The 144179-nt window shown below is 42.5% G+C and overlaps 3 protein-coding genes across 3 annotated transcripts; all 3 read left to right on the top strand.

The window, feature by feature from the left end:
• The first annotated feature begins 25412 nt into the window (after positions 1-25412).
• On the top strand, positions 25413-92391 carry PARD6G (par-6 family cell polarity regulator gamma). The gene is made up of 3 exons (XM_061995398.1): positions 25413-25532; positions 37850-38072; positions 90212-92391. Exons 1-3 carry the CDS (start codon positions 25461-25463, stop codon positions 91069-91071), a joined length of 1155 nt encoding a protein of 384 aa, XP_061851382.1. The 5' UTR covers positions 25413-25460; the 3' UTR covers positions 91072-92391.
• A 1757-nt stretch (positions 92392-94148) lies between these two features.
• BLOC1S4 (biogenesis of lysosomal organelles complex 1 subunit 4) lies at positions 94149-99261 on the top strand. The gene is made up of 5 exons (XM_061996032.1): positions 94149-94386; positions 94697-94768; positions 95740-95841; positions 96564-96698; positions 98806-99261. Exons 1-5 carry the CDS (start codon positions 94183-94185, stop codon positions 98902-98904), a joined length of 612 nt encoding a protein of 203 aa, XP_061852016.1. The 5' UTR covers positions 94149-94182; the 3' UTR covers positions 98905-99261.
• A 14330-nt stretch (positions 99262-113591) lies between these two features.
• GLIPR2 (GLI pathogenesis related 2) lies at positions 113592-143747 on the top strand. The gene is made up of 5 exons (XM_061995222.1): positions 113592-113897; positions 128875-128983; positions 131656-131759; positions 140642-140719; positions 142274-143747. The coding sequence occupies exons 1-5, from the start codon at positions 113885-113887 to the stop codon at positions 142432-142434; spliced, it is 465 nt and encodes a 154-aa protein (XP_061851206.1). The 5' UTR covers positions 113592-113884; the 3' UTR covers positions 142435-143747.
• The last annotated feature ends 432 nt before the right edge of the window (positions 143748-144179 follow it).

Here is a 144179-nt window from a genome sequence, read left to right as displayed (position 1 = left end):
CTCAAGGATCAATAGAGCCAGAATCCAGCTTCAGTTGGTGGTGTGTACTTCAGTGGCAGATGAGAGGAGGAGAGAGGATTTCAGGTACATGAGTACTCAGTGTCATGTGGTTTGTGTTAATTACCTATGCATGCTTTTAGCCCGAGGTAATTTGAGATAACCTCAATGGGAGATGGTTAGATGATCAAGTCAAATCACTTGAAATTTCTCTTGAGCTTAGAGCATGCACAGGGACATTGATTACATACAAGCATCATCTGTGGTCAGCTCTTGACATCTTTGGGCTTCCACTTCCCCACAACACCCTTACTGGTCCAAATTATGCCCTCAGTTACACATGCCTATGAAAACAGACACATCATGGACTGAGATCAGCAGAAAGTGGTCATATTCCAGTTCATGTCATGGCCACCAGGAAATGACTAGGGAGACAAACAAGAGTGTCAACCAGCACTTTCAAATTTCGAGCCCTCAGTGCAGGCCCTGAGACCTTTTGACAGTTGAAGGGACATTGTGTGTCCAGCACCTGTCAAGAGAAAGCACCTTACATAGATTTTTAAATATTCTAGGCATTCAAGTCAAAGAGGATGCCTGTTACTCTTTCCTCCAAAGTTGCCAATGAACACTGTGTCAAGCACAGTCTTTCCAAGAATAAGCCTGTTGTTTTGCTTTAGAGATTTCCTAAAGCCTGTCAGGTTTATTCACCAATGACAGAAAGGCTGTTCCCAGAACAAAAACAAAGATCCCCAAATCCTCAAAGGAACAATAATGCACAGAATCAATTTCCTAAAGAAATGTCTACAAAGACATGCAGTAGAAAATGAAACCTAATCAAGAGATAGCCAGTAGTGGACACCTTTACAGTGGACACACGACACCAAGAATTAACAAAGGAAGGGGCCTAGGGCCAGAGACACTCAGCTTGCTCATGCTGCAGGCATAAGCAACCTCTGAATTAAATGTGCTGCCACCTTCTTGACTAAGGCTAACTTTCACTGATGTGCTGATGTGGATCAATGGATGCTGCCTCACAGTAGATGTGATGCGAAGCCCAGATGTCCTCCTCACAGTCAGCCTCCAGGTAGTCCTCAGTTATCCCCTCTAGTGATGCTATCTTGAGATTAGTGGCCTTGAAAAATAGTGACCAAGTCAGTTATACTCACTAAAGAGATGGACAAGGCTGAAAGGAAAAAGTTTTAAAGGTGTGTGAGAGGTTTCTATTAGTAGCAAGATAATCTACAGGGGACAGCTGCTCTGCACTCTAATTGTTTCTGAATAAACATGCTCCTCAGCAAAGTGTGGTATTGATTCTCCTGAAGTCACCCTTGGTATCTGATCCCTTGCTTGCCACAGAAACCAATTCCATTAGGCTTCTCTCATACACCTACAGCTTATCCATCATATTTGACCTGCTACTCTCTCTCTTCACATCCTCAGATGCTGACAGTGTCTAAATCATGATGACTTTCTGCACAACTTCTTACACAACCCATGTGCATATCCAAATATCAGCTTTCTCTAATCTCCTAGACAGTTGAAAGCCCTTTCTTTGCATCCTTGCCATGGCTCTAATTTCTCAACAGCATCAAATACATGCATTTTCAAAGCTCTTTCACAAGTGAATTAAGAATCTAATCTCCCTTTCTGGATACAGACAGGACTCTTGAAGACCTTCAGTGATGGGTGGAGGCACTGAGAGGACCATGGTTGCCCATTGCCTGTAAATTAAAACCATAGAAGAATAAAATGATAGTGACTAGCTGTACTAAAATGAGTGCCAGTGCTCCTCCTCACCACACAGCTACACAGGGTGCTCCAGCGATAATCATGGAGAGACTCCTCTGAGAAGCACAACTTCGTGTCTACCCTCCCCCTTGTCTTTCTCCAATGAGTGTAACTCATAAAAGAAGAAAGGAGAGTGCAAGGAAGATGTCAGGATCTATGACAGCAGTTGCTAGTGCCCATTTGGCAGACCTCAGACAAATGTGCTGTCACAGCCTGATGAGTCTTGCGTTCCAGCAAAGCACCAGTGTACGCTCCTGCAGAAGCCTAAAGTTAAGTGGGGAAAAGGATTCCCCATGGCTTAGCTCCAGCTTCCCCTTTGTTATTCTGAATTTGTTAGATGGGGCAGTTAGTTTACTGTGGAGCTCTGCTTTTCAAATCTGTATAGTTGCTGGAAGTGGCATTAGGTACCAAGCAGTAAATAGGAGTGGCAAATAAACCTTTTTCTTGCATATGTGCTCAAAGTAGCCACCCCAGCATTTATGTTTCCTTATGTATAATTCCAGTATTTTTCCTGTGAGTTGGTTTAACAACACTGAGAAGAGAAAGTTTGTAATTTAGTACATACTGTAACCTTTCTAGGGACAGAAATTAGGTATAATCATCCAGGTGTGCTTTTAGGTAGGACATAGTAAGACAACAAAATAAGAAACAACAAAGAAAAAGCTCAGGTTTGGGATACTGAAGATATTTCCACTATGGCCCACATTTATCCACTATAAACGCATTCTTCCAGATGCATGCCCTGGGTCTGATATGCGTAAAACATAAATCTAAACCATATGCAGTGAACTGCTGCGCCTAACAGTCTAAAATATCCAAGAGACCACAGGATGGAAATCTCATTACGGCATGATAGCTGTGGTGCAAATGCTTTAAGCTCATATTTTATTCTTACCCTAACAGAATGCTAATGTTTCCTTCCCTTGGTAAGAGGCAGCTGCATACCCCAGACCATTCAGTGCTTACATGTTTTGCTGCTTGATTTTTGGCTGACTCTTCTCTCCTGCTGCATTGCTGTAAACACCAGCAAAACCCAGTGTTTCCAGATGAGCTGTGGATGAAGTTGCAGCTCAATGAAAAAGCATCCCTTGCAAGTATAAACCAATTAACACCTTCTTGAGGGTAATAAAAGGAATAACAGCAGTTGAGACATGGAGGTCAAAGCAGTGCCCAGGTGGTGACAGCAGCTGATCCCATGGCTCTTCCCTCCAAGGCTTGCCTCTTGGCATCTTTGCACCCATGGATTGTAGCTGCTCTTGAGTGAGGTGGCCCACCTCGATTCAGAAGCAAACACTTTGTGGTTTAATTCTGCTTTCTTTGATTCTGCTTTGGTTCTGATTCACAAAGTGGTATCAACCCACCAATACCCCAAATAAAAGGGAGATGTGAAGTTGTGGGGGCCTGTTCCATTTTACAGTGAAGAAATGTAGATCTCCAACACACAAGTGCTTGTCACCTAACTGCAGATATGCTCTGACATCTCCTTTTGTTATTTTAGATGAACAAAACAGAAGAAACAGCTGATGTAAATGGAGGAATTGCAGGTGTCCTGTGATTTCAGAAGAACTCCATCTTCAATTGGTCTTCATGAAGAAATTTTGTTGCTTTGGGAGTTCCTCTGACATCTTCCTTTTGAGGCTTGGTGGATCCAGGGAATACCTAGTGCCTCCCTGCACCTCTGTGCTGGGTTCTCTATCTGCACAGTAAATTTTACCAGTACCAAAAAGTTGAAAATTGTAATTTGTGTTTACTCATGAGAACAAGCAGCACCTGCAACCAATTAAGAAACTTTCTACTTGGCAAGGTGATCAGTCCTGTGCATCCTTTCTTCCCACACTGTGGTACCTGATTTGGAATTGCCACAGAAAGCCTGGTTTAAAAGCTCGCACCACACTTAGTGGTGGACCACTCTGAGCCTTTCAACACAGTGGTACAAGCCCAGCCACAGGGAAAGGATTGAGGCTTGTGTTTCAGGTGTGTAATAACTTGACTCAGCAAAGGCTGTAAGCCCCAACAAAGTCAAGAAGAGATATGCTAAAAGTTAGATAGGTGCTTCCATACATTACAGAGCAAAACACCATCTCCACCATCTTGTAAGAAAGTACAGCAAGAGCTTCATGGATGTAACTTGAGGTTTGCTGAGAATGAGGATAGGAAATACTGGAGTGGGCAAAATGTCAGTCTCAGAGAACAAATCATAAGGAAGAGGGAGCAGAAAAATAGTAGGCTGTTTTTAAAATTGCTATTTATCATATAATCCACATGTTTATTTGAAGTTACAGCAATGTTGGTCAAAAAGTGTCCTTAAACTCACTGGAGTCAACAGAAAAAAGGGTCTGGTGTTGAAATGTCTGCTAGATCAGATCTCAATAGGAAGGGTGATTTGGGAATTAAAACAATAGTCCATACAGAAACAGGGTGGCCCAAATGACATGTTAAAATATAGAACTTTTTTCCCTCCCTGTTCCCAGTCTTGCAAAAAAAAATGGTAGATGAGGTAAAGGGTGCCTGGCTCTTTTCTCCATTAGATGCTTTTGCTGCTGGCTGGAGACAGCGCAGCGTTCCTCAGAGCTGGCAAAAGCAGGAGGAATTCCTTTCGTAGCATCTGCCTACGTGAGGGCCCTGGAATTTACATCTTCCCCGAGCCTGCTTTAGCTCACCTCCCTGCCTTCTTGGCATTCCCCTCTTGTCCAGCAGATAAGAACACATTTCCAGAACCAGTTTTGCAATTACCTATCTTCTCAGTTTTCTTTCCTGACCTTTAAAGGGGATGCACCAAATAAATTCCTTTGTAGGAGAGCCAGACTTTCTGCTGGGTGGCTATTTCAAAGGAGCAAATATGATCTTTTCATAAACACCATGTCAGGCCTATGTAACCTGCAACTTATTTATAATAGCTCTAATGCACACCGTGGAAGCTGGGGCTAGTATTGCACAAGAACATTAATCTAAAGCATTTCAGAACTGCAAAGCAAGGTAGACAGTTACATTTTTGAGCAAGCTGATTAGCAGTTGTTGAGTTTCATGAAGTACTTAAAACTATTCAGAGTTTAGAAGAAAATTATAAAAATGTTGAAGCCTGTGAATTATTTATTAAGCCTTGGCATTCAAAACCCAAACTGGTCACCTAGGTACAGGGACAGAAAACACTTCTGTGATGTTGACTGGATGAATTCGTACTCACTAACCAAGTATTTCAAACCTCCTCCAAAGCCTCTTGGTGTTCACATGTTCCCACAGGGTTCAGCTGAACCAGACAGAAAACAGCTTTAATGAAAAGCTTACTCATCTTTGCCATACTTTGCTGGCTGTCATGAGATAAAAATGGCCCCTTCTCTATCTTTGGTGTGTATCAGTTCCACACTTGTGTCACCAGGTCCTGGCAGTTTTTACTGGCTTGTTTTACTGAGCAGCTTGAGGTGGACCTGAGGTGCCCTCACCTAGTTAGCAGTCCAAAAGTAGTACTTGTTGGAAAGTAAGATGGGGTCACAAGCATCTTGCTTTGGTTAACCCCTTCATTTCCCAAATATGACAGTGTGTGGGAGAATTTTGCCCAGTGTGGAAGAGCATCACGCACCATATCTGGCTTCCCTATATATATATATATATATGTATATACATGTCGTATATATAGGTCACGTGTGGGAAGTTAGAGCTTGCTTGAGAGTAAGTGTAATAAAATTGTGAATAACTGTTTTTTCCTGCAATTTTCAGAAAGACAGAATAAATCAGAACCAAAAAAGGGATGTTTACACCATCAGCAGAGCCAAAGTCATTTAGAATTTAGACTCATTGAGCCATTTATCTTCTTTTTCTGGGAAGATATTTTGTAGCTCTATATCAACACTCCCACAAATAATCCAGAAAGTTGTGCTATCTGTTGAGCCTGGGGGCATCTTCATTAGTACTCACTGCATCTTGTTTGAATTACACATACAGTTAGGTGTTTAAATTACAGGAAGACTTTGTGTTTAAGAGTTTCCGTACCACGCTGAGGCTTGGGAAAAAAAGACAGATTTGACACATAATAGGGATTGATGTGCTACTTCAAATGCTGGTATTACTGGAAAGGAAGGAACTTACACAGGAAGAGCAAGGGAAATTATACAGGAATCAATAAAGGATGCTAAAAATAACATCTGACTTATCTTCCATGTGAGTCAAAACACTCTACTCAAAGGATGCACATGCAGTGTCTTGGCTGGTATATTCAGACTTCTCTTACTGATGTACAGACTGTCAGGATTTCCTCAGAAGTCCATGGAGAGAGGCAAGTGTTTATAGGAGACAGTTCAACCCACCTACCTAAGGAATTGGCAGTAAAAAAAAAAAGTGCTGTAGAGCCTGTCCTTTTCCTAATTGCCATCAGCTTTGCATGCTCAAAGCGAAGTATATGCTTAATTACTTTCCTGGGGAGAGCTTGGAGAACTGAGTGCCTGGTAGGATTGAACAGCTTGCTTGGAGGAAAATGAAGAAATTAGTAAATATTCTGGATTAACTTGATGAACAAAACTGGAAAACAAGGAGATCTTGCCTGCAAGGATGACTACATTGCAGCTTCAGAAACATAATACGTCCCAGGAGAGATAATATGATTAGTCAGGTAATTTACAGGTAATATGCTTTCATCATTTTCTACTTAGCATTAATTTTCTAAAACATCAGGCGGGAGCTTGCTCAGAGGGGAGGAGGGAGGCAGTGGCAGGGAACTGTACTGGCGTGGTGTGGCCCTGAGGGCTGCTGTGCTGTGTAAGGCAGAGAGCAGAGCTGTGATCCCTGAGCCCCAACATCCCAGCCTTGTGTTTTTGCTCAGAAAGCAGCTCTCTGAGCTGCCTTTCCCACTTTCCATCCATAAGGCCCTTCATTCCGGACCAGCACAGGGAGGTCATGCCATGATTATGGATATTTGTGATTACATAGAATCACAGAATCTTAAGGGTTGGAAGAACCTCAAAAGACCATCTAGACCAACCCCCCTGCCAGAGCAGGACCACCTAGAGTAGGTCACACAGGAACTCATCCAGGTGGGTTTTGAATGTCTCCCAAGAAGGAGACTCCACAACCTATCTGGGCAGCCTGTGTCAGTGCTCCCTCACCCTCACAGTGAAGACGTTTTATGGCATTTTTGATTAAGGAAAGGGGAACCACCATAGCCCCAGCTGTTTGGCCACACCTTGGGAAAAGACTCCATCCTTTTGGATTCAAAGCAGGAGCTTCAGCTTAGAAGTTCATGGGCATTTAATAGATGCTGCTGTTAACCAAGGCACTAACAGAGGAGTATGTGGCAGAGGAAATGATGACTGTATGGCTAATTCTAGAGGGAAGAAAGATTGTCACTCTGCTTTTGTAACATTTGGGATGTTCTTAATATTTCTACGCTGTAGTTGCTGTTATATATGAGTAGTCAACTGATCAGATCCATTAATTAGATCTATTTAATCCCAAATTTACATGAACACTCCTTAAGAACAACAGATTATATGATTGCTAAATACATTAGTACTCAGAGTCCTTCGGCAAAATGTGCGAAAAGACAGTTTGGGCACAATTAGAGCTTTTTGTTTCTTAGACACTATTAAAACTTATTACACAAACTCCTCAGGGCTTTCTGTGCTCCTTAATGAGGATTATGTGACTAGATTGAGAGCAGTACAAGGCCCTAAATTTGAAGACCATGGCCTGTAACAAGTCACAGATAGTTTTTAGCATCATCCCTGTTAATCAGCACCAGGCAAACACGTGCGAGAAATAATACCCTCCCTGTATACACCCCACCTCCAGTCTCCCCATCTTGCAAACAGAAAACTGCAAGAGCCAACAGATCTGTTCTGGCTTGTTTTATTTCACTTTATGTTTATTAAAATGCTGTTTTTGCAGTTTATATTTCTTGGCACACTTATTTCAACGACATTTAAACAAGAACAGCATAAGCAACAGGCAGACTGAAAGAGCAGTTTGTTTTATTCCATGTTTTGGAAGGATCCTATGTCGCCTTATAACCATCAGTTATGTTATCTGTGCTGTTTATTTACTTTTGATTTACTTACTTCACAGGGTGAACACAAGCTCAGCCGTTCCCATTTGGTTTGTACACGTTTCCGCTTTCAGTTTCTCAAGTACCAGCACAACAAATAGGGCAAGTGAGTTAATGTACCAGAAGCAAATGTTTGCAATCCAAAAGAATTGTCTGCATGAATGTTTTAACTCAATAGCAAAAAAAAAAAAAAAAAAGACCAACTTTATTAAAAACAGGTCTTGTAAAGTCTGATTTCAGTTCCTCCTTCTCCTCCTCCACAAAGCCAGCACTTGGTATGCTGACTCCCAGGCACCAAGCGAATGCTGTGTCAGGGGCTGGCTGTCCCCTGGCTGATAGTTGCTCACTTATTCATGTGAATTTTTGACAGGGCAGCGGCAAAGAGTGATTGCAGCCCTTCATGGGTTGGTATCATCCAGAGCGTTGCTGCAGGCATTTCTCTTGGCTTGGTAAAGCTCCTTTTCAAATCATTGCTGGTTTCCAAATAGGTTGTTTAAGAGTACTCAAATCAAGCTCTGTTACCTTCTCTGTACAAGTTGTAGCTATGTCTGTATGAGTAAATTCAGTCCCACTCCCTGGCACTAAGTGTCCCATGACCATATATTTAACCTCTCCTAACCCACCAAAGAGTGTGCCTATATCCAAATGGCTTTCTGAGAACGATCCCTGTGCCACTTGTTTGGAAGAGGCTCTGTGTCAGGAGCTACACTAACAGCTCAACAGTACTATGCAATTATCCAACAATTTGAAAAAAAAAAAGTTTAACAAAAGAACAAGCAGGTTCTCTCTCTTGGGAGTAGTGCCTGGCATGGTTAGTGGTTGTGTGTCTGGATGAGTAAACCAACACCTGGATGTGACTCCTCTTCCTGCTGCTCATTGGAACTCAGCTTCAGAGTTCTACCCCAAGTCCCAGCTTTGTGCTCTGCTCCCGAAGCTGCATGTTCATAGCCAGGCAGCACAAACTTGGCGTCATTCAGAAACTACATAAACTTCAGCCCCTTGCTCTGTTTTGCCATCAGTCAGCCCATCATGGGACACTACTCAGGACATCCTTAAAAAATGAGCCCTTTCTATGAAGTACTGAGCATATGTGATTTCCATGCAATCTTTAAAAGTTTTTCCTGAACTCAGGAAGCAAAGTCCAATTGACTTTTATGGTAAACAGCTAGCATCACAGCTCTGGGGATGCTCTGCTTCCCTGGATAAATGTGTGCCTTCATATGGTCAGAAATCAGGCTACAGTTGGAAAACATCGGGTTTAAGATTACCAAATTCATCTTCCATGAGCTGTGCAAGGCAGATTTAGCTCTGCCTATCTTCTGGAACCAAGCTGAGATGAGAAGGCAAAATGCTTCCTTCCCATAGCCCAGCAATGATAACATTTTTCATATCAAGTTCTTTTGGGAAAAAAAGATACCATGACCGTGTATTTTATTTGGATGGGAAACAGGTTTCTCTCATTACTTCAGCTTCATAATTTCTTCCCTCCTATGTCAGCTTCTTTTTTTCCATAGGCTCTGAGAAATTAGCAGTTATTCCCTCTTTGTCACTGGAAAAAAAATAGCTATTCCACGTGAGCCTGTGCTTCAGGAAGCAAAGCTGAATCTAACTATTCCTCTATATATTGAATATTGAATGTGGGGTCTCCTGGGTGTAAAAGTGTTTGCCCTGTCAAGAGCAGAATCAATGATGCAATGTCTGACAAAGGTGAGTGAAAATTTTGATCTAGTTATATATAATCCCCATCATAATTCCAGGGCAAGCCTTACTGCCTACCAAGAGCTCCCTCATCCTCACTGGTAGCCCTGGATGTCTATCCAATTCTCCACTGGGAATTAAAGGCTAACAGTTAGGGAAGCCAGAGCGACAGTTAATTACCCCACAATGGACCTAATTTAGGCCAGTGTAAAAGTGCTAAAATAAGGCAACACATTAGCCTTGAGAGATTTTTTTTTTCCTTTTGAAAAACAGATATTGGGAATGCTTTATAATAGATTGCCCAAATAGGTAGGAAAATGGGAAAAACAGTCAGAAACTAATAAGACTTGATGAAATGAAGGCATTTGGACAATAAGTAGTCTATGGCCTGAAGGAAAGAAACTTTTCTATCAGGCAATGACAAGATGATGTGTAAATGCAGATGGAAAAGGGATGATGAAGTTTGGGGTTGTATGTTCTTAATGGCCAGAGGAAAACTTTTTAAGTCTGAAATGTGAGGAGGAGAATATAGTCCAGTCTGGTGTCCTACCACTGTTGCTGAGGAAGGCATGATAGAGCTGAACAAGAAGTTGCAATTAGTCATGGACAAAATACCAACACACGTGTGCTATTAAGAACAGACAAATTCAGTCCTAAACTGGCAGTCAGATGCCATTAATCTGAATGGTGCAAACACATATTGTGAGGGAAAAGACTCCCGCCCCAAAAAAAATCCCTATGGCTTTCTCTTTTAGAAGGAGGCATACTTGTATCACAAATTCTCTGTTACTCCCACTTGGGTAAACAAGGTAAATGGAAATTGCCCAGGCTGCCACATAGAGAGGAAAGGAATGCTGAGGTAAAAGCAAGGAGCTGCACAATGCTGTGTCAGACTGTGCTCAGTTGTGGTGGTCACTTTGGTGCCATCAGCAACCTCAGAACAAAGTGATGGTGGACAGCAGAGGGGGTAAAACATGGGGGATCTGAAAAGTGCAGTTGTCTAAAGCTACCCATTTCCTTTGTCAGCAGGTTTAAAGTCCTTTATTCCAGGGTAGGATAATGCTGAACGAAAACTGAAGGCGTCAGACAGCAGTGTTATAAGCAGCTTCAGACAAAGTCCTACAGGAAGAAATAAACAAACAAGAAGGACTCCTGCCTTGGATTTGATGTTCTTTCATTCATACGGGTTCATTAGCAGACAAAATTGTCCCGTAGGCAGCACAGCCTCTTCTTCCTCACACTGCTTTTCCAGCTTCTCTGACAGGAGATAATAACTTGCCAATTGTCTTAGGCTCATTAGCAGCACAATTTCATGTTTTAACTTTACTACTGCTGTGTCTGAGGCACAAATCCTGGCTTTCCAGTCCCTATGAACTAACTCTTCTTGTTGTAAGAAAACCCTTGGCAATGTATTAAAGGGAAAAGATACCTTTTGAGATTTGTTTTTTTCCCTTTTGTTTTGTTTTTTTTTTTTCCAGGAACATTCTTCACTCATCCACTTTGAAGCTGATTTAAACTGGGAGACCTTTTCCTGAAATCTAGTGGCTGGCTTAAAAACCAATATGTTGAAACATACTTCTTATCTTCTCCGGGGTGTTCAAATCACATGTGACAAGCTCAGTGACCCCGTGTTCCGTATTCGTGGTTTTTTGTATTTATGCCTGTCATCTACTCCTTCACTTAATCTATTTCCAAAATACCTACAACTGGCAACACATTTTCCAAAAATAATTTAAAATAGCAAAACTAGTCATTTCCCACGAGAATCCCCGGGAAGGAAAATGTAGATTTTATCAGTATTATTTCTTAGCTGGCACTTCTTCCCAAGAATTACTGTTACCTTAAGAAGTGGTTTTGAGGCAACTTTATGACATAGTTTGAAACATGCCACAAATTACTTGAATCTCGTACTTTTTATGAAAAGAGAAGATCAGCATCCAGCAAAAGTTTACTTTGTCTTCCTTATGGCTGTTTTATAGACTGTAACCTTTCACAGGAAGCACAATCCACCAAACCTAGTTGGAAAGGACTAGTGTTCCAAACAGTTATTTGTAGTTTAAAACAAATGGTAAAAAAAAATTGATCCCTGAGGTGGCTCTGCTAACGACGTGTTAATGAACTTTCACCTGAGAGAACCTTGTCTTGGCCATGTTGTTTTCCCACTTACCTGAAATGCACTTTTCCACAGTTGTTGTACTGTAAGTAGAAGAACAACCACATATGTAATGCCAATCAGGTTGTAGTCTCTGAAAAAAGGTTAGGAATGAATATAAAAGGAACAAACAGGAAACATTAATCAAGGACTAGGACTAGCATACAGTGCTGCTCTTCCTGGTATGCTCTTCTGACTTCTAGAAGTTGACAGCACAGCAGGTTTCTAGAGTCAAAGGATGTATCTGCAGCTCTGTGTTTATTAGCCTTCAGAGCCTTTCTTCCACATGAGTCTAAGTACTTTTGAACTGATTTAATCTTCTAGCCTTCACAGCACCCTTTGGCATACCACTGTTTAATGATGTGCTATGGGAGAAAAATACCTTCCATTCTTTGCTTTAAACCTGCCATCTGATAATTCTGTCTGAAGATTCCTCATTCTTGTGTTACGATAAAGTATTAATAATTGCTCCTTATTCACCTTCTTCATTTGCTCAATGATTCTATGGTCTCTCCAGTTTCTCCACTTAGCCCTCTCTTTTATTCTAGACTGTACTGCATCTCCAGCCAGCTTTGTTGGTCCTTTCTGCATCTTTTCAAATTCTGCTATGCCATCTTTGAGAGAAGAGATTAGAACCGTGCACTAGATACTTGAGAGATGCTCACTGTGGGTTTATATAATGACATTGCTGAAGCACTGCCCTTCACCTCCTAATAAATGCTAGGTTAATTTGTCTTTTCAACTACTACTGAATCAATGTCCCAGGAGACAGTAGTTTTATAAGCCAGGTACCAAGTCTCTGCACAGTGATTACCCAAAAAGGCCTCACGTAGTCGTTATTGCTTCATGTATGTCATGATGCTTTGCATTCAAAACAAAAAAAAAGTGGTTGGAGCTGCTTTTCAGTTGCAAGCTTGCCAGCAGGAATTCATAAAAGAGACTACCTGCCATAGGCAGGCATCACACCTGAAATGAGGTGCTGAGTGCCCAGGCCAGCTGAAGGGGGCAAGGCAGGCAGTATGCCTCGGGTTCAGGTTGCCTGGCGCTTTCTGGCAGGAGATCCTGCCTTTGCTTTCTTATGGCACTGCCAAGACTCAGCGAGACAAAATCTTCCCTGAGCGCCTACCTCAGGCTAGTTTAGTCTTGTTGAGAGTTGATTTCAGTTTGAGATTTTTGTGGTTTGGAGGGGGTTGTTTAGGATTATTTTGTATTGTTTCTCTCAGGCAAAACAGCTCCACCATTTCCAGGGAAGAGGCTAGGGAATGTACCTCTGAACCATATTTAAAAGAAATCAATTGTGTGATCTTTCATTTGGAAAGTACTAATGTTAGCAGGATTTGAGAAGGAGATTGTATTCATGCAGATGATATCTGTGCAGCATTTTGCTGAGTAGGAGACTTCCAGCACAGCCACCAATATGTATCTAATTTTTTCCAAACCCTTACCCTGTGAGGACTCCTAGTTTGTACCACCTTCAGAGATCTGAGTGGCTAAATTTGCAGAAAACTCTCCCCAGGTTGGTCATGCTTAGTTCCTGCAGATCCCACAGGGCCTGGACACCTAAGTGGACTAGGAGGCCAGTCACTAAACAGCAGGAACCTCAGGCTTGGTGGGAAACAAGCATCAGGCTAAGGAGGAGGAATGCAGTGAAGCAAAGGAGGGAGAGGGACTTAAAGGAAGCAGCAAGGGAAGAGCAAGAGAACTAAGATTCATCTTGATGCAGACTAACTTGTTTTGGAGGGGAGAGAGAGGAAATGTAGGGAGTTGATATTTATAGGACCCTGGTTTATTTCTGTCCATCAGCCTGACTCCAGTCCAGTGAGCTTCCAGCCCTTAACTTCAGTATCTGACTTTGGCTTCCTCCCATCCATGTGTGTTATTACCTCTAGAACCTCAAATACCAGCAAGCTGGATCCCTGCTCTGCAGGCAGGCATTTTCTTAACAAGTTACAATTTTGAAATACAGAGCAGGCCAAAACCTAATACCATCACTTCTCCTGATAGACAAAAAAAACCCAAAACCAGAGCTTGTCAGTGTTTTGCTGAATCGTCTCAATCACCCACTCTCCAGAGTTTGCTTTCTCCTGGCACCCAGGAGAATAATGTCAGACCCCAGCCTGTTGCATGGTGCCAGTGAAAAGGGAACAAAAGCCAAGGCAGTTGTAGGAGAAAGGCCATTGTTCCAAAAAAATATTAAATGATGTCACTCTATTCCCTTAACGAAGTCAATAAAACATCCTTTCCAATGGCAAGCGCTTCTCTCTGTAGTTGCCTGCAGTGAGGGTAGAAGGCATGGAATGGATTAGTCTGCTTTTTAGAGGCTAGATGTTTACTATAAAACACCATGTTTCAGCATAATCTCCCTGCTCCCTAGGACGTGGAGCTGAGCAGGGTGGCTGGGGTAGGGCCAGGTCCCTCAAAGGCGAAGAGACTTCACCCAATGCGAGGGCATGCAGGCAGCAGCAATGACTCGAGTATGCCTGTTCTCAGAGGGAGAAGAGCCACTTGTGCTCCTCATTACTGCATTCCTGCTTACTAGTCATTGCCATTTGTGTTGTGACATCTAGAAATCTTAATCACGGGTTGTGGCCCCACCGGAGTAGGCCTGAACAGATGTAACAGTTATGTTTCTAATTATCTTAACACCTTTCCACCAGGGTGTCATAAACACAAGTTAATTAAGCCTTGTAATAACACTGTGATGCAGAGATACAGCTATTCTTTTCATTCTGATTTACAAATGAAGAAGCTGAGAGATCTGCTTATACCTGCTACTTGATGCTGAAGCCCAAGCCCTCCCCTGGCCTCTCCATCTTACTCACTAAGTGCCATCTTGCCTACTAGAAGATCAATATATTTTGACTCATTGCTGATAAAATTAACAGATTACATCCTGTGCCCTTACAAAATCTTAGGTTTTCTTACAAACTTAAAAATCACCAGGAGTTTCAAAGTTCATTACTTCTCCCTATCATGGTGCCTTGGAAGCATCTTCAGCTTGTGCTCAACCCCGTTCAAAAACCCAAGGGCCAGCCACATCCTTGCCACAGACATTCCCCTGAAGGAACTCATGTCCATATGAATCATTAGTTAGGCAAGGGATGGCTCTTAATTGTCTGCATGTTGTATCTCTGTCTTTGACCAGCACATGGCTCTCCCAATGCCTGCAGCAGTGAACCCAAGGACTGAAAAGTCAGACTTGTCTTCCTGTTCTGAACTCTACAGGCCACCCACACTGAACTGCCTGCATTATGGTAGACTTAGGCAATGGTAGACAGCTATAACACCTATGCCTTGTGAGAAACATCCTGGGAGATGCAGATACTCTACAGTGACGCACCCCAGAGCTATATGTATAGGAGGACTACAGGAAAGAGCTGGTGTGGCTGCAGGGCCGTGCTGGTGCATCAGAGATGCCCAGGTGGACTTTGGGCAGGAAATGGTGGAATAAGTATCACTAGATAGCCTGCCCTCTCCTCTTCACTGGAAAGGAGAAAACAACTTCAGCCCCTGCGTTGGAGACATCTCCCTTGCCCTTTTGTCACTATCCATGAGATGGCTTCTTTCTGAGACACACAAATATTCCCTGGCTTCTCTAGCCAAAATGGAAGGAGCTGGAAACAAGGAGGCTGTGCCAAAACATGCTTAATGGGCATCGCTACCTGCACACAGGCAAAGCATGTGTACTATTAAGACTGACTACCTAGACAAACAGCATCTTTCCACCAGCAAGCATATCCTGAAATTGCATTTTATTTTTTCAGATAAGTTTCTGAAAGGAAAATCCCAAGTAGAACCATCAGAGGGATCACAAATGTCAGATGGAGAGATAGTTAAAAGGATTTAAAGATAAATCAAAGCAGACACTTAGAAACTGAGACATGTAAAATCAAACAACTATAAAACCCTTAAGTAAAGTTTCTAGAAGTCATTCATCATACTAGCTAGAGTAAAACTTGCTGATGTTCATGGTGATGATAAAAATCCCAACCACTAGCCTACCATTAGAAGACTCTCATAAATTAAATTCTCTTATTTCATAGTCTTCTTATTGCAGATTCACTCTGGCCAACTGGCCTAAATCTAGAGTGCTGCTTCTGTCAGGAGAAAAAATAAGGAAGTCTGTCTCAGCCTAATTTTAATCTATCAGTTTTAAGTTTAATGTTTTTATTATGTATTAATTTCTTGTGAATTTAAACGAATTGACAAAACTGATCTGAGGAAGTCTTAATTCAGGAGCTATTTTTGTACCACTATACTACTGTGTTATGGTCTTACTAGTCAAAAGGGTATTTAAAAAGATACACCTTAATAAACATGCAAACTATTACGAAGTCCTTTTTACTAGTGTCTTGTATTTTGAAGAAAACCTTATCATTGAAAACTGAGGCTCCTTTGTTGAGCTGTTTATGCTGGTGAGCTACAGGCAGAACAGTACTTATTGGGAATGCTGTCGAACAGATGGGATCCCTGTTTTGCACATGATTCTGGAATGCAGTAAAATTGTTTGGTTCTGGGAAACAGTTTTTCCTCCCATGACACTATCAAAATGGCCAAAAGGTCTGATTCTGAAATCCATACTCCCACAAATAATCCTTGTTCATGCTTCAGGAAGGTGCAAATTACAAAAGAAAGAAGTTGTATAGGAAGATAATCCTTGCACAGAAATATTCTCATTTCCTCATCTTAAGAGAGTGCAAAAGGGAACATACTTTGGAGGAAGCAGATATAAAGAACCTACAAACATTGCTAGCAGCAGAAACACGGGAAGGAAAATATGTAAATGCACAACCAAAATCCTGTGATGACTTCAACAATGTGGCTTGTAGAAGCGCTATCAGGAATCTTCTGAGAGATATCTCTTTTCAGCACCTTGAGCCAGCAATACTGAACACTTTCCATCCCTTCACACTTCACAGAATACGTTGGTATGGGATTGGGGTTAGATTAAATATTACAAAACCAGGCCCTTCAGCAGCAGTGGTCAGGAAAAGTCTTGGCTGAAACACTTAAGGCTAGATTCTTGGCTGGTATAAAGCATCATATCCCCAGAAAAAACCACACTGAGGCTCTGGCACTTTACACCCACTGAACATCTGGCCCTCAGCCTGTGGGAAGAGGATATAATGTGCCTCATGCTTCTTGCATTTCTAAACAGCTGCTTTGAAGGACTCCTTCAAACCTCACATGAGACTGTTTGCCCTCGCTGAAAGCTCTGGAGAAGACTGATTGTGCACAAATGATTTAAAACTGAAAGACATCTCTAACATATTAAGCTGCTTCTTGGCAAATCTCTCTGCAAATCAGCTGAGTGAGGAAGAGATTATGTCCAGTCCCAGACAATTACAAGCTTCACTGTGCCTTTCCATACAGTAGCTCTAACAGGATCAGGTGATTTCAGCTTGGTACAGCTAGATGCAACGATTTGGCAAACATAGATGGATTTTGCTATGTGAGTATATGTGACCTTTAAAAAAAAATATTATTCTTAATCAGGAACTACAACTTTGAATCAATTTTTATCTTAACACTGACACTGGTCTAGCAGATAAGCCAAAAAAATCTTGCAAAGACCAGACTCAAAAAGTCATCTGACAATTTGTGGGTTTTTACTAAGAAGCTTTCAGCTGCAGTGTCTTACATTTTTTAAAGATTCAAATTAGTAAGTGAACAATCAAGATTTGTATGCTGTACAACTTGCACAACTAGCACAGTTTCTTATTATTTTCCCTTATTAGCAGGTGAGACCACAAACCACCACTTCTGAGAGGGCTTGGTTAATAGATAGATAGAGAGTCCTTACAAATTGCCTGAAGCTGAAACTGAGGAATATTGGGGTCATTTATTTAAACTGGCATTTAATCACTTCCCAAAAGGCAGTTATCAATAAATTATATTTTTCAGGAAGATTCTGGTTGCTCTTTCCAGTTAATTGTACCCCATGACAAGCCAAAAACCTGTCTGTGCATTTGGTGAGGGACCAAGTCAGACTAGGAAACAGTCATAACCTCCTACAGTGTTACCAAACCCCATGCTAACAAAGGGCTAACAAAGGGCTAGCTGCCAGGGCTAACAAAGACAGTAGGTGGCATTCGTACGAATTACATGGTTACCCAAAAGAGACTAAATCCAGTTTGAGACCAAGAAGAATGGGAGAAAGGTGCCCCAGACAGGTTTCTCTGTTTGCTGAGCAAATCAGATAACCACTTGGAAGGAAGATACTATTATATCTTCATGATAGGAGCTTTCTGATATAAACATTAATTTTGAAAATTAACAGTACCACTTTTCATTTTATTCATTTAAGGAAGATCTGGTCAGCTTAACTCTCTTAGAAAACTTGGTAACTACTGCAGAAAAAATACTCCAGTGTCATAGTATCAGTTTCTGTAGCCCATTCATGGTTTCACAAAGAATAGGTGCTTGAGAAGATAAAAGTGGCATCAACTGGATAAATTTTTTGAAAGCATTGGCCTCATTAGAAGATAAATTACAATTATGTCTCAATTTACTGTAGAAGTAGGACCAAAAATAAAGGGACACAGCTTTCTCTTGAGGGAAGAGAACCAGGCAGATGCTCCCACACACTAGGCTGTCATCAGCAGTGCTGCCTTTAAATCAATTATATTTTAAACGTATTTGCAGTCGTCATTCTAACATCATAAGAAGCTGCTGTCAGCACATCAGCTTTCATCTAAAGACTTAAGGAGCTTTCTAAAAATTAACTGTTTCTTGACCAGCCATTGAATATCCCAAACCCATAGTACTAACCCATAAAACTGTTCTTTGCTAGTTCCTTTGCAAGACTAGCTCTTTGCTAGAACCACTGCTTTCTGTCTTTTTCTTTTCCCTACTTTTAAAAAACTTTAATCTCTATTACACTTACTACCCAGACATAAAAGCATGCAATGGATATGAAAAACTTGCTGCACAATGTGAGGTATATGAGCTACCACACGGTGAAGTTTGTGTTGGTTCCTGTGCTCTACGGAAAGAAATCATATTGTAAACAACACTTTTATCCTGTATGGAAGTAGAAGGACCTACTTCTGGCCAACTGGTGGGGGATGAGACCTATTTCTCTGCTGAAATTAATAACATCTGTGAAATGTTGCTTTTTCACATTTTTCTCCTCAGTTAAGAACAGAAAAATGAGAATCAAAGCAATTGAAAGGGAGAAATAAAATCATGACATTCAGCAAATACATATGCAGAACAAATACCATCTGAGTATTTCTGTATTTTGTAGTAAATGTCTTATCCTGGTGATTCATATAGCCAGAGCACTCTTTGGGGCAGAATAAGCAGCACAATCCTCCCTCATCCCCCAAATTCACTTCAGCATATCAAATTCACCTTTGATAAAGCACGGTTGCTTTTAACCCTAATGTAGGAACTTGGAAAGAGGACAAATGGTCTGATATAACCCACCCTACTCCCTCCCTACCTGGTGATGCTCACAGTTTAGCCACTGCAATTGTGGTATCCCAGCAGCTTTGTTCACAAATTGTTTGCATGCTGATATGTGTCAATACATCACCAGATAAAGCCAAAGGTGCAAATTTTTGGCAAGAAAACAAGAGCATGTTGGTCTGGTCTGTGGAAGCCAAGGTACCTGTGTGCAGACGGCATGGGGACCTCAGCCTGCTGTCCCCAGCACGTTGGCAGCAACTCACGTTTCTCCCTTCCTGCTATTGCTTAAAAATACAGTGCTGCTAAAATACAGTGCTCCTGGCATCCTTTCATGGATGAGTTCTTACCCCCAGTGCTTCAGCTGACCTTGTTGAGCATGCATGCCCATTTCGAGGCAGGAGGTGAGCATAGCTTTCCCCCTTGCTTTTGGGTAGAGTTGCTGCACGTGCTGTCCTGAGACCTCTCGGGGCACAGCCAGACAACCAGCAGTGATGGCAAAACCCAGCAGTGGAGTGAGGAGTAGAATTCTGGAGAAGTAAAAAGGTTGTCAGTAGTACAGAACAGTTGTCTAGAGAAATCCCATCTCCATGTTTGCTTGTGAGCAAGTATCATGCCCTCAGCTACAGCTTTGTCCTCTCTTTTTGGATTATTTTGTAGTAAAGTCACGCAAGAGGTTTTCTCAATGTTTCATTATTCCAGCAGAAAAGAAGAATCAGGTTTTCCCATCCGCTGAGAACAAATACCTGTCTCTCTTCACTCTGTTTCCTATTATGTGCACATACATCTCTTGGAAGCCGGAAGGCAAAAGCTCTTAAAAGGAAAGAAAAAGAAGACATTTCAACACCAAGACGGACGGTACAATGGAAAACCACTGAAGCAGCTGGTCTTCTGTACTGAAACATCCATTACTCATGTGGCTGCTAGCATTAATCTTTCTGCCCCTCTCTACATAAACTCATGCACTGAGGCAGCTGATGTTCCCTGGCATTGTCCTCTCTGATTGATGAAGTAGAAACCAACCTCACTGTGGCAGGAACACTGCTCTCTACAAGCAAAACAATAGCCATCATCCCTGCTCTTCTCTCCCTAGTACTCTGCCTCATTTTGGTTCACATTTAAAGAAACGAAACCAAGCTGAGTGGTGGACTTGGCACCTCGATAGCTGCCCTGGACCATGAACCCGAGGTGTTTTGCTCGGCAGCTTTGAAAACAGGATTATCTGTGTATTTTTTAAATGGCCAGTTAGAATCCCCTAGGCTGTGGCATCCCTGCCATGTTTAGGGCAAGAAACAAGAGCATTTGGTGGCAGTGCTCCACGCAGAAAAAGGCTATGTGGCTGGGTGAGAGTAAAAGTGCCCCTGCACTCCAGATGCATCTGGGGACAGTGCTACAAGGAAGGGCTGAGAAATGGAAATGACGATGTAAAAGTTCTGCAGGTCAAAAACAGGGTAAACTAACTATGCATTACTAAAACAGATGGAGATTTATAGACATTGTCCCAGGAATGCAGTGCCCTTGGCAAGCGATGAGCAAAAAAAACCAAACCCTGAAAGGTGCCTGAGCAAAAGCAGTTAAATGAAAACCATCTTTGCGACTGAGTTTGAGGAGGAAAACAGCTCGCAAGGGCTGCAGTGCCTGGTGCAACCTGTGGCTAAGGCAGCTTGGGAGCACACACGGAGTTTTGGTTCCTGCTGGTATATGGAGCTGAAGTCACTGCTCATTGCAGCCCAGTGCAGGTATGGGAAGAGGAGGCAAAGGAGTTTTGTCAAGCTGTCTTAATCATACTTCAGCTCTGTTCTGTAGGAAAAGGATGAAACCAGCAAGTTATTTGGAATTGGGAAAAAAAATGTATCTTGGATTTCAGTGAAGCTTGATTGAGAATCATTCACTTTTAATAATTTTTGAAATACTATTACTAAATGCTATTAACAAATAATACATTGTTGGCTAGGTAGATGAAGGGAGAGCAACAGATGTCATCTTCCTTGACTTCAGCAAGGCTTTTGACACTGTCTCCCATAACATCCTCATCAGAAAGCTCAGGCAGTGTGGCTTGGATGAGTGGACAGTGAGATGGATCGAGAATTGGCTGAATGACAGAGCACAGAGGGTGATGATCAATGGCACAGAATTGAGTTGGAGGCCTGTGGCCAGTGGAGTTCCACAGGGATCGGTTCTGGGGCCAGTCTTGTTCAACATCTTCATCAGCGACCTGGATGAGGGGACAGAGTGTACCCTCAGCAAGTTCGCTGATGACACCAAACTGGGATGACTGGCTAATTCCCCAGAAGGCTGTGCTGCCATTCAGCGGGATCACTACCAACTTGAGAGTTGGTCAGAGAGGAACCTCATGAGGTTCAACAAGGACAAGTGCAGAGTGCTGCATCTGGGAAGGAACAACCCCATGCACCAGGACAGGCTGGGGATTGACCTGCTAGGGAGTAGCTCTGCAGAGAGAGACCTGGGAGTGCTGGATGATAATAAATTGAACATGATCCAGCAATGTGCCCTCGTGGTCAAGGCCAATGGCATCCTGGGATGCATCAAGAAGAGTGTGGCCATCAGGTCAAGGCAGGTTCTCCTCCCCTTCTACTCTTCCCTGGTGAGGTCTCATCTGGAGTCCTGTGTCCAGTTCTGGGCTCCTCAGCTCAAGAGGGACAGGGAACTTCTGGAGAGAGTCCAGCACAGGGCCAACATGATCGGGAGACTAGAACATCTTCCTTATGAGGAAAGGCTGCAGGAACTGGGGCTGTTTAGTCTAGAAAAGAGGAGACTGAGGGGGAATCTTAATAATATTTACAAATGTCTAAATGGTGGGTATCAGGGGGTTGGGGCATCTCTTTTTTTGATGGTATCTAGCAACAGGACAAGGGGTAATGGGATGAAGCTGGAAAACAAAATGTTCCATTTAAACATAAGAAAAACCTGTTTTACTGTGAGGGTGACAGAACACTGGAACAGGCTGACCAGGGAGTCTCCTTCCTTGAAGGTCTTCAAGACCCACCTGGACACGTTCCTGTGCAACCTGATCTAGGTGGACCTCCTTCTGCGGCGGAGTTGGACTAGATGATCTCTAAAGGTCCCTTCCAACCCCTACCATTCTAGGATTCTATGATTAAGAACTACTTGTCTAATATTATTGTATGATTCCACTAATTATACAGCCAGTTTTCCATACTGTAACCCTCTACTCATGAATGCAGCTGTCTTAGCCTAATCAATGAGCTACCCAGAAACAGACTATTCATCAGACCACTGGGTAAAATTTGTTTATAATAACTTATGAAATAAATTTAACTCAAATTGTATCAAAGAAAATCATTCATGTTTTAAAAGCCTCTTCATCATTACATTTGAAATCATGAAATCATATTAAAACCTGAACAAAAATAATTGTGATTAAAATATCTTTTTTAGGTTTACCAATGAAAATTTTTTAAGAGGCAAATAGATCAATGGAGAAAAAGCAGCAGGAATCAAATTTTGTTGAAGCAGTTTGAAAAGAACCTTTGCTAGCAATAACCTCTTTGGAGGTATCAAGAGCCTGTTTCCCCATACCAGTGTATTCATCTTGTTTACTGCACTGTTTAATGCAAAGCTGTGAAAGTGGGCAGGAATGGAACAGCAGAAAAGCAGCTCTTCTTATGAGTGGACGAAATAATAATAAAAAAAAAGAGGCTGTGATCTACCACTTTAAAAATCCTGAAGGGGAGAAGAAATAGCAACAATGTTCACTCCACTCCCTAAACACAGTAATTTGTGTCCTTAATATACCTGTTAGCTTCAAAGACAGGGCAGACGAGGAGGATTTTGTATTCATGTGGTGATGGAAATGTGAACAGGATCTTCAATGGCTGCTGCTGACAGGCAACAAGGAGTAGAAGTCCCCTTAGCCCTGCTGCTGCTAAATCAACCACTATCTTGTGCTTTGAAAAATGTATCTTTGCTCTTTACAAATCCAGAATGGCTTACAAGCTTTTCTCTCACTCCCTCAAAAATGTATTTATTGCTCATTTTCATTGAATTCCCATTCTGGTTATGCACAGCTCGGTAGGCATTATTAGTTTGAGGAGCCTTTATTAATATAAAAGAGATGGTAACGAAGCATATGCACTCCCTGAAGGAAGCATAAAATAAAACCCCAAAGAGACAAATTACTTTAATCTGTACTTCTCAAATGAACATCACAAACGCAAGAAGTACCAAATTTAAAGTTAGGACTACAATTAAACGGCTTATTGATTGCCAACCGTTGAGAAGTTACTTTTCCTTCGAAAAAAAATGAACAAACTGAAAATTTGAAACAAAAATTGACGTAGATCTTTCCTTCTCTATGGTTGTGGTTCAGAATTAAACCACATCATCATGTTACTGAAATGCATAAGAGCACTCCCACGGCTCTCTCTTGACCCAGAAGGTAACATGAACAGCAGGGTCCCTTTTCAGGGAGCAGCTGGAAGACAGGTGGGCTGGAACAGCATCCCAGCTGAAGTCCTTGCTAATGCTCCCAGCGATGAGACCAATGCTGGTGTTTACCTTCACAGGAGTTACATGACTAGACTGGTCCTTCAGCTATTGATTAACTTCACTCAGGTGAATTGGCCTTATTGGTCCAGATGTTGAGCTACTAAACAATGTGGATCCAGCAGTTATATTTCAGAGTCCATCTTTAAATGGAAATATCCCAAAGGAGATGTTCAGCCCCTGAGCACCCCAGGGATGCTGTATTGCACAGCTCAGCCTTGGTCATCACAGCAGGAAAGCACAGCCACTGTGTTGCTCATGCTTAGATAAAAAGAGGGAAAGATCAAGTTCATACAAACATTTCCTTTCTCATCTCTCTAGACTTTATTTTTCCAGTCTAATGCACAGCAAGCCTTTCAAACACAGTGCAAGCCCAGAACATGTGGCAAATGTTCATTTCAGATCCATTTTGCAATAGGCTGGAGCTTGTTTGTAGCTGGGGCATATGCTTTGATCCTCCCACTTGGAGTCACATGAAAAGTCAACTAATTTTTTTTTTTCTTTTCCCCCTAAATTCTGTGGGGTTTCCCTGTCGCTGCCATTCACACCTGCCCCCGACATTGACACCTGCCCAGCAGGTTTGCAGAAAGGGGAGATGGGTGATCTATTACGTTTTCTAGGACTTTATGCCCCTTCCTTAAATAGGCAGGGGACCCTGGTCGACTTTGAGCAGTAGAAAACTGGTTGCACAGGTCTGTGCTTTATCCTCAGCTTCTTTACATTACAACTGATGCTTTGGGCCAGGACCATTTAGGAAAAAATATCACTAACAAAGGCTCTCGGTGACTAAAAGAAACCGACTGAAGGGAAAACGTCTGTTGGAACTATAAAGGTCCTTGGCATAAGACGGAAAGAGATGAGTTCCTTCGAGATCATCGAATAGCCTACCTAATTAATAAGAGCTGCTAACAGAGGGAGGCAGTCCAATGATTTATTTCAAGGAGGGAGCGGTGTAAACTCTCCTCCCACACCTGATGACTTGTGGTCTCAAATTAATGACTCGCAGCACTTTCCGGAGCCCAATGCTCTTTATGAACAATCAATGCCGTCTGAAAAGTTTGTGTGTGTCTCCACGGCACACCACGAGCACCTCCGGGCGCTCGGGGAGGGAGCTACCGCGTCACGCTCCGGCGGCTACGTTTGGGTGTACTGTCTGCATCGTCGATGGCTTCGGCAGCGAGACCGCTCACCGCCCGGGCCACCGGGCAAGGGTCAGGGGCAGGCGTTTCCCAACGCCCCAGAATTAGGCAGTTTCATTCGCACCTGCGCTACTGCACCGGCCCTCCGGCGTCCGACCAGCCCCTCCGGCGCCGCCATCGCCCGTCCCCTCGGGGGCGCGCGCGCCAGGCCGGCCCCGCCGCTGCCGGCGGACCGACGGCATTCGGTTTAACGGCAGCGGCGGCAGACCCCACCGGCACGGCAGCTCGGTGGCGGCTGCCGTCGGCTCGTCCCGCCTCCCCGTCCCGCCCGCAGCCGCCCACCGCGCACACGGCGGCGGCCGAGGGGCGGGGCGCGGCCGAGCTGGGCGGGTGGGCGTGCCCGCGGGCGTGGCCTGGCGGCCCCGGTGCCCGCCCGCCGCGGGCGCGCGGCTGTTGGGAGCCGGCGCGCGAGCCCAGCGGAGAGGGCGCTCTCATTGGCGCACCGGGACAAAGTGGCCCGAGCGCAGCGCGAGCGGGAGCGGGAGTGGGGCGCCGCGTGCCGCCTGCCGCGCGCGGGGCCATCGGCTCGCGGGGCCGTCCCGGGGGCGCGCGGCCCGCGGCGGGCGGGCAGGCGGCGCGGCGGCGAGGCGAGGCGAGGCCAGGCGAGGCGACGACAGAGGAGAGGAGAGGAAAGGAAAGCAGCGGGGCCGAGAAGATGAACCGGAGTTTCAACAAATCTCAGACTCTGCGGTATCTGGAGTGCAGCGCGGTGGAAGTGAAGAGTAAGGTGAGGAGAGCGCGGCGCGGCCTCGATCGCAGCGGCCCGGTGCTCCCCTTGCCCGACCCGCTCCCGGCGGCTCTCCCGAACATGAGTGGAGCTCCCTCCTCCCGCCGCCACCCTACACGGTGCTGCCGGAGTCGTGCCGCAGCTGCAGTCCAGAGAGTGGTGACGGGCCGGCGGCAGTTGGCGGCGAAGCGAGATCCCCGCTACAGGCGCAGCTCCCGGCCTCGCCCCCCGTCTGAGGCGGCGGCGCGACCCTTCCCCGCCCGCCCCCGGGGTGGTGGTGGCGGGGCCGGGGCGGGCGGGCCCCGGGGGCCCCGCGCCCGCCGCTCCCGCCGCTCCTGCTCGATCTTTTGTTTCGCCGCCGGGACTTCGGCGCTAACTTTGTGGGGCAGCTCGGAAAGCGCCGGTCGCCTCGGTTGCTGGGAGGGCTGCGGCGCGGGCCGGGGGCGGGAGGGAACGCGGAGGCGGTGCCCCCCGGCGTACTCCTGCCCCCCGCAGCCGCCGGAGCACCCCGCCCCGGTGCTCCGGCCCTCACGGCTGATGGGTCGGGTCCCCTGCAGCGGTTTGACAAGAGGAACGGAGGACTGGGAGGGCCGGGTTCCCCAGCCAGTGCTGGCAGCCCCGAAGTCTTGCTGAGGATCCGAGGCGAAGAAGCTGGAGCGAGGCCGGGAGGGAGCTTCGCCTTCTTGTGGCGGCTTTACCAGGTGTTACCTGAGGGTGCCGACACCCGCCATAAGCCAGCCAGCTTCTGCACGCTTATATTTTTGGGGAAGGATTTGTGATCCGCGGGGCTGTCGTGCAGAAAGAGCTGTCTGCCGAAGTTCAGCTTCTTAAAATGCTGATGCTACTTGGCTGTGTCAGTAGTTGGTCGTGCTGAGCTCTTCTGTAGGGTCTTTGGCCGCTCTTGGTTGAACCACACATCAAAATATTGGCTGCCACCTCTGTGGACAAAAATAAGTAGCATTGAAGCAAAACTGAGAAATCTCCCTGGAAGCTCAGTTTTTATATGCTTATAACGGAAAAGGTGTAGGCAATGCGTTAAGTTGAAAAGAGTACAGGACAAGATTAGTATGTCCTGGAATTGTGCACAGCCCTTGTCGTCTGCTGAGATGGTCTTGAAGTTGGTATCTTTGAGACCTTGTGTGTGGTGCTCCATGTCTGTGTCCCTTGCTGCTGTTAATATTTGCATTCAAATCAAACAGCCTCGAGCAACACATAGACATGAGAATGATTGGATGGTTTCAGTGAGGAAAACTACCATATGTCCAGGGGCACAGTCTAATCGTTTTTCAGTATGACACATGAAATGTTGGTTGAGGCCCTTATTTACCAACCTCCCGTTGTCACTTGGTGGGGCTCATCTGGCCTGGAAAGTTTGTTCCTGCTCCTGTTGCTGCAAAGCTTTGTACTGATTCTAAAGTGTAACCCACCCACAACATTCATTGAGGCCCCCAAACACTCCAGATTCAGTTTTCTAATTTCTGAGTTATACTCCATGCACCATGAGATTGTAAGTGTAGGAATGATGGCAGATTCCTGGAGAGAAGGAAAGTAAACTTGGGTGGATAAGAGGAGTTTACTGGAGATCTTCTATAGCTCAGGGTTGTCACTGTTGATGGCTCAGAAGCTACTTTAAAGTACTGTACTGCAAAAATAGAGGCTAAACTCAAAACATCCTACTGAGGGCCTATAGCCAGTGATGGACCATTAATGTGCAGTGTAGATCAGTGGAGGCTATGCTGTTAAATTTCCTGGGGCTGGTGGGGTTATACTCCTAGTGTGACTTGTGCTCAATAACATTTAGATTGTTTATCAAACAGGTTGGTGCTGGCATTGCAAGATGCTTCTGTCTGTAAAGCTTGTAAGTTCCTTTTCAGAATTATTCTTCAGTGGCTAGAAGTAGGTTCAGTGAAAAGCTCTCGTCAATGGTACCAATCAAGTTACTGTATAAAGACCTTATATCTCATGTTAAAATGTGGTAATCTTGTAGGGTTGGTTATGGTGCTGTCTTCTCCCTGTGGATCACTGGGTTGTCCTGCTGCAATCATCTAAGAATATGGATTTTTTTTTTTCTTGATTGAGTGGACTATCTAAGCCCAGGGAAAAAAATATTCAATAATGCTGCCTTTGGTAGCCATATGTAGTCAGCCTTTTAAACATTTAGTTGCCTGTGTTTTGTAAGTGTGAAGCCTGTCTGGACTTGCCTGAGAACTCGTAAGTTGAGTCTGAGAACTCCTGATTTTGCAGCTATCGCCTGGGAGCGCAGGCTGCCAGGTGAGCGGAGGTGGGTGCAGCTCAGCCTCTGCGCCGGGGCATGCTGCTGGCCAGGGATCAAGGGATTCTCAGGTGGCTTTTCAAAGGCTGGGAAGCGGTGGGCCGTGGGCAGGTGGAATCCCTTTTGGCAGAGGAGCTGGCTGCGAGGGAGAGCCGCTTTTATACAACAGAGTGAAACAGCTTTTCTCCTTCTCTGAAGATCAAGTTGGACATGAAGGAGCTCTGGAAAAAAATAGCTGTGGGGAGTTGGATGTATAATAGTCTGCACACACTGGGTTTTTGATATCCCTGCCTCTGTTACCATAACCAAGTGATTCCTTCCTTAAGGATGAAATGCCATACAGCTGATCTGTTGAGTTAATCACAATTTAGAAATGATTCCTTTGAAAAGTGACCAAGATTTTCCTGGTTTCCCTGAGTTTCTTTCCAAAACAATTTTTTGAAAGTTGGTTTAGGCCTTTGCTTATTGGAAGGAGTGAGTTTTTCAAGATCCTTAGTACCATACTGAGTAAGACACTTCTCTGGCAATCTCCAAGTATCCTGAAGTTTTAAGGTTCCTGATGTGTGTCAGAGGATTATTTTTTAAAAAAAAAAGAGTTGGGATGCACAGAGGGAAGGTTGGAGAAAGCATTTTGGTGGCTGAACTCACTCCAGTTTTTCAGCTTCCTTCTTGTTTGTGCTGAAGGACCCAAAAACTGCAGGCTGTGTTCCTCTTTCATTGTCCAGTAGATCTATGAACTCTGTATTTAATCAGATTTCAACTGGTCTAAAGCAGCCTGTACCTTCCCTGAACCTAGCCTGACCCATCATCCCTGCTGGGAATGTGGCCTAGGAGCATGCCTCCACTCCCAACACTTGTGTCTGTGGATGTTTTAATGCCTTGTTCCCACTGGGTAGTCACATTTGCCGAGATAGGTTCTTTGGCTTCACATCTTTGCAGAAGGATGAGCTTTAGGGCAGTGTGTAATACCTTTTGGTGTAAGTCAGGTAATTTTTTCTCTGGGTGACTATGAGGTGCTGCAGAAGCCTCTCAGATCACTGTGTTGCAGAAAATACTGAGGGGGAAAACAGACCATCAGCTATCTATGTGCACCTCTGTTTGCAGACGTGGCAATGATGGGAATGGCTATAGTCTGTTTTAACAAGCCTTCTTCCTTCACACTCAGTGCTTCCTCCCTTCGTCTCTCTCTCTTCCTCTGAGAGCTGGCCTTGTAATCAAAACACTTAAAAGCGTATTGCTAGATAGGAAAGCAGAGGGATAAAGAGAAACCTGCTTAGAAATTGGCTCATGTCATAGGAAAATATTAATTGAATTGTAATTACACCTTATCCTTCTTCTCCTGTCTTTCATGACAGAACACATTAGAAGCTCACTTCTTATCTAGGTGTTGTCTGTATAGCTCAGGATTAATGTTTCAGCCGTTTTAGACAGGATCTGAAAACACATTATCTCGCTGGCTTAAAACAACTGTGTGTTCTCATGTGTCTAGTACTTGCTGGCTTCTTTCCCCTGTCAGGTGGCAAGTAAAGTATCCTCTTCTGAAGAAATTACATCTAATCTGTGAAAAAGGTTTCCAGATGACCCTTTCTCTCTCTCATCTCCCTTTTACCAAATGCTCCACCACATGCAATGTGTGGGGCTTTTTTTGTTTGTTTTGATAAGAATCTGATTGCCCATGGCCACAAGATCCCAAACCTATTTTTCATTTTCTCTCCTTAGCTTTACATAGAGTTTACAGGCCTCTTTCCCCATGGGTGTTAAGTCTACAGAAGAACAAATTGTTTCAAAATAGGAATTCCTACATTAATGGTGAGATTTCTTCATGTAGCCAGTCTTCTCTTGTCTTGCCCTGAGTGTAGAAGTATGAGATTGCCTCAGGCCTTTAAATGGGAGCACACTGGACTGTTTGTAAAAGTGTGGGGTTTTGCACTTTAAAACTGAGAGTTTTATGTTCGTGGCTTAAAAGCAGCAGAAAAATATTTCTCTAGTACATTATTCCCTGCAAACTGGTTGTACAAGTAAGGGCTAATTTTCATGTTTTCAAAAGCAGGTAAATACACCCATGGTTCCCTGAAAAATAGTCCTTTGGAAAAAACCCTTTTTGTTGCTGAACAATAGGAATTTTTGATGATGGCTGAGGATTATAAAAGCGCAGCTACCTGACTCAAGTGCTGACTGTGGCATTTCTGCCTTATTAGTAGTGTCATGTCTTCTTGCATTATAAACTGATGTATAAATTAATAATAACGTGACTAACATCCTACTACTATAAACAAAGCCATTAAGATAAATGCATCCAGTTAACTACAACCATTTTTTTTTCTCATCTCTCATCCTGTTTTGACTTTGTTCCAGTAAGTACTGGTGTTCAGATGGATCCTGCAAAGGGATTTTTAATACATTTTCAATAATATTTTGATATATTCAGAGTATAGACATGATAATGTTCTGTACCATTCTGGACCATGAAGATGGAGAGCATATTTGGGATCAACTGTGTCCTGACAAAGTCATTAGCAGATAAAATGAAGTCTCTTAGTCTTGGGCAAGTGTAGAAGTCAGTGCTTCAACAAGCCTGCCAGACTGCTAGATTGATTTAATATCCAAACAGTTTGTGGGTAGTTTGTCCTGCTAATGTGTCATCTCCTCATCTTATGAGGAGTGTATCTGTGCTTGTCACATTAAGATAGCTGTTTTAAACCTTTCACATCCTTTGTTCCCACTTCCCCCCACCCCCCGCCAAGTTGCTTATGCTAAGACACCTTAGCTGTACTGCATGTCCACATGACTAATTGGCTTTTCCAGGGGATGTACTCACAATGTATTTTAAACATATAAAGCATAACATCAAGCACTGTTGTAACTGTAGCAATAGTGGTGAGAGCAAATGTGCTTTTACTAGTCCCCTGTAAAGAGATTTTGCAGGTCTGGTTCTTCTCTATCTGGTGTTAACTGAGAGAGGTCTACAAATTGTGTTTTTCAGCCTTTTGTACTTCGATTTCACTCTAACCCTGATTTCTTACAGGCCTTCTGAAGTTTTAAGAAATGTTTTCCATGTGTAGCACGCTTCACAATTGATCAGAAAGATCACTCTTTTTAATCCTGCAGGATGTTGAAACAGACTTCAAGTCTGCTTTATGTTTCTAAGCAGTACTTTAGATTCTTCCAATTTAAAAGTCAAACTTGTCATACCTAGAATAAAACTGTAAGTGCAGTGAAGAGCCCTGTAACCAGCTGATTTAACTTCTGGTTTTGAGCTTCAAAACATATTTGATTATATACAAACCAAATGTGGCACAGAGTCAGAAAACCGCAGTGCTTCCTCCTCTCAAATGAGGACAGTATGCCACAGCAATAGCAACTTGAGAAGGTCTGGATTGTTGCAAACTGTGACAAGAGAAGGAGACTGTAAACATTAATCTCTTAAGAAATTGCCTCTGTTCCTTTCCATCCCTGTTTGCCGAGCTTCTGACAGCAGATACTGTATTTATTCTCAGGTGCAAAAGAGTATCTACTAAACTTCCGGTTCTTCTGTTATTATGAATCTTTTTCATAGTAGGATAAATTTCTGAAGTGGCCATATGTAGTAAGCATAAGTCTATCTTTAAATGGTCAGGTGACTTAAGAGAAAGTGACTGCAGCTCCAACAAGTTACCATGCAGCAGGTGAGACACAACAGTTGATCCTGTGCATGCTTGCTCCCATACTTCCTTATTCTTGGTCCTGCTTCCAGGTTCTCAGCTTTGCTTTTGTAATCATTTTTAGCCTAGTAACTTGGGAATTTCTGATCTGCTGAAAACAGACTGTCTGGATGAAGTTTTGTGAGTAGTCTTCTGAATTCTAGTCTGGCCACACTGAAACAGTCCTAAAAGACATTGAACAATGGACATTTAATTTGCTGAGGTGCAATTTAAAGCTGAATAGTTGTTCACAGCCAAGTAAGAAAGGAATGTCTCCCATCTGAGGTTAAAATACCTGTGGAGGCTTGATCTTTTGGGCTGCAGGACTAGCCACCTCTGAAGAGTTCTTGGGGATGCAGTTAATAGTGTTTCCTCAGTAGTCCCTTGTCATTCCCTTTATAAGAGAATGTGTGCACTTTAGGTAAACTTCTAGTAACCAAAAGACACTCTTCCAAGGATCTATCGCCTGCCTCTAATTAACTTTACAATGCAGGCCAGAAGTTAAAAGAAGAAAGGTACCAAAGGTACCTTTGTGAGACATTCCCTGCCTCTTAAGTGAAGGCAAAATTTCCCAGTGCAGAGGTAGTGGAAATGCCTCAAGTGAATTGAGGCAGAAGGGCCTGGGGCAGGGTGTGGTGCAGCAGCCCCAAGGCTGCTGGCCTGGGGCCGTCCCTCCTGCTTCCATCCCCATACAGCAGTTCACAGTCCCTGTCAAGGCTGGCCTATGTGCATCAAATTGCTTCTGTGTAGCTGCTATTGGCCCTGAGCTTATAGGAAGACCTCTGGCAGAAACTAAAAAGGTCTTGGGTAAGTTTGCTAGCAGCCAGAGCCTCTACCAGTTAAAGGTGTCTTGTCACCATGTCTTAATAAGTGTTGTGAAAACCATTTGCTCTTGCTAGAAAATATGTACTAGTGCAGGACTGCCCTTCTGCAGGAAGCTAGGCTCATGGATTTGTCTGCTGTAGACAATGTTGACCAGACAGATCTCCCTGTCCTTTGTCACTCTGGGTAGTAAGGTGCCAATCGATCCTTTCCTCTTTGTGCTATGGACGTATGCATCCTATGCTATATTTGTGCTAAAGCTGTGTGGCACGATGGTGTGTGTGGTGCTCAGTGTTTTCTTGAAAGTACAAGATCAGCTTGGTCTACATCCTTTGTAAACAGACTCTGGTTTGTTCCCAGAGATGTAGGGGACTCAGAGAGGTGGGAAAAAAAGGAAGATACTTTTGGAAAGGTAGACCAACAACTTAAGATTTATTTTAAGTGAATTGCTGTGAATGACTGTTTCTTGAAGAACAGCACTGTGGGTTTAAATACCAAGGGAAGGCTGCCAGTGTGTGCTGCTGACTGAGAGGGACAGTAGGGAGAAAGCAGCTGTGTGGGTGACCTGATAGGAGAGGAGCTACCACAGCAGAGATGGCAAAGAAAGGGATGATGTGTTACAAAGAAAAGGCTGGGAAAATAGCTTTTGTAGGTAGCTGTTTTCACACCAACTAAGAAATAGTTGGGTAGTAGTAAGTCAAAATAGTGTTTGGAAAAGCTGGGGTAAAGTACAGAGTAGCAGTCAAGGCAAAGTTCAACTGGGCAGATGAACAGCTGAATGGTGTCCAGGGATGTAAGATATTGGACAGAAAAGATCTGGGTAATTAACAGACATATGCAACTGCCTGGATGAAGAGAGCTGCTGGGGAAGGCAGTGTCTATTGCCCAGTAATCATGAAAGAAGGCAAGTGAAGTAGGGAAAAGGGTAAGTTTATCTTTAAGTTGCTCTGGAGCTGGCAGCTGAATGTCTGTGAAGAGATCAGTATGAGATTGTATGGGAAGTGTGTCTCATGAACAGGAGTTCCTAAGAGTGATGGGGACAGAAAAAGAAACTGAATTTGCCTTTTGAGTAGATGGCAAAGAGAGAAAAGTGTTGTCATGGACTGATTCTCATAGACCGCTTGGAGAGGGCTGGAGGGATTGCAAAGACTGTTCTTTAAATGAAAAGCAGAGACGTGAAGCATTGTGTTCAAGAAGCATTAAAAAAAAAAAAGGGGAAGCACTGAGTTTCTCTGAGCGGAGAAACTATTCTAAGAATTGAAGACATTAAAGCATGACAGTATTTTTATGGGGGAGTGAACAGGGAGAATGCAAGAGAGAAGGATTTGTGTATAGCACAATGCCAATCAGGAAAAAAAATTGAGAGAGAAAGTAGTGAAATTGTGTCTATGATGGAGTTCCCATGGAGAGCAATCAGACAGCTGTCTTGCTCTTGTGACCCTCTCTTGGAAAAAAATAGCAAGAGATGAGCAGGGAACTGAGCAGAACATGAAATCACATACTTTCCTACAGCTTGATCATTGGGAAGGAGCAGAGCTGCTTTGGGGCAGACAGTTGAAGGGGAGAAGAGAGAACTTGTTGCAGAGAATATCGTTCTGGTTGGTGGCATCTTGCCACTATGAGACTGGGAGCAGAACAAGAGTGTGCTGGGAAAGACATGTCTGGGGGAAAAAGAGTGAGCAGAGAAACAGAGACGTGAATGTGACAGCAGAGCCTTGAAGTCTTCTCTGAAATCAGCCAGTGCAAAACTGTTAACATTGTCTTCCCTCCTCCTCTTTCTTGGCTTCTGCTCTTTCTCACTGGTAAACAGCCCTGATCAGGTCTCCCCATTTTGAAAATGTTGCAGGTAAGCAGAAATTACAGTCTGTGCAGGGGTGAGAGTGTTTGTTTTCCTTTCTGTTCCTGATTTGTACTTCATGGGACAAGTAGGTGGCTAAGGTAATTCATGTTTATTGCTAAGTGTTGCTCTTTGATGTTTTCTTATTACAATAGCCTGAATCCAAAGCCAGCAATAAACTAGAGGGATGGTACCTCATAAACATAGGGCTTTATTTTTGACCATGTAAACTTTTTGAAATTCAAAATTTAAAGGAAAAAAAGGTTGGTCTCTTGCTTGCAAATAACTCTTCTATTTCATTTCACAAAATAACAGCTCTCTGAGTAAACAAACCTCAAAATCCTGTTCCCTCTGCTCCTCTGACCTTGTTCTCCCTAGCCAGAAAATAAAAAAACCTGTTATTGGTCTTGGTCAGATAGCTGTGACTGTCATCTTCTACTGAAAGCTGTGTTGAACACTTGCATTTTCTTTTTGGCTATTTCTTATTGGCATCTGTTTTTGCTCAGGGTCCCTGCTTGATGTATATGTAGTGTTTTGTTGGATGGTTTTTATCCACTAGCTGGAGACAGCAAGTATAGGAGCTGGCTGATACTTCAGAGGATCTTGGGACAGAGCTTAATCTTTGTGAAACAAGACATAGAATTCTTTCTAGGTTTTTTTCAGTTATAATTATCTCTGTCAGACTAAATTATCTTAAGTTCTCCTGGATGCTCCTATCCTCCAACTTAAGCAATTGTAGATGCAGTATTTGCATTAGATAAATAGGTCAGCATCATTTACTGCATTATGGAAAACTAATCTGCTTGGTAAAACTGTTAGTTTATCAGTGTAATACAGTATTGTTCTGGCAGAGACTGCTGGCAGACACCAGTTCTTGTGTGTCTTTCTGTGGTGGGGTATACTGAAGACAAACTTTGTTTGTAGCTTAGAAAAGCAGATAGGCATCTTGGTTATCAGCAAATGCCTCCAAATTTGTAGTTTCTGGAAGATACGTGGTGGATGTTATCTTGAAATCCTGGCTGAATACAATGCAGAGCACCCAGTCTCCAAGCTGTGGGGTACTGCAAAACCTATTATTACTGTGATACTCTCTATCAGCCTCATTAGGGATGATGAATGAACGGTCACTGCTGAAGCTTTTTTTTTCCCCCTCTTCTGAAAAGACCTGCTGACAGTGGTTGCTGCCTGGGTATGTGGACAGGGTGAATTAATCAGCTAAACTACTACTACAGTAATACTAATCTTTAAACCAAACAAAATAGTCCTCATTATCTGCATAACTCTTTTGAAGAGATTCATCCTTTCTACTTTTCTCTGCAGAATCATCTTCTAACTCCCTTGCCTTAGAGCTCTGTGTCATGTAAAAAGCACAAGTGGGATCACATGCATTTGTTTATTGTTGTTCTCTTCCTAGGTGGAGGAAGTTGTCTCTTGGTCTTTCTCATGGCTGAATGTGTGAACTAGTTCATTTGATTGCACAGCTTTTTCAGACGTCAGCACCCCAAGTCTGTAGTTGTATCCCTTTGGGTGGACTGTTACCCACGTGCCATGCTCCACTGATAATGGTCCTGTCTAGCATGCCTTCAAGGCTTAGGCTGGGAGGTCTGTCCCTTTCACCTGCTGTCCTCTCATGTGACATGTGACAGCTGAACTTTGTGTTGCACTAACCTGTAAATAATGAGTGTATTTCGGCACGTGTATCAGGCAGAGCAGGACCGATGGGCACCCTTGGCAGACAGTGCAGGACAGGTGGCTGGGGTGAGACTGCACAGCACTCGCTTCCTTGTAAGTACCAGACATACTAATACTCCTGGACAAGTTGTCTGCCCAATAAACAACTAGTTAGTAGGATCAACATCTGAGTATCCTGGCCTGCTGCTCTTTCTGCTAAAGGAATCTGGTATTCCCATTGAGATGTGCAGGCCAGGAGATGCAGCTCTAAACAAAGCCTACAAAGATCATGTTCCCACCCCTTTAGTTTAGTATTTAAATGTTAAACTTGTCACTTGAAGATGGTTGCTCCTTGCTTGAATCTAGGAAAAAGAAAACTTAGAGATATTTTTCAACTAAAAAGACTTAAGCTTTTTTTTTTTGTTTGAAATGTGTCAAGAGAAGTAAGTTGCTACTTGGATTTGCTATTTGGATTTTTCGAGGGAGGAGCAGAGAGTGGGGGACAAAGGCAGGCTGTTTTTTCTCCATTGGAACCAGCTGTGGTTTGTTCAGCTTTTGTGCATTTGGATGGGCACTCTGAATTGAAATCCAAACTGGAACTAGCAGTTAATATTACAAACAAGCAAGCGTAATTTGACTAAACAAGCTTTCAGATGATCATAACTAGGCTTTGATGCTGAAGAGTGGGATTTTCACTGCGGAAGTAATTTGAGAACATGCTTGCACCCAAAGCCAGTAGGGTTGGTTGGCTTTTGGTGGTGTTTTTTTTTTTTCCCAGAAGATGATTATGGTGATGATTCATACTTTTGTTAGTCTCAGCAAAAGAGTGACTTGCATGTATAGTTGATTTAACATCTAAAAACCTCTAAGCATGTAATTCTCTATTTTCTGGAAGAATTTATCTATAGAAAATTCTCCTTCCCCCCTTTTACTTGTTAGATTTTTGTCTTTGATTTCTTGCTCTGGTATTGACTGATCTTGCAAATGGTAACTTCCATGAGATCTGAGTCACAGCCTTCCTTGTTCTTGGATTTGTGGCTGAGTTAGCATGGGTTTAGAGATTGAGTTGCTGAACAATAATTTACGAGTGCTATACAATGCATTATGATATGAAATGTACCAGGAAGATGATTTAAGCTACCTAGTTTAACTAGATGCCTGTTTCACTCTTTTCTGTTCCTTTAGAAGAAAAGGATTAGTTTTTCTAATCTTTTTTAATAGCATATTTGGTTTCTAGTATCAGAAATAAGGTCCGTTTTAATATTTTCCTCAATCACTTTCTGACTTATTTAAAATAACTTCATGACTTTATAACATTTTCAGTTGTCATGTGCCAAATAACACCTTTTGGTGGTTTGTTTTTTTTTACAGCTGCTTACTTTTGTGTAAAACTTCAAAACTAAAAACTAGTGAAATAACGGGAGAATTAAACCCATGAAAACTAACTTTGAATAGCTATGAATCCTCTTGTATGGATTACTGGCAAATTCAGGGGGCACGTAGAGTGAGTGTATTTCCTAGTAACGAGCTATGCGCTCGCATACCGTGCTTCTTTACAGGTCTTGTGGTTGGGATCCCAGTGGTATTGATGGGAAACGTGCAAAGAATTTTTATAAGGTTGTTTGAATAACTGGATGACTTCTTTTGAAACCAGTAGAGTGAATACATGCTTAAGAGAAGAATGGATCTGTGGAAGCCCAAGATAATGGTAATGAATGATGGAGCTGCAAAGTTAAAGCCTGCTAATGCAATTATCCTCTAGAGGATTTAATGAAACTTAAAAGAAAGTGTATTTTTTAAATATTAAGGTGGCACACTTCAGTATATCTATTGTCAAGCTGGGGTGGTGTTTTGATAGCCATGATTATGCTCTAATGTGAGGATATAAAAGGTTATTTAGAGACTTGAAAGCACCGTTATGTGGCTGTGTTAATCATAGAAAGAGGGACATGATGTACACCATGTTGAAATGCCAGGCTAGAGCATTGAGCTGTGATGATGTTTGACAGCAGGCACTCTGTGTTTTCTCTTGCAGTTTGGGGCAGAGTTCAGAAGGTTCTCCCTGGATCGCTACAAGCCAGGAAAGTTTGAAGACTTCTACAAGCTAATTCTTCACATTCATCACATAGCCAACCTGGAAGTGATGATTGGATATGCTGATGTGCATGGAGACCTTCTCCCTATTAATAATGATGACAACTTCTTCAAGGCTGTTTCAAGTGCTCATCCACTCCTCAGGGTTTTTATACAAAGACAAGGTAAGATGCAATTTCATTTTAGTGCCTCAGATTATGCTGGGCTGAGGTGAATAGTGGATTTGTGGCCTCTATTTAAAAGCTGAAGTGATGTAAGAGAAACCTAGGAGCCTTCTCACTCCTCCACTCAGGTAGAGACGTTACTGCCTGTAAACTGTTTGAAGGACAACATACTGATACTCTGTATGAGGCCCTTCTTTTCTCAGGAGGAGTGTACCTTGTGCTGCTGGTGCTGTGTCATCACTTGAGCATGCCAACTGCACCACTATTTTGAGGGAGCTGTGAGGAGGGAGGGGATCCTACTTTGCATTTAGAAATCTTATCTATCCATCTTGATAGTGTCATAACCAAATTATTTGTGCCTGTGTAATGTGAATGCACGCAAATGTGTAGCTGTAAAGAAAATAATTCTATCACAAATGAAGTCTTGGTTTCACTATGTTAACAGACAAACTCTGTCTGTCACAACTCTGCCTTCTGTCGTTACACTAAGGAGTGTTGAATCTTTCCATTTTGAATCATCAAGCAAACCTTGGGAAAAATTGTCAAGATGACATCAGGTTTGAGTGGCTATGTGTAGTTCGTGTCAAGTTTTTATTGTAGATATCTGAAATCCTCTCCTTAAACACCATGTTTGACAGTTGCTTCAGAAGAGCATTGCTTTTTATAAGAAGGTGTCTTTCTTATACAACCCTTTAAATCACAGGGGAACCTAACACTCTGTTAATGCTAACCCCAGAGTTTTTTTCAGTCATGTAGTGACTTACAGCCCAGGGCTTTTGGAATTAAAATCTTGTCAGTTGCAGAGTCAGAAGGGAGACTTGATCTGAGACTTTGATCAGTCATGTAGCTCTTTTGGCCTGGGCTCTCTACTGCGTGGGAATTTGTACAGATAAGGATTTAGCAGAATGTGCTGGCCTTCTCATTGGTATAAGCTGGTATAGTATGTGGTTTGATTTGATGTCATCAGATACATCCAGGGTTGCGTGGCCCATTGCATTCAGAGCATGTTGTTTCCCACCTTCTTTTAAATGGGAATAAGTGCTCAAGGAAGCAATGGAGAAGCGGGTCCAGAGCAGTTTTTGTCTGAAGCAATTTTTGTATGTCAGATGAGTGGAAATATCTGTGGGAGAGGACTTGGGTTGCTAGCTCTCCCTTCTCATGAAGAAAATGCAAAGGTGGATGATAAGTCCTATTAAGTCTCCTTCCTGCAATGCATGTTAAGGCTTGTGAATGTTGATGGTGGGTCAAGTCATGAGAAATCTCTTGCATGACTTTGTCATGCCTGCATCAGTTCAAGTTCATTCATGTCTCTGGATCAATCCTGTTCAAAATGCAGCTGTCCTTGCTCTGCTTGGACAGACTGCTGAAGTCACTGTGTATCCCTAATTCTGCATTGGGAGAGGGGTTGCCACCAAAATCCTCATCGTACAAGGAGGTAAATGAGAGGAAACTGTTGACTACATGTGAAAAAAATGCTCCCTTCTCTTGTTCAGAGATGTATGCTAATTGTGGAGGTTTGTAACTTGTAATCTTAATGAAAATACAGTATTTAGTTTTAAAGCTTTATTTACGTGTGTTGCTCGGTGGAAAGAATTATGTGTAGCAAAGCCTGAAACCTTTCCTAAGACACGATCTCCTGGATTCTCTCTATAAAGCTGAAGCAAATTATGAATTCTGATGGCACCTTTAATAAGGGACTCCTGAGCTTAACGTTTGTGATTTGTACTACTGGATGCTCCCAATCAATCACGTTCATTTCCTTTTCTGAGAAGAAGCCTTTAGAAATTGTTTCCTGCAACAAAAATAGGAGTTATTGAAATCTTTTTTTGTCTCTTCTTCCTTTGCTTCTCCAGTTCTCACTGTCTTCACACTGAGGTGATGGAGCAATGCTTGTCCTCTTCCTAGTCTGTTGGGAACCTGCACTAGAGAACAAGGTGACTAGCACCAAGAAATTATTGTGCCATCCAGGGCGATGTGGTGTGTCTCCAGTGCTTCAGCTCACACCCTAAACCGTGACTTCAGAGGCAGGAAATAAGCTGGCAGGGATGCTAGTAAAATATGAGGCCAGTCCTCTTGTGTGACTTTGAAGGTGATTGCAGAGCAAGGACTCTCTAGCCTGTTGGATCAGGGATCACTGCCCTGAATTAGAAGTCCTGGGAGGTGGCTGCCAAAGGTTGTTCTCTCAGTATTGTACAATAGGGAGGGTTTGAGAAAACCGAGCAGAAGTATATGGATGTGGAAAGACAGTGTAACTGGGTTTCTGGTAGAAAAAAACCTGGGTTTTTTATTCTACCATAGCAAACTTTATCAACTGCATGATTAGTCATCTCTTTTTCCCAGTTTAAAGATGGCTTATCTTTTCTCAAGTGAATTGGTATGACTGTATAAAACAGTCTCCTGACATCTACCTTTTAGATGTTTACAAATATTGAGATCCCCCTGCAGTCTCCTCATTTCTAGACTAAACAGCCCCAGTTCCGGCAGCCTTTCCTCGTATGAAAGATGTTCCAGTCCCCTGATCATCTTTGTGGCCCTGTGCTGGACTCTCTCCAGAAGTTCTCTGTCCTTCTTGAGCTGGGGAACCCAGAACTGGACACAGGACTCAGGATGAGGCCTCACCTGAGAAGAGTAGAAGGGGAGGAGAACCTGCCTTGACCTGATGGCCACACTCTTCTTGATGCATCCCAGGATGCCATTGGCCTTCTTGGCCACGAGGGCACATTGTTGGCTCATGTTCAGTTTATTATCAATCAGGACTCCCAGATCTCTTTCTGCAGAGCTGCTCTCCAGCAGGTCAATCCCCAGCCTGTACTGGTGCATGGAGTTGTTCCTTCCCAGATGCAGCACTCTGCACTTGTCCGTGTTGAACCTCATGAGGTTCCTCTCTGACCAACTCTCAAGCTGGTCGAGATCCTGCTGAATGGCAGCACAGCCTTCTGGGGAATCAGCCAGTCCTCCCAGTTTGGTGTTGTCAGGGAACTTGCTGAGGGTACCCTCAGTCCCCTCATCCAGGTCGCTGATGAAGATGTTGAACAAGACTGGCCCCAGAACTGGTCCCTGTGGAACTCCACTGGCCACAGGCCTCCAACTGTGGCCATTGATCACTCTCTGGGTTCTGTTGTTCAGCCAATTCTTGATCCACTTCACCATCCACTTATCCATCCCAGACTTCCAGAGCTTTCTGATGAGAATATTATGTGAGACAGTGTCAAAAGCCTTGCTGAAGTCAAGGAAGATGACATCTGGTGCTTTCCCCTCATCTAGCCAGCCAGTGGAAGGCTATCAGGTTGATCAAACAGGATTTCTCCTTGGTGTATCCATGTCGACTCCCCCTAATAACCATCTTTTCCTTCATGTGTTTAGTAACAACATTGAGGATGAGTTCCATCACCTCTCCAAGGATGGAGGTGAGTCTGACTGGCCTGTAGTTTCCTGGGTCAACCTTTCTGCTCTTCAGAGAGAGCAGACTGGAGTGTTGGCCTTTCTCCATTCCTCAGGCACCTCACAATGATGGAGAGCAGCTTAGCAGTCACATCAGCCAGTTCCCTCAACACTCTTGGATGCACCCCCTCAGGACCCATTGAACATTAAGCTTGCCTGACAAGTCTTTAACCTCTACCTATTCCACCCAGAACAACTCCTTTGTTGTCCAGACTATCCTACTGTCCTTGCTGGACTGGGCTTCCTGAGGGCCGGCCTTGACTGTAAAGACTGAACCAAAGAAGGCATTCAGTAGTTCAGCCTTCTCTGCATCCCCTGTCACCAGGGCACCCTCTGTGTTCAGCAGCAGGCCCACATTCCCCCTAATCTTCCTTTTGCTGTTGATGTACCTGAACAACCTCTTCTTGTTTTCCTTTCCTTTCCTGGCCAGGTTTAATTCTAAAAGGGCTTTAGCCTTCCTGGTTGCAGCCCTGCATGCTCTGGCAATGTTCCTATACTCTTCCCAAGAAATGAGGCCCTTTTTCTACCTCTCATAGATGGCTGCTTTCTCCCCGAGTTGTCCCAGCAGATCCTTGCTCATCCATGGAGGCCTCCTACCTCCTTTTCCTGCTTTTCTACATGTTGGGGACACATGATCCTGAGCCTGGAGGGAATGGTGCTTGAAGGTTGACCAGTTCTCTTGGGCACCTGAAGCCCAGGGTCATGATCCTGTTTGGTGCCCTGTGTCTTCCACACAAGATCTTGAACTTTACCATCTCATGATCACTGTAGTTCTTTTTTTTCAATTCCTCCTTTTTCTTCAAATCTCCTGAGCCTCAAATTTTTCATCATCACAACTGTTCTACTAAGGACCTGAATTGCCATTCCCAGTGTTTGCAACAATTACTGTTTGTAGTTTTTCAGATCTTGAAGGCTCTGGGATGTTTCCAGGTTATGTTTGAGCAAGCTGAGTTATGACAAGTTTTCATAGCTTACAGTGGTCCATCTGCTGAAGGTATGGGCTGCTCTTTTTCTACAATACTGAATTACAGTACAGACAAAAATCCTAATTTGAGAACCAGGATATAAAAAGAAAAGATAGTTTTCCTTTGACTTGCTTTCACAGGCTGCAAGTATGGGTTGTGTCCTGTGTGGTAAACTGATGTGGCTCTTTTGACTTCGTGAGCACAATAGTGATTTATATATCAGCTGATGCTTTGAGCCCAAGATTTTTTTCACTTGGCTGTAACGGATATCAGACATCGAGAACTCTCTGTGGAAGGTGCCTGCTGTTGGGGAAGGGACGGATGTCCCAAAGACCTTCGAACAATGCAAGGAATTGTGGATGCGTTTGACATTCTCCATAATAACTGAACTCTTGTACTCTAGCCAAGACCTACATGAAGGAAGAGCTTATCTGATGATGCAGTTGATCATCATTTTTTCAAGACTCTATTTATTCTTTGTCTGACAATCTCTTGAATACTACAAAAATATTTAGGTATAAACTATGTATTCAAGCAGAAACAAAGAATGGAACAACTGAAAGGAGTTAGTGTTGCATACTGTGAATGCATGTCATTTTTTCCTGTATGATTAAATGGAAAGCTATTATCAAATCTTACCTTAATGCCTGTCTCCCAGAGGCAGAGTATATATTCAAACCAGGCTATATTGGAAGCTATTAAACAAAATGGAATAAATGGCTGAATTATGACTCTCTTTACTTGTAAATGTGTCTAAAACAACTCCTTGAACGTTGCAAGTGGGATATAAGAGTGTGAGTTCTGCTAGGTAACAGATTTCAAGATTTTTCCTCTTTTGCTTGGCTTACCTCCTGTAGTGTGTTTAACCTCAGAAGTTCATAAACTCAAGGAAGCGTCGCAAAATGAACACACAGATTACCCTGTAAGGATGCCGTGTGGCACTTTTTTCCAAGGAAAAGAGATCAAGGACCAAGATGCTGAAGCTGAGCAAGCACAGTGAATGGCATGGTATTTGGTTCTAATGCTAACTGAGCATACCACTGTAAATCCAGTCTGATGATATTGATTCTTGTAGAAGTGATGGAGGCTGCTGATGACCAGGCCTTAACTTCCTACCCCTCTTCAGGGTTCAGGAAAATCTGCTGTAGCTCAAGTAACAAAGGAGATGAAAAAACTGGTGAGCAGCCTGTCAGGCCTTATCTTGATCCAGACTGAGGTTCAAATGAGCTCTTCGTCTAAGAAGCTTTTTTGGTTTTGTCCCGATCACAACTGGAGGTCCTGATGGTGGTTTGGAGTTTTAGACTTCTACTTGCATTGCCCAAGTTTCAGCAAGTGGCCTTGTTTCTATACATCCACAATGTTGATAGAGATACATCCATTGGCAGAACAATTCTCAAGGTAAACTTAAAGGAACTGAGGATTGGAGAAACCAAAAACTTAAATATTCAAGCGGTCTTGACAGGACGTATAGAGCATTAGTAGGGACTGTGATTGTGCAAGTGGCTGTTGCGTGGGTACAGCTGCTGTTCCTGTGAATCAGCAGGTATATTACTATTGCTATTAAGCAACTTTCATAATAACAATAAATTAGTGAATGTGGGGGCACCTTGTCAATCCTAAGGCAGATTCTAGATCATATTCACAATCTTTACATCAACAGAATTAGCTTTAAAACTCTCAAAGGTTTAAATGGTTTCATGGTAAGTTTTCTCCTAGTAGGAGATAGGTGAAATGCTGGAGTGTCAGATGCTGGATCTATATTTCAGTATATCTTTGTGAAATACCACACTTCTTGCAGGAATGTAAGATTAAAAAAACTCCAAATGCTGAAGAGCATTCTAACAGCAAATAATCCTAAAACACTCTCTACAGCTGACTGAAGCAGGGTCTTACATAGTAATTTATTAAATTCCACAAATGAACTGCAGCTGTTACTTGAGGTGGCCTGAAGCGAGAGAAGGCTGATATCTTCGGATACCTGTATTGTCTTACATTCAACAGTCTGTAAAACTGACAGTTTGTAAAAAGCCATTAAGCACCATCTTCAGAAACTTTTTTTAAGTGTCTTTTCTTTTGTAGTTATATTTTAATAGTCCATTACTGTAACAGTAAACCTGTACTGAACACCAGTCATTGCTTTTCTCATTGAGTCATTAGAGCTGCTGTCTGCCATCAGTTCTCACTTAAAGCTTGATCCAGAATCAACGGGGAAGAATTTGCCTGGTTGTGTTGGAATTGGCATGCTTTAATTTATATCCAGTTAAAAGATTTGAAGATGCTGGTTTTCTTCAGCTGCATGCAGCAACTAATGTATTTGAAGTGCTGTGCCATCCAACATATTTCTGAATGTTTAGAAGCAGTTCCTACGTCTGCAATTTGTTATTTACCTGGCAAGGTTTTGTTCTAAGCACAGAGCTTGGTTGGTACTTCAAGAAGCTTTCTTATAATATAAAATCAAAGCAATTGTACTTATTTATGTGATAAAAATGTGCTAGTGGGAATCATGCCCAGGTCTGACTGAAAAAATGATGGTGGGTTGTTTTACTGTCTTTCATACTCTAAGCAGATAATCCCCAGGAATGGTGGTTGGCTGTCTAACCACGTGTTAAACACAAAAACTGGCTTTGAGGCAGTAGCTAAAATGAAACCTATCTCCAGCTACCTAAAACTGTCTGTTCAACCTTCTAGAGAGGGTACAGTTGGAAAAGTTTGAGTTGAAGTCTTTCACATCTTCTTTTTGGTTGTTCAGTAACCTTCCTGTTCATTTTACAGGATAGCCATTGACCTCGGCTTCTCAAAATGTACTTCTGAACAAGAGCGATGTGATTTTACTGCTGTTGTTAAAGGCATTTGCTATATTAAATAATAAAGCAGGGTGTCAAACAAGTTGAGGGAAAAGAGTGTCCTTGCGTGAGTCTGAGGGAATAAAACGAGGTTAAGTGTGCAGAGAGGGTGAGGTCTCCAGTTTGTGGTCCTGTGTAAGAGGAGACAGGGAGCAGGGAGAATAAACACTGTAGCTCCTTGGCATGCTGAATGATGCACCTCTGTTGAGTTTGACTGTGCTGGGGCTGCTACTGTGTCTCCTCTGCTCTGGCACTGATGTGACCCAGTGGCTGAATTCTTTGAGCCATCTCGGATAAAAAACTAGTTGGTTGATTGAGGAGTTTGCATGACATGGGTGGGACCACTGCAGATTTAAAGCCACGTAAGACTGCCATGAAGCCTCTGCTTCCTGAGAGAAAGAACTTGTCTGCTCGTAGCCTTTGGAAATGTGCAATGCCACTGTATTTGGAAAGATGGCAAAGCATCTTGTCTTAGCTTTGACAAGATTAGAGGATAGTGGTAGATTTAATGCTGGTGTAATAGGAATTGCTGCTAGGCTTAAATTAAATCCTTTCATGATTTTCCTCAGAAACATCTCTGTTTTTAACCTAGAGGGGTGTTTGAATGCTTGTCAAGCCCAGTAATCTTTGTCCCACTCAAGTCCTTTGATATCTGAACATAAGGAAAATGCATCTGTTTGTTCCAGTGTAGTCTGGCAACAAATTACTGTAACTTCTCTGCTTCACCTTTCATGTGCAAATGATGAGACCAGGTAATAATTATCTTTCAACTACTTTATTAAGCAACTTTAAAAACATTATGTTTTATCTGGGTTTTCAGACATAAACACAAAACAGCCTTAGATTTTGTTGCTGGCATGGTTAGTGATACCTGGTGGCTGACCAGAGCCAGCACAAAGCTGCTACTCTCTTTCTCCTTGAAAACTCCTTTTTTAGAGTATAAGGATATTTAATTTTCTTCAGTGGTTACTTTAATTACAACCAGAACAGTTGGTAAGCAAGAATTTTTAGTGAAAAGGAGGCAAAAGCATATGGAAATAGCATAGCCTACAGATAGGCTTTGTAGAGTCAGTTGATAACTGATAGGAGGAACTGTTGCAGAAGTACATGCTGCCTAAGGATCAGCAGTTCCAGCATACAGTAATCATGAGACAGAAGCCTGGCAAAAATGCTGCTGGTGCTGCTGCTGTTGTGTCGCTGGCAGCAAATGTTTTTTATACTTCTGTGTTAAAGCTACATGGGATTTGGTTTCAAAGTTAAATAACTTTATGATAATACACCTAGTCAAATATATTAGAAAAATAGACTTTAACAATTGATGCTTCTTAAAACTTATATCAAGCTGGTATGAGCACCACATGCTCTGCTGAATTTAGACCTCAGAAACTTGTTCACGGTGGGAACTCATGCAGGCTTTAATGGGAACCTCAGCTCCATGCTTAGCTTTAGCTGGTAACCCACATAAGAGCAAGCAAATAATTTTTTCTGTCCTTCCAGACTCCTGATTATTGTCTTACAATTGTAGATTGTTGCTCTGACAGTACTTAAAAAAGGAAAATAGAAGAACCCCCAGTTATGTCAGTAGAGGTAGTCTCAAGTAAAACTATTTTTTGTTTTCTTCCTTGGTCTGACTGTTTAAGATAATGAAGCTGCTCTAACAAGTGGTTTGACAGTATAAAACCAGTGGTAAGGAAGGCTTGTAAATGTCCACCTCTTTTAAGGTCCCTATGAGAGGAATTTTCCACTATTTATCTTTCCTTACCTTAGTAATCAAAACAAGAGATTCTGTTTCCTGCTCATAGCTCAGGTTTTTTTTCCTGTTGTGCCTATTTGTCATTTCCCTTCTGTAAGTGATGGAAATGAGTACAATGTGCAGATAATAATGAAATGTGCTTGACGGTCTCATCTTTGACACTGGATTTTACCTGAGGAGACCTCAAAGGCTCACAGTAGCTTTCGTGCAGTGAGGGAGGGTAAATAGCACAGTGCGAATACAAACATTAACTCAAAATTCAGGCCTTCAGGAATAGACTTCCTGCTAAATTTCTGAAGTACACTAAAGGACTTATGACAACTTAATCAGCAGACTCTTGCACTAAAAGTAAGCATGCAGTGAAGAATCTTTCTGCTAGGTGCTTTTAGGGGTTGTTGAAAAAATAACTAGAAATATAACTCAGACAATTTTTTTGTAAGTGACTGAAAAATCCTCTTTTGTCTTCAGACTGCCTGTGTTGCTGGGATTGCACACTCCAAAGTTAAACTTGAGTGTCAGCGTTAATATTATGTAAGAACTCTGGATATTTTTCCAAAGAAAGAAAGCAGTTTGGGGTAGGTTGAAAGAACTCTTTCTTGAACTTGCCCCTGATGATGATCTACTTGAATCTTATTTTTTCCTCTGTGCTATGTTTAGAGTATTGAAGAATCCTGTGGGAATATGAAGGAAACTATTAACCTAGAAAACTTCACTGGTGCTCTTAAGTTCCCTGCCATATGCTGACATTAAGTAACCTCTAAAAACTCTATGTGAACAACTTCTACACCACTCATCTCTTCTCCCAACTTTCTTCTATTTTTTTCTATGCAGCTTCTTCCTCCCATATATTGCTTTTTCTTTCTTTCATTTCTCAGTTTTCTTCTCCTTGTCTCAGCTTTTTAATTGCTCTATAGGGCTGTCACTTGCTGGGCAGGAGAGCATGTGTGTATTGGGTGAAATGCTGAGGTGCTGGTGCCTGTGTTACTCCAAGTGCTAGAAGGCTTGGAGAACATTGGCATCACTGGGCTGGTGTGACCCTGACAGAGCAGGTAGGGAGAAGACATTTAGCAAGGGTAAATGATGAGTTACCAATTTGTTTTCTTCTCTGATGACCGCTTTGTGTTAGAAATAATAGAGAAGTTGAGACTTGGAAAAAAACCAAACATTATGAAATTTGAAAGGAGAATGTTTATTTGATTTGAATTTACCTATGAATACAGAATCATGTCCTGCCTGGTGCCATTGTTATTTCATGGCAAGGACATTGCAAGGCTACCCAGCTGCTGGCAGCATCAAGCTCCAAGGTAGCATTTTTGCCTCCTCAGCTGCTGTACATGAGCATGACTGTACAGCTGTTTTCATCATCCCCGAATGCCACTGAGCTGGGATAAGAGGTGATCTTGTCAGTTATGGCCTCAGGTTGGATGTTGATGACAACTGGCTTGTTCACTTTGATAGCCTGCTTTGTTGCTGCTTCATTTTCATTCTGCTGAGAAATTTGGTAGTTTTAGTAGTATGTGTCTAGCAGATGCAGTGGTTTCGTTTATAAAATCATATAATCTGCATGTTTTTGCTTTCACTTGTTACTAAGGTCTAGTTTTAAATGCAGCTGGTAAGAAGCAAGGGGAGGAAAAACCATATTGTATTAACCAGAAAATTGTAAAGTTTCAGAAAGAATTCTACTCAAACTGCAAGAATCTGAATGAATACATGTATGCTTTATAATAGAGCCTAGAAAGAAGTCCAGGGTTAGTTGTGACTAGCAACAGGGAACAATGAAATCTCTTAAGCTTACATCCTTGAAGCTGCTTAATTTGAACATGCCTTCTCCTTTAGAGAGGGGAAAAATAAAAAATGTATCACATTTTGAGTACAGTATGCAACAAGACATTTTAAAAATTTTGTTTCAGAGCAATTCTTAGCAGAGACAAAGAGTATCAGCAGCAGGAGGAGTGACAATGTCTGCTGTGCCTGCGTTGCTCCTCAGTCACTTAACAGTGCACTGGACACTTGTGCAATATACCCATTGCTTTTAAAGCTGCCTGAGTATTAGAGAGAGGAGAAGGTAGCATATATGGAGCCATCTTAACATTTATACATCAAGCCCTGGTACAGGATCTGATCTTTAGCCTAAATTTTCTTACAAACTACAGATGGCCTCTTTATAATGGATTTTACCTGTACCTCTCACAAAATGGGAAATCCTTGTCTCTAGTGTTAAACAGAACTTGAGTCCTACGGTGCTGTGGTTGGAAAGTTGCCTCTTTGTCTGTTAGGTTTCTTCATAATGGAGTTGCTTTTCCATATGAGTAAGACATGATGTCTCTGTTTATTGGCTTGCCCTATCTCAAGGGTTGCCCTGGACAGACAGTAATTGAGGCCAAACAGTGCTGCTGCTGATTAGCTGGTGAGCTTAACATTTGCAAGGATGACTGAAAATACTAATACTGGTCATGATTTTTGATTGAGCTAGCTAACACCTTTTCTTGTGTAAATAGGGTGAGCCCAGAGGCATATCAGATTCTTTTTTTTTTAGTTGATTTCAGTAATTGTGTGGCTGGTGCCTTTCTGACCTCTTCAAGGTATCTATGCTTGCACCAGGCCATGATTATGAAAAACAGGAAACTTTTTTTGTTTAACTTCAGTCTTCTGTTCAGGTCTCTTGCCTTTTGCTTGTGGATGCAAAGGTGCTGGTGAGAGTATTGTGGGATTTCCCCTTCCCTATTTTTTTGTGTTTTTGCTGACTTCAAAGGCTGCATGACAGCATTACCTGGCAGCTCTTGTCACAGTGTAGGGTTTGGTATGTTAAACATTCTTGTGCTCAGAGGAATTGAATAGCTATCTGCAGGCTGCCCTGGGGGTCCTAGCCTGTCCCCTAGAAGAGCACTGGCCAGTGCTGTGTTTCTGCTTCCTTTCATCTATTTGGCTGTCATACCATAACACACATCCTCCTGACATGAGCATGGTTTCCCAGTCACCTTACAGGAGATGTGTGATATAACAAAAAAGTATGGCACCTGTGGGCTGTAGTATGCGCTGTATTAGGGGTTGTTTATTGCTGTACACTGATGTCTGCTGTACAAGAACTGCAGGATGCTCCAGGGTAGGGGGAAGATACTTAAGCTCTGGCGTGCCATGTCATCCTGGGGGGATGAAGAGGAGAGGGAGAGTGCTGGGAGAAACTGCAGACTGGATAACTGTTGTGATTTAACATATGCTGCTGTGGGCAAAGGGCCTTGGCAGTACCTCAAAACCCATCTCCCTGAAACATTCCCAGAAGCAGCTGGCCACAGGAGCCAGCTTATGGGTTGCAGATGACAGGAAACAGCTTGCCGCAATGAACTTGGCTTCCTCTGCTCAGATGACCCTCAGCAAGGGTACATGTCATCTGTATCAGCTCTGGGAAGTGCACAGTGATGGTGAGCATGGGGAAGGGTGTTGGAAGTAGGCACGAAGCCCTGTCTTTCAGTGGGCTTCACCAGTGTTGAACCCCAGACCATGTGGCGAACATCCCTGCAACTAACTTGCCCTACCTCTGGATGTCTGGAGTAAGACTACTAATATACACAGTAACATTTCTGAGATTTTTTCAGTACTGTACCTCAATTGATCCCAGTTCAGTTGGTAAGTGGTGTCTACGTCCTACACCCTTCCTCTCACCAATTGCATCATGAGGAAGTACTGGAGCTGCAGATTGTGGTGCGGGTGCCTTTCTACCCTGATGGATGTCATGCAATGTGTGGGTAGCATCCTCTTTGAGTCTCGCTGGTCTGGTTTATGGGTGTGTTGTGTTTATCTTGGAAAATCAGAGTCACTAGCTCCATCTGTCTTCAGAACTGTTATTGTCTCTGTCTTGTACCACTTCAATACCATATGGATATCCCCAGGACAGCCGAAATACAGAAGCATGAAGATCATAGCATCATAGAATCACAGAATGGTAGGGGTTGGAAGGGACCTTTAGGGATCATCTAGTCCAACCCCCCTGCAGAAGCAGGGTAACCTAGATCAGGTCACATAGGAACATGTCCAGGCAGGTCTTGAAGACCTCCAAGGAAGGAGACTCCACGACCCCTCTGGGCAGCCTATTCCACTGCTCCCTCACCTGAACAGTGAAATAGTTTTTTTCTTACGTTTAAGTGGAACTTTTTGTGTCCCAGCTTCATCCCATTACCCCTTGTCCTGTTGCTAGAAAATATAGAAAAAAGGGATGTCCCAACCTCCTGACACCCACCCTTTAGATATTTATAAATGTTAGTAAGATTCTTCTGTATATGCATCAGCAGCAGCTGTGAGAGGAAGATGTTTCCCTTTTAGTGTAAACCTGATTAGCTAGCACTTGCTGAATGATACCCTTCCATGGTGACACTCTTGCAACTAGTGGGGACTGAGCAATTCAAGCAAACCAGGTGTTCCTACCTTAAAGACCTCCTGGCACTCAAAGCGTGTCATTGTCAACAACATGTATTGCTGGATAGCTTCTGAAGTTGCATCCCTACTGAGGAAGGATCACTAGGAGGGATTGCTGCTAGAGGTATTTCTGAGCTTGTGCTGGGACCAAAGGTTTGTAAATGCAGCTTGCCACAGCCACGTGTGCACAAAGGTTCTGGTGTGGCTTCACATCACTCTTGCATGACAGGGTTGTCTCAGCTCCAGAGCATGTTCATGCTGTGTGCCACAGAGTTGTAGGGTCTTACTCAGATTTGCTTCCTGCTGTCTTGCTGAGACATGGCTTCTGACTCATAGTGTTTGTACTGTTTCAAGGAAAAGATAAGATTTGCTTATGTTATTAGCTTTCATGCAGCCTAAAATAAATCAGGAAAGGTTGTTGTTCAATGCAGTGAATGAATGTGTCTCCTCCTGAGTGTGGCACTTGGCTTCAGTGTGTGCAGGTGGGCTTTAATGCATTCCATCAGCTCACAACACCAGCAATGATGCACTTTGGTGCAGGGCATCAGGGCACACATCGAAGGGGAAGCCTTATCCCCCTCTCTGCACTTACAGTCTTGGGGCTCTTCAGGCTCACTTTGGACATAACTTGGAACTGTGCACTTGGCTACTTTCATAGCTTGCACAAGGGGATCTAATGGTTCTGAATCTGCAGCCTTCATATCACTGGGCTTCCTTTCAGAATCTGGTTACCCCCAAACAAAAAGTTTTCGTACAATTATGAAAAGAAGAACAGAGAACATACAGGAAATCAAAACCTGTGTGAAAAATGGGGATAGAACTGAAAAGAAAGGCAAAATCTCATTGATTTTCTTTAAAAGGCACCCAGTAAGGACTTGGGTTCCATATTCACATACTTTGTAAAACCTCACTTTCTAGATCTTTTGCCACAACTTTTTTTGTGTGTGTGTAGTTAAAACAGAAATCATTATAAAACAAATCATCAGCTTAACTATTTGTTTATAGCACTTAGCATTTGCAACCAGGTAGCTTGAAAGTGCATGTGGAGAAACAGTAGTTATTCTGAACAGCAATTTGAGAGGCTTAAGGAACTGATATCTCACTATCTGGCTAAAAGGGCTTTTGGAGACACTCTACCTTGAAGGCTGGATGTAGAATTGAGGTAATAGAGTACAGAATATGGTTCAAGGTTTTTGTCTGTGTCAATATTGGCACTTGGAAGAAACAGAGTAGCTGCATATAATATGCATGCAATATTTACCTATACTTGATATGTTTATCTAAATCTCAGCATCAGTTCTTGGCAGCTCAGATGGCAGTAATATAAGGCAAATTCTACTGTAATGTGGAAGAGTAGAACTAATGAAATCCAGCCTCTGAATTTGCTTGTGTCGTAGTGCTTCCACAGGGAGCTTTTCTTACCGTTCAGAATGGTGTTTCTTTGAGAAACTGAGGGTGGGAGGCTGATGATAATCAAGCTACTAGTTCACACAAGTGGTGCATCTGCCAGGGTGGTGACATAGTCACTGCCACTAGCCACTCCTGAATAATATAATAAGTTCCATAATAAAGCATGTAAGCTTTTGCATCTTGCAGAATTCTGCTTTCCCAACAGCTGAAGGTGGGTAAGGTTTCATTTTTAAGCGTTTTTTTTTTCTTTTGTGATAAGCAAATTATATGCCAAACTCTTTATCATCCCACTAAGAGCTGAGTGAACAGTTTTTGGACAGGCCTGATAAGCTTTTCTTGGTGGAAAAAAAAACAAAACAAAACAACAAACCATCAAGATTTTTTAAGAAACTTGGATCCCGTGACAGTTATTGTTAATGATTAAATGAGGGGAAAAAAGAACTGACGAGTTTGGGTGTGTTGTCTAGTGTACCTTCAACTGGAAATCTACATCAGCTGGGAAATAGTTGCCAGCTAATTAATGGCTTTAAAATAGTGAGGATGAGTAACCTGCTCAGAATACAAGTATACATTTCTGGATTATGTACTTTGAGTAAAAAAAAAACCCTGTCAAATGCATCGTTCCGCCATTTTTGGGTTTGTGTTTTCTTAAAGGGGTTTCCTGTATGTAATTTTCTCTGCACCAGTATGATATAGCTGCTATGCTCTGCTGCTTACTATTCGTACCCCAATTCCTGGCTCTCCCAAGGGAAGTAGTAAGCGGTAAAAATCTGGATATGCAGCAGCCAAGGACCTTTGGAGGACTATGAGATTCAAAGCTGAGGTGCCAGGTTCAATTAAAACCCCATAAAGACTCCAAGGAACAGAATTGTTCCTCCAAATTAGCTTAGACGTTTACAAATCCTCATATATGAAAGAGGTCATATCTGACAGCTCATAGGATCTGACATGACTACTACAAGACAAAAACTCTCATATCTCTGGAAGCTCACTTGCCCAGTGGATGGATAAACAGGGAGCTGGTAAACAGCTGTTTCTCTTCAGGCACAGTGTGCTCCTCTATTTTCAAAGCAAAAGAAGGTGTTTAAAGGGAAGTCTGCAGCCACAGCCATCTTTCTCATGGTCTGTGTTCATCCCTCTGGAAATGCTAAATACGGTCCCTTGTGCCTGAGTTTTAAGCACAGATTTATAGGAAGGAAGGGAGTTTTATTTTGAGTGTTGGCTTAAACCCTTTTTTAAAATTGAGATATATTTACAAATCTAGGACATATGTTATTCTGTGCTGCTCTCTGTATGGCAAAAATTGGAGAGATACATCACCTTATACAGCCATTCAGTAACTTTTTCAGCCTGGCTGTCTTTGAAATGAAGAATTTTGATTTTAAATTATCTTCATTCATTTAAAACAAAACTAAGAGGTGTGTTTGTGTGTGTATGTGTATTCATTAGCTTTTGCAGCTGCTGGGAGGTGTTAAATGTCCATCTTTATTATCTCAGCAGAAGCTGAGTGAACAACTCCTGTGCTAGCATGACACATTTAAAGCAAAGAAAAGCTGCTTCAGAGCACATCACTTCTGCAGGTAAAGAGAGGAACTACATTCTGGGTGTGTTGTCTCATGTACCTGTATTATCTTTGTGAGGCAGGTGAGATACTGCCTCTTTAAATAACAACTCTGGTCTTAAGCAAGCATTTCATAACGAAACTATTTGACTCATCAGCTGCTGGGAATAGCCCAGGTCCACTTTGCCTGTGGGGAGAGGGCACCCTGGGAGAGGCTTTGTGAAGGCTTAGCACAGTTCTCTGACTGCAACTGCATTAATCTGTATTTTCTCCTGTGGTTGGGATGCAGTGCCGTGGTAAATTGGTTAAGCCTGAGGCATGAGGTCCTCTTCTAGACTGCTCTGTGCATCTCCATGGTCCTTTTGGAGAAAAAGGAGAGACCTGATTTTGGAGTGTTGTCACTGTGTCTGCTGAATCACAACCATGAAAACTGCTGAAGGGGGTCTGTGCTAAATAACAAGTGTTGTATGCCAATGGTTATTTTTGGTGGTTTCAATTACAATCCTCCTTCTCTGAGAACCGCAGTGGTGTTTGTGTAAATGGATGCCAAATTGTAACAGCAAAGCCACTGAGTACCTAAGCCAAATCCAAAGAAGAGTGGACACGTTTGCAGCAGTGTGCCTGGTCTTCTCAGCATTCCAGCCCATGACCCTCAGCCTCTTCTTTGTGTAAACATTGATGGAAGCAGTCAGGGGCATTTTTATTTAGGAGCAATATCAGGAGGCTTAACTGGGAAGAGACAGCACAGAGGATGGAGCAGCGGTTAGGCTTTTCAGGCTTTGTCTCAGTGGGAAAGTATGAATGCATTTCATACTGTGTTTGCACTCTGCGCTGGCTGGGACCCAGCCCAGACCACAGCGCCTGCTGATGCTGCAGGGATTGCTTTGGCTTTTAGCACATGGATGAAGGAAAAGCACTTTTGGGAGCTTGTATTAGTAGGCTGAGAAGAGCAACCTTCTGTGCCTCCTCGCACTTTTCCTAACCCCCCTCCCCCCCATTCTTTCAGCAAGACTCACTGTTTAGATATCTTGTGAATGAATGGTGGAAAATCTTTGACTCCTGTTTTGAGGGAAAGCCAGGAGTGACTAACATTCCTTTATCTGATTTTATTGCACATTCTTGTCTTGGATGTGTTTTCTCTCTTTTCCCCAACCAGCTGAAGAAAACAATCCCTGATGCAAGTGGCTTCTTAACTCTGCCTTCCTGTAGCTCTGCATGTAGCTTTCTGTATCCATTGGGGAACTGACTTCGCATATTGTTTTGTTTTCAAGAAAAAGATCTTTCTGCAAACTATGACTTGGATAAAAGCAGGAGGGAGTTCAGATGCTGAGAGTCCCGGTATCAGCTGAGCCTGGCAGCAGATAATCCCTGTTCTGTACATTCATTAGCATTCTAGAAATACCTGGCATGTCTGTTTCCTGATTAAGAGATCTCTAGTCCAATGCTTATTTTCTCACAGGAAACAAAGTATTCAGAATTGTCTGGAAAAATTTAGGAATGCCCTTCCATGTACATAACTGGCTGCTTTTTTCATTTACACGTGTTACTGGCCCATTATGGACATCTCTGCATCCTGATAAAGCTTTTGGGACAGAAACAAAGACCACTAACTTCCTCCTTGCACCCCTATTAATTCCAATTTCTGTTGCTTCTTTTAATCGGCAGATGTGGAAGATGGGCTCCACAGGAGTTGAGAGAGTTGAGAATGGTTTAAAGGGATAGTCTAAAGAAACGTGATCAAAGCCAGCTATTAGCACTGAAATGTGAGAGTAGCTATTGATGCTTGTTTATAGCTTGTTAAGTCTTACGTGCATGTACAGTTTCATTTTGATAGGCAGATGGCTTTTAAGTAACATAACTTCTCAATGTGCTCTCCTAAAGTGAAACACTGCTTCCTTCCTTTCCCCCTGCCCCCCCCAAGTACAGTTTAAAGGCTACAGCTACCAGGAGTGTTCAGTTCTACCAAAGACAAAATGTATCCTGTTAGTTTAATAAATAATCAGCTGGCTTTGATATTTTTTTTTGTATAATTTTTGTTTAATTTAGCCCAAGTGCTTGGGGACGGTTAGATGAGAAGGCAGTGTTAGGGGTGGAGACTTTCAAGGAAAAACTCAAGGAGTAGAAAATTAAAGCAGCAGAGGATATATCCTTCTTCCAGGCTGGAGAGACATGCACTGTGGTACATGCTATTGCTCGTAGCTTCAAAGAGTTAAACAGTCATTCCTGGGAAAATATGTTACAGTTAACATATTCCTAGTTAGCTAAATCAGTTGCTTTATTTAGCTCTGTCAACGCTAGGTGTTTTTATTTGCAAAGCTTTTTCTTCCAGAGCTGGTGGTCAGCTCCTAAGGTGCTTCTGCAAGTTGTTTAGTTTTTGTAGTTACCAAGGAAAAACCTTCGACCTGAAAACACAAGCAGAACAAGTATCTAAGGGCCTAGCTGTACAGGCCGGTTGCATTTTGTCTGCTTCTTCACTCTCTTGGCTGTTCATCACTGGTTTTCCTCCAGAAGCCACATAGCTGTATTAGTGTGGTGCAAAGCTTGAATTCCTGTGCTCAGCATCTGGAGTGGGCTGTAAGAGCAGCCCTCTGCCATGGACAGGAGAGCAGTGCCCTTGGCCTTGGCACTTCAGGGCTAAACTAACAGTAGTACATGCTTTTTTTTTTTTTTTTTTTTTCCTCTGTGCTATGCCCTCTTTTTGAGAAGTGGAGGACGGGAATTACCATGTGTGGCTAGCACCAGATATTCACTATACTAGAAACAGAAATTTGTTCTGATGCACTTAAATTTTTCTAGCTTGAGTGGTATGAACCAGCTCTTCAGCAGTGTTAATACAGGTGTTTGTGCACTAAAAAAGGTTGCTAGGTGACAGGGAAAAAGTGCATGCCCTCCAGCTTCAGATTTTTCTTTAAAACTTTGTTATGGCTCTATCACGAAGCATTTCAGGAAGGAAAAAAAAAATCGGTGGTTTCCAGAGGCTAACCTCAGTCCTTCGATGATGACTCACGGCTCTGGGGACTGAAAAGAAAAGTGGCTTCACTGAAAACTGAGTGGCTATGTGAGGAGTGGGACTAAAGGAGGTTTAGGGCTGAGAAACAAACCCTCCTGAAAGCACAGGGCTCTCTCTACAGTTATACTGTTTTCCTAGCTTAATTTCACAGAATCTCAGGGGCTGGAAGGGACCCCGAGAGATCATCTAGTCGAACCCCCCTGCCAGAGCAGAACCACCTAGAGTAGGTCACACAGGACCCTTTCTTGTATTTGTTTGGAACCTCTTTATGTTCCAGCTTATACCCATTGCCCCTTGTCCTATCATTTCAATCCCCCTTTGCATGCACCTTGGTCATTTTCTTCCTGAACCAGCTGGGGAAAATGGTGTAGGCAATTGCTCTTGACCTTGAAAGCATCAGTGACTGGGGTGATGGAGAGAGGAAATGAAATACTGGTGTGTTGAGTTTAAACTCCTTTTGAAGAGGAGGAAAGCTTACTTGCTGAGTTTTTTCCCGCTTATACCCAGTTTTATGCAGTACAATAATTTTTTGCTTGGCAGTTTCTTTCATATCAGTATTGCACTGAGGCTCACGAGACTTTGAATTATAGTATGCATACTAATAAGAATTTATTGTTTTTTTTCACTGGAAATGAACAAAACCACTCTCATTTGGTATCTTCAATCTGGAGGAAAGCACACTGTTCCCCTTGTGCCTTCCTCTCCCCTTTCCTAAGCACTCTTTCATGCTGTGAGTGTAGTTTATGCAGCCTGTTCCCCTTACTTCCAGACCTTTAACTTTATTCTGGCAAAAGTGGATCTTTGGAAAACTGAGGAGGGCATGCATGTGTCTGTAGGGGGGGAAGTATATGGTCTTCTATTAAGCTGAGACAGCAACTGAAAGTCTTGGGAGTGTTTTGATTATTGCTTGAAGCTCTTAGAGGCATATAAAAGGCGGGGGAGGAATTTACATTCTGTGCCAAAACTTCCCACAAGTTACAATCTCTTTTTAAAAGAGAGTTTATTATATAGGACCAAAATCTGCTTTCAGACTCTGCAGCCCAGCAAAGCATACAGCTTTCCTTTTCCTATGGCCCTGCACAACAACGTCCCAGAAGCCTGGTGCAAGCTGATGGTAAATGACCTTTCTTGGGAGGAGGTTCCTCAGCTGGGGAGCTCTTGAGTTAAGCGGAATGGCTCCTGCCACCTTTCCCACTCCACAAGTAAGCAGTCCCAACTGGACCCTCTGTGCCAATGTCTTTGCCCTGGCTGCCACTTCCCAGATACCTGCTCTCTCCATGCCCCAGCAGCAGCTCAGCACCTAGCCCGTGTGATTGACATCTCTACGTTCTCCTCCCTCACCACTCCCAGGTTTGAGCCACTTTGTAAGCAATGCTGCAAGTGGGGGATGCCACTTGAAAAGCAGTTGTAAAAGCTGCTTTTCATGTCAGTACCTTCATCCAGTCTTTTCAATGGCAAAGTAGAGAACACCATAGAAAATCACACTGCAAAGGCAAATGTGGTGGGATGCACTCATCAATAAAAGTAGCACACTGCCTGCCATCTGAGAAACCATTTGACACAGGGCAGCCTCAATTTAATGTCCTGTTTCCTTTATTTGCTGTTACCCTCTCATCTCAAAAAAAAGGTCTAGAGGTGAGTAGGGAGAAGGGGAACAGGCTTACGAAACTATTCCTTCTGTTTTACCGCAGGCATACCTAAAACAAAACCAGAGGCTGCATTCTCAAGGCCCACGCAACTCACCTGACGTGCTGGGTGTTTGGTCTTTGGTCTGTGGCAAGAGACCTATGGGACCTTCTATATTGTTGTCTTATAGGTTGGTTCAAGTGAGCCAAATTACTTGATCATTCACAACTAGCTCTAGTTTGGTGGTAAGGACAGATTGCCCAGAGGGAAGGCTGGAAGTGGTGAATCTCAGCCTTCTATGTCTGCAGACCCACATGTGGAGATGTGTTGCAGACCTTCATGCTCCCATTCAGTGGGTTGGAGTATTTTGGTGTGGATTTTTTTCTGGTTTGCGGGTGATTTTGTGTGTGTATGTGGTTTCTTTTTTTCTTTTTTAAATAGTTATCTTTCACACTTGCTGAAAGTTGCCAGGAGCCCTTTTCTCATAATCTTGCTGCTCTTCTGGTGAGAAAAGTTTTTTGTCTTGCTATAGAGAATTGTGCTAAATGGTCTTTTGAGGTGCTTTTCAGCTCCTGCATATTAAATAAGTGGTATGTGGTAGAAGTTGTCCTCAGGTGCTCTGTGCTTCTGCAGAGCAATTTAGAAGTGCATGTGGACCTTTTGCTACAGGTATATGCTTTGGAGTATTTTGCCCAGATTTGAATGGTTAGGAAGGTGACTAGAAGAAAAATCAAACATTAAAATTTTCTCGAGAAAAGGGCAAGTAAGGGTAGCGTGAGAAAGATGGGACCCACTAGAAGTTAAGTACTAGCTTCCATTGTGGGCACTGCTGATTTTATGTTGCCAAGGTGCAGGAGGAATTGGTGCTATATATCGTGTGTGCTACAATTTGCCTGCAGCGAGTTTCTGGATGATGGATTTCTTACCTGTGTGAACAGGTGGAGCAAGTAACAAGTTCTCAGTCATCTCCTCTATGACACTTGTAGTTTTCGTTCCAGAACAATATAGTTTAGCTATATGCTGGAGATGCCATGGTGCAATCTGCTGTGATTTTGGAGATGTATCTCACCCTTTGCTCTCTATGTCTCTGGACGACTTTGTTTTCAAACTGCTTGATCTAATGTGTTATTCTGATCCTCAGAAGTCCAAGTTTACGTATTTGCTTTATGTAGCAAACAACTGATAGGTTGGAAAATGTAAGTGAACTTGTGCAATGCTGTTGTCCTTGGATTATGATCTTACTGCTGCAATTTCCGACACCATCTGTGCAACTACTTGCTTGTTGTTAAAACTGAAATCCCAAAGCCGTAAGTTGTTTTTTGGGGGGTTTTTTGGGAGAATGTAAGAAATGTATTGCTTCCTCTCCCCCACCAATGTCTGAAATTGCCTAGGATGGGAGAGGAAGGAGAGAATATTATTGACTGATGAGACTAGTCAATAAATAAAAACTAAAACGAATTAAGGATACTGTGTTCTAAAGGGCACATGCCTCACATAAGCTTATCACACCATATGTTTGGGGAAGCAATTCTGACCATCAATCAGCCATTAATTGTTCTATGTCTGTGTGTTTGGGAACACTCCTGATGCAGGAGAGAGTAATGTGTTAATCTCTAGTCTGTCAGTGTTTCTTAAACCCTTCACTGAGGAGGTGCTGGTGTGGTGATGCAGTTGCACAACTCAGAGACTCGGTCCTTTGCAGAGCTCTCGCTTACTGAATCTGTAGTTGGTGCTCTTTATTTTGTCTCCTCTTGAGGAGCTTGCTGCTTACAGTGGTTCTTGGCCATACTCTATTCAGGTACACTAGATGTTTACTGTGAAGTACTTGAGTGTGAGAAAAGCCTCTGTCTTCGGTGGCTAGACTGGTTTTTGCACTGATGATGATTTCATCTTTTGACTATGCAATGTGTCTGAGACTAGGTCTGCTGGAGACACACCTGAGTAACTTCAGTTGTGGAGATTATTAAAGAAAAATGTTCCCCCTCTAGTTATAATAAAACTTCTGCCATCCATTTCCTGAGTCTTAGCATAAAGGTAGTCTCTGAGTGAACCATTATGTTATTTTAAACAGAAATTCTCTTTTATTTTGCCCAGCACTCAATGCCAGCATTGCTGGATCGAGTTAAGTTCAGAAGACCTAGTTTTGCTGCTTTTATTTGAGGGAAGGAAATACTATGCTACTCTGTCCTAGAAAAGGAAATCCTCCCTGGATCGAGGCATAAAAACTTGATTCCATTTAAACATGGTATGTTCTATCAGGAAAGGGCTGGAGTGCCTTCAACCAACCTGCTTGGGTTTAGACTTTGTTGTCCAGCCCAGTTTCTGTTGACTTCTTAAAATGTTCTTTGCTGGAGTTCACTTCTGTTGGAAGTTGCTGTTCATCTCCTTGATCTTCATATCTAAGTCAGCAATCTTAGTAAGGCTTAAGGAATTCACAGCAGGCTTTTGACGACTTAGCCTCTTATATTTATGAATCTCTGGTTTAAGATTAATCAATGTGAAATTAAGGTTGATTTGCATTACAGCCTCGTGGCCACCTGCACTGGGCTGTACCTAATTTGTAGTGTGAGTTTCTACCCCCATTTTTAAAGAAGCATTTCCTGTCTGTCGCCTGGATCCCAGGTCTTGCGGGACCTGGCATCAAACATTGTTTGTGTTCCTTTGTGGGGATAGAAAGGAAAGGTGTGGAGCTCATCCTGCTTAACAACATCTCCTTTTCTGCTTCTGAGCCAGATACTTTTGCATGTGGCCTTGGGTGCAAAGTCATGTTTCAGCAGGTTGAATGGAAGGATTAGTAAGAGCCAGCTGTTGGCAGGAAGATGTTTTACTGTCAGTGTCATGGCATGAAATCGATTGGATAAGTACAGCTCTTGCATCTTACCAGGCAACTTTTTTTTAATCTTATTAGTTACTGTGGGAAATCTGGAATCAAACTTTTTTTCCCTCCCTAAAGTGAGGCTAAAATTGTGGGTGGTTTTTTTTTTGTTTAAAGAATGACTGCTCTATGGGATAAATAAGGACGCTGCTTTCAAAGGTGCAGTGGGCTTTTGTCATGGTGTTTCCTGATCGGGGCTGCCCAAAATTTCCTCTGTGAAATAAAGTTGCGGACTTGCTGCATAAAAATCACACACCTTGCAGACAGCAAGATTTTCAGGAATCTCGGATGTCCCTAGGGAACTGCTTACAGTCAGAAAATTCATCTTCCTTGTTCACTTGCTTGGTATATGTCCATTTTCATTGTAAGTGTTGTGAGGTGGCTGCTGCCATGTGAGGAGTTCTGCATTTCTCATGCCTGATAGGATCATACAGCAATGTATTGCGGAGCTCTTGACCTTAGCTAGCAGGCAATATCACCACGATTCGTTTGGTGCTGGCAATTTTTCTCAAGAGATTAAAGGACTTTTAAGATGACTCTTCAGATGCCACTTCAGTAGGACAGGTAATGGCTGTTTGCCTTGGTGTTTTGAGACTATGAATCTGGCAATATGCTTTCCAGGGTAACTTGTTCTTAAGTGTAAGCCAAATATTATTATATCCTCCACAGGAGTAAAATGAGCTTGAATAGGCTGATGTGGTAGAGGCAGTGACTAAGATGGAAAAGCAATGGGTAGGCTATCTTTAAAAGAGCATATTGTTTTTCAGAGTTCTTCCATTGTGCACGTTGGGGTGTTTATCTTGGTTTGCAGTCATCAGTGATTTTCTCCTTAGATAAATGACCAGTAGCAGAGCTGTGGGGCAAATGATTTCATGCCTCCAGAGCCCGGGCAGGGCACCTGAAAGAGAACCAAAACCACAAACCTAGGGCTGCATATTGTATGGCTGCTGCATTTCGTAACTGCTGTAAAACAATCACAGTGGGGCTTTTCCTTTCCAAAATGTCAAGACAATAGAACCATTTCTTCTAAAGAAAGAACAAATAGAGGAGGATGGCTCTAATTGCCCTTTAAAAACAAAATCCCTATCTTGCTGTGCTGCTTCTGGTCTAAAATTAAAATGTTAGATTAATCTTTGAAGCAATGCAAGAATCTCCAAGTGGTTTTCCTCTCTCCACCCAGCACGTGCCTGGGTTTCCCGCTCACTTTAGGAGCAAACCTCTCCTAGGGATGAGCTGAATTTTGTTTGTTGTTGCCAGGAGCAGTGAGATAGATTCAAAATTGGGGAGGCAAGGGGAGCAGCACACCAATCTCCCTTATTCTCCTCCAAAACAAATAAGGGTTGAATTTTGTTTCTTATATGAAAACACACGCTTTATTGACTTTTTAAATAAGGTCTAGCCCTTCCAGTCATGTTCTGTTATTAAGTGTGCCCTTCTCCCTGTTTCTCTGAAATCGCTTGCAAGTGGAGTTTAATAAAGGATATGTTCTTATGTTTTTATAGTAAAGAGGGAGGAGATCGGGCTCTAGTTGCTCTGCTAATGAGACTCTTCAAGGAAATCTATCCGCAGTGTTCATCTCTGTTTCAGTTACTTCTCCAATAGCTCAGCTATGCCTCAACAGAAGGGCAGCTGCTTCATCAGCTGACAGAGAATGAGATGCTGAAGCTGTTGAAACTGTTGCTGATTTTGGCAATACTGCCCTGTCCACCCTGGATGGCTCTCTGCCTTTCTTCAGCAGCTGCCTCTGCTGAACGAGGAGAGCAGCTTTCCCCTGGCCTATCATGTCTGAGGAAGGGAGAATTCACTGTTTATCTTATTTCTGGCTTTGCAGAAAATGCCTTTGCTGTCTGACAGTGGAGTAGAAATGAACAGATTTTCATGCTAGAAACATCCAAAATGAATGGTTTCCTATCCTTGTAGGACTTGATTGCATCCTTTGTGTGCCTTTGAAAAGCAATGCACTGGAACCTTGCTTATGAGTCTGACTTAGGGAAGCAGGTGTTCACTGCTGGTTTCCCTCCAACCCTAATGCCACTTCAGTATGCTGGTTGTGGCCACTGTTTCTACTTGCGAGAATTATGTAGGTCTTCTCAGCACTTTGAGCTAAGCTGTGACTTCCACAGATGTGTAGGTGGCCATACAGTGGTTTGCACAAGCTGTTTTAAGTTCTTCACAAACATACCTGTGCTGACAAGATGCAAGCTGACTGCCGCAGTAGTCTCATGGGACCATGACTGTATGAGACAGATGACTTCTTATCTCCTCTCTCCTGTGAAGCAAGGGGTTTTCTGCTGGCTAGAAAGGCTGCAATTGTTGGAGTCTGGAGGATTCCAGTAGCAGATGTCATGAAATGTCTTCTCCACACTACCAGCTGCAGAAGCAGCATTGGTTTCTGATGACGTGAAGCCCTGACTTGGTTGGTTTGTCTGATTGGTTTTTTTACTCTCATGCCTGAAGTCTCAGCAGACCATCTTTGCTGAGGATCCACAGGAAAGTGAATGGCTGGAGGTATCTTACTACCTTATGAAAACATGTCAGTTGTGTGAACTCTTTCAGCAGTTGGTGCATGCACAATTAATAGCTTTATATGGAGTGTGGGAGGGCAGACTGGGTGAGGGGCGATAATGCTGATTTGACATATTTGAAAATGCTCAAGCAATTTGTTGGGGTCTTTTGTGATCAGTCTGGTGTGCCAAAGAATTTCAGGAGAGAGCAACAGATGCCAAAGCCTGGATGCCTCACTTCCAAGAAAAGGGCAACATCAGTCAATGCAATAAACAAAGGACTTCATTATCTTCTGTTAACTCCAGTGAAAGTCAATGGTAAAGCTTTAAAAATAGCCAGAAGATATTAATGTTTTCTCAATAAGTTTCTGGTAAAAATTGGAGAACTTTTTTTTTACTTGCCATTGCCCTCCACTCACATTTTCAAGCCCAAACTTGTCAAAACAAACGTGTCCATTCTTATTCTGTTCTTGTAAACTCACGTCTTTCTTGTAGATGAAATAAGGGAACAGCAACTTCCTACAGTCCAGGCTGTTGCAGACCAATGCCTTGAAATCACCCAGAGACTGAAAGACAGAAACTGGGAGCTCAGTAGGTGGCAAAGACTAGGTTGTACTAGTCCAATGGTGACTGCTTCTTATGAGAGAATCATGAAAAGAAGAGTTGTACAGACATCAATATATGAAGCACTGATTGGTGAGACTGTGGAAGGGGATGAAAGTGAAGAAGCTGAAAGCTTCTTCTGGCATGAGAAAAAATACCTGTGAACTCACCAGAAATAAACCTGTGCTGTAGCTCTAATGGTCTCTAATCAATGGAGTATCAATGCATTTGAGGAGTCCCAGGACACAAAGTGGAAAAAGGTATCTAACTGGCCCAGGGAGACTACCTTATGATGTTGGGTGTGACAGTGACAGACTGGTCACATGTACTCAGTTTTGTATTGGATTTCACTGAAAGCTTACAAATACATCGTCGTGCCCTTCTAGTGTTGCTGCTTCTGAGTTGAGGATGAGCTGTATGAGAGAGGGTTGTGCTGCTACTGGGTATGCTGTGGTTGTCTTGAGAGTTCTTAGGGAATTAATTGTATGTGCAAACAGGAATGAACTATAACAAACACTAAATCAGTGTGGCATTTTGTCTACTTTTTCCACTTTCTGCAGCACTAAATACTGGCAGACATGTTCCATGCCATAATGTTGGAGTTAAAACACATGGGAAATCCTGTTCTGGTGAGAGTAGAGCAATTTTGCTAGAAATAAGAGTTGTAGTGTGTATGCAGAGAGTAACTTGGTTGGATTTGGGCAGACAGTCAGTGCAAGAGGTGGGCCACTGGTGGTGCTGACTCAGAGAGGACTTGTTGGGAATCTGAAGTCATGACCGTATTTAACATGTGACAAAGATTTATAAATTGAATGGCTGTTATAGTAAATGACTTCAGCCCTTGGCTACAGAGACAGTGGGAGAGGAGTGAAATGGCTGATTAATGCTAATCAATCAGCTGTTAATGAATTATATGCTCAGTTTTTCAAATTATGCCGAGGAATTTTTAAGTGGGTTGAATCCAGTATGCAAACTTGAATGGGCATGTTTTGAGGCTAAGTGTTGGGTACAGTTGTACTGCAATACCTTATAGCAAAGGTAGGGTGGAAGATCTTTTGTCTTAATTAACTAAACAAGCTTAGGCTGGAATTTGTTTTCGCAAGGTGGTGTCTTTTTTTTTCTGGATTAAGTCTATAACTTGGTGTTAGTTGCCTTGGTTTTTTTTCCCTAGGAAGTAAGTTGACTACCTCTTCTGGATTGCTAGAGCTGTGGATACAAATGTACATAGTGAACTCATGGGAGCAGTTTAGCATTTAATTCTCATTCTCCTGTTCCACAGAATGGCTCTGTGGATTACTCTCTTTTGACTGACTTGTAAGTCAACTGAAGACTCAGTGCATCCTTCCTTCACCAGCTGCTTGTTTCACAGGTTGCAGCTTAGCAGTCATCACTCCTGAAGAAGTGTTCTAGGGGAGTCCGACATAAGTGGGAATACAAATGAAGTCAGCAATTTGGCCCTAGTTATTCAAAGAAATGGGAGATAAGAGTCATTCCATGCAATGTTATGGCATGTAGGCATTTTGTGCATCTTGTCCTTTCTCTTCCTATGCTGATCCCGCTGTCTGTATCTGCTTTCTTCTTCCTGACTGTTGAGTGCCTGTTAGAGTCGTTCTTAGACTTCCGTCTTTTAAATTACTTTCTTCAGGAGTTCAGTAAAGCACATACATATGACTGATTGATAAGCCCTTAGTTGCAGAACTGCTTTTACTTCTTCTGCTCCCAAGAGACTGCAGTGTGTGGTTTTGGGCCAGCCCTGTTCTTGTTCAGACATCTCTTAACATGTCTGTCAGGTGTGCTTTCTTTCCTCTCCCTCCCTCCTGTTTTTCTTGATAGCTGTGTGAGATCATCTTTTACCACTACCCCAACCACCCTTGTCCCTCCTCCCAACACCTAACATTACTGTGTGGACTTAGAGATTTTTCTCTGTGGTCTCCTCTTCACAGAGAACAAGAATTCTCTACTGGCTTCAGTGCAGCTACTGGCCCAACCTCCTGTCTCCTCTGCCTTTAGTTTTTATGCTGTGCTGTAATGTGAAGCTGTACAACTCAGTGACTTAAGTGACTGCAAGAAGAATGAGAAATAGAGATGAAATGGCTTTAGGGTAGAATCAGAGATTTATTTTGCATAATGTGTTGCTAGGTTGGAGATGTTGTATCTTGTCCTGGCTTTAAGCAATGCTCCTGTCTTTCAGCAGCACTGAAGTGGAATGGTGTACCTCCTGCCCACTTTTAAGTTATGCTTAGTCTTCATAGAGAAGTCACACAGACATGATGCGATAAATCTGTCCCTGTAGGCTAAAGAGCTTACAAAGCACTGTTCCTTAACACCTATGCAGACTTTGGGCCATGCACATCACCTACCTGCTGTTGCCAGAAGTAAATCTTCATTATGAGGATTGATGCTGGGGAGTGTTCAGACAGGATATTTCAACACTTGCTTCTGCAAAGGGTAAAAGGGTAAAACTTTGTTTGCAAGGGCTCGTTGCTGCCGAATTCTGAAACGTGAGAAGAAAGGTGTCTGAAGCAGGAAGCATTTTGGGCCATCCTTACTACCTCAAGCAACCCATCTTCATGGAGTGGAGAAGCTTGAAGTAACTGCCATATGGAAGTAATTGTCTTTGCTGTTTAGGAAGCTGATGACTCTTAAGAGACAGAAGGGATTGTCAAGTCCAATGAGCTGCTAGACACAATGAAGTTCCACCACTTAATGTGAGATAATGGACCCAAACTGAACTTAACAAGTAGAATTTAATGATGAATCCAAGTGCTGTATTTCAAACCTAGCTTAATGAAAGGCCTGCAACTCCCTTGATGTAAGCTGAGAGACAAAGCAGGAAGAGGATCACAAAAGACTAGGCCCAGACTTTGGAGACTTGCCCAGAAACAAAAGCTAAGATTCACTGTCTTGATAGAAAATAGATAAATCTCTGAAGGATAGAGGTGGGGGGTTTTTTTTATGCAACTTGAGAGCACCGCAGGTTCTGTGAAGGTCATGAAGCAGATCCAACTGCAGCTCCACTGACTTTGGTGGAACACTGATGATGTATGACAACTGGTGATGTGGTCCTGTAAATGTAGTTGAAGTGAATGGATGCCTTACGAACTAGTGTTCTTAATGTATCATTTGAAGAGAAAAGCTAAAGCTGTCTTTATCTAGGAGAGAAAATTAAAGGGTTTGATGTCCGGTTGGAATAGTGTTTTCTCACTGAATATTTTCTTTGGTTGAAAGAGAGGAGGATACAAATTATCAATTTGTATCTAGATGGTGTGAGCTCTTCATCTACTTCCTGGAATCTGCCTTAAGGAAAGACCATCTCTGAGTGAAGTGAGATGACTGAGGAAACTAGGTCTATTTACAGAGTTTCTTTCAGTCTTAGCAACGCTTTCAGTTCCTTCTTCTACCAAATAATTTTTAGCTTTCCTCAGTGCTGGCCACAATATTCTTTCTACCTCACGATCTTAAGCCAAACTCTCTTGTCATCTAATCTTCTTCCCCTGTGGCTAACATTCTAGGACTATACAGACTTGGACTCTTCCAAATATTCTTAGTGCTTCTTTTTGGTAGTCAGTGTTCACTGTACTCAACTCAGCACTAAACACCTCACCCCTACCCTTTTTTTTTTCTTTTATCCTGTGTCCCTCCTCTTTTCTTGCTTATTTTGGTTCTTACTTATCTCCACCCTCTGTGCTGTCTGAAATCTCTTTGTCACTGAGTGTCCATGACAGTCTTTAGCTCTCTGTGTGTATACACTGAACTACTACCTTGTATGCCTCTGCTGTGAAAACCAGAGTGGATAACTATAAACTTGACAGTCTGAAGAACAAGCTGTTATTGCTCCTGGTTTTCATAAAGACTTTTTTTTTACTTAAGTAGCTACTGTTTTAGTGAGGACAGCAGATGATTGGATGCTTTCTGCTTCCTCTGTGGTAGCACTTAACACTGCTTTCATCTGCTGGCATGTCACCATGACTCTGCTGCCTTCCATCAGTGACGCTGGCCAGAACATAAGCATTGCTTTTAGCTCCTATCAGAACCTCCTAGGACAAACAACCCAATCTTTTATCTCCTATTACTCCAGATCTTGTTCACTGTCAGATACAAACCTTTGCTTTCTTTAGAAGACGTCTCTTCAAAAACTGACCAGTCTGTCAAAGCAAGCTATGGCACTATCCCCTCTCCAGGTCTTTCTGCTTATACCAAAGTAACTTGCTGACAGTTCTCTGCAGATTAGATTGGGAGGGTCTCCCACATTTAGAGTGGAATTTGTTTTTTAGCCTTGTGTATGGGCACTGGGCAGTTATGTCCACAAGTGGTAAATCCATAGGCCAGCTTCCCTTTAATGCTAGAAGGCTTATGAGTAGCTATACAGGTAGCAGTCATCCCAAGTTGCAGGCCAATAACAGTAGGAGCCATGCCTGTCATGCAGTCGACAGTCTTATTTTGAAGGCCTTTGGACTGGTAAACAAGTTTCAAAGATTTGTTCTGATTCCAAGACAGATGGACAACCAATTACTAGCTCACTATCATTGGGATTTTTGTTAATGATCCTTCAAATATTTCTCCTTAAGTCCCTTATCTCCAAAGCGAAACCCATGACTTTATTTCCTGCATGTTTTCCTCAGTAGCTCGTTTAGAGGTGGTGTTTGTATAGTCAGGTGATAACATCTATAAGATTGCTGATTACTGTAAAGGTATAGAGCAATAGTTGATACAAAGCTATCTTACAAATTTGACTTTATCAGGTATCTCTTGACTTGAAAAGAATAACTTTCAAAGCAAAGGCTGCAAAATCAGACATGGAGCAGGCTGGCCTCAGATTTTTGTGTGAAGATAATTTAGCAAATACTCACCTGTAAGGACCAGTGTTTTGAACCTGTGCTATGATTTATTGGTTCTGAATTGGTAGCCTTCTACTATAAAACTGCACATAAATTTCATAAAATAATCCTTTACGCCCAGAATATATATAATTTTTTCCTTTTTTTTTTTTTCTTCTCATTTTTTTTGTCAGCACAGGAACCTTTTAGGAAGGGAGCAGGAGGACACTGAGGTGGGGACTTCATTCAGCGAGCCCTCTCAAAATTACTATTAATTATGGACTTGATCTAGAAACTTCTTATTTAGCTAGGAGAACTGAAAAGAGAAACCATTTGATACTATTGATATCCTACAGTCAAGAAAAGGTTAAGATGAAAATGGGGGACTGATTGATTTAGCCACAAACGCTAGATGAAAGAATGGACAAGATGTCTGTCCAAATTCAAGCTCAGATACAGCAAGTGTGTAAAGTTTTCAGTCTGAGAGCTCAACTTGTAGCACAAGGCATGGAGATGTATGCTGGAAGTGCTCACGGATAGAATCTGTTCTTCTAGTAAAACTACCAACAGGATGAATGTAGTCCTTATAACTCATGCCTGCTTTTAGTCTTTCTTTAGAACTGAATAGTACCACTACTTCTTTCCTAACTGCCTTTCAAGTATGTTTTCCATACTGCTCTTCTACCCTTGGTGATGGAAATAGAGCAAAGCTTTTACACTGAAAGTCTCTCTGCAGCCCAAGTGGAATATCTTGGACTGGATCTAAAAGGTCTTTCTCCAACCAGAATGGTTCATTCAAGCCCACCAAGCTAAAGTGGGCCTTTAGATTGCCTCTTCACAAACAAAATACAGTTGAGGCAAAGCTGCTCTTAGAATTAAATCCAGATTGCCTTTAGGCCACTATATTTACCTAGATTTGGAAATGATGAAATGTTCAATGTAGTATGGCTGTCTTCCAGACAGCATTAGGATAAAGCAAATGAAAAAGTGTGATTGAAAATTGTGAGTGCATGTTCATATGTATGGAAGAACATGAAAAATAAATGTATTTAATATATAAATATGTATGAAAAGGGTTTGAAGATTGTTTACAAACCAGTCTTTTCATTGCAAGCATTCTCTCTTCCATAAGCTTGAATGGTCTCTATGTTGTGTTCAGAATTTGAAGACTCTGTATCGAAATTGTGGATACAAGTCCCTGCCCTGAAGATGTCTGTTGGGAGAGACTAGACAAAGGGTTGCTGGATGAGCAGAGTAAATCAGGCCAATAGCTGGCAAATGATTTGCTTCTTCAGGTGGTTCACCTATTAGTGACCCTGTTTTTTATCAGTGTGTTTTTATTTTTCCTTACTGCTTCTGTGTTGTGTAGAGCCAGCTTCTGAAGAGCTACTCATATCAATACAATCGACAGAAATCAAAAGGAGTTTGTTTATCAGCCTGGAGCATCCTGGAGTGCCTAGTTGCTTGTCACTGAAAGAGTGAAGGGTGGAGTTTAGTTAGCAAAATTCAGGGGTGTTCATGGCAATGTTGGAGGATTCAAACTGGGCCTGTTGTGTGGGTTTGGCAAAGGTGTGCTGTCAGTACGGATCGGTCATTGATGAATAACCAGAACTGAAATGTGCTGCGTACGTATTAGAGCCCTGTAATGAGCCAATTACTCTTCGGAGAGTCTCGCTGCTCTTGCTCGTGAGAGGTGTGGCGACAGTCTGAGCAGGGGTGTTCATCTCTCCCAACACTGGGTAGGAATATGGCTTTTATTTGAAGGTGGGAGTGTTCATGAGAAGACCCACAGTATATCTACTTCTTGTTTCCCCATTCTTCAGTCATTAATTGGCTGAGAGTAAGCCAGAGCTGTGCTCAGCCTGGCTTATGCATATGGAAGCCACTCAGGCATGCTGTGGGATATTAGACGTATTGTCCTCACAGTGGTAGTCCCAGCTTTGCCAACATTATTTGACTCTCACACTTGAAAACTGTGGTGACTCTTTGCCTACATTTGTTGTATGGTCAGGTTTGAGTGGCAAGTCTGAGGTACCTCTAGTGGGCCAATATTCAGCTAGCAGCTTGTGATTTAACTGGAAGGACAGGGGGCCTGTAAGGATAATACAGCATGACTGAAACAAGGAACATCACAGAATCAAGGTTGTCCTAAAATAAAATGAGAACTCATAGCTTTAGTAAGCCACAGTCCCTGCATTCCTGACAGTCCTCCAACCCCGACCTCTCAGGACCATGTCTCTCCTCTGGTATCACTTCCTACCCTAAACAAAGATTGAGCAATGTTTTCCTGAATGTCCCATTCCTCTCACATTAGTTGCTGCTCACCTTCTGCAATGATTCTTCATCAACAAACTTTAGGCTGGTCTTCTAGATGAACATGTGTGGTATTTCAGGTGTTAGCTTTTAATTAGAAGTCCCTTCCCAATTAAGTTTTCAAGTCTAACAGTAAACACGATCCCTCCACCTTCTGCATCCCACTGACAGCATGACTTCCTCTGATGGAAATTGTTTGAAGGATGTGATCTGAAATATTTTTTACATTAGAGGTGCTGACAGGTTATATAACAGTCTGTAAATTTTAGAGCTAGAATCTTTTGGCTGTGTTGCTGGCAGAGAGTGGTAGTGGATGGGATTAAACAACAGCTTTCATGCTCCATTAGACATGTGAAGAAGGGAAAATAAAAATGGAGGAGGAAGGAAGAAGCCTGATAGAGTTTTCTTTCTTTTATTTATTTTTTTTAACATGGCCTTCCATGCTGTAGCAATTGAGATAAATTATCAGTATTGATCTTGTGTAAATTCATAGAAGCAAAACAGCTTCTCATCCTGTATCTGAATCATGCGCTCCACAGTGCAAGAAGTCTGAACTTTCTTGCAGTGCTTTGCTGCCTTACCTTGCCCCTTGGCTGTGAGGCTCTTCACAGGACTTGAATTTGGAGGTCATTCGGCAAGTAGTGGTGGCTGCTGCTGAGCTGGTGGAAACTGCCAGTAGGCAAAGCCTCCTGTGAGAGGAAGAGTTTCCCTTCCGTGGTTCAGCCTATTTCAGTGGCAGCTTAGACATGTAAAGAGAACTGCTTTGCAAACCAAGTTCTCAAACTTACGAGTTACTCTTGTTGTAAATGGTCATTTAGATCCATTGTTCTCCACTGTAATGTGACTGATTTCTTGGAATGGGTATAGTGAGAATATTATTGTATAAAGGCAGGGTTTTTTTGAGGAGCCTATGGATAATTGTGGTTGGTGATACGTGTGTGCTGACAGCTGTAATATCTGCGTGAGCAATACAATGTGCAATAACTGCAGTGCCAGTAAGGAGCACATTCTATGTGGTGCTGCCTTACGCACTGATACCTAAAAAATGGAAATTTAAAAGCAATTTTCAAAAAAACCATTTCCTTGTGACAAGAAATGAACACAAGTTTTGTAAAGATGCCTTGTGCTTGCAAAGGCACAGTTTATATCTGCTTAGATATAAGGATGTTTAAAGTGCCCTATCAAGTGGGCAGCAGAGACTTGGTATTTAATTAAAAGAGGCTCTTGCAAGGCTTTTATTTTGTGATTTTGGCATTGCAATGTTAAAAACATACACATTAACCTTTGGCAGCTGACAAGGCATAGCCTATACACAGTGACGGAGATAAAACCTGAGGATTCAAGCATATTAGTCAAACTGTTGTATCTTATTTTGATGCTTACCTAAGGCATCTATAAATCCCAGAGAAGAGGGAAGGGTTTTGGCTCACTGTTACTTTCTTCCATTTGAGGCTTTAAGGAAAGCATCCTAGAGACTTGCAATAATATTAACAAATAAAAAAGGCTAGAAGGGATGTTTATGTAGTCTGTTATCAGATAGTTGTAAAACTTCTTAGGACGGGGAGAGGTTGACAAGATGTGTTTCCTGCTTTCTGAGTCAATGTAGTGGAAGGAGTTTGCATCCTCATTTTTTTCAAATAATTTTGAAAACATGCAATTGTTGCTTGTGGTTCTTGCTCACACATGTCCAGCTTCTACCATTTGTAAAGTATTTTTAGTAACAAAGGCATTTGGCATGCTGTGAAGGAATAATTCCTGTGAGGATAGTAGATCTGTTAGAAGTAGACAGAGGAAAATCTGCTTAAAGACTTTGCTCAATTAAGACACTTTCTCTGGAGTGACTACTTGGTGTTATTCTCATGGCTTCTTAACCAGCCTTTGGTCTGACATTCATGCAAACTCTACCATGCCATAAACCTGGTTTTGTGCTGGTCTCCTGACTGTCTGCCTCAAAAGTTAAGTTCTTATATCAGTATTACTGCTTCATGAAAGTAAATTTCTAGCTCAAAACTGTAAGCCACATGAAGAGTTTTCCTTAAGTGCACTACTTGCCATGTACGTTTAGCATTGCTTATCAGACAGATTGCAAAGGTGTAAATTACTATGGATTATGTAGCAAATGGATATATTTAGAGCTCTTAATTTCTCAGTTTATTCTTACCTTTATTGAATAATTGTCATCTTGTACAGTATGAAGCACCTCATTTAACAGATAAGCAGTCCTTATTCAGTATCTCATTTATTGATACCTCCCTCAGAACTTACGTAACCAGTACAGAATGGGTTTGGGTGCTTTTTTTTCTTTGTGGGGTTTTTGTTTCATGTTGGATTTTTTTGGTGTTTTTTTTTGTTTTTCAGGGATTTTTTTCTAATTAGATTGCTCTCACCTTGGAAATTCTTGACATTAGTCAGCTTTAGCTTCAGAAAGCTAAATCTTCCTCAGGCTGTCAAAGTTGCTCAGGCTGGCAGCTCCCCACCCTGTTCCTGTCTATGCTGAGCTGCTCTGGTTACTGTCCCCATGGGTGCCCTGTGGCACCACGCCTGGCTCCTGTTTCCGAAGGCTTCCTTCCCCTGGCTCTTCCCCATATTCCTCCTGCTGCCTAGAGAGGTGGCACTTTCTCTGGCCTCAAGCTGAATGCATCTCCAGTGTTCAACCTTCTGCTCTTCTAAAGACCTTGCAGGGCTTGGGCAGGGGCAATACAGGTATTCTAAAGAACTCACCACTTGGTGTCATCCTGATATCTAGTATTTTTCCTAAGCGATTAGGATATTTTTTTTAGTAACTGTGATAACTTAAGCTAAATTTTAGGCATATTAAGTTGTAAATTACATCTGAATTGAAAGTTTTATGACTGGTGAATTGGAGATTCACTGTGGCCATACTTAATTAGAAGCACTGAGACACAAACTTGTTTAAGCTGATAAACATTGCTGCTGCCTCACCAATTGGTGACATTATTTCCTTCTGGATATTCCCTGTTGGCTTGCAAATCACTGCCAAGGTATATAGAGTGACTCATTTCTTGTACTGCTTCCAAGATGGAAACTCTGAACTTGGAGGTGACAATAGTAATATTTTTTACTTACTTGTTAGCTTTAGGGGCTGGGGTGAGCCTGAGGGTGAAACATTGATATCCCCCAACTTGCCAGCTAGCAATTGCCTTTTGTTTATCAAGTGGATTTTTGTGGGGCTGACTTTCTGCTTGAGAAATTTGCTCAGATGTTTCTTTAGTTTTAGGGAGGATTTTATGCTGCGTTTCTGCAGAAAGCGCCTATTGTGAAGGAGCTGGGGCTGATTCTGCATAACGTGAGGAGTCTCCTCCGCAGCATCCTCCCACAGCCTGTCAAACCAACAGTGAGTGCAGTGCTGGCTCCATGCATAGTTGCAGTGAGAGCGCTGGGAGCTATTGACCAATGTGATTATAAAGCTAGGAATCTCCTCCTCGCTTCCTGTGGGCTGTGTAATACAAGAGCAAGACTTTTTAATTAACGCAACAATCTGAGGAGAGAAAAAGAGCAGAGCTCAGCTAAAACAGTTTCCCTAGCTATTTAAGCAAGCAGGTGATGTGAAATGCGTCATGTTAACTTTACAGTGGCCTTTGACTGATCTGACATGATAGGCATAAAACCAGACAGGACAATGGTGCTTTTCCAGGAGAAACACAAGTTGCAAATAAGATTTTCCCTTCCATTGACTGGCTTTTTGATATCTGTGAAGCCTAGCTGGTCTTGACTGGCCTGGTCCCTCTTTCAATACACTTCAGGTATGCTTAGGATCAGGATTTTCCAGACTTCTTTCTTTCCCAGACAAGCAGGTGATTCATAGCCACAGTCTTCTTTCCCCTTTTCGTTCTTAAACTTTTAGTACTGTATCTGTACATTAAGAGGTGGAGGAGACTAAAGGTCTGAGGTGATTCCTTTCAACTGTCATTTGACCGGCAGTTGCCAAAGGCCTGACTTCTGCAAAAAAAAAACCCTCATACAAAGGCAAGATGAGCTGTTTTCTGTGGAGATTTAGTGTGGTGATCTGGATGTTTAGTTGCAACCATTGAGAAGGAAAAACTGGAGCTGATCAGATAAATACAATCTAGATAGATAAAGGGAAAAGAAGCCCAGAAAAAAATTCTTGCCTCCCTATTTTTTTCCCCCTGCTCACTGTAGCTCCATGAATTAGTGCGGTGTTAGCTGTTAAGCTAAGGGCAGGTTCATTCTGAAACCTGTTTAACCTGTCTCCTTGATGCTATCTGTCACTCAGCAAGGGAGGAAGCACTCAGGATTTCTTCATTTTTTTGCAGGAGGAGCTCTGCATTGATGCTGTGCCTCTGAGTACTGTACTCAATACAGAGGTGCTGCACTTTCCTTCTTGGCCACCTTGAAACGTGTACGTTAGGCTTAACATAAGCACAAAGCAAACCTCTCTTTTAACCCTGAGAGTGAGTTGTTGGTTCTTTGTGTTGATTTCTGCAGTGCAGAAACTTTTGTGAAGTTATTATACTTTATTTAAAGTGTTTCATTAGTCTGTTAATGAGTACATTTTAAAATACAGCATAGCTTAAGGCTGTATTTGTTCATATCCCCCCTAAAAGGGCATATCAATCACACCAACTTAAGAGACAGTGTTTTTGTTTTATATAACTATTTATCTTCCCTTTTCATGTCCTTGGACATCATCTTTTATTTCCTGAAGATAGAATGCATCATCAAATAAAAATTCTTGCCTTGGTCATCATCTGGCTCCTGTTGTGGGAATTCAGTATGGATTTAGTAATACTGCCTGAGCTTATTATTAAAGGTCTTTCCAGTTCCTGATGCTGTCTAGCAACTTAAGAGAATGAGGTGAGGAAAAACATGGAAAAGGAATGTTGGGCTTTTGTGTAAAGAAAGCAGAGGGGTTTTTTTAATTCATTCTTGTTTCATATGGGGGTCAGGATGTGAAATAGCTGCTCACAAGAGTACCCCAGGAGGGACTGAAGGTGGAGGAAGCTCTCCCGATTAGCAGTGAGAAGTGGTGAGTTGAGGTTACTGGTAGCAGTTCACTTTCCCTCTGCTGGGATGCAGCTTGTTTTGAAACTTAAGGCAGCTTAGCAAGTGCTTGCCTTTTGTATTGGGAAGATGCTTCTGTGGAAAACATTCTTGGAAACAAGCTATTGGATGTAATGAAAAGAAGTCCTAATGTACTGCATCCGTTCTTAGTAACCTCTGATGTACTCTCCAGGTTTTAAGCTTAACCATTCTAATGGGAGCTTAGTCCCTCATGAACAGTAAATTTTTATTTTTGGCACTTGAGGATCCACAGATGATAAATGGTTTATGTAATTGGGCCTCCTGTGTAGGATGCACTTTTTTTAAGGTGACTTTTCTGGAACTTAAAATAGTAGTAAATCAGTCAGTGCACACTAAAGAGTTGCATGGGCTGTGATCTGGCCCCAACCTGTTATTTCCAGGCACAGGAAAAGCTATGTCTCAACATAGTCTGTGCACTTCACTCAAAGCAGGAATAAAACTGTAAATACTGTATGTTCTTTCAGGTATATGTCTGCCCCTGTCCCTCAACAATGCCACTTAACAAGCAAATGTAGAGATGACTCAATGTTACCTCCTTTGTAACAGGAAAAATGAGATCATTAAGGGAATTCCCAGTGGCAGGGATACCAGGCATGCCCAAGTGTCGCACTGGGAACCTCAGCTCTGTTTGTGATGGCAGGTGATTGCTATTATCTGAGACAAGGGCTGAACTGGAACAGTGTCTGCATTTAGCACTTCTGGAGCAGTCGTGCCTGTGAAACCATGAGCAGTAGTGCCATCAGAGACTTGCTGCTGCTACTGGCAGAGGAGCTATGCCTCATTCAGAAACACTTGAGTAGAAGCTGAAGGTCTGTATTGAATTGTATGGTACAACTTTGCTACATGGAGTAGCTTGTGCTCCCCAGGAGGCTTATCAATACTTGCAGCTGCAAAAGGTGACATTCATTAAGGAAAAAGAATGACTACATGAGCCCTGAATTAGGTTTAGTAAAGAAAGAAAAAGGTTTCCTATGTTTGAGCCAGTAAATGTCAGCTTCACTTGCCATGTGTCATGTTTTGTTCTGATATCATGGAACCTGATCTAATTCTTTAATTTCTGAATAATCACTTCCTGTTTGCCACTCCCTTGTTTGTATCATGTGCTTATAGGAAGAAACACTTTTTTAAGGGGAAAAATACACCAGACACTAGCTTACCACACTCAACTCATATAATGATGTGGTGTCTCAAAAACTGATTGAAGAAGGAAGCCTGATTAAGTGATGTAAACATTGGTGTGTTTTTGGGGGGGAGGGGGGTGTCTTTGCTTGTTTATTTTTTTCAATCTTGCAGATCAGTGCTTGATATTCTAGGAAAAGAGAAGCTTCGCAGTCTAGTTAGTGGTAATTTGAGGACTTGATACCTTGAGTACACAGGTTCTGTTAATGTTCACAGCTCTAGAGGAGTCTCCTTGAGTGCAAAGTTTGCCCGGGCTGCAGGCTTTATATTACTTTCTACACACAATGGAGCCCTAGCCAGTGATGGAGAAAGGAATATAGCATTATAAAAAATAATGTTGGGAAAATTTGGCTGATAACTACACAGCTGATCCTTCTGCCAAAATCAACATGATCCTTTAAGCTGCTTTTAAGTAAAGCATGCAGTTTTTACTTATGGAGGAGACACAAGAGTTAAGTGCTTCTTGCTTTCTAGTGACAACTAGGAAAGGATATTGCTAGTCTAACATTAAAAACAATAGATTTATTCTATTCTCTGCTGGAGAAGCCATAGTAGTTATATATTAGGCAAGGTTTCCTTTCTGTTCTGAGCAAGAGGGGTGGGGATATTGCTCTTTCTTGCCTCATGATGTTACAGCTGATGAATTAAACAGCATAGTAACATGTTGCTGTAGCCGAGGTAAGTGCCACCATCATGGCAGAGGTAATGGGCATGATGGGGATTATGATAAACTTAACATTGAGAACTCTTGAGGTACAGTTTTAATCTTTCAATATCCACTACTGTGCTACAAAAAAAAAAGGTGTATTGTGGGCTTTCTCCCTCCACTGAGAGAACCAGCATCCAGACAGGCATCCCTCCTTAGACTGACTTTTTTCAGCCTTTCCTTAGCCTGTAGGCAGGGGCTGGGGGTACTCCAGTAGCAGGGTTCACCTGGGGGCAGCCATGTATTAGGGATGGGGTTGGCATTTTGCTCAGCAAGGTGGAATTTCTTCCTAGCTCCTCTCTGTAGGGTAGGTCAGCTCTGCATTGCCTGGCACAGGGCTGGGCCTCCGTGGGAGTGACTGAGCTCCCAAGAAACGTAGTGCTTGCCAGTGTCCTCTGCAGGCAGCTTTTACTACTTTGTGACTTGTCATCGGGAAAGAGGGCTTCCTGACTTGCTTCATATTTATCTAGAAGGAGCAATGATTTGCATTTGTGAGGTGAACTGCCTTGTCTTCCAAAGGGAGAAGGGTGCCAGCGGGACAACTGGGGGAAGACAAGTATTACAGATGCCATTTGAATTGCTACAGATTGGGCTCTTGACCTTGCTTCACCTCCACATTAGAAAACAGACCATTAAGATTTGTATAAAACCTGTTTTCAACTCTTCAGATTTGTACCAGCAGTGCTTTGAGGTTGCTCCTCGCTTGTCCACCACCATCTGAGGGGGCTCTTGTTTTTGCATTGCTTCTTGGTGCTCCTTTTCCATCCCAGCATTCCTGTATCCAGAGCACAGGGTTGCACTGGCCATATTTCCTTGGTGTGGAGGATGACTGGCTCTGACTCGCTTCTGTCAGCACTCAGTGCTGCTCCTTCTCCTCCCACCTCCAGGCTTGCTCCTGCCCGCCTTGGCCCGCTCCGGCCTGGGGAGCAGAGGACTGCAAAACATGTCTGTGCTGGGGCAGTACCGCCTATTCCTGTCCCACCAAGACACAGGAGATTAACCGAGTGGGATTCCCACAGCTCCCCAGTCCCAGCGGCCAGGAGGCTGTGGCGCTGTGTCCGAGAGGTGCAGGCAGAGGCCTGCCAGGGCCCTACATCCTGGGCACCTGTGGTGGGAGCTACGTGGGGCTGAGGAGGGAGGAGAGGGCCCAGCGGAGTGGAGCCCTGCAGGGCTGGCCGGGAGGGCTGTTTATCTTGTGACTAATCTGACTCCAGCCAGACAACTTTGGGAGACTCCCAGAGGTCGCGACTTGAAAGACAAGTGTTGTAATTAATTTCTTATGCCACACTTGTTTTGAAACCTTTTTAATTCCATGATAAGAGGCAGAATCTGCGCTTTGTTTACAATCTGCTGTCTTGGAGGCAGGAACCAGAAAAGTGCTTTGTAAAGCACTGTAAATGTTTTTCTCTCCCCTCTCCTCCATTTCAGGATATATGTGGTATTATCACACCACAACAGTGAAGCTACAAAAACACGAATGTGTCTTTTATTTCTTTTTTTTTAAGAGAAAATACATCCTAGAAGTTGTTTAACTGCATAAAACCAGGTCTTTCTCTGAGAAGATGTAGCAACATTTCAGAACAGTCCAGGTAAAGAGTATGGAAGAAGCCACCGTTTATTTCTTTGAGATTTAAATCTTCATTAAATACTAACTTCTCCACAGTTTGGGGATTTCTTTTTTAGTTATTTTTACTGGGAATTTTGAAGTATTAGCAAAAAGACACTTCCTGGCTTGCCTGTCTGAACTAGCTTGTGATGAATAAGGTGTTACTCAGCAAAAGAGTGCTTGAGAGAGACTGCTCTGAACCAATTCTTTCTTGGTAGTACCCTTGTATCTCACAGATTTTAATGTTTGCAACAACTGAGTTGTCCTTGTTGCTGTTTTTGAATAAGCTACTGGCGCTCCCAGCTTTAGGATATCTTTTCCTTACAAATACAAAAAAACCACACACGCTACAGAAGTGTGATTAGCAACTACCTGGACACAGGATAATAAGCAATTCTTGATTGCTAACAGTTTTGCTTTTAGCTAGGGAGGGAGGATCACTCTGGACTGGAGAGGAGTCACGAACACTCAACAGAGAAGGCCACAGTGGAAAGCAGCAGGAAAGAGTATGAAACACTAGGTTAGATTCAGTTTCCCTTGGGTGTACTACAGGCTGTGTTAGCTGGCTAATACAGGTCCTGCCTTCCCAGAGTGTCTTACCTCTGCAGGCAGCTGATAGAGCCCCAATATGGCCTTTGATGCTGACAAAGCTACTTCTGAAAGGGAGGATAAAGTGCTGTTTTAGTATCAGGGTATGTAGGATGACAGTTCTGATGAGGTTCTGTACTACAGCTCTTCAAAATCTTTTCTTTGACAAATGCTCTACCTTTATTTTGTGCTGCCTTTGCAAGCTTCATTTGCAGCTTCTCCTGAGACAAAGGGTTTTTTTTTCCTTGTACGAGGTACAAAATTTGTATTCTGAATGAAGTTGATCCTGAAGTGAATTTTTTCTTCTTCCTTATTACTTGTGGTGTTTTTCCAAATATTGCAGCTGTGAAAACCAGGAGAGTGTTATCCCATGTTTGCTCTTTGGTTCAATCTGTCCACTCTGTTTACCTTTCTTACCTTGCACACTTTAGGCTAGTGCATTATGTAACTATTTTTCTGCTACCAGTTCAGAAAGTTATATTCAATACTGACAGAACACTTGATATATCTATCACTTTTTTGTGCAATGAAGAATATTTTTACTGTATCTACAGTGCGTAGGAAGAGTTATTATAGTTTGGGCTCTCATTTTGCTTTGTTTGTTTTGCTTTGCATAACACACATATTCTTTTGGAAAGAAGTGATTCCCTTTTTACCTTTTGTATGGGGATCAAGTGGTGCTCCCCTAAATTGCCTGATCTTTTGAGTGAATAGCAGACTGTGTTTGTTGAAGATAAATGGAGTGGGTGAAAGAAAATAATGAAAGGGTTGCTTTTTAATAACTTAAAATGTTAAAATTTATAATGATGACTTGCTCAAGATAGTGCATATAATTATAGGTTAGAGAGTAGTGATTTGGGGGTTTTGGCGGTGATTATCCTTCCTTCTCCCCAGCATCTTTGAGTAGGATTGACAGCCCTCCTATTTGGATGCCATCAGCTGAGTGAGCAGGATTTTTGGTGTGTACTCGGAGTTGTGGGGTGAGTGTGACAGGCTTAATTTGTCAGGCTCTGGACAGAAGGAGAACTGCTCTTACTTTCTGCAGGCATCACTGCCCCATACTGCTGCTGGTCTCTGGTCAGCTCTGGCTGGCCTGGGAAGCCATCTCACTAATAAAGCCTCCATAGCAGCACCTGTGACCTTGGAATGGATATAATAATGATTGATGGCTGAGATGTGCCAGAGAAACATGACTTCCCACAACTTCTCACCGGCCTCCTGTGGGAAAAGGGAAATATTGACTAATACTTTAAAAAACTCAAACCAACAATGAAGCCAAAGCTCAAAATCCGCAATTTTCTAATCTGCAATAGCACAGCCATGGCATAATGTGGTTTGTGGAAGGAAATAAGGGCTATTTTTGTCATATTTTAGAGTAGAAGTCACATATAAAAGTTAAAAGAGGAAGACCCTTGCCACTGCTAGTAAATGCGATCACAAATTCACCTGTAAAATTTGGAGTTTATAGTTGGCTTTCAGGCTAGTTTGAGGAGCTGGGTTTGGATCTTTCTGAGGGTGAAGGTAGGTTACATTTGGTAGCACTCTTCTCCAAAAGCCTAGCATGTTTCCTGAGGCAAACTTGCAGGTCAAGCAACACCTTCTGCTCCTTTGGAGAAGTGCAGTGAGTTGAAAATGAAGGGCTTTCTGCTGAGAGGGGAAGAGGTTCAGCAAGGGAACAGTGGCCTCTGATGTCAAGCAGTGAGAAGTGCAGGAGGCCACATCAGCAGTGGAGGCTAAACTCCCAAGTGGTTGTCTCCATCCTCGAGTCCATTGACAGAAAAATGTGCTTTTTATGCGTGTCTGACACTACAAAGAGAGCCTCAGCCTAACTAATGCAATTATAGTTTTGCTTCCTGTTACATGCTAAACCAAGGAACAAAATAACATTCACCTTACTGAAAAAGGGTAGGATATTTTTAAGTTTATAAATTTATTGGGAGTATAGACACGCATTTGTGTTCCTCAGATTTTGATCCTAACCTACTAATGAACATTTCTTAAGTAGGAAGGCAAATGTATCCTTCTAATACTGAATCACTGTGGAAGAGAGTTGCCTTCTGCAAAAGTGCAGTTTACTAGGTTTAGTAGGGGCTAGATGAGAGCAGGATGGATGGTGTTCTCAAACTTTCTTTCTGGTGAAACACCATTGAGTTTACAGTCTACAAACAAGTCTACAAAGCTTTTCTTTGGAAAGCTTTGCTTTAGAAGCCACATGATAGGAGATTAAAGATATCAAGAGTAAGTCTTGTTAATTTGAATTTGTCCCTTTTGATCTTGTTTGTGCTTCAAAAGCCCCATTGAATGTCATAGATAAACTATAAGGTTTAGATGGTCTTCTAAATGTTGATGAGATTGTGTCTGGTTCCTTGTGATAAGAAGCAGGAGAGAGGAACGAGTATTAGTATGTGTGTATCCATGTGTGAGAGAAATTACTTGACTTTCGATGGCATAGAAGCTACAACTACTTTTACCTACTGTGTGGTTTTCAAACTGGTTCACCTAAAAGTTTCTGGCAGCAGCAACAGATGTATTTTTTTAATACTCATGTAACACACAGAATGCAATGTTAACATTCAGGTAACCTTATTTTTTCCTCATTAAATACTCCTTGATGAGTGATATTGGCACTGGACCTCACTCCAAGCCATAGTTCACTTCATATCTGTTTCCTCTTAAATCCCTTTGCATGCGGTCAACCTTTCAGGTCACAGACAAGAGACTGCCAGCTTATTTGTTGTCTGATTGTTTTCGCAAATGCTTCTGGGTTTGATCTTTGAGAAAACAGACACTGAATGCAACTTGTGTAAAACGTGGAGGGTGTTTTGTAGCTGGGAATACAAAAGGTAGAAGAGTTAAACATAACAGGTTCCCTTGAAACAGTTTTATGACTGGTGCTAATTTGAATGCTCAGTAATAGAAATCTGTTGGATTGGAGGGGTTACCCTTCACTATTAATGACTCATTGGCCTCTTTCCCAAGCTGCCTGAAGTGCCGATCTCCCTAGTGGAAGTAATTTTTGTCTTTGAAGTACTTTCCAGAGCTGTCAACTAATGTTCCACAGTTCCCAGAGGAAATAATAAGCCATGAGTGCATGTACACTGAAAACGTAGAGGCTGAAATGAACTGTTCCTATAGGAGCCTGGCAGTCTGCTTCTCTGTGGAATTCAGCTTGTTTATACAATCTTATCTGGCTAAGCTTTGGTATTTCATCTGGCAGGCAGTTCCTATGAAAAGCAGCTGTCCAAGCAGTGGGAGTGGTGCTCCTGGTGGCTTTTTCAGAAGGTCTATAATTTCTTGTTTCATGTAAATTAAAGAAATACAATATTCTTTTGGCTACAACCCTATGCTCTAAGCATTTTTCTTTCCCTTATAAATAGCCTTTTAAGTGTGGTCTGCTGTTATGTACTGTATGACTTAATGATAGGATTCATGATGCCCACCAGAAAGGTATAATGTATTCTGTAAAGTCACAGGCTGACTACGGAATTGTTAGAAGAGTACCTCAAAGATGTTACCATCTATAACTTTCCAGATATGTTTAAAAAAAAAAAAAAATCTGACAGTAAAATGTCCATGCTTGGAAGTGAAAATGCCTTTAATGGGTTTTACTGTTACTAAACAAGTAGAGGCAGTTCACCAGTTTAAAAAAAAAACACAAAAACCAAACCACAAAACCAAAAACAACAACAAAAACCATCCCAGAACTGACACCACCACTGTTGTCAAGAAAGTGAGCACAGGTAGTATATCTCTGCATGAAGAGGTCTGTAGCATGTATCTTCTCTGAGAGAAAGGTCCACGTGGGTAAGCAGGTAATAACAACTCTGTTTAAAAAAAAAAAGAGCACATATTAACAGAAAGAATAAAGCCAAAATACTTCAGGTTTTACGTACCTCATTGCCAGATAATGAAATGTTTCTTAATGTGTACCAAAAACTGAAGCTTTTGGGGAAAAGAGTTGCAGTAATATTCAGAGCCCACAGAAGAGTTTGAGGTTTGTCTTGCATAGCTTTGGGTCGCAGTTGCAAGTAGGATAGAGCTGGCAAGCTAAGGAGTCCTCCAACTGTCGTAAATGTTCTTTACTTCTTTACTTAGAGACATGGTTTTAGTGGTGGGCTTGGCAGTGTTAGGTTAGTGGTTGGATCTTAAAGGTCATTTTCAACCAGAACAATTGTATGATTCTATGAACAGTATTTTCAGTAGGAAGCAAATTATGGGCATATGTAAAATTAGGTCCAAGTCCTTAGAAGTTTAGTGGTTATCCAGGATTATCTGTCCAGCTCATAGTACATATTTGTCTGAAAGGACTGCATCTTGTGCCTGAAAATGCTCTTTATAATCTGCCCCATTCTAAGAAATGGGGTCATACTCAGCAGCTTAAAAGGCTAATTTTCCCTCTGTCATTTGCATGTAACATTTCACTCCAGCTTATTTTAAGACATGGGAAAACGTGACACCTTTTAAAATACAAAGCTTTAAGCACTGTTCAGATGTGTCACTTGATGGCACTTCTGCCAGTATGTGAGACGATTTCTTTAGACTTTTTGCTCTGCAAAAGGAGAATTTGATATTGCAAGAAATGAAAGATGGAAAATGAGTTGTGTCTGGTTCCATATGTACTGGTCATAACTCAGACTACCAGCAAGCACAGTCTGTTTCATTAGCTGAAGTAGCATTCCTGCTTGAAATCCTATATGGTGAGAAAGTCAAAACCCAGCAAGAAGTTGCTGACCTTCATTAAAAGTGTGTCTGTAAATTATGCAATGATGCAGTTTTTCATTGCAGTCTGACACATGCCACCTGAGCAGTTTATTGCTGGAAATAGGTAATAACACCATTATATGACCAGTGTGTAGTTGATAAAAGTGGGTGATGTTGGCTGACTTCTCCCAGTTTCCTCATGAGGAAGGAAATTTATTTCATTTTGCTAGAGATTGATGACTTACTGCTGCCACAGCAACAATTGATGTTAAATGTCAGTAAAAATACTTTGCTTTATTCCTACAGCAACAATAGTGTGTCTAAATAGCATCAGGTGGTAGCTGTTTTGTTCAGGGATTTGGGTTGTGGTTTTTGCTGTTTGTTTTTTGTGGGGTGGTTTGAAATTTAATTTCTTTTAAAGTGATATCCCAAGCAAATGTAACTGCTAGTAAGCAGGTCACGTTGAATACAAGTAATCATAGAATCCCTCTCTTTTCAGGGACCATGTGTTTCTTACTTTAACTTTTTCTAGAAAATGGAGTTAATTGGTATTTTCCTTACAAGCTCTCCAAATTAGCTTTCATTTTTCCAGTTTATAAAAGGTTTTAACGGTTTCACTTGTTAAAATTGGGACTTCATCTTTCTCAAATGTAATCCTGTTTAGGGTCAGAGTTGGAAACTAACACTTGGCACTGTTTTAAAACCAAAAATTCCAGTCATCAACAGGTCACAGACTTCATTTTCTCTGAAATAGTAAATCCAAGAATGGTCAATGTGGTCCGACACTGAAAGTTGCCTCTATCCCTTGCGATGTAGCGCCTGCTTCTGCCTGGTTCATGTTAGCAGGAAAGATAGCATTTTTGTGGTAAGCCAGGCTTTTTGTCATTAAAGGAGGTGGTTGTTTTGAAGCTGCTCAGAGGTTAGGAATTTTTGCAGTCATCTGGGGAGACAGATTAGTGGGCTGAGCACAGGTGAGGAGGTCACAGGCACAAATCAACCACTTCTTTTATGCCATCGCCCTGCTTGTGGTTCAGCCAAAGGAAGCTGCTTCAGAAATTACATATCTGTGATATCACTACTTGATCATCACAAACTTGCATGTTGTGAAAATTAACTGTCTGAGTTGTCATTGATTTAAGGGAAAGAAAACAGTGTTGTCAACAAGTCTTCCCAGGTGAGTTACTTGGTAAAGCTTTTGCAAATCTGCTGCAAGTAATTCAGTATTCATATACAAACAGAGAGAGAAGTTACCTGTGTGCTTTCAGGGGATAAATAACTAGGGCATACATTTCATTTTAACCTTCACTTCAATAAACTAAACTCACCAACCTAATTTTCTGAGTCTTTAAAGGATGCAGCTTTTGTTTTGAGTTTGTCTCTTGCAGCACTTGCAATTCGATCTTAAATGTATAAACCCACATGTAATTTTATTTGCCTTCTTCAACTGAAATCTGGGGATAAAGGTTGTCATGGGCTTTTAGATACAGTGCTACTGTTCTACAGCTCTTTTTCAAATGAGGAAGAATTCCAGTTCTGAATCTGAATCACCTAGTCATTTTCATAGGACTGTCATGGAAATTGATCAGTGATTTGTGAGGGTGAACAGGGCACAGTGTTTGAGACTTTGATGACAGTATCACAGAATCACTTAGGTTGGAAAAGACCTTTTAAGATCAAGTCCAACTGTTAGCTCAGCACTACCTTGTACACCGCTAAAACATGTCCGTCAGCACCACATCTGTGTTCTTGAGTGTCCTGATCTACGTGGACCTACTTGAGTAGGGAAGCTGGGTTAGGTGATCTTTAGAGGTCCCTTCCAACTTCTACCATTCTGTGGTGACTTCACTACCTCCCTGGGCAGCCTTTTCCAGTGCTTGACAAACTCTTTCAGTGAATAAGTTTTTCCTGTTGTCCAACCTAACCCATCCTGTACAGCATGAGGCCATTTCCTGTTGTCCTATCACTTTTTACCTGGGAGAGGATACTGACACCCACTACTACAACCTCCCTTCAAGTGGTTCTAGGGCATGATAAGGTCTCCCCTGAGACTCCTTTTCTTCAGGCTAAACATCCCCAATTTCCTCATCTGCTCCTCATAAGATTTGTTGCTTTAGACCATTCACCAGGGGAAAGATGTCTCTTGTGGACCAATACTTTACAAGGAAAAAATACTTGTTAACCTTCAAAATTATCCATCAAAACTTAAAGTCTAGGTCAAAGTAGATGGTGATCCACTTGGTGAAAGAAAAGGAATAATACCTGGGTTTGGCTGCCACAGGTAGCTTGTGCATTCAAACAAGCAGACACTTCACTGCCTCTCATCACCAAGTGGACTTGAAAAGGTGCCATGGACACAGTCACTGTCTTGGCCATGAATACACTTCCGGGAACCTGCTCTGGGAGCTTCTTTGGGTGATTTTAAGGAATTTCAGTCCCGTGCCTCACCAGTTTGAATAACAGAGCAGGGCCTGCACAGTTGGCACTGAACAGCCTGGGAGGAGAAAGAAGAGGCAGACGTGAAGCTAAACATGACAAATTTGTCCAAGCAATGTCTTTATTTTTCAAAAGCTTCCTTCAGGATGACCTTCAAGGTACCTTGTGATGTCCTCACCATTAGTATAATATGCTAATGTAAATAAGTTATAGGAGAAAGCATGAACAGTCTTTCTGAAGTCCTGAAATGATTTTTTTTTTCAGTCCAAAGGACTATTGTAGGATTGCAGAATCATTTAGGCTAGAAGGGACCTCTGGAGGCCAGCTAATCCAACACCCTGCACCAAGCAGGCTCAGATCAGGTTGCTGCTTAGCACTTTTTTTAGTATCCTTTGAGTTGTGTAACTTAATATCACTTAAGTCTATCAATAATATGCCTTGGAAGCTCACTTGAGAATGAGACCTTGCAGAAAGTAAAAATAAAACTGTAAGCTTCTTTTTACTAACACATTTTTTTCCCCCCAACCTTTGTCAGGTAGAGGTGTCATCTTACTTTCTCAGACTTTACTATGCAAGGTCAATTTGTTGCAGAGAAAATTTTGTAGTGCAGCTTTTGTAGTGTGGTAACAGTAGAATAAATGGAAGGTCTGTTTGCAGAAAAACTAAGTGTTGGATGCTTAAACTCCTGGTGAAATAATTTTCCAACTAGAGCATGCTTCATGTTTAAAGTATGCACAGTATTTTCCATGTGAAATGCAGTGACACATTCTGTACAGTAAACTTGATGGCTAGGTATTTTTTATGCAAAGCACAACGTGAGCGTCTTAGGTGAAATAACTCCTCGTATTACTTGGCTGATGTGAAGTTGATCACTTTGCATATGTCCTTGAGTTACCACTACAGAAACTGAAATATTTAAATGTCTCCTTAAACAGATGGTCCCAGAAAGGCTGCTTTTTTGTGGATCTTCTTCTCAAGGGCAGGAGTGCATTTGTGAGCCTGTATCCGTTCTGTGATCCTTAGCATGTGGACTAGGCAGCAGAGCTGTTTTCTTCTCCTTGCTTTTCTTTCTCCCAGGGCACTTGCTTACACAGAACTTTTGTGGTACTTGGAACTTTTAGCACTTTTTATTGCTGTCAAATACAGCTGAAATGAATTAAAATATTCCAGAGAGAAAAGTGCTGTACTGAGAGATGCATATCAACATAAATCCCTTACTAAAAAGGACTAGGCTAAACATGCATATCCAACTACTGTCTCACACCCCGCTTTCCTCTTTGTACCTAAGGTCTGCTCTCAGTTCAGGCTGTGTATTGGATATTAATACACTCCGTGATTCAGACTTCTAGGTTAGGCATGTGCATACACTCCTTGCCCATTTGAGATGTATACGTAAAGTTACAATCCAGTTCTGGAAATATGGTCTCACATCTAAGATGGTCTGTCAGGCCTGCAGCTGCAAGTAATTGCATTTCAGCACAGCTGACAACAGGACTTGAGAATCAGAGGTCTTTTTTCCCTCAAAATATGGAAGAAATAGGGGTAGTCATTGAAAACAGCTCACTCATTCTGAATTCACATCATCCTGAATGATGTGCTGATGGATCTAAAATGATGCAAAGGTTACAGCAAGTGGAAGAATTTGATTTTTCCTATATTATTTGAGGCAAATTCCCTGTAGACCGAATTATTCTCTGGTTGATTGCTACATCGGTACTGTTTCTCTTTCAGATGAAGTGGACTACAGTAATTTTGGGACTAACACGCTGTCAAGGAAGAAGAAGGCTCTGGTAACGCTCCGCAATGACAACCTCCGCCGCCGTCCTCACATTAACATTAGCATGCCTCACGATTTTAGACCAGTGTCTTCCATCATCGATGTGGACATTCTTCCCGAAACACACAGGAGAGTGAGGCTGTATCGACATGGCTGTGAGAAACCGTTAGGGTTTTACATTCGCGATGGCACCAGCGTGAGGGTTACTCCTCACGGACTAGAGAAAGTACCCGGTATCTTCATCTCTCGGATGGTTCCTGGAGGCTTAGCAGAGAGCACGGGCTTGCTGGCTGTGAATGATGAAGTCTTGGAAGTTAACGGTATTGAAGTAGCAGGAAAGACTCTGGACCAGGTCACAGACATGATGATTGCCAACAGCCATAATCTTATTATCACAGTCAAGCCAGCGAACCAGAGGAACAATATTATTCGAAGCAGTAGGATGTCTGGTAGCTCTGGCCAGTCTACAGACAGCACTGCAAGTCACCATAGCTTGCCTACATCCCATGTGCTGCAGAACTTCCACCCGGACGAAATGGAGAGTGACGAAGAGGCTGATATTGTCATTGAGGGCAGTCTGGAGCCACAGCACATTCCTAAACTGCACAGCCTTACTTCTAGTAGCCTCTCTCGAATCAATGGCAGCAGCCTCAGCCACAGACTTCAAAGGGACCTGGTGATCAACAACAACTCTGGCCGAGAAAGCAACGGCAGCCTCCATAAATTGCTCAGTTCCTTAAAAACTGATCCCCGACACAGTCTGGTTATCCCCAGAGGAGGTATCGAGGAGGATGGAACAGTCATTACGCTTTAGTAACTATTCTGCAACTCTCCTTACAGTCTTAAGTGCCAAATGGGACAACCGACTCTTGCGACGTGTTATGCATGAGACAGAGGGCTGATATTCTCACAGACCTCATGAGTGCAGAAAATTGTTGCTTTCTAGGAAAAGTGGCATCTGGAGTTAGACATAAAACTGTTGTGTTGTGCACTGCAAAATTTGTTAGAAGAAAGCCAGAGTGTAAAACCTGGTTTTTGTCCCAGCTCTAAAGTGAGAACACAAATTTGTTTTAGGTGGTATAAATTTAAGCAGTCTTATAGGCCATCAGTGGCAGTGCTATACTTAGGTTTGAATGCATGGGTGGATGTATTTATACACACATGTACACAAGTTACATTTTAATAGTAGCAGACATGTCTATTTGAAGTGGAATCTGGCTTTCTTCTAAATACCAGTTTGAAGAGAATGCTCCTTAATAGCCATCCCATCTACCATTACATACAGACCTGCCACTAACTTATTTACACCAACCATATTTGCAGTCTTATGTCTAAACCAGACAAGCTCTCTGAAAGTAGCGGTTTTCTACTCTGCCGGTAACAACGTCAGAGAGAGATGCTGCAAATAGTTTTTCCCAGTGAAACTCTAGATGGGTGTTTTTCAGACGGCCACAGCAGGCGATGCTGGCGGCTGTTGCTGTGGTTGCTGTGCGATCAGCACCACCCGCTGGTCACAGGCAGCCCTGCCCGCCGCACGCACCCGTGCTGCTCTCTGATATAAAGGGCTCACGACTGCCGTCAGCACCATTACGTGTCAATCGATTCTTTTTCTATATTTATTAGATAATATCTCTGTTTCAAATTGTGGGATTTTTTTTCTTCCCATCACCTCTGGGTTATTATTTTTTTTTTTAGTATCATGGTTCACGTGTATTTTAGGGATGCAAGTGAGAAGGCAACAAAAGTGGAAGATTGTGGTAGGGCTGTCCCCTTCACCTCAGAGCTGACACCAGTCCCTGCTGTAGCTTTGGAGCAACCTAAATCCACAAGGCCTTTCCTTACAAGAGGCTGACTGATTGCTATACAGAGGAGGGATGCTGACTGACTGTCAAACCTAACTTAGAATAGTTCTGTTATTTTTGGATTCTTCTAATAATTAAAGCTTAATGTCTACACAGGATTTCTAGAAACTTAAGATATATACTGGAAGTTTGCAATGGCTGGCATCTTTACCAGATTCTGGCTAGTGGCTAACCAGTGACTGTTGAGTCAATAACTGTCTGCTTCTGAAAATGCCATGAATTTATGAAAGTGGTCTAATCTAAAATATTTTGTTATATCTTGATCAGTGTAAGGAACAAAATATAATGTTTTACAATGTATTTTTCTACTTTTAGCTTGTGTCATTTTCTTTCTGTTTTTAACTTTGTAGTACATTAAAGCTTTTTTTTTTAATATGGTGGAATAGACATTTCTTAAATATTGTATTCAGGAATCTTGGTTTGAAAAAAAACTACATTCCATTTTGGAATCTGTAATGGCTGGACAAATGATGTGTGAACTAATTTGTTGTTGCTAATTTAGAATACCAGCGGAACAACCAGTCTTCTGCTCATTGTTAAATATGTTTGGGACATTGACCTTAGTTTATTTCTTTTAGATTTCCTTTAGAAGTTTATTTTAAAATTTTTTCACTTACTCTAATTAAACCTTTTCTAGGTATCACAGCAGTTACAGAGCTGTACTTATTTTTCCTAGCACAGTAAGAATAGAACATTGATCCTGTTCGTCTCTAAACTGTGTTTGTACTTTACCAAAGGTTTTAATATTTTTTTTTTTAAATTGATTATTGGTGCAGTAAAAAAATTGAACAGCTGGATGTGCTTCAGTCAAGCAGACCATCTTATCAGGAAAATTTTGTTACACCTTGGGACTACTTTTATGAATAAGTGGATTTGTCTGGCTGAAGTTACTCGTTTTACCATATTTAACTGATGAAAATGTGACTTGTCTGCAATAAAATGTGCACTGTCTTACTTTGATGCTATATTCTTTCCCCAGTGCTCAGCATCTTTCTGTGGAAGTATATCCCTTCCCTGTGGAAACAAGATAACTGTTTTAGACAACTCTTCAAATACATTATCACTTCAGTAATGCTTTTCTCTGTACCAGTGCAAGCTGTGATTCCTCTGGTGGTTATTAATGATGCCATGTTTCTTTCCATAGTGTTTTTTACCCTGTGCTGCTTTTACTAAAGCATACAGTCTGCTGAGGCCTATGGGAACTAAGTAGTTTGCTATGCTCCTCTTAGCACAAATTGCTTCAAACGTCCCGGCTTTGACAACTTGGGGCAGCTCTGGCTCCTCAGAAAAAAGGCCACGATACCTCGTGCCGGTACAAAATGCCCAAACTCTCCTTATTCAGCCCAGCAGCTGGGAAACATTGTGTTTCACACCTTAGCTTTTAAATTATTGTACCCAAGGCAAACTCTGGCTAAGACTTAGAAAAATACCTTTAACGCTCACACAGTTTGTGCTCGTTTGCAGCCACTGAAGGATGAAAAATAAGCTGCTGTTTTTGCATGCATCTTACAGATAGCAGAAGTCTTAAACAGACAGCTAGTTAAGATGAAGGGGTTAGTGGCAGAAAGGAAGGAAACAGAACTGAGACGGTGCACTGATGCGCATCGCGCCCCCTTCGTGTACGGGATTAAAACTGTTGACCGAGGCTTTAAACGGGGGCGGCCGAGGGCCCCGTAGGCACGTTAGCCCTCTTTAGAGGACAAATCCTCCATAGACGTTGTTGCACGAGGAGCCGAGTTTTCGTCCTCGCGTCTCCCAGTGCCAGGCAGGGACGCGTCGACCGTCGAGGGTCGGCTGGGAGGCGACAGCCTGGGCTCCCGCCCCGGAGCCGGCGCCAGGCAGCGGCTGCGGCCGGGCCTGCCGAGCCCGGGGCGCCGGCAGCCAGTCGCTGGAGCCCAGGCACGGGACGGGGCGCCTCGGAGCGGCTGCTGGCGGGTCCGGGCCGGTCGGCGGGACCCGGCTGCTCCCCGCCTCGCTGCCCACAGCGCGCCTGCGCCGGCCCCGCCCCGCTCCCGTCAGCTGAGGTGCGGAGGGGAAGGCCGGAGGCGGGTGGGGGTTGTAACATGGCGGCCGCCGCGGGAGAGGGGGAGAGGGTTGGAGCCGGCCTGCCAGCCGCTCCGGACAGCGGGAACGTCTCCCAGAGCCACAGCAGCGCGTCTGGACTCGGGGAGACGGAAGACGAGGACGCCTCGGAGGCCTCGCTCAGCGCCACCGCCGCCGCGTACTCAGCGTACCTGCTGGCCGACCGTAGCCTCTTCAGCGAGCAGGTGAGGGGCTGGGGCGGGCGGGGGTCTCCACAGTCCCCGGGGAGAGGGCCGGGGAGAGGCCCGGCTCTGCCGGCGGGGTCCGGCGCATGGAGCGAGGCAGCCCGGGTTGCGGCGGCTGCACGGCCTCGGTGTGGGTTTGAGCGAGGCGAGATGTCCCCTGCGCCCACCGCGGCCGGGAGAGGGGAAAGCTGAGAGGCGTCTGTGCGGCCGGGCTTAGCCTGCCTGATGCCCGCACCCAGAGGTATGTGTGAGAGTCTGGGGTAGGTTTGTGTATGTTTTCAAGTGGCTTTAAAGGATTTATCTTTTGCAGATAGAAAGCTTAGACAGGAGTCTAGAAGATCTGCTGACCAGAGTGGATGAATTTGTGGGAATGCTGGACATGGTATGTCTAACTTGCACGCTGTTCTGTTATTGAAGTCAGAATGCAGGTTAACGTGAGCTTGTGTTTTTAAATGAAGCAGAGGTAGGAAGCTCTGGTCTAGGTCTAACACATTTGTTAATTAGATAACTTATTGTGATAATTGGATGAAAACTACCAACTGTCAGGTCAGAGGAAATATGCCCATATAGCTATATAACCACATATTTGCATAATTGTATTTGTGTATTTGTCACGATACGTATATGGAATCACATTTTGAGAGGCACAATGACAGGTGTTGAAAAGAACAATATAAAATATTATAAAGAACACTATTTTACTTCTATAAAATACAGAACAGTGTTCTGTGTGTTTTTTGTAAATCAAAGTGTCTAGTGAGAATGGCCAAGCCTCCAAAGCCAGATTTGTTTTTAAGAGACTCTTTCATCAGAAAGACGTCTTTGTTTTCACTCTTGCATGGGGATGGATGGGAGGACTGAATGGAAAGCTCCTATAAGCTGACACTATTATCCAGACTTGTCTTTTAAAGGTTAGCACATGTGATTCTCCTGCAAAAGTCTAAGGGGAACTTTACTTTTTTTATAGAACAATAAATCAAGATTTTGTGGCCTGACCTTTTTTTAGTGAAGTTGAGGAAACGTACAAGTAGTAAAATTAAAGTCAAAATTGTAGTGTCATGTATTTGATTTGCTAGTATGTCTCGGGAAATGTTTAGTCTCTTAATTCTGATAAAGCTACATGTCGCGTCCTGTTTTTAATGTAGTTGTTAAAATCTTTTTTACTAAACTGTCCAAAGAATTTAGCTAATTAATTTTAATCTAGTATTTTTATACTAATGCTAATCTGATATTTTTTTTAATTGATTTTTAATCTGTTAATTGTAGTACAGTTCTAGTTTCCAGAATGAAATCCACTACACACTTTGTTTTTTATTTGTTGATTTTTGTATTATTTCTTTGCATCATCTTTAGATTCGAAGTGATTCCTCCCAAGTTGTTAATGAAAGTATACCTCAGATTTACACAAAAGCTACAGAAATGAGACAGATATACAGGAAGATTGACAAACTAGAGGTATGTATTTGTTGTCTTCTAGATGTATTCTGTATTCCCTTTTTTTAATGGGAAGAATCAATCGTAATGCTGTAATACGGGGGGAGGTGTATGCATGCATGCATGTGGAGGGGTTTTCTTTCCATGCCAAGTCTAGGCTCAATAATTCAGAGTTAATGAAGAAGACACAATTTATTAAGGATTTTTGGAGACTGAGCATTCTAAAACAAAATGTCCTTTTTTTAATGCTTGCAGCAAGGCAGATGTTTTGTAAAGCAATAGTAGCACTTTTTGTTCTTTTTGGTTGGGATTTTGTTGTTGTTGTGTGTTTTTTCGTGTTTTTTTCTGTAGTGTCTTCCAAAGTTTTTGTCTTGGGAGCTATTCAGAGGCTAGTAGTAGAATGAGAGGTTTGATCCCTGGTAAAGCTTCAAAACTGATTCACATCCTTAGTCCCACTTTTAGTTGAAAGGCAAAAGTCTAGATTCGATGAAGTCTAAATTAGTTATTTGAAAGGCAAATATGAAAGGGAAGACTGTTCTATTAGAATTAACGTTTTAAGGTTTGCGGGCTTTTAAGCAACTGAAGTAATTTTTAGCAACAAAATGGATTTCTTGTAAGTGGGAGGGAAATAAAGCATAGAGTTTTTGACTTTTCATTTAACCACTGTACGATTTGTGTATCACATCCTGTTTTAATGTGTTAGTGAAAAAGTTGGATTTACTTTGGGTTTTTTTTCACACTAGGCTTTTGTGAAGATGATTGGAAATAGTGTAGCTGGACTGGAAGAACGGGTCATAAAGGCAGAAACAGACCTTGGAGCTTTTCCAAGCACGTTCAAGAAGATCTTGCACACAATCAGCATACCATCCTTCCTTAATGTAAGTAAGCTTTTGTTACTGTGTGACCAGCTCAGACGTTGTGCTTACCAGAGTAGATAATTGAAATGACAGTAAGTTTGTTACATGTATATTTGAATTCAACTGTAAAACTTTTATATACTTCATTAGGATCTTTGCAAAGTTTTCAAGACTTAAAAAACCTCTCCAAACTTAAAAATGACAAATTCTTGCAAAGATTTGTGTAATTTTCTAAAATAAGTCTGAATACACAAAGACGGGAACATGAAGGGCACACAAACAAGCACTTAATTCACAAGCTTTGGTATTAAAGCACCCCTGATCTCTAATGGCAAGCAAATCAAGTAGGAGGAGCCTGTACAGACAACACTGTTAAAGGGTGATACTGCATTGATAATATCACTGCAGAAATGTTACAAAAAAGGAAATGAAAGCTAATGCGGCACATTGTTTTTTAGAATAAAGGTTCATTTGATAATTAGTCTGCACAGTTCAGTAATGATGTAAAGCACTTTGTTACATTTCTAAGAGTGTGGTTTTCTCTGTCTTTCCTTGTTACTACATGTGAACTGTTTCTCTATCGAAGACTTAAAGTGCTCTCTCTGGTATGTTTTCAAATAGGTGCCTTAAGTAACCTTAGACTGGCACTGTGCCCTAGTTTTAAAATAACCTTCTGATAAAAAAGTCTTCTCAACACCTGATGCTTCCTGGCATCACCTGCCAGTTCACCATTTATAAGTACTCCTCCTTGTGTTTTATCAGCTCCCAGATTATTTTCTTTATCTTTTGCTGTATTCATCCTGTGCTAACTGGAGTTTCTGTGTCATAGTACTGGTGAAAATGCTGAAACAAGGTAGGTCTGTAGAGTGGCAGAAGAAGGTGATTGTGGCTGTTTGAGATGTCTGCATTCCTACATTTTGCAAGCACGTGTGGCAGCAGAGAAAAGTAGGTATAAAAAGAGCTTGTTAAGACTCAGTTCAGGACACCTATTCTTTGCTGCTATTTTCACACAGCCAAAAAAAACCCAGCCTTGAACACAAAGCTGCTATTTATGGGACAATTATGAAACCAAACAATCACAGCAGTTCCCTTGAAGAACATTGCACAGCATTTTCCATTTTGTTGCTAAAAGCAGCTGTCAACTATAGAATTAAAATCTTCAGTTAAGAAGTTTGAAAGTTGTAAGAAAGTGCTTTTTCAGTATTGCATAGGAACACTTTGTCAGCATAGCAGTTTTTCCATTTTCAATAAGGTGGAAAGTGTTTGAAGGTGAGCTGAACCTGACATACCCAGTGGTTTCTTGGTTTGAATAGATTGTGTAATTATCCCTGAGGATGTAGACTCTTTCAAAAGGTAAAAATGACTGTGAAGCAGCTGCAAAACGAACTAATCATAAATGTGTGCCCAGGCAACTGTGGGTACCGTGCCTGCCTATGAATTTCCTCACTGGATTGAAATTATCCCCTTCTTGCACCTACGTGAATGTTGTGCTGCTTAAATCAGTGTCATGAATGCCTTTAAATGAGCCACTTGACATAGCAAAGCAATGTACAGATAATACTTGAAAGAAACATATGCACTTTTCATGAAAAACAGTGTAAACAGCCCTTTTCCAGTCTGCTGCCATATTATTTTTAACAGTATGTCATAGCATATATATTCTAACGTGTACTTGATGAGGAAGCTCAGCTGGAGCACCAGCCTTCTCGGAAGAAGCAGTTGCTTGGTGTGTTTCCATATGAAGGCTTTTTTGAGTAAATAAATGAGAGCACAGGTTATAGAGTTAACTTGGGCAAAGTGGATGAGGAGACCTCCAAAGGCCAGAGTGGGAACTGTAAAGGTGTATGGTTTTGGAAGGGTGAAGGTTACAATGAATATACCATCAGCTGGAAAAGGTTACCATTTTGCCTCCTGCAAAGCTGACACACGTGTCATACACTGTTCAGGCAAAAGTCAAAGTCTGCTTTACTTCACCAAGAACATGCCAGACCCATCTGAGCCTGTGATTAAGAAGTTGCCTGATGGAGGGACATACACCTTTAAGGCTTTTCTTGTTCTGTGTTTTAGCTCTGTGGCTTTAAAACTTGCTTTTGTAAGATGGCAAAAAATAAACTTATCTGACTTGCAGAAATCGTCTTCCTCACGTCAACAACAGACCCCCTATGAACCTCCAGTTCTCTTCAAGACTGAAGATTACTTTCCATGTCTTAATGAAGCACCTTATTGATGACACTTGCTTTGAGATGGATATGAATCAGCCAGAATAAAGACAGCCAAGTGAACAAAAGAAATGTTGACCCCAAAAGAGCTGCATTTCTGAGCGTTATTGATGGCATATTGCCATTCTAATTCTCATTGTCTTCCTTCAGGCAGTATTTTCAGGTAATCTCAGTTTGGGTACGTTATTTCAAAAGTCTTCCTAAAATGTAGTTATATGTTTTCAGATGATATTGGGAAAGGAACTTCATACTTTTGCACTGGATTTTTTTAATAGGGAAATAATAGGAAACATACTTTTCTATATAAATCTTTTAATACATAAATATCTGTGCTGCTGCAAGTGTAAATAAATATACCACAAGGATGTCTCTTTTTTTTTCTTCCTTCCCCCCCTCCCCCAATGTACTGATTGAGCCGAAAGAAAAATGATACATAAAGTCATCTACTCCTAAGTTCTGGAAGCTGTCCCCTGCAGTTTATACATGGAAATGCTCTGTTGGGATGTACAAGTTGCAAGGGGAGGACTTGGAAGATCAGCGAGGAGTCAAGGACATGGCTCAGTGCATATGATCGAGTCCTAGGTTGCAAAGCAAACATCCAGCCCCTGCTGATGATCACAGTTACCCAAGCTTCTAGTTATTGCAGCGTTGTATTGTTTGATGTGTAACCAGGTGGACATGAGATAGAGATTTTTAAATATATATATATATATATAAACTTGCTGTCAGAAAGAAGTATTTGAAGGTGAGGCAGGGATGTCTGTGGACTGAGCCTAGATGGGGCACCTGACCAGACTGTCCACTTTTCCCTCGTGATCCTGCATGCAGTTCCTGGGACTCCCTGTGCTGATTGCAGCATGAGTACGTTACCAATAAATGGATAGCTGTCTAACCCCCGTTGTGGTCTTGCACTTCACCTGAGAGTATTGAACTGCATCATTGTTTCTGAGAAGCATTTTGCCTACAGCCTCATGTAGCGTTCAGTGGGTGTTAATCATAAACTGTGTTGCTGTGAATAGTAATCCTGCTGATGATTTGTTGCCGATATAACTTGCTACAGATACCTAAAATTCAAATTTCAGAGGAGTAAGGAATATGTGCGAGGAAACAACAACGTGTCTGCTGACTTGTGTTGCAAGCACAGAAAAAGATAGGCAGTGTTAGAGCAGGGATTATATATTAATAGATAAAGCTTTGAAAACCATATGGTCTTGTCTCCGAACAGCAGCAGGGACCGTGTTCTAAACAGTAGCTGATGCAACATTAAATAAAAATTAACACAAACATTATGAAATCAAAATTAGTAGTCTCCAAAAGCAGTTCAAATGTAAAACTTAAGTGAGTTTTAACATAAAAGAGTACAGAAATATAATTTCATGCAAATATGCAGAAAGGGACAGACAGTTGACTTTGAAGAAGGGCTTCCCCCACCCCTGTACTCCTTGCTTTCATTAATATCTAAGTATTCCACTATTTAGATGTTCCACTGCAGTAACAGTTGCACTTCTAAAAGGTGTGGTACCTTTCAGTTTAAGCATAAATAATCCTTGCAGGCTTATGACTCCTGAGTGAAATGTGATGAAATCATATACCTATAACTTAGTGGAACAATGTAAGGCTACAGCCAAATGCTGTTTTAAACATGCTGAGTCTGATGTTACAAAAACCACTGAACTTTAGAACGGCTTTCTAATTATGTGAATCAACTGCTCAAATAACTTTTCCTCTCATGAATTGAGCTAAAAAACAGTTATTTGAAATGTGATCTAATTTGAGGTATTAATAAAGATGTCTACAAGCTTACACAGCTGAGTATTTGTCACGCAATATTGTTCGTATTATTAAAAAGAGGAAAATAGTGTGGAAAATGTAAGATATATCTTCAAACATTTAACATCAAAGCTCACTTCAGATTATGTGCGGTTTTTTCCCCTCCTTTTTAATAATATGAACAATATTGCGTGACAAATACTCAGCTGTGTAAGCTTGTAGACATCTTTATTATTTTAATACCTCAAATTAGATCATGTTTCAAACACAAAAATCATGTAATTCCTGTAACTATTAAAGTTCTATGTTGTAAATGCTCAAATATATTTTTATTCCTGAAAATAATGGACAGTACATGGAAGATTTATTAAGGAAACCCTATAAAACTACAGAGAATAAAATTGTTTGGGTTTTTAATATGTGATACAGAGTAACAAGGTCACAGTTCATCAGTGAACTAGGATCTAGCAAAGTTACAAAACCAAGGCATTCTCATAAAACCATCGAGATACACATGTGCACTTTGCTCTTGGATTTTTCCTGTCTTGACTGTCTCCTTGTTCATGGTCATTCTCACCAGGCAGGAGTAGCATTAAAAAAATCTCAAGTGTTGATGCTTAGTAAAGAAAGACTCCTAGAACATTCCTGTGTTCTGTCTGTCAGGGTTACCTTGCGTTAGTTATGGAATAATTACTGCAAGTGACTTATCGAGACTTAGTGAAACTAAAGTTATATCTACGTTTTAAAAGAAGGTGTAGCATTAAGGAAACTTGCAGGATGGAATACAGCCAACACAATGTATCTGTTCCATGGTAGTTCCCCAGGCACTGTAACCTGCGGCCTTGGATGTTGGCAGCACCAGGGGAGCTTGGTACACTGACCCCAAGAGCAACAGTATGGGGGGTGAAGACCCTGCAGCCACTCTCTGGGATATCACTGCAGGGATGGGAACCAAGTGGTACAGTGGTACTTGATAAGCTGCAAAACTGCTGCTCTGAGCCAACAGGGGTTTCATTTTTTTGGTTGAAATTGTGTCTGCTGGTTGAACTTGGCTCTATATCATACCAAAACACACCTCTATCCCAAAGGCCACCTGCCTCCAAGGTGCAGCCACCCTCCACTGAGCACGTGCTCCGTGTTCTGTTAGAATGTTACTCCAACATAACAAAGGTCTGTATGACCAGAGTCACTCAAGCTCCACCTGAAAGTGAACAAATTAGATAAATATAGCCTACTGCACATGCTTTTGCGGGCAGTGGGTGTATTTATCACAGGCAATCCAAAAGAACCTTCACTCCTGTTGCTTCAATAAACCTCAGTGTTAATGCAGCTGTGAGGGTTCTCACTGAGCGTGGCCCAGCTTGTGGCCGTGCTGGTTCGGGAACAGCACGGGGCTGAAGGTGCACTATGCTGTTAGTGCATCCACAGGCATGACAGTTCAGTGTACCCAGTGTGACCTGACTGATGGCACCAAATTGGGCATTGCTCAGAATCGAGGCCCAGCCTCCTCCAGCCCCTCAGATGGCTGAGGACAAACTGGAACACAACGAGGTTCATTTTCTGCTAAGTTCCTTTAACACAACATTAATGTAAAACCAGGGAACACAACGAGGTTCATTTTCTGCTAAATTCCTTTAACACAACATTAATGTAAAACCAGGGATAACTACAATTCAGATTAGGTTCAATAATTTCTATTTTTGCTATCTGCAATTTAAATCTCAAGGTCCACTGATAATGATATTCATACACCCAGAAAGCTGTACTTGTGTCTTTCTCTGTACACTGTTCACCTTCCGCCTCTTGCTCGAGCTCTTAAGACACAAAGTCTGTAACAGTAGCACCGTGTTACCTGTTTTTAACATGAAGAGCTCTTCCAATAGAACTAATGTAAAGCCAGACGTTACGTTTAATGATCTGAGCTGCTAAAAGTTGCTTATCGGGTGTATGGAGTGAGCTAATGTTTAATATCAACAAAAGAGTCTACACACAAATGTCACTAATCTTCTGTGACATGAAGCACAACTGATGAAGTTATCCCCGCAGAGACAGTGTTAAAAGGTTTTATATTCTTAGAGTTAGGTATGTTGTTTAGGCAAGTGTCTAGGTAAAAGTAATGCCATGGCTTACTTAAAGGTATCTGTTTACTCTGAAGATGTATCTGTATGTATAATCAGAGTTCCATTCACAAGATACACACACAGGAGGGATCGAATGTTAGAGAGCCACGTATTTCACAGCTTCTGGACAAAAATCAGTGTGATCTGTCTTACTTAAATATTTTGTTAGATGATAAATTATGCCTGAAATAGGCACATCAAGATTAATATTTGTATTCTGGGTAGACCTACACATTTTGTTCCACTCTAGAGCAGTGCTACTGCAGATGCTATAAAGCCCAAAGAAATGACAGAAGTATGCACATTACTGGTGTGAAAAGAAACAGATTTGGTGATTTGTCTGACCAAATAATATATTATTTAAAGAGAGATGCACTGGATTACACTGACATTATCAAAACCCACAGCAGTTCATTACTTCTGCTGACAGTAACCTTCACAGTTGAGTAGTTTTACCTGCAATATTAAGCAGCTGGTAGCAAGCTTAACTGTTTCCAAATACTAAAACCTTGGACTCTAGAGAGTGTTCCCAAGTGAAACACCTTCCAGAGTGAGAAAGAAGAGCAAGGTAGCTTGCACATACATCTATGAAGAGAACTTCACATTTGAAAATGGTAAATGTTTTAAGATTCTCTTAAAAAAAAAAAAAAAAAAAAAAAAACAACCAGAAAGAGATATTTGTAAGTGATGATGCTTTTAAACCCCCTCAGTTTTTGTATAAAAAAAGAAAAAAGATCTAGTCTTGGACTTGCTACCAAGAAAATCCCATTTGCCCAGGCAGAAGCCCTGCCTTCAAAAGCCAATAATATGCCTGTCAGGTTTAGTTATGGCCAAAGAGGATCATAACGGGGGTTGGTAGTCTCTCCAGCCAGTGTAGCTCAGTCCATCGGGAACGAGGAGTCGTCAGCTCTGGGGATTCCCAGCCTTGTCGGTGTTAGGTTCCTGTGGCCGGCTGTACCGCGGCGGCAGTAGAGCCTTCCTCCACAATGCTGCTTTCAGCCGATGGGTGGTAGTACAGCCTAAAGCTGGTAGCACAGGCTCAGCTCCCGCTGGTCTCACAGATTTAAGGGGTTTTCTTTACCTTCTTGCACCAGGTTTTCTACTCACAAACTATCAGCGCTCGTAATTGTAATGATTTTGCAGAACTGTAAGAAGTATTCAAATTATGCATGATGGGCAATGTCTTAAAAGTGCTAAGTAACAAGCAACGTTGGAGAGAAGGGAAACAAAAGGTGGGCAGTACCGAACAACGCTGGTGAGGCAGAGTCACCAGTAAGTAGATATTTGAAAATCTGAAATAATGCCTTTGGAATTATATCAGACAAAAGGATAAGATAGGAAAACCAGAGTATCCTGTCTAAAATCCACATGAAAGACTCAAAACATCAATTAGTGTTTGTCCACTTTAAAATTGTCTTGTGTATTATTTGATGGACTATTAGTTCAAATAATAAAAAAGACACTAAAATAACATAAATAGTCATAAAATATGATGCTTTCAGTCAAATGTGCTATTTATAAAGAATCTTGAATAATCTTAGAAAAAGTGGATTGAAAATACAGATATTTGAATGAGCTGACAGATCGAAGAAAATGAACTGGAGGTTATCAAGGGTTTTCATTACAGAGTGAAAAGGCAAAGGGACAGAACTCATGGGGGTGAAATGAAAACACTTGCTGAGCATCAGTGAAGAAAGAAAAGACAGATAAGTTTCCACTTTGTTTTGTAAACTGTCACTGCTCAGAAATTCTAGCTTTCTGAACCTAGAGTTCATAGCTTGATGCCTACATTATTTAAAAATCAATTAATGGCCATCTGTTTCTTACAGGCAACACTGTCAAGATTTTATTTACAAGAAAGTGATCTAGAAAGCAACCTTTAATAAAAGAAAAATAGCCAGGAGGTAAGCCAGGGCAAATGCAAAGGCATAAAGATGCGGTGGCGGAGCTTTGATCAATGTGAAGAGAAGATCCCTGAACTGGGAGTTATGAATAAAAATCCATGACAGACCTGACATACACATGCAATTTTGTTCTTTCTCCACAGTTTAGGAGCCTTTTTAATTTTTTTTTCTTCTTTTTTTTTGCCTTAGGGCTCCCTACTCCCAAGTTACGTGGTTTAGGATGGCGTAGAACTGGAAGAACTGTGAAAACACAATCTGCACCAGGCTGCTGTTTCAGGAAAGCAGTAGGAGTTGCAAGTAGGATTAGCCAGACCATTAGACTGCTTTCTTAAAAACAGTCCTGCCAAGCCAAACAGTCCAGCCCCAGCACTGATGTTCTGGCACAGGAGGGAGGGTGACACCCCTCAAATCCCAGCTCTCCCCTTGAGAAGCCAAGCAAAGTCACATGCCAGTGGGATTCACCTTCTCTGGCAATGTCACTGGGGAGATGTATAACCCAGGAGATGGGATTACCATCCGTTTTAGCCCTTTCCCCTACAGAAGTGTTTTTTGCAATTTGATTGGAAACATAACAACAACAACATTAGGCACTGGGAATAGCCTTCTTGTCATTGCAGAGATGTCTCTGTGCTGTGTGTCCTGCTCAGGTGCCTACTTCCAGCAATGTTTTATCAACTTTGGTATAGTGGCTCAACTGCTACTGATAGCACTCATTCTTGGTGGCAGTGGTTGCTGGGATTTTTTTTGGAAGTCTAAAATTTGTTGCATCTAAAATTCAGTGTATTGGAAAACAAGGGAAAAATGTTTATTGGGGGAAAAATACTAAAAAAATCTCTAATTGAACAAAAATTGTGTTTTCTTTCTGGATTTATTTACTTGACTTTTCCTGGGTTTGTGTTTCTGTAGTCAAGAACAGGAATACTGGAGAAAAAAACAGGATGCTGCAGGATGCAGAGCATCCTGTTCCAAAAAACAGAATTCTGGAAAAACGAACAGGAATGCTGGAGAAGTTTTACCTAAGGAAAATCACCTATGATGTCTTTAGCTAATAAGGTAGATGAGCAAAGCCATTTAAAACTCATTGCATGTACCAGTGAGATTAGTCAAGACTCTCCCAAGTCAGTTGCATGAAATTATGAGAAGGACACAGAATCAACAATAGAAGGAGAGGAGCAAAAGCAGAGCTACACGACATTCCATTACCAACCTCAGTTAGTGTTCTGTCACTCATTAGTTTACACCATGGAACTGTCTCTGAAAGTGAAATGGATTTTTTTGGATAGAATATAGCCAGAGGCTTGGTCCAGGAGTTTACCTGGCATGCTACAGCTGCTGTTGGGTATTTGTTCCATGCTGCCGGCCTTGAGCTGGTCTTAGGTCAAGATGAAACTCATTGAAACATTTAGCTTGAAGATCAGGTTTCTCCTTACAAGTCTGCCTCTGCTGAACTACTTGCTAAAACAGGCATAGCCCCAGGAGGGTGAACTGCACTCTTCAGCAGTACAAAGACTGATGAATGCAGATGTGATAGTACTGGAGTTTGTATTTGAGGACTTGAATGGACCACTAATATGGAAATGAAATTCATCCAGGGGAATTGTGAAGAGTCTGATGTAAAGGACAGGTAGGAAAGCTGCTGGAGAGGAGATGATGGAGGAATGACATGGAATAACATAGACCTTTGTTGTGGTTTAAGCCCCGTGAGCAACAAAGCATCGTGCAGCTGCTCACTCACGCCCCACCCCCGCAACCTTCCATAGGATAGTGGAGGCTCCAGCGAGAAGATAACCAGGGGCCTTGTGGATCCTGACAAGGGCAGAGAGGGCTCACTGCCAGTGATGGTTCCTGGCAAAACAGACTCAACTTCTCAACTTAGGGAAGAAAACAAGAACCGTAATCTACTACCAATTAGAAACAGAACAGAGAGAGAGAAAAACCGGAGCAGGATGGTGAGAAAAATACAACCAGCACTTTATGCCCTCTTTCCCCCATCCCTCCTGTCTTCCCAGGCTCAGCTCTCTGCTCCTCATATCTCTACCTCCTCCCCCTCAGTGGTGTAGGGTACAGGGAATGGGCTATGTGGTCAGACCCTCACAGCAGTCTCTGCTGCTTCTTTCTTCTCAGAGGAAGATCTCTTGACAGGATACAGTCTGTAATGAAACTCTCCATCATGAGTCCTTCCCTGTAGCTGCAGCTCCTCACAGACTCCTCCAGTGCGAGTCCTCAGCAGCAGCACAACCCCAGGTACATTCTGCTCCAATGCTGCCTCCCCACAGAGTCACAGACCCTCTGGGCACAATCACCCCCTCTGCCGTGGGCTCCTCCACGAGCTGCCGGTATTCACTGTTCCCCTCCATGGGTTGCAGGGGCACAGCTGCCGTCTCACCGTGGGATGCAGGGGCATCTCTGCTCCAGCACACCTCCTCCTCTCTTCCCTCACTGACTTTGGGGTCTGCATGGTCACTTCTCTCTCCTCCAACTTCTTTCACCACCCCCTAGAAAGCATATCCTTCCTCTTCTGGCTTCTTTGTCTTGAAAAGTGATTGGCTCAGCCCCAGAGGTGGGTCTGACTTAATGCTGGGGAAAGTTTTGAGCAACTTCTTACAGGAGCCCATTCCACGTTACCAGAAATGGCTCCACACAAACCCATGACAGCTTTCTAACTGAACTCTGACACTAGAAAGAAGTGTACAGGAGATGGAAGCAGGGGCAGATAACCCAGGAGGATGATAGAGCTGCCGTTTTATCTTGCAGTGATAGGATTAGGAAAGCCAAGGCCGACCTGGACTTGAATCCATGAAGGGCAACAGGAAAGGGTTCTACAAGTACAGAAACAGCCCAAGGAAGACCAGAGAAAATATGACCCATCACCAAATGCAGGTGGCACAGGACATAGGAAAGGCCAAGGCATTTGATACCATCTGTGCATCAGTCTTTACTGGGCCAGTACAAGAAAGTTACAGATGTACTGGAGTGAGTCCAGTGCAGGGCCAGAGGTGATAAAGGAACTGGAACATTTCCTGTTAGAAGAGCCTGAGAGAGCTGGGACTGTTCAGCCTGGAGGAGAGAATACTAGAATCATAGAATCAATTCAGCTGGAAGAGACCTTTAATATCATCGAGTCCAGCCTTTGAAGGCTCAGGGGAGAACTCATCAGCATGTGTAAATACCTGATAGGAGGGAGTAAAGGAGAGGGAGACAGACACTTCTCAGCAGTGTCTGCTGGAAGGACAAGAGGCAATGTGCACAAAAACAAAACCTCCTTGCCAAAGCACCTTCTCAGTTGCATCCCACATCCATTTGAACCTTGTTCCCACAAGTTTCTTTTAATATCCTCTAATGCTTGTATTGGAGGACACAATCAACAGTCATTAGCCATCTGTGTTGCTCATCATCTTGTAGTAACGTCTGTAATTTCCCTTTCCGTGATCTCTTCCCTTGGCTGAAGAATCATAGAATGGTTGGAAGGGACCTTAAAGATGACATAGTTCCTCCTCTGCCATGGGCAGGGATATTTTCCTCTAGATCAGGTTGCACAAAGCCCTGTGTATATTTTGTATATGAAGCTTCCATGCCCTTGTTGCCTTTCTCTGATCTTTTTCTACTTCTGCAGTATCTTTTTTGAGATGTAATACAGGACTACCCATGTAATTCAAGACACAAGCAAATCAGAGGTTTAAACAGTACCTCGATTTCCTGTCACCTTTGTTCCTCCTGTAGTTACTCCCAATATCAGATGTGCTTTCTGGTCTTCTTCTGAGCATGTTTTGAGGACTTATCATAACTGTGTGATCTCATTCATGAGTAACTGATCAACTTTACTTTCTGACTCATAAAGTGGTTTATATACAAGGATATTTTAATGAAATGGCTAAATATGTGTGTGTTAAGCAGCAGGTGCTTTCAGTTAGTAGGATGAGCTTTTGCTAAAACAAAGGTTACTGCATATGTGGATCTAGTGTAAAACATAGTAGATTGTGGTGCTATGCACAAGAAGGCAAAACCACAGTTGCTGTGGAGTCGGTGTGCTTATGGCTATTTCACTACTGGAGGACAACTGCAGAGCCCTGCTTAGGTGGGTTCTCTTGCCAGATGGAGATGGGTATAGAATCAGAATTGTTTTGGTTGGGAAAGACCATCAGGTCCAACCACTGACCTCACACTGCCAAGCCCACTGCTAAACCATGTCCCTCAGCACCACTTCTACGTGGTTTTTAAATATCTTCAAGAATGGTGACTCCACCACCACTTTGGGCAGCCCATTCCAGCATCCAACAACCCTCATAGTGAAAAAGTTCTTCCTAATCTCCAACCTAAAGCTGCCCTGGCACAACTTGAGGCCATTTCCCCTTGTCCTAAGTACTCAGCTGTGTGGAGGCAGGCCTTTGGGAAGACAGTGAGTAACCTAGACTCTGCCTGGTGTTTCCTGCTCTATCAAAAAGACCTCTGTTTATCCCTGAGTTTCTACACATCTAGCCATGTATGGCTGGCTGGCTGAAGGTAATGGAGGAATACAAGAGGCTGTCAGTATGTGGCTGTGAAGACTCAGATCTCTGAGACAAGAGGCAGCAGCACAGTCCCAGCTGGGCCTGGAAATTCACACTGCCAGTTCCACCACACTGTTCTTGCTGTGTCCATGTGCCCTCTGGCCATCTGTGGGGCACTGCAGGAGTGCCTGTGGCTACTCAGGGCTGATCATCAGGCGAACAGCAAGTCACACAGAGCAGGCCAGGGGCAGCAAAGAGAATCTGCTGGTGGGAGGAGGTGCAGGAAGCTTCCAGAAGGGACAGGAAAGAAAAGCAGGGGAAGGATGTGATTTTACATATGGTTGCACCAGAGGAGGTTATAAGACAGTGAGCATTAGTGTGAGTCACATCAAGGTAAAAGAGAAGTGGTTGGTGCAGATGGGTGAAATGGATTTGCTTTCTTGGGAGAAAAGGGAAGACAGAGTAGAAGGAGGAATCTGCTTTGTCATCTGAATGCCACATACTCGGTTTCACAAAAGTTAGCCACAGATTTTCAGGATGCAGATGAAATAGCTCTACTGCAGGTGAGTTATCTCAACGCCCTGATTGTAATGATTCAAACGCTTCCTTTCCCATTGCCTTCTTCCTTCTTATGTGCTCTGTAACCTGTTTCCAGAAAGAATATTACATCAGCCTTTGCTAGCTAAGTGTTATTTTTTCTAACCAGCTGCTTTTGATCTGTTTTCCTTTTAGCAAAGAGATGGAGCAATTAAAAATGACTCAATCCGCATAGTACTTTTTTTTACATCTTCTCCAGGCATGTTTAGTAGGTGTTGCCTACAGGAGGCAGAATGCTGGACTCACATCTGATTGTGTCAAGGCTTTTCTGTTTCTGTAAGATAGTTTCCAGGGCACACTATTGGATAATGTCATCCCAGTATTTTCTCCATGTAAAGAAATCACACAGTAATGAAACAAGCATGCATTTGGAAGTGATCTGATACATCATAAAGGAAGTGGGAAATCCTGTTTGTTTTCCCTCAGATTCCAACATGTTTGAAACTCCCTGAAACTGGTAAAAGGATTTCAAGTTTGCAGATTTCCCAAACAATGTTTTTTATTTAACTGCTGTCATTAATTTCATAGAATCACAGAATGGTAGGGGTTGGAAGGGACCTTTAGAGATCATCTAGTCCAACTCCCCTGGCTCAAGCAGGTCCACCTAGATCAGGTCGCACAAGAACGTGTCCAGGTGGGTCTTGAAGACCTCCAGAGTAGGCGATTCCACACCCTCCCTGGGCAGCCTGTGCCAGGGCTCCCTCACCCTCACAGTAAAATAGTTTTCCCTTATGTTTAAATAGAACTTTTTGTGTTCCAGCTTCATCCCATTACCCCTTGTCCGGTTGCTAGATACTATAGAAAAAAAGGGATGCCCCAACCTCCTGACATCCACCTTTTATATACTTATATATACTAATAAGATCTCCCCTCAGTCGCCTCTAGACTAAACAGCCCCAGTTCCCGGAACCTTTCCTCACAAGGAAGATGCTCCAGTCCCCTGATCATCTTGGTGGCCCTGCACTTGACTCTAGAAGTTCCCTCTTGAGCTGGGGAGCCCAGAACTGGACACAGGACTCCAGATGAGGCCTCACCAGGGCCGAGTAGAGGGGAAGAAGAACCTCCCTTGACCTGCTGGCCACACTCTTCTTGATGCACCCCTGGATGTCATTGGCCTTCTTGGCCACGAGGGCACATTGCTGGCTCATGTTTAGTTTATTATCAACCAGGACTCCCAGGTCTTTCTTGTCAGAGCTGCTCTTCAGCAGTTTGACCCCCAGCCTGTACTGGTGTGTGGGGTTGTTCCTTCCCAGATGCAGGACTCTGCACTTGTCCTTGTTGAACCTCATGAGGTTCCTCTCTGCCCAACTCTCAAGCCGGTCGAGATCCCGCTGAATGGCAGCACAGCCTTCTGGGGAATCAGCCAGTCCTCCCAGTTTGGTGTCATCAGCCAACTTGCTGAGGGTACACTCTGCCCCCTCATCCATGTCATTGATGAAGATGTTGAACAAGACTGGCCCCAGAACCGATCCCTGTGGAACTCCACTGGCCACAGGCCTCCAACTTGATTCTGTGCCATTGATCACCACCCTCTGGGCTCTGTCATTCACATAGTTCTCAATCTAGTTTCAAAGTCTTGGTTACTGTCTTAATTTTTAGTGTACACATTTCCTCCGGATTTCCAGCTGATAAGATCAGCAATATTTGTTAGTGTGAAAATTTCATCAGGTAATGTTAAAATGCTATAAAAGCCCAGTTCCCTCTTTCCTCTTTGTTTTTATATGTCTCAGCTTACATTGCTTTCCTGTCTATGATGAGTCATTCCATTTATTTTGTACTGATACTTTTCACATTTCACGCCTGAGCAGCAATTTTGATTTCTTTGTTATAATTGCACAAGATGTTGTGAAAAATGGCACGCGGGTGTCTCTGGTCACTTTGGAAGATCTTAATACTGTTTTCTTAGTAGCAGTCCAGGTCCTGAGTGATGTTGTTTAATAATGCAACTGAATATTATAAAGATCTGAAACATAAAATGTATAAAATATAACAATCAACTATTAGCATTTCAAATACCAGACACTCCCGACAATGCAAATTTAGATTTGCGTCTACACCCTGTCATGGCCATAGGGTGGCACAGAGCATTGCTAAGCACTGATGTGTGTCCTAGGACTGGTACAGCCCAGTATTTCAAGTTTAGCAGTGCATTTTTAGAAGCTGGGGTTCACAGATTGGCCTGTGGTTTGTTCCCTCCTGCATGCAAATAAAACTGTGGGGTTCACCTCCAGATAAAAGGCTCTGATAGTACCAGCTCCAGCTCTCCACCCTGCTCCTCAGCCAATTATTGCCACTCACAGCAAAGGGAGTGGTAAGAGATCACAGGATCACAGAAGCAGAGAATGGTAAGGGTTGGTAGGGACCTTTAGAGATCATCTAGTCCAACCTCCCTGCTTAAAGCAGGTTCACCTAAATCAGGTCACACAGGAACCTGTCCAGGTGGGTTTGAAAACCTCCAGAGAAGGAGACTCCACAACCTCCCTGGGCAGCCTGTGCCAGGGCTCCCTCACCTGAACAGGAAACAAGGTTGTCTTCATGTTCAAGTAGAACTTTTTGTGTTTCAGCTTATGTCTGTTACCTCTTGTCCTGTGGCTGGCCACTACAGAAAAAAAGTGTCACCACATCCTCCTGATACCTACCCTTTAGGTACTTATAAATGTTGATGAGGTTCCCCCTCAGTCTTTTCTAGGCTAAACAGCCCCAGGTCCCCCAGCCATTTCTCAGAGGAAAGAGGTTCCTCATAAGAAAGATGTCTGCCTGCACTTTCTCTAACCTCTTCCTCTTGCTCTGCTCCCTGCCTTGCTACTACCAGTGAAGGGAAGAGTCAGGCAGCTGTGAACATGGGTGTGATCTCAGGCCCGGTGGTTTCCTCCTCTGGGTAATGATCAGTTGCCTGCATACCTCTCAGCTATTACATACTGACACCTCCTCAACCTGCATTTCACCTTTGCCAGGGAAGCAGCCTCGGGAGGAGCAGTGTGTTGGTGGAGGGATGTTGTCTTTTCTCACCTCCTGCTGCTACTTGTTTAAAAAGGTAAAAAATAAAAAGAAAAAAAAAGCCTACCTCACTTGTAAGTTTTCTTTTCTCCTCACCAAGCTCAGCCTCCAGAGGTAGATAAAAGATAATTAAAACCTGCTGAGCCAGGGACTTGGCACACAACCAAGTAGAACCTTGACATTTTGAAAGGTGTTGTAAAAGATTAGGAAGCACGAACCTCTGATGATGCTTTGTGATGATGAAAAGAAGGGGCTAGGAAGCACGTACCATTTATTGTCTGGAGAGATGCAGCACTTCTGAAGTGAAAGTATTGCGTTCACTGTAGTTGAAGTAGTTAATATTTGCCAGATTAGCTTGAGGTATTTTGATGTAGTGTAAAGATACCGGTGGCACAGTGTATATGAGTAATGAGGCAGTGTAAATGAGGCATATGCACATCCAGCTTTTTTTTTCTTTCCAGAAGTACATCATCAGCACGGTTGTTGCATAGCCTGCAAAATCTTATGCTGTATTTTACCAATTATACTGCATTTTATGAATTGTGCTGCATTTTACTAAAACATAGTGATGTCTTACCATGTGCCTGTTGCACCCTTACGTGCTGTAACTGGGTAAAACTTTTAACAGGCATTTAGCTGTGTGAATTAACCCCATGGACTATGCCCACTGTAGCAGCGTAATTCTTTGTCAGCAGAATTTGTTTTCACAGCCTACTCTTATCAGAAGACAGCCGTGATTACTAAGCTAAATTGGTATGTGATACCATATGGTGTTTTGAAGCTGCTTGGTTACTATGGAGGATAAATAGCTCCTGACCCTAAAGAGGATCTTTTTAGGAAAAAAAAAAAGAACAAACCAAAACCAAACCACAAACCCCACCAGTGTCCCTATGCCTTATAAGGCATGGGCAGGCTTACTCCAGTGCTGAAGGAGGGGCGGTAACGGGTTCATGCTGCTGAGTTTTCTCTGGCAACGCTTGCAGGCGACTGAAGAAGTCGCAAACGCTTCGCTCCCCGGAACCTGGGAGAGAAAGTCAGGGAGGAGAGGAGGCAGCAGGTGAATTTTCTATTAAAAAAAAAAACCAAAAAACCCAAACCAACCACCACTTGATCATGGGAAAATCAGGTGAGCAAATGCCTTCCTACAGCTGGCTGTGTATTCTTACAAGGTCCGTGCCTGGTTTCGCGCTCGGAAAGCATGCTAAAGCGTTAGTGGGTTTCCTGGGCGAGAGCCGCTTTCATTTGTGCGTGGTGCAGCCTGGGAGGAGCTTTCTCTCTCACACTGGATTAGATTAAAAAAGCAAGAAAAACGACCCCCTCCCCCCGCCCCACTTGCACAACAGAGAGGTAGTGCTGTTTTACCTACAACTTATGTTTTGTAACTTATAGTAGCCTTGCTTTGCAGTGTGAACTAATTTTGAGCCCTATAACTTGAAAATTGCCTTGCTCCTAGCTGTCTGACAAAATTTACATACCTTGCAGATAGGCAGCAGGATGCTTTGGGGAGTGAGGGCGGAATTTCTTTTATCATGTTTCCTGTCAGGCAGATTTAGATGTAAAATATGGTAACCGTTTTACTGAGAAGAGCCTTGCTCAGCTCCCAAGTCTCTCACCAGCTGTGCTCATGTTGGTGAAGCCTCTCCCTGCTGCTGGCTGCCTTTCTGGTCCTTTTCCCCACCGCTGCCAGCTGTTTGCTCTAACACTCTCAGCTGGGAGAGACTCCTCCAAAGCTGCCAGGGAGCTGGAGACCTTAAGAAGTGAGAGTTTATGCTTGGGGTTTCCTCTGTCTTTGTCCTGTTAGGGTCCTGAGTGAAAATCTGTGCCTATTGTTCTGAAACAGCTGTGAAACTGGACAGCTTTTTTTTTGTTGTTCTTGTGGTTAAGATGTTATTTCTGTGACAAATCAGAGCCTGGTGGCATATTGTCTGTCTGTCCTGTGTGTATTAGTATTTGATTCACCCCAAAACCTTAGGTCTCTTCCAGAGAAACTTGAGGAAGGCCTTTTTGCGGGTAACACTTTCATGGGCCTCAGCATGAGTGTGTCGATTTTTTTTCCCTCTTCCTCTTTCTTTTTTTAAAGGTCACTGTCCTAAATGAGATCAGAGCTGTGTGCAAATGTAACTCTAAAGGGCTTACTGGTGTGACACCCAGTCCAGGCAAAGCACTGTGTAGCAGCCAGTGCGTGGGTTTGTCCCCATGTCCTGGAACCTGCGTATGTTTTCAATTGGGATTTAGTAAATAACCTTACAGTTTAAATAACTGTGAGAAGTAACAAGTTCAGCACCTTCTTTTAATAGCATAAAAAGTACAGATGCAAGATAAGTCTGTTGGCTGTATGTTATTAGCAAAGCACATGGGTCAAAAGCAGTAACTCCCAATCCCAAACCAGTTAGAATCTTCTCTTGTTTTAATATGCAAATTGCTAATAGAGTCTTAAGGCAATTACTGTATTTTCTATTTCCTGCCCATTTCTTACTGCTCCGGAGTTGATTGTTCCACACTTGGGGGCAACAACAGAAAAGAACGTCGTTTTGCCAAGGCTTGGGTAATGTGTTTGCATCCCTAAGCAGTTACACAAACAGTGCTTTAGATCTAAGTGTATGTTGAAAATGTTCTGTCACTTTTGTCACACTTCGAATTGATGGTAAACTGGGTGCAGGTTACTGTCTGTGTGCACTATTATTAGATTAATCTTAGAAAACTGAGATACTGTCCTGACAATTGGCTTATTGACTAAATCCTATCTGCCCTTTCCAGTGCATTGGAGTCTGCAAATTCCTGTCTGAGATCATTCAGTGTGGTGTGCCTTTGAACGGGTGAAAGCAGCTACTTTACAGAGTACCACTTTCTCTGTGATTTCTGTGAAATACCTCATCTTCCTGCTGTGGTACTCTTAAGGATGTGATGCAGGCAGGTTTCTCCATAGCAGGGTGTATGGAAATGTAACAAGCTGGGATCTATCTGACCTTGAAACAGTTCTTGCTTCTCTCCTGGGCCAGAAAGGCTAAAGCAGAGATTACCTGACAGCAAAAATTTAAGGAAGTTCTGATTCATGTGAAGTTAACAGGGATACTATTTTAGAATAAATGTCTTCAGAGCAGTTTCTTTGGCAGATCTATCTTGAGGTCTAAGCATCCACAGACAAAGAAATCTTGCTGTTGAAAATCTCAGATCTTGGATTAAAGCTCTCTAATAATGTGTTGTTACTGGCTGTTGGGTTGTATTTCAAACAATGCTTGTTGCACGTATCAGAGCTAGAGACAGCGTTGGTTTTGCTTCATTGAATAAAGCTGAGTGCTGGCAAATATTGGTACCTCTGACTCAGCTTCCTTCCCTGGAAGCTGCAGGCTGCTAAAACCAAATTCATACTGGAACTCCCTCACTGGGTTTAGTAAAATGTCTTCCCATGGCCGTAACTCCTGAAAATACTTACCATAGGGAGCCACTCTGCCTTCCCCCTCTCTTCTCTTTTCGGACAGCATTTAGATTAGAGGATGGTGCCGGCTGCCCTCCCCGAAGAGCCGGATAGGAAAAGACAAGGGTGAGTTTTTCTGCAGGAAATGAGGTGATGGTGAGGCGGCTGCTGCGTCGGCTGGGCTCTGGGCTGCTGCAGCTGTGCGTGGCTGGGGCCAGGGCCCTGCGGGCAGCCCGCGCCGGACTGCACCGTGCCCGGGAGGGACACCCATGCATCCATCCTTCACAGGCCGTGCGCGGAGCAGCAGCCGCCTGACACACGCTCTCCTCTGCCATGCAGCCTGGGGACTGCTGCTGCCCTGTGGGAGGCTCCCAGAAACTGTGATGGAGGCAGAAAAAAGGCAGCCAAAAGGCTCATTTCTTCCGCTTCCCCTTCGGCCCTGCCTGGGGAGAGGCAGGGAGCTTGCCTCACTTGACTCTGAAAATGGGACAGAGCTGGCCAGAGTCAAATCGCCCTGTGACTTCTGTCTAGCATCAGACAAAGGCAAAAACGAGCTCAGTAAATATTGTCTGTCTTTTTACAATGTTCGTTTTTTTTGCTTCCTCCGCCTGCAAATGTGTGTGGGGCTCCAGAGGCAGGGCTGGGAGTTCCCCCTGGGCTGCTTGTTGAGTCAGTACAAAAATAAGAGCCAAGAAAGGGAGCTGAAAAAAAAAGACAGGAGCCAAACTCAGTGCACTTTTTTATGCTGGTTTTAGTCTTCCTTGGAAGCATCTGCTGGTTTTAACCCTTACAATGCACCTTTGGAGCACAGTAAAAAGGACTGTTGTGTTTTCTGTGGAGGGAGCTATACCTTCAGCTGAAATGCAAACTTGTACTTTATCACCTTGGTAGGAGACAGCCATAGCAGATCATAACTAATGCACAAACACACTAGAAAAATTACCTGTTTGCTTTCTGAGAAGTGAGATGCTTGCAAGCTGCCAAAATGACAGTGCTTTTCATATTGACTGGTTTTACAGTTCTGGTGGGGAGAGAGGAAGTGAATTAAGTCTCAACTGTGAGCAACTGAGCAGTCATGTTTGGTGACAGTGGGGTATTTGCAGAACTTGTTAATACAAATTACTGGCTGTTTCTCTTTACATCAGAGCTGAACTGGAGGTGTGGTGGGAAAAGGGCCTTTCAAAAATCAAGTTGATAGAATTAAAACCGTTACACTTCTCCAGTTTTCATGCGTAGAAGACACTGATTACTATATTAGCCATTTATTGAACTTGAACAGAGAAAAATCTGCAAGGAAGATGTTAGGCTTTGGCAAACAATATTCTAGGCCCAATTTTTACCTGTCTGTTGAGCCATCAGGGTTTTGGCAGGGGAGAGGTGAAGAATGCAGCAGTCATCCTGTGCAACAATGGTTACTCCTGTTGACTGTTAGATAAGTAGCCTTAGCTCCTCATGGTCGAGGCAGATAAATAACAAAACTAAGTATGAAGGGCTTACAAAGGGTAAGATGGAATGTAGTCATCTGTGGTAGCCGAGATATCTACCAAGGTTTCTCATGCTGTAGAGCTGCAATGTCAAAAAACATCAGCTCTCCTTTCTGAATCCTCCAAGAAGTCTTTCTCAAAAAAAAAGAAAAGAAAAAATTCAGGAAGAGAGCTTTTATTGCTGCAATTCAGTGAAAACATTCAAGCCCTCAGTTTTCTATTGGTGCAATTGATATAGCATCTATCTTGTGTGAATTTGAATTTGCCTTAGTTGCTGCTCTATGTGCAGGAACAAAATATAAGAGAAATTGAATCTCTTGACAGTAACTGCTTTGTTGTTTATTGCATATCTCCACAGGCCAGAGGGCTATTTCAGTGGAGGCTGTGCTGTTCTCTGGAAGATAAGCTGGAGCATATCTACATTATGTTTTTACAGGCAGACATGAGCTTGTTCTGCCCAGTCTGTGAAGGTCTGAACAGTGGCCAGAACTGTGCAGGGTGGCCCTGCAGACAGGGCTGGGGAAGGCTGGACATGTGGCCAACTGCTCTGGTTCAGAACCAGCTCCTGTGCAAGTGGGTATAAGGAGACAGTAGTAGCTTGGAATGTTGTGGAGGAAGACAATATGGGCCTGCTTAAGGCCACCAACAAAGCTTATCAAAGCTTTACTGTCATTTAAAGTGGACCAAACCAAGTTACCAGAGTGAATCTCAGCCTTGAGCAGAAATTGCATGGGCTTTGCTTGATCTCAGCTCTAAGCATCATGGTTGCAGAGCTGCATGAAATGGTTAGGTAACTGTCCTTCTGAAGCTTTGCCTTGCCACCACTGTTGGTTTGGTGTTTAAGGTCTGATGTCTAACATAGGTTGTGAGGGCTCTCTCCGCATATACGTCTGTGTGTCAGCAAAGCTGAAATGGGGTTGCATGTGCTGCTGAAGTCTCCATAGAATCATAGAATCATTACGGCTGGAAAAGGCCTGTAAGATCATCAAGTCCAATCACTCACCTCACACTGCCAAGCCTGTCACTAAACTAAATCATATCCCTCAGTACTTCATCTGCCTGTTGTAAATGTGAAGGGGGACTGTTGAGCTCTGGTGTTAGTTTGGCAGACATTAAGAAATTATTGAATACATGCTTAATTATACCTTATGTGTTTGTTCATCACACTTGTAAATTCTGTGGTTCATTGGCACATGTTGGGCACTTAAGTGATCCTCAAAGTGATTTGGGGGTGAACTATGGTAGGGTATAACCTGTTTTTTTATTTTCCCTTATGAAGGACCATTACTAAATTAGACCTCTCATTTTAAAATCACAGAAGGGTTGAGGTGGGAAGGGACCTCTGGAGGTCATCTGGTCCAACCCTCATGCTCCAGAGGGCCACCTAGTCCTGGTTGCCCAGGACCGTGTCCAGGTGGGTTTTGGAGTATCTCTGAGAATGGAGACTCCACAACATTTACTGGCAATCTGTGCCAGTGGTCTGTCACCCTAACAATGAAAAAGTGTTCTGTGATGTTCAGACTTTGATGGTTCTTATAGCTTCTACAGTTTCACTGTAGCCCCTGAGGGCTGCAGCTCCTCTCTGCCTCTTGTGTGGGTCTCTGTGGCCCGCAGGCTCTCCAGCACGGCCTGCACCATGGCCGCCGCCTCACACAGTCTCTTGCCCTTCCAGGCACACTCATCCAGAGCTGCTGGTGGTTCTCGGTCCTGCCATTGCCCTGCACGGGTTGCAGGGTTACAGCTGCATTCTCACCATGGGTTGCAGAGAGGTCTCCAGTCCAGCGCTCCTCCTTTCTTCTTCCTCCTCTGACTGTGGGGTCCACGTGGTTACCTCCATCTTGTAGCACCTCTATCTCTTCTTCTGGCTCAGATTTCCCTTCTTAAGTAGTGACCACAGAGGCACCAGATGGGCCTGGCCAGGCTGGAGGTTGGTCTACCTCAGAGCCAGGGGATGTTTTGAGACTGCTTGCTGTGACCAGCATTGCAGCTCCCTCCTCTTGTTACCATGAAAAAGCAGCTCCACACAAACCCATGCCACCCATCTCTGGAAACAGTCAAGGCTGGGTTGGACAGGGCTCAGCAACCTGATCTAGATGAAGATATCCCAGCTCATGGCAGAGGGTCGGACTGGAGGACCTTTAAAGCTCTCTTACAACACAAACCATTCTATTATTCTATGCTTCTATGAAATAAATAAGATTTTGAGTTATGAGTACTGGGGTTTAGCCTGCTGAGCAGGGGGATGGGAATGAGATGATGTAATTGATAGTAAATGTGGATAAAGTAAGCTTCCTGTGTCTCCCTGCCTGGCCTGGACTCCTGCATAGGTGAGTTTGCACATCAGCGATCAGAAGAAATGTGCATGGCCATATTTCCATGCCTCAGGGATGTGCATAAACCAACATACTTTGAGCCTCACCCCATCTATCTTGGATGTCCTTGGCAGAAAAGGAAGGTGAGAGGGTATTGGAGCTAATTAGATGCAAGCTAGTCCAGGCTACCCAAAGCAACAGTAGAACGTAAATGGTATAAAGTATAAAATGGAGGAGCATATCCCAGGAGAACTGGAGTAGTTCTACTTTTCTTCAGTCCTTCTTTGCAAAATTCTTTACTTTGCAAAGACTTTGGTTGGCACCAGACAGCTAACATTGCTATATCAAAGGAACCAACAAGATTCTTGTGTTGTTGCCTATCCCCAGAACAAAATATGCAGCCTCCAAAATATCAGTAAGTGACCTGCAAAAAATTACACCTGTAAAGGTATAATGGTATAATGGGTACCTCCCACTTACGGAGGGCTAAGAACTGTTAGGGAGGGAAGAAGAGAAGAAATGCTTCACTTTCTCCTCCTGTGTAGTGTGGTCAGTTCTAACACATGCAGGTCACTTGGGGCTTTGTGTTTTGAAATGAATGTACCCTAGGAGTGGTGTGACATTTAGACTGAAGAAATGGAACCTTACTAATGAGGTGGTCTCCTTAGTCTTTTTTAAAAGGGTTAACAGCTTACACATTAGTTTGTCTACAAGGGCTGTCTGTGGGTGTGTGGCATGATTACAATATTTAATTGACCTCCATGGCAGAATGGCAATAAAAATAATACTTTTGATTTTCTTTCATACAAAGCTAACACTGGCTTCTCTAAATATGATGAGCAGTCAGTTCCAACCTGATGAAAGACAATCCTTCCATGTAAGTGACTACCTGTTGACAGACTTGTTTGTCCGATTGATTGGAGGAGAGAGGGGCAACATGCAGAGGACTTCTACCCCCACCCTTGCCTCCAAAGAAAGTGAGAACTTGGTTCTGTCTGTGCTCAAGATTGCTATTTATTACTGCTCTCCTTTTTTTTTTTTTTTAATACTTAAATCACAGAAGGCTGTGCTGCCTCTCAGAGCTGTGCAGTTTCCAGTTTGCCAGGTGTTTCTTTTTAATCAGGGCAGTCAATTGCCTAACAGCTTGTAAAGGGCCTTAAGTGAGGAAGTAATCAACACTATTATAGCAAGAACAGGATTTGCAGTCAAATAGTGACATGACTAATGTCATTGAAACATTGTTACACTGCTGGCTTCATATTCTGGGGCAATATGTCTCAAATTTGGTATGGGGAAAATAGTGTGTTACATCATACAACACAGGTAATGCAAACTTACTAAGCTGTCGGTTTGCTGCAGAGGAAACCCAGGTAATAAAGAGTGGCAGCTTTGTCCATCAGATTCAATTAACTGAGACATCTTACTGTTGTCCTGAAGTTCACCCCAGTGATAACCATGAGTATTTAAGAAAAGTTTAGGCAAAACTGAATGCTGAAAGACATCAGAGAATCTCCTCCCTTAAGAGGGATCTCCTGAGCTGATGGGAAAGCTATTCTGAGCAACCTGGTAAACACAGGAACGTTGCAGGAGACCACTCCTACTCAAACCCATGTCTGATGATAACCCCCAATTCCTTTCATTCCCATAAGCAATACTTTATCTTCTAACTTTTAGTAAGGTCCTAGGATCATTCAAGTTGGAAAGGGGTTAATGTACCAACAATTATGATATCTCCCATAAAAGACTATTGTGTGGGATTGAGATGTTGCCCCTTTACTGAATTCTTGTGTCAAAGGTGTAAAAAAAGACAAAGAAACCCCACTCAGGATGTAGTGCTTTCTGAATAGAGTATCATTTTATCTTTCCTTCCCTCCAGGATGTATACGTTATTTCATTTCTTCTGTATGTTTCCAAGCAATGAGCTGGATTTGTTAGGGAAAGAGGGAGTTCAGCACTGATGGAGGTCAGTTTTTATGGCCGAAAGGGATCCATGAATTGGACCATCAGATCCATGCTCCCAAATGACTTATTTAGGAATAGCACTAAGGAGGCAGGTCTTTGAAAGTGATACTGTCCAAAATAGGGGAGCAAGAAAGTGCAGTCAAATATGTGAAGAAAGAGATATGGAATATTCAGTCCCTGTGGCACTGCAGGGGCTTGTCGTTATAAGAAGACCATCCTGGACTGTTTGTAGCTTTAAACCAAAGTGTTGAATCAAAATGCAGTGGAGGCATAACTTTCCTCTTAACGTTTCTCATATCAGTTAAATATTCATCACTTCTCTATTGAAGGAACATTGTTCTCTGAGTGTGAAAAATCCAGGGAATTATATTTCAAGTGAGGATAAAGATTATTAATAATAACTGTGTCAGGTCTCTTAGAACGATATAGATGAAAACGTAGTCATTAGAAGCTGGGATGTCTTTTACTCAATAATTTTGTTTGTTTTCAGTCTGTTAATAGAGAAGTTTGTGTAAATAGATGTATCTCCATTTAACTGGGGCAGTAGCAAAGGACTTATGATTACTTTACACTTCCCTAAAGCCTCCAGTGATTTTTTTTCACAAATAAATTGGGCATATTAAAAGTTGTATTTGCTGAATTCTTATTCCACCCCAATTTCTGCTGTCAGATTGAGGCAGAGCAATCCTGCAGAGTTGAGCCTAAGGATGACAAGCCAGTGCTGGGGGTAAATCCTACATAATCAGCTTCCTTCTTGAGATGCCTCTATACCAATACATGCAGCATGGGGAATAAATAGGAGGAGCTGGAAGTCTGTGGACGGGCAAGGGGTTATTATATGGTAGCTATTGCAGAGACATGGTAGGACAGCTCAGATGACTGGAATGTGGTCATGGATGGCTGTGTTTTTTTTTAAGAAAGATAGGCCAGCAAGGTGAGGTGGTGGAGTTGCTCATATGTGAGAGAGCAACTGGAATGTACTGAATTCTGTCCAGGTGAGGATGATGGGCAAGTTGAGAGGTTGTGGGTTAGAATTAAGGGTCAGGCTAGCAGGTGTGACACTGTTGTGTCTATTACAAGCCACCTGATCAGGATGGGGAAGTTCATGAGGCCTTCTATAGGCAGCTGGGAGCAGCCTCAAAATCACAGGCCCTGGTTCTCATGGGGGATTTCAACTACCCAGACATCTGCTGGAATGCCTACACAGCTAGCCACTTACAGTCTAAGAGGTTCCTTCAGTGCATCAATGATAACTTCTTGATGCAAATGGTGTATATGCCAACTAGGAGAGGAGCGCTACTGGTTCTTGTACTCATGAGCAAGCAGGATCTGGTTGAAGCGGTGAACCTCAAGGGCAGCCTCAGCTGCAGCGACCACGAGATGGTGGAGTTCAGTATCTTATGTGGTAGGAACGGAATATCAAACAAAATCACAACCCTGGACTTTAGCAGGGCCAACTTTGGCCTTTTCAAGCAATTGCTAGGGGACATCCCATGGGATAGAGTATTAGAGGATAAAGGGGTCAAACATAGTTGGTCTCTGTTCAGAGATCACTTTTTCAAGGCTCAGGATCAGAGCATCCCAGCGGGTGGGAAATCAAGCAAGAGAGCCAGGAGACCCACAGGGTTAAACATCTCCCTTACGATGAAAGGCTGAGGGAGCTGGAACTCTTTAGCTTAGAGGAGACTGAGGGGTGACCTCGTTAATGTTTACAAATACATAAATGTTGTCCAATTGTAGGACAAGGGGCAACGAGTACAAGCTGGAACACAAGAGGTTCCAAACAAACACAAGGAAGGATTTCTTCTCTATGAGGGTGACAGAGCACTGGAATGGGCTGGCCAGATGGGTTGTTGAGTCTCCTCTGGAGACATTCAAACCCACCTGGATAAGTTCCTATGTGACCTACTCCAGGTGGTCCTGCTCTGGCAGGGAGTGTTGGACTATATGATTTTTCAAGGTCCTTTCCAACCCTTAAAATTCTCTGATTCTGTGTCCTCTCCATGTGTTGTGGTGTCTGACTTCTTTCTGCCTGAGTTCTGGGCAGAAAAGATTGTGGAAGTAATGTGAATCACAGGCTGTTGATATCAGGTTTTTGTGCTTAGTCCTTTCCAAAAGCATAGGTTCTTTGAAGTATATTTTGCAGCTTTCTTCAGATAAGTTGCTCTAGCCATTATATGAACACATTTATAACTACTTATTTTGTGGCAGAATGGAACAGTGGAGTCATTATCTCCATTTACCTGTAATGCACACATTGGGTGAAGAGTTGAGGCCTATGTGATGGTTCAAGAGATTTAGACAGTCATACTGATACATTTCTGTGTAGGATTAAATATGAGGTACATTTCATAGAATCATGGGGTTATAGAATGGTTTGAGTTGGGACATGTAAAGGTCATCTAGTCCAATCCCTCTGCAATGAGCAGGGACATCTTCAACTAGATCAGGGTGCCCAGAGTCCCATCCGGCCTGAGTTTGAATGCATGTACCACCTTTCTGGGCAACCTGCTCTGATGTTTCACTACTCTCGTAAAAATTTCTTCCATATCTCTAACCTGAATCTATCTTTAAAACTTTTAAATCATTATCCCTTGTCTGTTGCTATAAGGCCCTACTGAAAAGCCCATCTTCATCTTTCTTGCACACCCTCTTTAAGTATTGGGAAGCCCCAATACTCTCCTCCAGGCTAACCAACCCCAACTCTCTCTTCTTGATTGCATTGTTTCAATTATGTGAAGGTTAAATAGAGAAACTTGGTACGTATGCAAAGTGCAAAACTACCACTGAAGATTAATCCCTAAACAATAGGACAGAGAACACTGAGAAGATGACAATACTTCTGGAAACCCATACTATGCGCTTTCTTGGATCACTGGGTGGATGGATACTTGGCCGTAAAAAAGTATGCCTTTTTTGCTACTCAAGTGTATGACTGGTATAATGTCGTGGGTCCTGGGTGCTGACTTAAGGGCTACTCACAGCATTTCTGTCACATAGGTGTTGGGTAGAGATGTTTTATGTTTGTGTCTTGTGGAATATTTTACGGTTACTCTTTCGCCACACTACCTTGCAGCTCTGCAAGACCAGTGGAGTAGGTCCAGTTGACAGGTGCAAAAGTGTCACAGAGCAGCTGGTATTGTGGAAGACACCTTCAAATCACTTGCTTCTGTTTTAATGCCTGAACTAAGCCAAGAGCAGAGCAGGAGGAAGACAGGGCTTACAGAAGAGGCAAGAAAGATTCAAGCATGAAGAATTCTTCACCTGAGAAATACTGAGTAGATTGTTACTGTTTAGAGACAGTAAGAGAATGAAAAAAGAGAGTACTCAGGTAAAAAAATTCTGATGAGGAAATGGCAACCCAGATGCCTCTGCTTACTTTTCCACGGGCACACAAAGTTGATCAATGAAAGTCCAAAAACGTAACAGCTGTAAGGTGTGCTCTGTACCACATCACAGCCTGGAAATTTGTTGTCATTCATTGTGCTGTCATTATCTCAGCCAATGTTCCAGAAGAATCCAAAATAGAGGTAAATAATTGAATAATGAGAAGCAAGCAACTGTATCTAATACCTTTGGTTGTTTTACTTATTAAACAGCATAATGATTTGTGACCAAACATAACTTCCTGGCAGTAGGAAATCATTTTTTCTAGCAGCTTAAGGGGAAAAAAGTACGTCTCCAAAGCTGTTTGGGAAGCTGTTCCCGTTTGGGTGGGAGCCTGAAAACTCCCGTTAACTCTCACTTTTAATGTCTGGCTTCTCAGCGCATGGAACATTGGGAAAATGGAAAACTTAAGATGACTTCCAAAACAAATCTGAAATACATTTGGCAGTTGAGTGTCCCTCTCCACACATCAGTGTGCCTGGGAAAAGCTGTGCAGAGAAGGAGGCGGTTAGCACATGAGCTTGAGTCATAATAGATATGTGTTTCTATAGCTGCCACCTTTGAGGGAAGGGGAGGATGGAGGTTTTCCAGGGACAGCAGAGCAGTATCTGCCATGGCTGGAAGAAACTCAGTTTTGCCTGTATCTTCTTGGTCTTTGTAAGTCAGAGTATTGGTACAGAGCTGGATTATTCAATGCTGCTGTGAATTAATGGACTGAAAAATGACAAAGCCTGGATTTCGGTTGACTTTTTTTTAGAATTTGAATTTGTTACTGTCATTGAGAGCAATAATTTGAACAGAATCTTTCACAATTGCAGGTAGGGTTGTTTGCCATTTAATCCTGAGCAAAAGAGAGATTAAGTCTAGATGATAACAGATACAAGGTTTAAGATGGTCTTGTGCTGAAAAGTGCAAGCTGGACTATGTGATAAAACTTCCCAAGCCATGTGTTTCAACTTCTTTGATTTGCAGACTGGCTTAAGATTTCCACGCTAGAAGCACGTGAAGCGAACTGACCGTAGGCTTGCCTTCCTTTACCCCGTGTACCAGTACAGGCTGGGGCTCGAACTGCTAAAGAGCAGATGTGCAGAGAGAGACCTGAGAGTCCTGATTGATAATAAGCTAAATATGAGCCAGCAATGTGCCCTCGTGGCCAAGAAGGCCAATGGCATCCTGGGATGCATCAAGAAGAGTGTGGCCAGTAGGTCAAGGGAGGTTCTTCTCCCCCTCTACTCTGCCCTGGTGAGGCCTCAGCTGGAGTACCGTGTCCAGTTTTGGGCTCCTCAGCTCAAGAGGGACAGGGAAGTGCTGGAGAGAGTCCAGCACAGGGCCACCAAGATGATCAGGGGACTGGAACATCTTTCATATGAGGAAAGGCTGCGAGAACTGGGGCTGTTTAGTCTGGAGAAGAGGAGACTGAGGGGAGATCTTATTAACATTTATAAATATTTAAAGGATGGGTGTCAGGAGGTTGGGACATCCCTTTTTTCTGTAGCAGCTAGCAATAGGACAAGGGGTAATGGGATGAGGCTGGAACACAAAAAGTTCCACTTAAATATAAGAAAAAAACTATTTCACTGTTCAGGTGAGGGAGCCCTGGCACAGGCTGCCCAGAGGGGTTGTGGAGTCTCCTTCCTTGGAGGTCTTCAAGACCCACCTGGACGTGTTCCTATGCCACCTGATCTAGGTGACCCTGCTTCTGGAGGGAAGTTGGACTAAATGATCTCTAAAGGTCCCTTCCAACCCCTACCATTCTATCATTCCTCAGTAACCTGTGATAGATGCCTTAGAAACAGGCCATGGCCCTGCATGAAGCAGCAGACGAGAAGATTAGGAGTGCGGGTAGAATCAGCAAGCTGTGAGCAGTGGCAGTAAGAGCAGTGGGACAGGTTTGTTAGCAAAAGTGTGTGGTGGTGCCTGTTTTGTTTGATGATATGCAGCTTGTGACACACAAAATTGAAGGAAGACCTAAAAGAAGGAGGGTGGTGGGCAGATCTCATCTCACTCAGCAAGGTTCCTTTTGCTGTCTTATGACAACAATTTTATACCAAAAAAAAAATCAAATTTGAGAGCATGTTGATGGACAATGTATTAGATATATGTCCACAATAACACTTTGGTCTGGAAAAGGTCAACAGATGGTGTTCAAAAGGTACTGCATGAAACAGTAATGGCTTTCTATGTACACTGGATATTGAGATTATCTTAGGCTGACTTATTACCCTAAAGCTGTTGGGGAAACTGGAAGCAACTCTGAGAAGAGCTTAAAGCATGAGTATGGCTTGGGTAATCAGCTTGGGAAAAAGTTTTGAAAGCAGTATGTGCAAACTGAGAACTCTGCTGTGAGGAAAATGCATCGCTACAAACAGCAGAACAACATGCACGCTACTAAATGAGGGAAAGGCTGATTGTAGTTGTTAGGATCGAGTAGTGAGAGAAAGTCGAGAAATAAAGGTTAATAATAGGAAACATTTTCTAGGCATGAGGTTCATTTGAGCTTCAAAAGTGTCTTACGAGGAAAGTGATGGCCAATTAGGATAGTCAGAAATGAAGATGATGAGTCATTAATAGATGTAGAAACTTGTGTCACAGTAAAAGCAGAGTATATACTAAAAAATGCCTTGGCCTGTTCAGAAGCTTCAGCAAGATGGAGAAAGTGAAAACTGTCTTTCTCTCCAACTGTCTCAATACCCTGTTTCAGGTTCCAAATTTCTCTTAAAGCAGCAAATTCCACAGCACAACCAATGAGAAAGAATTTCCTCCCCCCCTCTGAGTCTTTGGAAAAGTCATCAAAGACATAAAAGGAAGTAAAATGAAATTACTGTCAAAGTGAGTTGCTCTGTGGCTTGTTGCTTGTCCTCTACTTGTGCTGCTGAATAGTCTCAGATTTACTGGGTTTAAAGCTCTGCATTAACTTTGGAATTCAGATATTTACTGTATACACTCTAGTACAGGTGGGGAAAAAAATCATCCCTAGCAGTCATTTCTTTCCTTACCACTTGCTGTTTGTGAAAAAGTATTTGTCTTGAGCCAAATAAAGGTACAATTTGAGATTTCTAGGAATTTGTACTATATAATGAATAAAAGTAGTCATGTAAGTCTAAATATTTTAGTCGCTTCGTTTTCTTTAGGTGGTGTCTTGACTAATGCAGAAAGTTCTTGCTTACAGTAACTTGCATTTTTAGTGCATCTCATCAAAGGACCTATTTGTTGCTTACTCTTGAGACTTTGCTATGGTGATGCAGTGCACTGAAATCTTAGAATGAAAGCCAGTCAACCTAACCTTAAATCACCTTGCTATTGAGGAACTTTTTTTCTTCATCTTTTACTGAGCTTTTACCACCCCAGTAGGAGTGTCTCTTAGAGTTAGATCCTGAGGGGAAGGCATTAATGGTTCGTTTCATCCTACTTCTAGGTAATGAGTGCGGTGTTCTGTTCTTCAGTCCAGCCTGCAGGAGTGTCTTAGCTACAGGGTATGTTTTTTCTGTCTTCACTAATGTCTGTATTTGACAGACCTTTCCCACTTTTTTGATGTGATTTCAGCTTCCAAACAATTTGCTGAAGAAGTCTTGAAAGCACACAATGACTACAGGAAGAAACACGGAGTCCCCCCATTAAAACTCTGCAAGAAGTTAAACAGAGGAGCCCAACAGTGAGTTCAGTCCTTTCTTTTCTCTAATGAGATTTGTGACACTTGTATCCATTAGGTTGACTTTGGGTACTGCAAAAATACTGGCCTTTTGATGTGCTGATATTCAATGAAATCTTACTGAGTGGAAAGTGAAGAACTCTACACTGTCTCCCTACCCAACTCTTTTTATCCCCTCTTTCTCCCTACACAACGCTTGATCCCTTCTTTATCCATCACATGGTATCAGATGATCACATGGGCACTTCTATGGTCACAACAAAAGGCATAAATCTTTTTAGCACCTTTTTCCACACACGGACTGCATCTGTCTATACTGATATGTCCCCTCAGCAGAAGGTAGTTGCCTAAAACATGCTTCACCACACACCTCTGTCAGATAATGGATTGTTGTCTGCAGGAGAATATCCACTGCTGCTGAAATAGTCAGAAAAAACTTTTTCATTATAGGATGTGATGACTAGTCTAAGATCAATGGAATCAGAAGGAAGTAAGGGACACACCCTACCTCTGCTCCAGTGCTTAAGACTGCACAACATGTTGTCAGTGTAATGTAGAGTAGATTCATCTTCCTGCTGTCTATCTTAAGTCTTCCTTACAGAAATTTGTGCCCAATCCTGCTTGTCTTCTTTGCTGTAGATCCAACAGCCAGATTATTTCCTTTTCCTTTATAGCAACCTTTTCAGGTTTTGAGGCTGAGCCTCACAGTAGGAAGGAGATACCTGAAGGAGTAACTGCTGATTAGACTATTCAGAAAATAAATGTGCTGTACAATGCACAGTGGATATGGCTTGTGGACATGCCCTCTGGTAGCACACCAAATCTGATTCTGGCTTGATTCACTTTTTTCTTGAGACACTGTGATAAGTGGATACAGTATTTGTAAGAGATGGAATGCCAGTGACTCATCCACATACCTTTGTAATCTTTTGGGGTTTTCCTTCTGTTCTTCAAAGGATTGTTCTGTTCCTGTTTCACATGGTGCCTCATGAAGAGGAAGAAAGTTCATTGAGTTGTCAATAACACTTGTTGTGTTTCTGAAGTGCTACAGCTGGTTTGAACACATCAACTTGTGTGAATACTTCGGATTATTCTGTCAAATATGCATTGCTCAACATTTATCTCTAAGTGTGCTACTGCTCTTGCTGAGTATTTTTAGGTCCTTCTGGAATTCCTCACAGTCCTCTCTGGTCTCAGCTGACTTTACCCACTGCAATGAATAACAACGGGCAGGAGGGTTTGACTAGATGATCTTTCAAGGTCCCTTCCAACTCTTGTAATTCCGTGAAACCTTTGGTTGTGGTCTGTAACTAACTTGTAAAAATTAAATGACACATGTCCAGATGCAAGAACCAGAAATTGTTTTAGAGGATGTGAAATAAAAGAAATCTCTTACTTGTAAGGACAGATTTTACATAATCTTAAGTTTGAAGAAATTTACCTTTCCTTGAGGTATATCTGGTATCTTCGTTGGTATATATCGGATATGTATCTGTGTACTTTTTTGTACTTCTCTATCCAGGTTGAAAATGGCCTGTTTCCTACTATTTTCAGTTCTAATAATTGCAACAGGTTAGTTGAGCTGACTATTGTATCCCTGCTTTAGATGAGATGAGTAACCCTCAGCAGGTGTCTGTTTATGTCTGACTAAAATGAAGCATAGGATGATGATCTCAGATGCAAATCTCATGCTTTCAACTTCCTGAGCTAGAGTGAATTAATCACCCTTTGTCCCAAATCCTTGGCAACTTTGTCCATGTGCAATGTGTACTTTGTTCCAGTCTTGCCTCTTGCGTGGGATGTGGGAATCCTTGAAGAGAAAAATTACAGGACTGTAATGATACAGGACTGGAAGGAGCATCTAGAGATCATATAGCTCAGGATCCAGCAGACTGACAGCTGACAAGTTTTCATTATTTCTAAATGAATGGGGGTAGCTAGATATTTTTTTTTTGTCTTGTTTTGATGAGAGGATTAGAACAGAAGGAAATGAGAACCCAATGACTGAAGTATTAGCTTGGGCCAAAATGTTCAGCTGGACAAATTTCCTGTCTCTGGCAGATGCCAGTAATTCATGATTAGGGATGGAGTAGCACAACAAAACAAACGTGATGATCGTTCCCCCATTAACTTCTCCCAGAAATTACAGTTTTCTCCTGGAAATTATGGCTTTCTAGGTTCATTTGTAAAAGGAGGAGGGTTTTTACACTTGCTTTGGCTGAATTCTCACTTTGGTCTTTTTTTGCATCTCACAGAAAACATTTAAGATACTCCTGTGAGGGTCTTAGAAATGTCCGGAGGTCATATCTGTAGTATTTGCTGCAGATACTTAACTTTCCACCAGTGTCTGCAGTTAAGGATGGCTGTGGATTTCCAGGTGCTGGGCAGGATGGGAGGAGGTCTGCCCTTTGATTTCTTTTAGATCCCTTTTCAGCAGTGACACAACTGCTCATGGAAGACAGAAAATGACCTCTAGGCCTTCTCGTTGCTTAACTTCTTGATCTGTGTAAGCTTAAAGCATCCCTAGCTTCAGAGTTTTTCAGCTCAGTAACTTGACTTAAACTGTCATCTTCCAGCAAAACTCCTTGCTTGCATCTCCTCAATGTCCTCCTGTTCCTCCTTCTCTGCTCTCTGTGGCTGTGGTCTATGAATTAATGTGTGGGTTCCTTTTCTAGGTATGCTGAAGAACTGGCTACCACAAGGATCCTCAAACACAGCTCTGAGTCTGCTAATGGAAAATGTGGAGAGAACCTAGCATGGGCATCCTATGACCAACCAGGTAAGCTTTCTTCTCTTGTCTCAGAGACACTGGGTAAATAACTTGAGGAATCATAAAACATGGAATCATTTAGGTTGGAAAAGACCTTTAAGATCACCAGCTCCAGCTGTTAACCTAACACTGCCAAGTCCACCACTAAACCATATCCTTCATCTACACATCTTTTAAATACTTGGGATGATGACACCACCACTTCCATGGGCAGCCTGTGACAATGCTTGATAAACCTTTTGGGGAAGAAATTTTTCCTAATATCCAATCTAAATGTCCTCTGGTGCAGCTTGAGGCCATTTCCTCTTGTCCTGTCACTTTTAACTTGGGAGAAGAGACTGACACCAGCCTCACTACAACCTCCTGTAAGACAGTCATAGAGTGACTCCTTTTCTCCAGATTAAACAACCCCAGCTCGTTCAGCCACTCCACACAAACTTGTTCTCTAGATCCTTCACCAGCTTTGTTGCCAGTCTCTGGACACGCTCCAGCACCTCAATGTCCTTCTTGTAGTGAGGGGCCCAGAACGGAACACAGTACTCAAGGTGCGACCTCACCAGTGCTGAGTGCAGGGGCACAATCAATCATTGTCTCATCCTTCAGGCTCAGAATGTCTGGTTGCAAGAGTACTGGTGCTTCTTCTACTTCAAAAATGGGTCCACCACAGCCTAGCTTAGCCTGGACTCCGTGGGGATGGGATGGTGGTTTGCGGTCACCTATGTGTACAGAGAGCAAGTAGTACATGTAGGCCCAGAGCGAGTAAGGAGCAATGGTAGTGTGCTCTGGAGGCAGGACATTGCAGCCCTACAAAAGACTTATGTCTGTTCCAGATGCCCCCAGCATGAAGGTGTCTTAAGTGCTACTTGTATATTCATAGGAGGAGAGAAGGAAGCTGTCAATGCCTTGTACCTCAGCTCACATTTAATCCTCAGTGTGTTCCAGCCAATGAGAGGCCTGACCACAGGTCATCTGTGGTGAGGAAGGTAGAAGAATGGCCATCATGTGCTACACAGCAGTTCCTGCTAGTGTGGGCAAAAATGAGGCAGGGCAGACTCCAAAGGGGACAGAAGATAATGTGTCTGACATCTAGTCTCTCTGTCAGCAACAGGCGCTGAGCCTTTCTCCATGACTTCACTTATGAAGACAAAAATAGTGCATATATTTTCTGATCATAAATGTAACAAGTATCTTTGTTTTAGATGTCTGAGGAGATGGATTTCAGCCAGGCTTACAGCCTGTAGTGAGCCTCAGTTGGAGGGGTGTTCAGGCCTTCTCCAGCAGGCAGGGCTCATGCCTTGGCCTGCCGAGACAGCAGGTGGGATGTATTAAAAGTGACCATCTGCCTGCTTTATTCTCATCAACCCTTGGAATTTCCATCACAGCCTCAAGGGAAGCGAAGCTCATTTCTGTAGGCTGGAGACTCTGTTTGAAGGACCTGGAAATTTTAGTGAGTGAGTTTTAGACCCATGGACACTGCTTAGTTCCTCTGCAAGTACCAGCTGTAGTCCCCAGTGAATATTTTTTCATACCAAAAAAAAACCCGGGGTGGAAAAACACAATTGAACCTATTCATATTTGGCATTCTCTCCATCGCAAGAGTCTGAGGAAAGGGTTCAGAGCAGCATGGGAAAACACAAATATATGGCAGAGTTTGCATGGTGGCTATGACTCACTGACTGAGCTTACTTCTTCCTCGTTTGTGTTAATGGCCTGTGCTCCTTCCCCTGAGGTTAAAGTCAGAGAATTCCCATTTAGAGACCTGGAAACAAAACACATGAATCCTTCCATAAGTTATATGATGCCTGTCTTTTTCTGGATCCCCTTTGTTTTCTTCAATGCACTGTTTCCATATTTGCCAGTGTTGAGCAATTTTGTGGCTATTTTTTTTTTTATTCCATGGGATTGAATGTCTTGCTGAGAAAATTAAGCTGCATCCTCTTTTGTTCTGTAAAACACTTTACATTTCCTGTGTAGCAAGATCATTCAGAGTACCAGAATGAGAAAACTAGTTCTTCAAAGAAAGTTATTCTCTCATCTGGGCTTAGTCTTCATCTCTGTGGAGATGGTTCATTCTTCCTCTTTCTCATATAGTTCCCTTTGGATAGTTAATTTGTACCCTGCTCAATGAGGCTGAAATTTGTATTAAAGCATCCATTCAAGGGCTTAACAAAGGCAGACAGTGTCTTCCGGTTTCTTTCTCAGATAAAGCAAAACTCAATAAACCTCTAGCATACTCTCTATTTATTCTCTCTGAAAAAGTGATGCTGTTATTTATTTTGACTCTTACTGAGTTCTGTAATAATGTCAGAGATGCATTTCTTCTTTCAGAGAAGATTTAAGCTTTCAAACTGTAAGAGCCTTCTCATTTGACCTCTCCCTCCTGGTACAAGAATACCTCGAATTGTGTTGAGGATTTTAGAGTTGCATAGCCTAAAACTGTTGCTGGAAATATGTTTATCCCAGTAATCCAAGAAATAGTTGACAGCTGTTTCCTTCCTCCAGTCCTGCAGGAACTGCTCCATGGCAGATTTCTCTTTGTCTGTGTTAAATAAGTGAGCTGTCATCTGCCACTAACGCAAGAGCCTGCAGCCTGCTTGGGCAGCTGCAGTGTGTCAGGCTTCTCGGGATGCTTCATCTCATTCCTCATGTGCTGGGGGGCTGTGGGTGAGCACTGGATGATTTCATTCTGGTTGGGAGGGCTGGGGTGGTTGTGCCGTGTTGCCTGTGAAAACACTGTGGCTTATGAACTCTAGAGAGTATGTAAGAGAAGTTCACTGTGTGTAATCACCCAAATCTGTTAAGGGAGGAGCCTGGGTCTGCCTACAGGTCAGGTCTGGTGAGCAGGGTGCCACAGCTACCCTCTGCCCCAGCCCTAGAGGAGTGGGTTCTGACTGAGAGACTGCCTTGATGCATCTCTTGCTGTCCAACACCAGGCTTATACTGTACTGTTAAATACAATAAAGTAAATAGGGTCCTGCATGAGGAATGCTGAAAGTAGATTACTTCCTAAACCCATTGCTATGACTTCAGTTTAGGTAGATACTTTATTTCTGAGGCAGATTTAAATCTACCTTTACCCTCTTTCCCATCAGAGGGGTGGAAGGAAGGCTGCAATAACAAAAGCTAGAAATATGTTTGAGGAAGATTCTGAGGTTTGGGCTACCTAGCTTTTAAGTAGATGACCATGCCACTACCCATCCTTGCACAAAAGTATGTCCTATCTGATTTTATTAGAATGCTCTTAGCAACTTACTCAGCAGAATCACTTGAAGATTTAAGGATTCTTTGGTATGAGGAGAAACAGTAAGGCTTGGCCCAGAGAAATTAAATGTTAGGTGAAGCTGTATGCAGTAGTAGGGCTGCCACAGCCTTGTGTTCCCAGGAGTGAGACTGAGGGTGTATTCCCAGGCTTGCACACTCAGACACACATACACAGCGTGTGCATATGTGTATATGCAGGCAGCCACACAGGTCAGCACAAACAGATGCAGTCAGTGTTAAAATGAACAGCACCAGTGGCCTCATCCTGTTCCCCTTTTTGTCTGATCACTTGAAGTATGTTACTGGAATATATATAAATAAGTCAGTATAATACATACATAAAAACACATGTATTTCTGGGGTTTAAAAAGATAGATAGAATTTCTATTTTTGTAGCATTAAATTTTATACACACACACACACACATATATATATATATCTCAGTAATGGAAGTTCTAGGGTGGCTCAGATACTGTCTGACCTGTAGCTGCCCCTGGACCCCAGGCTTACTAGTTTCTGGCACCTGGATGTACCAACCCCCCAGGCTGCAGTTCCACTCCAGTTGCCAGCACAACGTGTCTCACACACAGCTCCCTGGTTGTCCTTGTCCCTGCGGTGACAATACTCTGGCAGTTCCTGCCAGACCAGTCCAGCTTGCAGTTTGCCAGCCTCACACACTCACACCTGTGCAGGTGCTTCAGTTGCTGCCACCACAGACATGCAGGTCCCTACAGCCCTGGGTGCGATACTCGCACGTCCATGCAGAATAGAGCTGCTCACCCAGGAAAACTGATAGAAATTACATTTGATGGGACAACAGGAAGCGGATGAGATGTGGAACATGGCTAGGTAAGAGTACTGACACTTGTTTCCATACAGTAGCCCCTTATTATCTTTCTATCCTCCAGAGACTGGTATCAGCAAAAGGATTTTACACTAGGACTGTTAGTCCTATGTATGGCCTGACCTCATATGGTCAGCGTGGCCATTTTAGTAGCTCATAATAAAATAAGATCACTATGCAGATTCTGGACCTAGTCTTGGGCAGAACTATACTCGGACACTTAATTCAACGATTATTGTGCCAAGTTTTTATGCAGTGTAGACGTGTCCAGAAATCATGGTGCTGATGAAACTTGTTGCAGTAAGATTCAGCCTGGTCTGAAATGAACATCTGTTAAGCCTGAGCAGGTCATCAGTCAGCTAGGAGAAGGGTGCTTCCATAGAGAAGATGTTGAAACTATGAATGTGGTTTGCAGCAATACAAACAGGATGGGTATTAAAAAAACAAACCATCAACCCAGCAGTATACTAATTGGTTCTGCAAGTGGAGCAACAGAAGAGAAGCTGCAGCTTTTTGATGGAAGTAAACTTCTGTAATTCCTGCTATAATTGGGAATGAAGGGTAGGAGTGAGATTTCTTTTCTGTGTTCTTCTGATTAAAATGGATTTTGAACATCAGCCAGCCTCTGTTTTGGGGGAGCTCTGGGGGAAGTGGAAGCTCTTTCTAATGAAACATTGAAATGCAAGGGAAAGGGACACTAAATATAACTGCATCACTTATTCCATCATAGTTTGAAATGCTAGTGCTGTGGTCAGTTCTCTAAACCAGCAAATCTGAGGATATAAGTTGCTGCTAAAGTGGTAGGCTCAGTGATCTGTTGACCCCTCTGCTATCCTTTCTCTGGAAGCCTGCAGGTCCCTGGGCTCAAAACTGGGTTTTTCCTTAGTTCCCTATGTATCAGCTGTTGCTTTCAACATAGTTCAGCTTACGTCTCACCACTGTGCTGTTTACTGCTCCTCAAGGGGCAAAGAATCAGAAGAAAAGTGTTTCAGAGGAAGAGAGCATGCTGCATCACTAGGGACCTGCCTGTCTTCTCACGTGGTAGTAACTTGCACATAGGACCCCTCTCACCTTCCATGGCATATGACAGATAGACTCAATTCCCCTCACATCCAGGACACTTCTTTAAAATGACTGCAAGATGGAGTCTGTCAAATGTTGCCCAGTCCTTTAGTCACTTTCTCTTTTGCCAGGAGTAAGTTAGTCTTTAATTTCTCACAGCCTACAATGCAATGACTCTTTTAATTGAAGGAGGGTGACAGCAATGCCGTGTAATGATTAACCCAATCCGGCACATGACAAATGGAGCATAGCTACCACCTTATAGGCTTTCACTGCCTGGCTGCAATCGGTTGCAAGCTTGCATCCACCAAGGCTGGGGGTTCACATGCCATAGATTGTGCTACCCAACTATGCTCATTGTCTTCCATGAACAGAGTTGAGCCAGTCTTACCTGATGCCATTGTCATCTCCCTTGAATTAAAGAATTACCAAACTTTCACATGATGGTATTGTTTAAATTTAAAAAAACCCAACCTATGAAGAGATACTGAGTTTGTCTGAACTTCCCTGTGTCCTGCAATATATCCATTGTGGAGGTTTTAAGTGCTTGTCACATGGAGCCTGGGAATGCCTCTCAGAGCTACAGTAAGCCGAGTGGGGATGAGTTTCTCTGGAACTACTCTTTTTACACTGTGTCACTCTGATCTGTTAACAGAGGGAATGAAGGGCTGGTAGCTGTGGGAATGCAGTCCTACACCTGTAAAATACTACTTAGATAATACAGTCACTGAAGCACTCGTACACATAAAATACCTGTGCTTTATAAGGCATATGTCTGCAGTCACATTTTGTACTTCTATTCCACTCAGTTTACCACAAATGCATCTAAATCCTTTGAAGTCTAGGGTGGGACAGGATGATCTTCTTGTGTGGTTTTGGGGTTTTTTTACTATGTGCTTTGTCTTTTCCCCTTTTATTGCATAAAGATTGCTCTTTGTGTTTTTTTCGATCTTCATTTTAGCTTTAATGTGAGTAACAGATGAACAGATGTGTTTGTGTTATAGACTTTAGCCATAAAACAGGTCTGTGGGGTTAGTTGTTTGGCCCAGGGAGAGCATGGAAGGAAGAAACCTGTTGTTACTCCTGAAAGATTTACATTGGGAAGCAAGAGAGGTTTTGCTACCTTTTTACGTAGAAAATGGAAATTGACTCTGTTAACAGACCACTGTTCCTAGCAAGCAGCATGTCATAGGTAGGTTTGTAGTACTTTCAAGTTCATAGATCTCTCAAGAGGTGGCATTTCATTCAGTGTTTTTCTGGCAATGACAGCTCTAATAGCCAGCTTGTCAGGTCAGCAACACCAACCTTTTAGCAAGCTGAAGAGAAACTCTTTAGCAAGCTCATGAGAAACTGAACTTCAAAGAAGTTAACATAGCGTCTGACTTTTAGAACAGTGCAAGTTTAAGACTTTTTTTGCTGCAAAATAGCAAAACATGAGTCATTGCTGTTCTGCAGCCAAGGGTCCACCGGGGACCAGGCTTCTTGATGACGGTAGGCTTAACCACGTTGGCAGCTTGCTATGAAGTCAACCGGCCTTGCGTTATACATCCTGGAATGCTGAGCAGAAATGTCAGTATTGATGTAGCTCAGGGAAAAACCTGTCCCCTTCCCACCCACCCCCTCCCCCCCAGTGTTTGACACCAGAATTTCCTAACAACCAGTAATGGAAAAGAAGTAACATAAGTAACATTTGACTTTTGAGTGCATAGCATCTGGAGGTTGTTGTCTGAGCTCCTGCCCTCTGTGCTGCCTGTTCCACGGGACCTGCTGCAGATTATCAGAATCTACTCCTTTCCATCAAGTTCCTTAACTGTTCAGCAAATAGCAAGGAAATATTATGTCTTTAGCAAAGATCAACCTTAGAGACCCACAGGCATGTAGGGCTATGACATTGTCCATAGTCATAGTCCTTGTATGGCTGAGAGCCTTTGATGAAAAGAGACAGTGCGGGATGCAGGGAGTTCCGCACAGCAGCAGCTCCTAGGCATGTCTGTCTGAGGAGTCTGTAGCACCCCAAGTTAGACTGCTTCAGAGTGAACATTCACAATGGCTCATGTGCTAAGGATCACTAAAAGTGAAGGCACTCCGAAATTTGAAGTAATACATGCAGATGAGAACATGGAAAACTAGAGGATGTCAGAAGTGTCATTTTTCTTCAGTGTGCATGGAGCTGTAAGGGGATATCTTCATACACCTGCATCCACAGGTGGGAGGTCTCCCTATGGAAAAGGTCTCTCACTTAAGCCTTTTAAAACACATTCCAAGAGGGAGGAGCTGGTGAAAGCTGTATGTATAAACCTGATGACAGGAGTGCTCATACAAGATGAGGGAGATGTGTCCGTACTGCCTTTGAGACTGAAAGTTACAGAAGGTTCTGGGCAGAAAGAAAAAAATAGTAAACTCAATGTGGTAAATTGCCAGATGTTTTCCTTGAGAACTAAAGGGACTTCTGCCCCACCTTGATCCAAATGCTGTGCCATACAGGTCTCTCTTGTCCAAAGATTTTTGTAACTTCAAACTTGTAAAGTTTTAACAGCAGACAACTGTTGGTGGATAGTTCCATTTCCGGATCTATTGGTGATAGCATCATATTTTCAGTCTGCTCTGTCCCACCAGGTGAGCACCTTGCTGCAGAGATCTTCCCGTAGCAGGATGAACTGCCTGGTCCTACAGCTGTTTTGTGAGTTGCCTGCCCAGGCTTTGAGCCAGGACATGCCAGCTATATGGTCCTTGGTACTCCAGTGGACTGTGCAGAACTGGAGTAATTAATGGCATGAGATGCTTAACAAAAGCCATAGACCTAATTAGTAACTTAGTGAATTATGAGGAGTGGCTGGAAAGCTGTCTGGTGGAAAAGGACTTGGGGCTGTTGGTTGGCAGCTGGCTGAATATGAGCCAGCAGTGTGCCCAGGTGGCCAAGAAGGCCAATGTCATCCCGGCTTGCATCAGAAATAGTGTGACCAGCTGGACCAGAGGAGTGATTATCCTGTACTCAGTGCTGGTCAGGCCACACCTCGAATACTGTGTCCAGTTCTGGGCTCGTCACTACAAGAAGAACATTGAGGTGCTGGAGAATGTCCAGAGACAGGCAACAAAGCTGGTGGAGGGTCTGGAGAACAAATCTTATGAGGAGCAGCTGAGGGACCCACAGATGTTTAGCCTAGAGGAAAGGAGGCTGAGAGGACACTTGATCACTCTCTACAACTAACTGAAAGGAAGTTGTAGCAAAGTAGGAGTTCTCCCAAGCGACAAGTGATGGGACAAGAAGAAATGGCCTCAAGTTGTGCCAGGGGAGGTTTAGATTGGATATTAGGAAAAATTTCTTCCTCAAAAGGGTTATCAAGCATTGTCACAGGCTGCCCAGGAAAGCAGTGGTGTCACCATCCCTGGAGGTATTTAAAAGACATGTAGATGAGGTGCTGAGGGACATGTTAGTGGCAGTATTAGGTTAATGGTTGGACTCTGTAATCTTAAAAGTCTTTTCCAGCCTAAACGATTCCTTAATAACCGAGTGGCAACAGCTATAACAATAAAGGTTTTGTAAGCTACATGTACCACCATGTTACTTACATTTCAAAAACTCTTTCCAGTAAAAAGACTCTTTCTCCATGTTTCTTGAAGTTCTTGACAGCTGTTAACAGAAGCTCTTTCTGGCCAGACTGTAAGTGAGCTCCATTTCTGTGTTTATATCATGATTCCACAGCAGATTTCTTTTGTCTTTCAGGAAAGGATGTGGCTGACAGATGGTACAGTGAAATAAAAAATTACAGCTTTCAAAATCCAGGATTTTCTTCTGGGACAGGTAAGTAAAACTAGCACTGGCTCTTCAAAAAGGCAGCTTTTATTTTAAGAAATTGGCTAGACACTTTGTTGGATATTTTTCAAAAAGCTGCCTTTTCTTCCTAGGAAAAAAAAATAGAGGGAAATTAATTAGAACTTTCCCAAGTTTTATATTAGAAAGTGACAGAAGGGTGAAAAGGAACTGAGAAATGAGGAAGTAAGCAAAATGTGAGAGGGCTTTAAAGTCTATTTTTCTTTGAAGCTCTAAGTTTTTAAAAGGTAACTTATTTTTAGGAAAACTTAATTTATAGAAGATACTACATTGGAATCACATTGATGTCTTACTAACTGTACTATGCTGTTGTTTATGTGGACATGTGACTTCTACTAAATTATATCACTGTATTCACAGAAATCACTTCAGGTACAGTTTGGAGATCAGGAACAGGCCATTGACTGTGTATTGACAATCCATTGTTGAATTTCTTCTGGTCTCCCCAGCTCAAGAGGGACAGGGAACTTCTGGAGAGAGTCCAGCACAGGGCCACCAAGATGATCAGGGGACTGGAGCATCTTCCTTATGAGGAAAAGCTGTGGGAACTGGGGCTGTTTAGTCTAGAGAAGAGGAGACTGAGGGGGGATCTCATTACAAATATCTAAATAGTAGATATCAGGAGGTTGGGGCATCACTGTTTTCTGTTGTATCTAGTGATAGGACAAGGGGTGATGGAAAGAAGGTGAAGCACAATAATTTCCATTTAAACATAAGGAAAAATTTCTTCACTATAAGGGTGAGGGAGCCCTGGCACCGGCTACCCAGGGAGGTTGTGGAGTCTTCTGCTCTGGAGGTCTTGAAAACTCCCCTGGACGTGTTCCTGTGTGACCTCATCTAGGTGGACCTACTTCTGCAGGGGTAGGGGTGAACTAGATGATCTCTAAAGGTCCCTTCCAACCCCAACCATTCTATGATTCTGTGAATGAACGTTAAGAACACTGTTCCCTGAATAATGCTCAAGCAAGAGATATGCCTGAGCCTGTTTCATGTGAAGAGAGTAACATCCTTCTCCCATGGAATGTGTCAGTGCACAGAGGAAACAACTAATAAAGCAGCACAATGCAGGGCTGGCTATTACAACTAGTCAGAAGTCACAAACAGTTTCACATGGCAACATATGGGGGAGTATGACTTGGTTAAAGCAAATGCAGAATAATCATTGTCAGAACTGCTCTTCATACTACAGGGAGTAAAAACTATGATATTGCTATCAGATTTTGTATCAGGTACTCATGGAATGACTTTTTGCATAATTCTTCTGCTAGGTATTCTTACATGGGTATAGGATGTGGAAATGGAAACAGTATTGTGAAGCCAGATCAGATCAGGGCTTTTCAAGGCAAAATGCTGGCTGTAGGTTTTGTTGGTTTGGTTTTTGTTTTCGCATCCTTATCTTGTTCTCCTGTTGGAGGAAGTAAATGTTTCGTATTATTCTTTCTTCCTCTGACCCTCATGTGTTAATGGGAATGTTGTAGTTTTAGTACCTAAAATGAATGAAAATGTTTCTCTCTCTTTCTTCAGGTCACTTCACAGCAATGGTTTGGAAGAACACAAAAAAGCTGGGGGTTGGAAAAGCATCCGCTAGCGACGGCTCAACATTTGTAGTGGCTAGATATGATCCAGCTGGAAATGTAGTAAATCCAGGCTATTATGAAGAAAATGTCCTTCCTCCAAGAAAATAACTTTTTTAAAAAAGAAGAAAGTATTCTTATTGCTTAATGACAAGTGAACCTGGGCTGGGACTTCACAGTGTTTGAAATGAAATATGATTCAATGACATTTCCTGTTTGGTACTGCTGTTCACTTCTCAGTACAGAGGAAGCAATTCCATGTTGCTTGAGTCGATCTGCACATGAGAGTCCCTGTTGTTTCTGAGGGGGCTTCAGTATATGCAGCTTTTCTGAAGGGCAAAATTTATGAGGGTGGGTTTTCTTTGATAACAGTTTGCATGAAGTCTGTGTCAGCATGTGAGTAAGCACATGTTGGATCTCTTTTTTTTTAACAAGCAAATGTATAGCTTGTAATTATATCACACAATGCTTGTTTTCCAGTATTTTTTAATAACTGTAACTTCTTTGTTCTATATATACCTCCTGCTACTGTGGGGGCTTCTCTGCAGATGGAACATATGCAAAACTTCCCGTATGAAAAGTACAGGTGTAAAATGTAGTGGCATTCAGAGCTGTGTGTTTTTATTAAGAGGATCTCACAGAACACTAAAACATTGCTGACAAAATTGTATCTGTCAAGCAAGCCATAACTAATGCATGACCTGAAAGCTACTAAAGTTTAAATCCCAGTGTTAGGTGCTAGTGTTTAAAATCTATTTGAGATGAGTGTATTATTTCAAGTTCAAACCCCATTTTACAGTTTACAGTATGGACATTGTCTTAGAATCAAATTGTTTACTTCTGTTACAGGAAAGTAAGATGCTACTTTTTCTCTTTGATGTTTACACACACAAAAAGTTTCTTTGATGGAGCATGTTGGATTTTATTTCTCAATCACTTTTTTTAATCTCCTGAGGAGTATCTTCTGCAGGTGTCATGCTGTACAGACAACAACATTCCCAAATCATCACTTGTCTTCTTTCATAATGTCACAATAGGAGGTATTCACATGGTCAGAATGAAGAGAAGTTTACTTTTTTGTTCATATCTTTCAATAACACAAAAAACATTTCACATACTGGATGGATGCCTTGAAAAAAAATTGGATTTAGTGTCATTAAAATCAAGCAAGCAAAAATTCTGAGGGCATCTTTTTCTCTCATGAAATGTGAGTCAGATCATTTTGTCCAAGTTCATATCATAGAATCATAGAATGGTAGGGGTTATATACTATGTTTCATTTTGAGGTTTTCTTTCCTTTGTAAATGTTTCTTTTGACTTCTGCTGAGATTCTATATGCCAGAATTTGGTCCATGAAGAGTGCCATTACAGAAATACTTCTTTTTGTTTACACAGTTGTAATAAACTGCACTGTTACAGCTTGATTATATGTCACTGTGATGCTGTATGTTCCAATCTCTTTTTTTCTGTAACCAAGAACTTTACACATATAATGAATAGCTGAAAATTAAATATTTTTGAATATGAATTACTCAAGCCTTTGCTTGACAACAAAGCCTGAGTCTTTGTTGAAACACCTTCACATTTTATTACCAGCATTATTACTTTTGTGACATGGAGGAGAGAAATGCAGTAAGTACTCCAGTCCAGCAAAGAAAGAATAGATCTTCTAAGAAATGATACAGCAGATTGTCCCTTTAGGCAAAGACTGAGATAGGGCTTGCAGCTGAAGCTGAAGAGGTGGGCCCCCAGCTCCTGTTTTGTATCTCATTTTGTTCCTGCTGCTCCCTCTCCTGGCTGACGTGTTCTCAGCCAAGAATACCCACTCGATTCCCACTGTGTTTCAGTCACTGCTG

Source organism: Colius striatus, chromosome 4 (assembly GCF_028858725.1).
Source record: "Colius striatus isolate bColStr4 chromosome 4, bColStr4.1.hap1, whole genome shotgun sequence".
In the NCBI taxonomy this organism is placed as follows: Eukaryota; Metazoa; Chordata; class Aves; order Coliiformes; family Coliidae; genus Colius; species Colius striatus.
Note: the sequence above shows the minus strand (reverse complement) of the source record. Positions and strands in the feature narration are given on the sequence as shown.

Bases quoted from the DNA above. Each gene is read 5' to 3' on its own strand.
- GLIPR2 (XM_061995222.1), top strand. The intron at 128,984-131,655 runs GTGAGTTCAGTC...TTCCTTTTCTAG, and splicing joins TTAAACAGAGGAGCCCAACA to GTATGCTGAAGAACTGGCTA. The intron at 140,720-142,273 runs GTAAGTAAAACT...CTCTTTCTTCAG, and splicing joins AGGATTTTCTTCTGGGACAG to GTCACTTCACAGCAATGGTT.
- PARD6G (XM_061995398.1), top strand. From the start codon at position 25,461: ATGAACCGGAGTTTCAACAAATCTCAGACTCTGCGGTATCTGGAGTGC. The intron at 25,533-37,849 runs GTGAGGAGAGCG...TTTCTCTTGCAG, and splicing joins CGGTGGAAGTGAAGAGTAAG to TTTGGGGCAGAGTTCAGAAG. The intron at 38,073-90,211 runs GTAAGATGCAAT...TTTCTCTTTCAG, and splicing joins GGTTTTTATACAAAGACAAG to ATGAAGTGGACTACAGTAAT.
- BLOC1S4 (XM_061996032.1), top strand. From the start codon at position 94,183: ATGGCGGCCGCCGCGGGAGAGGGGGAGAGGGTTGGAGCCGGCCTGCCA. The intron at 95,842-96,563 runs GTATGTATTTGT...TTTTCACACTAG, and splicing joins GGAAGATTGACAAACTAGAG to GCTTTTGTGAAGATGATTGG. The intron at 96,699-98,805 runs GTAAGTAAGCTT...TCTGACTTGCAG, and splicing joins GCATACCATCCTTCCTTAAT to AAATCGTCTTCCTCACGTCA.